Source organism: Dipodomys merriami, unplaced genomic scaffold (assembly GCF_024711535.1).
Source record: "Dipodomys merriami isolate MVZ:Mamm:240054 unplaced genomic scaffold, mDipMer1.0.p SCAF_22, whole genome shotgun sequence".
NCBI lineage: Eukaryota > Metazoa > Chordata > Mammalia > Rodentia > Heteromyidae > Dipodomys > Dipodomys merriami.
This window is the reverse complement of record NW_027203604.1, coordinates 10,990,187-11,134,365: the sequence shown is the minus strand read 5'-3', so window position 1 is coordinate 11,134,365 and position 144,179 is coordinate 10,990,187. Positions and strand designations below refer to the sequence as shown.

General features: G+C 42.6%; 1 protein-coding gene across 4 annotated transcripts; it reads left to right on the top strand.

Annotated features, from left to right (window-relative positions):
* Positions 1–45,039: 45,039 nt before the first annotated feature.
* Syk (spleen associated tyrosine kinase) lies at positions 45,040–122,110 on the top strand. Of its 4 annotated transcripts, none has more exons than XM_070033328.1 (14): positions 45,041–45,198; positions 78,005–78,449; positions 81,667–81,827; positions 96,924–97,062; positions 100,661–100,742; positions 101,812–101,843; positions 103,934–104,002; positions 109,481–109,568; positions 109,956–110,133; positions 111,271–111,480; positions 112,589–112,778; positions 117,645–117,785; positions 118,600–118,712; positions 121,370–122,110. In XM_070033328.1, exons 2-14 carry the CDS (start codon positions 78,036–78,038, stop codon positions 121,440–121,442), a joined length of 1,890 nt encoding a protein of 629 aa, XP_069889429.1. In that variant the 5' UTR covers positions 45,041–45,198; positions 78,005–78,035; the 3' UTR covers positions 121,443–122,110. The 4 variants fall into 4 exon arrangements, with proteins under 4 accessions (XP_069889433.1, XP_069889429.1, XP_069889432.1 ...); XM_070033331.1 differs by lacking the exon at positions 45,041–45,198 and adding an exon at positions 64,449–64,526; XM_070033330.1 differs by lacking the exon at positions 45,041–45,198 and adding an exon at positions 73,951–74,423.
* The last annotated feature ends 22,069 nt before the right edge of the window (positions 122,111–144,179 follow it).

Sequence of the window (144,179 nt, the reverse complement as noted above, 5' to 3'; positions counted from 1 at the left end):
TACTTAGCTAAAGAATATAGAAACAAACAGTATGAGTATGTAAATGTGAGGGGGAATTTTATAAATTAAAGCCAAAGTTAATAAATTAAAAATTCACAGTGTTACTAATAAACCCCAAAATTTGCTTTTGGAAAGACCAGCAAAATAGATAAGCTAAGTTTAATGAATAGAAACAGAGGAAAGAGGCTACAAATTAAAGGCAGGGCATCATTATAAATGCAGATTAAAAAATTATAAGAGAATGCCACATACCAGATGGAAAAATAATAATCTCCTGTCCAAAGGAAAATTTGCAGAGAAAATTGGACTAATTCTTATAGAAAGATTGGTATCTGGCATTGATGCCTCACGCCTATAATTCTAGCAACTCAGGAGGCTGACATATGAGGATTGTGGTTCAAAGCCAGCCCAGGTAGAAAAGTCAGTGAGACTCTTAACTCCAATTAGTCACCAAAAAGTCACAAGTAGAGGTGATAGAGTGAGAGCTAGCCCTGAGTGAAAAAGCCAAGTGAAATTGTGAAATACTGAGTTCAAGTGCCAGTACTCATACACAGGTGCACACCCACACACACATTCATTTTAAATTTAACATTTTTATTTTATTTCATTCTTTTTCAGCCTTGGGAATGGAAGTGTGTAGGGTTTGGAGTTTAGTTCAAATGGTAGAAAACTTTCCAGCAAATAGGAGGCTGTAGGTTCAATTTTGAGTACTTTTCAGAAAGGGAGAGATAGGGGAAGAAGAAAAGAGAGAGAGTATGTATGGAGGCAAGGAATAATCAGCCCATGGAGGATATGGAAGTCCAGTTGCAACCAGAAATTTACTCAGCTTAATCTCAATTCTTTGATATTTCCAGAGAAGAATTCAAGCAAGACATGAAATATAATGAAAATGTTAGAAAAAAATATTAAAGAGAAAACAGCATCCACTTTCAGAGAGCATCAAGCTTAAGCAAGGCTCCAGAGCATCGAATCATTTGTCTGCTGGTGATTTAAGGGTCAGAGAGAGATGTGGACTATCTTCCATGTGGCATAAACTGTGATGGACAGGCTGATTGACATGTGTGGCAATATCACAAATGTGCATCAACTCATGCCTAGATTTATAGGGTGAGACCCAATGTGCAGACTTCCTATAGAGACTAAGACAAGTCTCCAATCTAGGTCCAGGGTATCACAGAGCCAAGGGGTTATTGTTCTTGCCTTTTGTGCATGTGCACTGCAGAGGGGGCTCTGCCTGCTGGATGAATACTGTGATTATCAGGACTTGGTGCCAGCTTGCCTTGCCCAAGGAAACAGTTATGGTACTAACAGGAGATCATTTTGGAGTCTTAGGGTATTTCTTACATGGGGGAGGGTCTTGTGGGAGGATCTACGGAACAGTCAGTCTCTGGCCCTGAACTTGTTACCCTAGCAACGAGCAATCCTAATTTGTCTCCCTGCTTCACAGTAAGATGCTGGGGAGAGTTCACCATTGACCTTGATGAGATGACGTCATGGCTGCTGAGAAGAGCCTTTGCGAGGAGCAGTGAGGGCCAAACCCAATGGCAGGGATACAAGTCACAAAAGAGATGAGCAAGACCCCGCAGCAAGCAAACATGGCTGTTGAGGAGGACATGTGTTTGCTGTGAACCCAGCCAAGGTATGAAACAAAAATGGAATGTGTACCAGGGACAATGGAGAGATTTAAAGGTTCTAATCCAACTGTGCCAGGAGAGCCCTTTCAGTATTTCTTGAACCTTCTTTTCTTTGTCTGTTTGTGGCCATCAGGACAGTTAAGCCTGGGAGACAGGCTGGTCATTTTTGCTGAGCAGAACCAGCCATAGAGACCACATGGTCCCCCTGCTGAGGAATACTTCCCTCCTGCCAGATTGACTGTATCAGTGGATGCAGGCACCAGTGAAGACTTGGAGGGACTGTTAGGTAGCACAGGCCAGCTCCTCCAAGATAGCACACATGAGCTGACCATCCTCATCTTCTGTGGGGATTCTGCAGGTGAGGTTGGGGAATGATAGTCACCCTCAACCCAAACCTTGAGAAAGCTCTCCAGCCACTGCCTCTCAACCCTGTCCTAGTATGAAGGAAGAAAGTCCTCCTTGTTCTCTCTTTACATAGGGAGCAGTGAGGCAGGATGGACAGAAGAGGAGACAGAGAAATTAGATTACTTTTAACAAATATCAGACAATCCAGACTCACCCTCCCGCCACACCTGTTTCTGGATGTTAAGGGACAAGAATGGGAAGCACCAGAGAGGCTAGTTGTCACTGCCTTCTTTAAAATGGCAAAAGGCTACAAGCTCTAGATGAATGGTTAGAGATTGTAAAATGAAAAACATATCTGGGAAAAGGAAGCCCTTAAACACATCTATTATCCCTATATGTAGGTAGCTCAGAAACCATAATAAACAGCCCCCTTCTTGGTCACTGAGAACCACTGCCTGGGAGTTGAGGGTTCCCAAACCATTTTTGTGTGTATTCCCTCAGTTCAGAAAGAATAGAGGTAGCAAATAACAGCTGCTACCATTTCCTGCAGGGGGAGCAGGAAATATTTGTCTCTTCTCTATTTCTCCCTACTTTAACCTTGTTGTGATAAATCCTTGCTAAGGACTTCACCTCATGAGACTCTCCTTTTCTCCCTGAAATGCTTTGCATGAATGGATCTCAGGGACCTGTGCTTTCACATGGAAACTCTGAAGGAACAGGAGAATTGAGGGTTTCCTTTGTAGGCAAGGTACTCAGTTTACCTACCCAGTTGTTGAATCACTTCATTTAAAAAAGTGCAACAAGTTTGGAAGGACAGAGAGGAGAGCTGGAGACTTTTGCTTAGACTGCAGTATGTTGCAGAGTAGTCTTCCCACCTTGCGACTCTTTTAAATCTGTACTCCTGTTTGCTGAAGAGTAGCCTAGTCTGTGAAACTGCAGCCTTCTTCATACTGGTTTTCTCCTAACACTTAATCCTCCAGTCAGAAACCCTCTGCTGATGCTCATTGCACCCTGTGTGGTACCATCCACACCAAGGCTTCTTCCAAGCCTTACTAAGCATGGCTAAGGGGCTGGCCCATTTTCCCAGAGCCAAGCCCTGAGGACTGAGGAGGATCTCACACTCCAAACTGTCCACATTGGATTACTCCACAGTTTATAGCCAAGAAGCCACCAGCTCGGTCCAACCCAGTTCTCTTCCTCCCTCCCTCCAACCTTTCTAAATTTCCACATCTTCAAATGTAGAGGCACCTTACATATTGCATACGCTTGGTTCTTTCCTCTCCCTGCAGTATGTTCTCAACTCAAGTCTATGGTTCACCTTTCAAAGTAGTTGCAATCCATTCAAGTATCTACTTGGAACATACTTGCCTCTTAGAAAAAGAGGTAGGACAGTTGGCTGCCAGAAGTGTGGTTTAAGTCCAAAAATAAACTCAGTAGTCATTCACAGGTGTCTGTCTGTGTGTATGTTTATGTCATTAGTGACTAGCTAAAGCTATGTGGGTGTATCATTATGTGTATGCATCTATGTATTTATATATGTGCATGTATATGTATGCATATGATTATGCCCATATTATGTGTATATCAAATAGTCATCCACATGTGTCAGTATGTGTATATGTCTATGTCAAATTAGTGACTAGCTAAAATTACGTGTATCATTATCTGTGTGTGTGTATATATCATTATGTATGTATATATGTGTATATAAATCAACATGTTTGTATCATTGTGTAAATATACATGTGTGCACCATTGTGTTATAGATGTGTCTTATGTGTTATTGGAAGAGGCAACCTAAAAGTTGATTTTGCTGGGCTTATGAATTAATTAAAAGCAGATAACTCAGTCCTACTTCCCTCCTACTTTACATCTGTGCTCTGATCTGAGCCATTTCCAGTTGCAGTTACTTTATAACCACCTTAGACTCCAAGAAGAACAAGATTCACTAACAAATTTAACAGGCAACACATGCCTTCAAATGCCAACAAATGCCTTCTTCCTATCATCTTAAAGATAATAGCCAAAAGCTCAAGATATCATCCACCAGACAGCTTGTTCCAAGTTCCCTCAAGTGGAAACAATAACAAATTCCCCAGCACTACTCCTAGGACAAAGACTGAGATAATGGCCGACTATGAACTGTGACTGCTTTAATTGACTGCTTTTCTCAATCCCTGATCCAATTCTCCCTATTTAACCTGAAGTTAGTGTCTATACCTCTGAAGATGATTGAAGAAGTACTGACTGAAGTGCTGTCTTCCCATCCTGCATGTAATAAATCTCCTTTCTCTGTTGTTCATCATGTCTCTTTATTTGCCATATGAGGATGAATGGCCAGACCTAAGATGGAACTCTTGGACTTTGGACCTGTAGTTTATTATTACCTATGCACATGTGTGTATATATATACATATATGTGTATATACGTATATGCATATACGTATATATGTGTGTATATATATGTGTATATGTATATATATGTGTGTGTATATATATAAATATATAAAAATATATATAAAATCCAGAAATAGCTTTTGTGATACAGATGTGCTAAGAGCTTTGTGCATGTTTAAACTCCTAGAAGCTGATTAGGGCTCTCATCTGACTAGCCATATAGGAAACTATTATTGCTCATCTGAGTTTTCTCCTGAGGATACGATTCACTTGGAAACAATGCCAATAGTAATTTGGGCTGGAGTACACAGCATGCAGAGCACTTATGTACTGTGTTTCTGGTCTCAGAAGGAAAGAGAGACTTTAATGGTGACCATTAATCACTCTTCAGGGAAGATCCTGCTGCAAGGTAGATTAGATGGGGCACACTGAAGTTTTCAAGTAGCCACATGATTACATATTTAATGCATCTGAGATGTGGGATACAACTCTAAATTTATTTTTAGGCGTCTCCTTCCAACTGGACAGCAGTATTCCTTGACAGAGTTGGGACCCTGTGGTCAGATCCAATCTCAGGGGCACTAACACATGGCAGTGGCTACACACCATGGGTCACCTTCAAGGATGTGTATTTGCCATGGCAGCTTTTGAGCAGAATCAGGTGATTTCACACATGAGTTTTGCAGCTTACTGGTTACCCTGCAACTATACCATCCATCCCAGACAGATAGGGTCCAGTTAGAGGTTCCTAGGGGATAGACTGAACCAGCCCTCATCTTGTATGTTATGTATCAGGAAAGAAAATGGTAGCAATCAAATACAAAGGCTACAGAGTTGGGTTGACTATGCACGGAGCAAGCACTCCAGTATGAGCTACCCCTTCTCAGCTGCCTAGCTCAACAACTTGTGTTTCCCACAGGGAAGTGCCCCCAGAAACATGGTGTCTGAACAGCCATAGCTGCAGTCACATTTGCCAATTGCAAGATGATGACTCATGCCCAGGGATGAGATCAAAGGTGACCTTGGGGTTCTTGGCCAGGACAGAAACAATTAGGCAGAAGATTGTGAAGGATCATAAGCGACTTTCTGCTTTGACAGTCCCCAAGAATCATTCCTTCTTTCTGATGGAGGCATAGCAAGAATGACACTGCCCCATTTGTTAGGAACTGGAGACTTGGAAAATATTATATTAACTGAAATAAGCCAGACCCAAAGAATCATAGGTCCTATGATTTCCCTTATTTGCAATAACTAGTAAACATCTAGGATAATCTTACCAAACAAGCAGAAAAGGTCAAAAGCTATGTACATATGGCCATATAAAATGATGCTAAGTGAAATGAACCCCAAGACAGGGACACAAGAGATTTTATCTTTGTCGCTGTTGTTTTTAATGTATTATGTGATTTTTTAATTTCTTTTGTATGTTCTTCCCCCATGGTATAACCCCTGTTTTCATTGTATTTGATTCCGTGCCCTACATCTTGTATACACATTTTTCTAATTTGAGGAGGGGAAGGAAAATAACAAAATGCTGAAACAAAAATACAGGTTGACCCATTGTAACAATATGTACAAGACACTATGTTGAAAACGAACTTTACAACTTCAGGGGTGGGGAGGAAGGAATTGGGGAAATGGGGAGGGAAAGGATGGTAGGGGAAAAAGAAAGGAGGGGGTAATAATGCTAAATAGGAAATGTACTCATTACCTTACTCATATAACCTTGACCCCTCAGTATATTATCTTTACAATAAAAATATTTTTGAAAGAATCATGCCTTTTTGAGTCTTCCAAAGTCACTTTTCCTTTTCAAAGTAACCTTGTGATTTCTCACATCAAGAGATACAGTTTACTTTCACATCAACTGAATTTATGTGTCTGTTCCTAGCTTTAGCCAGCAGCATCTAACAAGAAGAACCATATGCAACTCTCAAAGGCTGGCCCTCAGGGCCTGGCATCTTGGCACATTTCATCCAACATGGGAAGGAAGGAAGGAAGGAAAGAAGGGAAGGAGGGAGGGAGGGAGAGAGGAGGGAAGAAAAGGAGGAAGGGAGGCAGAAAGGCAGGAAGGCAGGAAGGCAGGAAGGCAGGAAGGAAGGAAGGAAGGAAGGAAGGAAGGCAGGAAGGAAGGAAGGAAGGAAGGAAGGAAGGAAGGAAGGAAGAAAGGAAGGAAGGAAGGGGGAGAGAGAGAATTGTAGAGCAAGGAAGGGCAGGGCAGGGCAGAGGAAGGGAAGGGAAGAGAAGGGAAATATACAGATCCATAATCTGAAAATCTGAAATACCAACCTCTCCAATATCTGAAACTTTCGAGTTCCAATATGACAACATAAATTTAAACCATTTAAACCATAGTATAAAATTATATTTCATGAAAATTTATCAAAATATTGTATAAACAATGTACAGGTTGTCTTGTGCAAGGTGTTTGAGACAGAAATGAATATTCTAATGGAATTAGGTTTCCATCCTTCACCCTGTATATAAAACAACACAAAATTGGGGAAAAAAATCTGAAGACTTGCCACTTTGGGAAGTTTATTACAATTATCTAATTTATTTGAATTCATTCACCCTCATGCGTAAGATATGCATAATAAAACACTTAATATTAACATACTTGACAATCATATCTAAAGAAACCAGCAAATGAAATGTAATGGATTTGCTTTTCAACTGTAATGTAAGATTTTATTCTTATATACTGTTCACAACATTGTATGTTTTCTTCTATTGCTGTAAGGGAACTCAGTCATGAGAAACAGAGAAGCCATCACTTAAGAGGCCAAATTGGGTGTCTTCATTGGAGAGCCAGATGGATTCCCCTGGACTTTTGTCTCAAAGACCAGCAGCCACAAATACAGCTAGCACAAAACTTATACAGGCCAAAACCATATAAGGTGTGAGGAATTTATCCTAACAAAAGTGTTAGACATAAACAAAGAAAACCAAATGAGGGCACTTAAACTAGAAAGGGTGTTAAATATAAGCAAAGCAAATCATATGAGGACACTTAAACCAAATAAAGGTGTTAAACATGAGCAAAGCAAACCATCCAAGGAAACAATCAGGGGAAATAAAGGGCTAATTATCTTAGGGAAGTAAGACTTTCCTGGAGCTTAACAACTCAGGACACATTTATAATCCAAAGAATGTTCTCTACTACCTCTAGAGTTTTCAGAGCTGTGTGGAAAGCCCCCTCTACCCAGCAAGGTACCAAGATGGCTGTAAGGACAAGGCATATTGCTTAGACCCAGTCTCCTTACTTCACTATTTTCTTACTAGATCCAGAAAAACACTTTTAGGCAGAAAAAAAATCAACATCAAGTTGAGATAAACTAGGAATGATATTCTAAGAAAGGAAGTAAAATGAATGACTGAAGAGTTTTATATAAATATAGGATAGTAGACACAAAGTGTGCTGTAAGAAAGATAAATTTTGGCTTTAGTTTTTATAAAAATAATCTTCTTTGAACACTGTGAAATAAACTTGGCTCATGTTATCTGTACCTGCCTTCCTCTTGGGACAAAAATCTCCAAATATCAGGGGGAGGATGGGAAGGGACGGGAAGGAGAAACAAAGGAGGAGGCTACAATGCTTGATAAGAAATGTACTCATTATCTTGCCCATGTAATTGTAACCCCTCCTTACAGTATTTTCACACACACACAAAAAAATCTCCAAACATGAGCTCACACTGGGCAAGATTACAAAAGGAAGCCCACAGGCAATATTTTCGTATTTAAATATTTAAGTGAGCTAGAAATCAAAGTTACAAATGATTAAATAGAATGTTCTCTGTCCTCCTCCCTTGAAACATAAATGGTCTTGACAAATTTCTAGCTCACATTTAGACTACGTAACTCTGGACTCTACTGGCTCTAGGAAGCTCCTCCAGTCCTGACCCTTCTGACATCTTGCGCTTCCCTTCTGCAGGTGTGTTCTGTTTTGTAGAACATCTCCTAGCCAAATCAAACTCCACCCAAGGTCTTTGCTTGGCCAACTCCAGCCACCGCCTGGTTTTTGCCCTAGGGATGTACATCAGGTGAAAGAGCTGGCCTATTGGAGGCTAGGGGACACAGGCCTTGCCTGCTAGACTCCTTGCTTTATTTGAAGTGGCACAGTAAGTTGACCTGAGCCATCTGTGAGTATAGAGACAGGAATCCATTTATAAAATATCTGTGGGCAAGAACTCAGGGCCTTGGGTTCTTGCGCGGCTTTTACTGTTCTAGGCTGGTCCTCTAGCACTTGAGCCACACTTTCACTTTTTGGTTTTTTGGGGGTCCGGTCGTGGGGCCTGAACTCTGGGCCTGGGCACTGTCCCTCAGCTCTTCAGCTCAAGGCTAGCGCTCTACCACTTGAGCCACAGCACCACTTCCGGCTTTTTTTTTTTTTTTGCTTATGTGGTGCTGAGGAATCGAACCCAGTATGCAAGGCAAGCGCTCTACCACTGAGCCACCTTCCCAGCCCAACACACTTTCACTTTTCAAACCCTCTTTTAACTTAAATTGTTTACTATTTCATTAGCTTTACACATTGTATAAAATATGAGCTAATGTGTAGATGGACACATAAAGTAAATGAGCTTTATTTAAAATTGTAGTTCATAGTAATCTTAACTTATGGGCATTGTTGGCTCATGCCTATGATCCAAGCAACTTGGGAGGCTCAGTTTTGAGGATCAGGGTTTGAAGCCAGCATAGGTAGAAAAATCCATACAACCCTTATATCCAATTAACCAGCAAAATGCTGGAAGTAGAAGTGTGGCTCACGTGGTAGAACTCCAGCTGTGAGTAAAAATGCTAAGTGAGAGTGCGAGGTGCTGAGTTCAAGCTCCAGAACTGGAATAAACAAATAAGTAAATAAAATAAATAAATACATGTCACAAACATAAGATTCAAGAATCTGATTTTTACAAACTAAGATAAATGCCTTGTATCTGAACTACTACACAGCCTGAATTAACAGAGTCTGAATCTTTTTAGAAATTACATTTAAAACATCTATGTTAACATTGATGTTCTCCAAAAGGAAAAAAAAATTATCTTAGATAGATGATAGTTCATCTAGAATATTTCTGCTTTGTCAACAGAATCTTGGAATAGTTATTAAGGGCTGTACCTTTCATTCTCAGAAATATCCCCATTTGGTTAATATATCTTATAACCAGTCTAACCATGGATCTCTGTGGACAATTTCACCACTTCAGAGCTGCAAGAAAATCAGAAGCTGAAGCTACACATACCATCAAAGATTTTCTCCAGTGGAAGCCATTCAGAGGTCATCCAGTTGGATCCATCATATTTCTCTAGATACGAGTTCTCCAGATTAGAAAAGGCACACAAAAACAATTCATTTTTCAGGGGCTGGGAAGGTGGCTCAGTGGTAGAGTGCTTGCTTTGCATGCATGAGGCCCTGGGTTCAATTCCTAAGCACCACATAAGCAGAAAAAGCCAGAAGTGGTGCTGTGGCTCTAGCCTTGAGCTGAAGGGTTGAGGGACGGCGCTCAGGCCCAGAGTTCAGGCCCCATGACCGACAAAAAAAATTAATATTCAGATAATAAGTCCAAAAGTGGTCCTGGCCAGCTAATTTTTAAGATGTGATTTTTCTCCTATAATGTGCTATTTTCTCTTTTGCGTGTGTTGATTAGAACCTTGAGCTACCATGTGATGGGAGTAAGTTTTAGAAATATTAAAATAAGTATATTTACACATGTACACATGTATACGTATATGTATATATATACATGCATGCATAGGTGTAAGTATATGTATGTATAAATGTACATGTAAGTAAATTCATAGGTGTAAATGTATATATTAATGTATTGTAAATGCATATGTGTATATACATGAATATACATGTATATGTGAGCATATATGCACATCTGTGTAAATACACACCCACATATATATTCCTATTCTACCCCATGATCTTAATCTTTTGTTATTCCTACATTCTAATTCTTGCAAACCCAATGTAGATCATCTAGTATAAATTCTTTTTGCTGCTTAGGTTAAGCTATTTGCCCCAGGGTAAAGCAAGGGAAGAGGAATTCCTGCCAGGGAAGAGGAGGATAGGAGAAGCTGGCTTGTTCAAGATGAAGGAGCTTGGGAAAGTGGATGAGATGATGAGATACTAGAAATGTTTCTTGCTTTATCCTTCTTGAGGCCACTCTCAAGGCAGGCTAAAAAAAATTCTCTAGACCCAAGTAAAGCAAGTGATTCACCTCTCCAAGAACAGACCCAGGAGCTGTGATTCAGGCCTGAGGCCAACAGAGCAGTCAGGAGAAGGCAAATGAATGGCTAGGGAGGTGTCTTGGCTTATTTCCTATTACAGTCAAGGAAATAAATATAATATACCTCATATAATGTAATAATACAAATATGTCATGGTACAATAACCATAATTTAACAATATAAATGCCAACTTAGTAGAAAAATAGATATATTAAGCATAAATACTGCATTAACTATAAACACTTTCTTATTAACTCTAAATACTATATGAATCATATATTTACATAAAGTATAAATACTGTCTTAAGCATAAACACTATGATTATTATTCTTTGAGACACCATGACTTTCCAAAGAGTTCTACTTCCTTTTCAATTAATGTCTTGCTTAAATCAGGGTAAGTTTATCCCTATTTTTTTACTATATGACTTATGATTATTTTTTGTAATCCATTCTTAATACGTGGGCTAAAATGCAGAGGCTCAATTTACTTGGCAAATTAATTTCATGTTTTATAACGTTCATCAATCTTAATAACTTGTTTATTGAGTTTTTTTATCTTACTAGTCCTATCATCTGTTCATAATGAGACTTCTTTCTTCCTGGCTGTTTACCTCATTCTTCACAGCATGGTCACTGTTTCCTTGTGGTAGTTCCTCCATTACTTTCAGTTGTTGAATCTATTTCTGTGTGTTGCAATCATTTACATGTTTAGACTCATTTATGCCATCTTACATTAAATCTTTCTTGCTTTTCTTTTTCCTTTTTTGATTTTTGTGCCAGTACTGGGGCTTGAACTCAGACCTCCTTCTCTTGCTTAGCTTTTTTTGCTTATTGCTTAGTTACTCATTATCTTAGATGACTGTTCCAATCAATTTTACTGATATAACCTGGTTTTCAATATCCATACAACAGTTCAACATATAGATTAGATATAGCAATAATATATCTAATTCTCAACTGGATGTGTGCTTTGATACTGTCTAGATATTGTGGTTTGTATTTATAAACAGTGCCATATATTTTAAATATGTTCATATATATCTTTATATATTTTCCCACATATCTTTATATATTTTTCTAAGGCATAATTGAATAAAATGCTTTTCCCTTAAGTTATTAGTTTTGTTGGTCAATTTCTTAGGAATTTTCATGAGGATTATATCAGTAAGTACTATCAAGTTGGGCTGCTTGTGATGGAGACAGACTCATGCCTGTTTTCCTAGCTGCTTAGGAGGCTGAGATATGAAGATCAGGGTTTGAAGCCAGCCTGGGCAGAAAAGTCCTGGAGATGGCTTATCTCCAAAGAGCTGGAAGTGGAGCTGTGCCTCATTTGAGCTAGTAGACTAGTAGAGCACTTGTCTTGAATAAAATAAGCTCTGGGACAGTGCCGAGATCCTGAGTTCAAGCCCCAGGACTGATGCATATGCACCTGCGCACATGCGCACAACCACACACACACACACACACACACACACACACACACACACACACACACACACACACACACACACACATTCACATACAATTCTCTTTGTAGAAATGGATCTATCAGACTCACAGAGCTTGAAAAGCCATGAGATACAAACTTGAAGATGTCCAGCATAGATATAAAGGTATACGATAGATTCCCATGTGGGGAGACCAGAGAGGAAAGATCCACATATTTGCAACTCAAACTTATAAATCTTCCAGATTGAGTCACAGGAATTCTACCAAGAAGTGTGTACAAAGATGTTGATTGGTAACTCCTTTGTACAACTACTTGAACATAATTTAATTTTTTTTGTCATTCACGGGGCTGGAACTCTGGGCTTGGACACTGTTCCTGTGTTCTTCAAGGCGAGTGCTCTACTGCTTGAGCCACAGTGCCACTTCTGGTTATCTAGTAGTTTTTATTGGAGATAAGATTCTCACAAACGGGTTGGGATTTAGCTCAGTGGCAAAGCGCTTGCCTAGCAAGTGCAACGTCCTGGGTTCGATCCCCAGTACCAAAAAAGAAAAGACAAAAAAAAGAGTCTCACAAACTTTCCTGCCCAGGCTGGCTTTGAACCGTGATCCTCAGATGTCAGCCTCCTGAGTAGCTAGGATTACAGGCATAAGCCACTGGCACCCGGCTTAAAAAAAAAAAACTTTAAAAGAGGGTACAAATAATGAAATTTGTATTTAAAATTATATCCTCCTCCTCCTCTTCCTCCTCCTTTTCCTCCTCTTCCTCCTTGGAAGTACTGGGAATGAGCTCAGAGTCTTGTACTTCCTAGGTAAGCTCTCTACCACTTGAGTCATACCCTTGGCCCTTTGTGTTTTTGTAGGCTTTGATACTTCTACAAATGAATACTTAAAAGATCAAAACACCAAACCAAAACGGCTCCAAAGACAAATTCACTTAGTCAAATTACATGAAACAAATGAAGAACTTTCATTTATTCTCCTATGCGTCCATATATGTATTCACACATTCCCCTCAGTATCAGTTATCATTTTTCTAACCAGTAGGTGGCAGTCTAGAGATTTGACTCTTACTCTGGAATGAGAGTCCGTTTTCCTCTGTGTGTGTGTGTGTGTGTGTGTGTGTGTGTGTGTGTGTGTGTGTAGGTGTGTGTAGGTGTGTGTAGGTGTGTAGGTGTGTGTAGGTGTATGAGAGGGAGGAGCTTGTTGATCTGAGTATAATCACTAGTATAATCACTGAGTATAATTTCTGGTGCCTGGGCCTCAACCTTCCAGTCCCTAAATTTGTAATTTTTCTTTCCCCCAAGTCCCCAGAAACTCATAATCTATTGTAGTCTCTTACAAAGACTGGATCTGAAGCTCCCAGGATGCTTCCCATTCTACTGATAAGGGACTAACAGCCTCTATCCCTCCCATGTTGTTGTGGCTGATACTGAGCGTTCCTGTCTTCTTTGCAGTGGGTCTCACATCCAGTCTGGGCACTGAGAGCACTGGGTCAGGCCTTCTGGACTCACAGTGTCATCCTCTGCCCTGATGGTGAAGCCAAGGCAGGCATTCCCTAGACTGGCTGTGGGCCCATGCCCTGGATTCACAGTTTCATATGAAAGAGAGTCACCAGGGTCTGCACAGGCATCACTGGTGGTCCAGATGGCTTCAGGCTAGGCAGGTGGTGCCAAGTAGTCTCGAGCAGCAGTGGGGACCAAGGCAGGAGACATCTGCATCATGTGGTACATGGATCAATCGGCATTGTCTGTTACTACCTCACAGAGTGTAATTGGAGTCCAAATTAGTTTTTTCAGCTGTACTTTCTTAGTAGTCCTGAGGGAATTAATTAAGGGAAGAGCTATTCAGAAAGATACATCCAAGAGGGAGAGTTCAATCACCATCTTGGATCTTCTCCTTTTCAAAAAAAATTTCACTGATGATCCAGGCTTTCCCTTTACCACTGAGTTTCATGTCCAGTCCTGTTTTTCCTTTCTGTTTGTTTGTTGTCTTAAGAAATTTGAGTAGTTCCCTTTCAGACTTTCCTTTGTACTTTCTTTATAAATCCAACAACCTCAGCCTGGATTGGTTTTGGACCAATCCAGTTGAGAGAAACTAACAATTTTATCTTTGAAGCTTTTGTCCAGTCATGAAGCTTTTATTCTAATAAATGGCTGCTCCACATTATGCATTCACGTCTGTGGTCCCTTGATGTTCTAGATCCTGACAGGGCTCTAGTATCAGAACTTGAGCTTATGTCTCTTCTGAATCATATTTGTATAGCTGACATTTTAGCAAAGCATGATGGGGCATGAGAGTACTTGGTGCTAAAAGGAGTTGAACAATCATTTGGTAATAGCCTGGCCCAAGTGCCCATCAATGTGCTGGACATTCCTGTCCTTAGGGATATCTAGTTAGGGACAGCAAGGAAATGGATTCTCCCTTGAGAGTCTCCAGGAAGAAATGAAGCCCACCAACATCTCGATTTCCTGACTGATCTGCCTTCTGGCTTTCGGAAATAAGAGAGTTCTATCTGGGACACTCTCCTCAGGTAATGTTTCTAGCTTTGTATCTCTCATGGGCTAAAAATCTTGATTTTGTTGTAGCCTTTATGTGTCATATGTGACAGGCCAATTTATTTCATATCTGCCTCCCAAAAAGTGTCAGTATACTAATACTATGAATATGCTGTGTTACATTATAAAGGAGGACTTTTTCTAGACAGCTGATCTTAAGATAAGGAGATTATTCTGAAATACTCCAGTGGATCCAGAAGAGCAGGGTTGAAGGTGTAGCTTGGTGGTAGAGTACTTGTTTGAGCATGCACAAGGCCCTGGGTTCAATCTCCCCAGCAACACACATATGCCCATGCATGCATGCACAAGAGTGAAAAAGTAATTTGATGTACGAAACATTCATCTAATCTTTACTGGGTTTCAAGATGGAGAAAAGGGCCATGTTGCTTGAACTTAGAAAAAGCAAGAAAATGCATTTTTTTCCTCTCAGCTTCCTGAGAGGAATGCAGCCCTACCAATACCTTGGTTTTGTGACTCATATAAGCTTTGTGACCTTTAGAATTATAACATAATAAATTCATTATCTTTTTTGGGGGGGTCTGGTCATGGGGCCTGAACTCTGGGCCTGGGTGCTGTCCCTCAGCTCTTCAGCACTCTACCACTTGAGCCACAGCGCCACTTCCAGCTTTTTTTCTTTTTGCTTATGTGGTGCTGGAGAATCGAACCCAGGGCCTCATGCATGCAAGGTAAGCGCTCTACCACTGAGCCACCTTCCCAGCCCTAAATTCATTATCTTTAAAGACACTAAATTTATGTCACCAATGAATTCACACTTAGAAATTGCAAGAGTAGAAGGGTATGGTTTAGGGTCTTGTGAATTGCAATGAGGGAGACACAAATTCCAAGAACTCAGTCAGTGCTCCCAGGTACGGGAGCAGTGTGTACTTTCAGAGGCTTCTGAGTGTCAAGAAGGAACAGGGGCTGGATAGAAGATAAATAAATAAGTGAATAAACAGAAATAAAATGTTCATACAATGAAAGTAAACTCTCTCGGGTTTTGTTGTTGTTATTCTTTTTGCCAGTGCTGGGGCTTGAACTCGGGGCTTGAACTCAGGTCTTGGGAACTATCCCTGAGCATCTTCTTGCTCAAAGCTAGCACTCTACCACTTGAACCACTGCACTACTTCCAGCTTTTTCTGATTAGTTTATTGGAGATAAGAGTCTCACAGATTTTTCTGCCAAACCCGGCTTGGAATCATGATGCTCAGATCTCAGCCTCTTGAGTAGTTACCACTACAGGTATGAGCCACTGGTGCAAAAGTAATCTCTTGGTATACATCTGAATTATCTGGGCACGAGGTAATGGTCCAGGCCTTTGCAGACATCTCCATGAGCCATTTCCCAAGGCTTCCAACTCCATTTTGAAAAGCTCTTGCAACATTATTTTCATTATATTTTCATTTTATTTTCTTAGTTGTAATTTGTTTTAACAGCAATAGAAAACCAATATACTATCTGCATAATGAAGAGGATAGACTATTCCCAAAGGGCTTTGGCACCTCTGCCTATAGGGGCGATGACAAATAATTGTCTAAATTTTTGAATGACCATTTATAGCAACGAACACATGGTTTCCACACATGGCTTTCACACATGCTGATGTTGTGGAGAGGCCTAGCTTCTTATTCAACTTTATTTCTTGGTTCTACAGTTTGAACTCAGGGCCTCACACTCAATAGACTTGTTTGGCTGGTGCTCTCCCACGTGAGCTTTTTGCTGGTTATTTTGGAGATCGTGTCATGCAGAGCTTTCTGCCCAGGATGGCTTTAAACCATGATCTTCCAGATATCAGCCTCTTGAGTAGCTAAGATTGAAGGCATCAGTCACTGGTGCCTGGCTTACATCCTCTTGTTCATTATGCTATGAAAAGCAAAGAAAATAAAAAGAAAAGAAGAAAACAATCCAACTGTAAGTTGAGGCTGAATTCTCAAAGTCTGATTCCCTGCCCTTAACTTCAGGAGGGCCCTGAGGATGGACATCCAGAAGGCTGCAGCTCAGCACATTCTTATAACCCTGAGCAGATGTAAGCATGCTCTGCCAGTAGATTACTTTAAGACCCTACATAGCCAAATGCTACTTTTATCTAGGAAAAGTATTAACATGCACCACTGAATCTTCTTTCACCTTCCTAAAAAGAGCTTCTCTCTGCCTAGAGCAGAGAACCTGCACTACACCAAGTTCACAACCTTTATCTTCCATCAAACACCAGAACTGAATTTTTTTTCCAGAGATCCCAGCCGAGTGCTGGTAGCTCACACCTGTAATCTTGGTTATCCAGGAGGCTGAGATCTGAGGATCACAAGTCAAAGCCAGTTGAGACAGACAAATCTGAGACTCTTATCTCCAATTAACCAGCAAAAAGCTAGAAGAGAGGTATGGCTCAAGTGGTAGAGCACCAGTCTTGAGTGGAAGAAGCTAATGGACAACAGCAGGCCCTGGGTTAAAGCCCTAGTACTGCCTCCCTCACCTCTAATTAATTAAAGAGAACTCTATCTTTGAGTGTACCTGTTCTTCCCACATACCTATTGAACCTCTTAGGAAAGAAATGCTTTTATTTTAAAATTTTTCCCTACCAGAGCAGCCTGTTCTTACTTTTTCCTGTCTTTATTATTCAGATCAAGTCAGTGGTCAGAAAAAAAGTATTTACTCAAGAAAAAAAGAAGAAAATTTGCATAGCAAAGGAATGGCAGCTTTGTTATTACCATAATAATATAAGATTGTTCTGTAAGTGGAGTTATGAATATAGCAGGATTCTCCAACTAATTTTTTTTTAAGTACCACTCAATGGTGGTCCACATCTGCAATTCTAGCTACTTGGGAGGCTGAAATCTGAGGATCAAGGTTCAAACCAGGCAGAATAATTTATGCAATTTTTATCTCCAATTAAGCAGACAATTGCCAGGCTGCAGATGTAAAAGAGTGCCAGCCTTGAGCAAAAAGTGCAAGTCCCAGCACAGTCACATGCATTCTTTTTAATCCAGTTTATCAGAGATGTCAGAGAGTATTTTCCCCAACATTCTTGAACAAAAAAAAAACTCTATTGATTTTGATGAACACTTATTTGGGTTAGAGTTCAGAACATCAGAAATATGGGGAAAAACAGTTTGTGTCACTCAAAAATTCCCATACTGTTTTATTTTCTTTTTAAGTGTAGTGAAATTTTGAGCTTCTTGTAACTAAGCTTGAATAAAATGTGGTCAGAGGTAAAATCTGGAACTACTCAGTAATTCCTTATATTAAGAGACAAAATTTTGAAAAATCTAATTTTGCAGGTCTGTTGGCTTAACTTGTGATTCTTAATTTGGGTATCAAGCTAGAACAAAACCAAACAAAAAAGGTTCAAAATGCTTTACTTAATACAGTCAAGCTATATGTATAGCCAGAGAAAAAGTAATGAGCTATAACCTGATTTGCTATGGCTCTTATTTTAAAATCATTTCAACATTTAGCTGCTTCTAATTGGTGGAGAGCCAGCTATTTGTCACAGCAGGTAGTCTGCTTTTGTATCAAGTTGGGTTGTAGTTCACAATATATGGAGAAACTTATGAGCCAAATTTACAGAAGGAACACTGACCAAATCTAACATAAAGAATCCCATGTGCTACCTGGCTATCAGAGGCATGGAACTGGAGGAATCTAAAAAGAAATTAAAGAAGGAGGGAGATACTGGAAGGATGTTTCAGTGAGAAGTATTAAAAAATATAATTTCAGAAAGGAATAGTGAGATGATGTAAAGGCCAATGCCGACTCAGAAAGAAAAATAAAGAAACACAGAGAAAGGGAAGGAAAAAAAGGTGTGATGTGGAAAGGAGAAGAACCAGAACCCACTTAATATCTCACGTGCAAAATTAAAATAATTCATGTCAAAAAAATGTTGCCCCACTGGGCACTGGTGACTCGTTCTTGTAATCCTAACTACATAAGAGGCTGAAATCTGAGGATTGCACTTTGAAGCCAGCCTGGGCACAAAAGTCCTTGAGACTCTGACCCACAATAAACCAACAAAACACTTGAAGTAGAAGTGTGGGCCAGTTAGTAAAGTGCCAGCTCTGAGCAAAAAAATAGCCAGCAAGAGAGCAAAACCCTAAGTTCAAGCTCCAGTTCTGGCTCAAAAAGAAACAAAAACAACACCAAAAAACTTACCCAATTCCTTGACCATAAAGCTTGGTTCTTGTCTGAATGTTCATCAGTATTAAGAGAAAACAACAATAAATATATAAATGAGAAAGCATTCATTTATTTACTCTTTGGATCAAAACTAGAGAAAGAGAGAAAGAAAGGAAGAGAGGGAGGGAGACAGAGGAAGGAGAGAGAGAGAGAGAGAGAGAGAGAGAGAGAGAGAGAGAGAGAGAGAGAGAGAGAGAGAGATCTTAACTTGTCTCCTCCTTGTCCATAGGAGTGTTACAAATTATAGTAAAAATACAACAAGAGCCAAGGCTGGGCATTGGTGGCTTACACCTGTAATCCTAGCTACTCAGGCGGCTGAGAACTAAGGACCACAGTTCAAAACCAGCCTAGGCAGGAAAGTCCATGAGACTATTTTCTCCAACAAATTACCAAAAAAAAGCAAGAAATAATCATGGCTTAAGGGTAGAGTGTTAGCTTGAGCAAAAGAAAACAGGAACAGTGCCTAGGCCCTGCATTCAAGCCCAGGACTGGCAAAAAAAAGAAAACAACAACAACAAAAGAACAAGAGCCACGAAATGTATTTGTAGAGATTCAGCTTATATGGGAGGCGGTCTTTCTCCTGGGAAGTCTTGGCACTGGGCTCTTGATGTGGCCAATCACATTCTCAGCATCATATTTCCTATAAGGATTTTAATTCTTGGAGTATCCTTTACAGATGAAGGCAGGACAGGGTATAGAGTAGAAAAGGGGAGATAAAATAGGCCCATTTAAAACAGAGAGTCATCCTGGCCCAGACCTGTACTCCTAGCTACTCAAGAGAAGTCAGAGGTTCACAAAGGATCTGCCTAGACAAAATTCAGTGCGAGACCCTATCTGAAAATCGAAAGGATTCTCAATAGGAAAAAAAAGTGTCCCACTGGCCAGAGAAATGAAGAAACTTTATCCTCCAGTTCTCCAACTGAATTGGTACAAGCATCATTCATAAATACCCTCTATTTTCTCAAAGATGTTTTCATTGTCCCCAGTGTGGATCCTGAAAAGGAGTTCTATAAGCTTATCATCTATTACTTGGGAGAATATATACATTAGACCTTATGTTTGAAGTGACTTTATCTTCATGTGGATTTCTATTTTTATTCACCCGGTTAGGAAAATGGAGGAGAATGGAAAAGGAATAGGCCAGACTCTATCATCAACAGTCCAGGACTGCTTATTGAGGAACAGCAAGAGGCACAAACCTGTGGGTTTGGAAGTTGTGCAAGGGAGCTAGGACAGGAGCTGGGTTTTAATGAGAGGTCCAAGCCAGGAGGCCTAGAGGTTAATGAAAACACCACTAGGTCAAGCAGGGCCTTTCAGTGGGGCCCACAATGGGATGTTTGCAGCTGGGCTTAGGCAGATTGCCCTGTCCGCACTTCAAACAAGTTCACACATACCTGGGATTTTGCCTGGTGTCTGTATGGGCTTGGGACAATAGGATGGAGGTCAAGCCTTCACACATAAAATGTACTTATATAAGAAGATGAATAATTCCCAAATTACCAGGCATAATCTATGAGGAGAGGGCTCAATCTCTTTCCCCTCACCAGACAGGTTGTTCAGAGATCATATATGTCAGGGTATCAAATGAGTTGGAAGAAGATAAAAAAAATTAAATGTTTAAACTTAATTTTTACTTAATAGAAAAATGCTTTAACTTCAGCAATATTGAATAAACAGAATAAGTGAGAAGAAAAGCATGCAGGCAGGGAATCATGGCCTACAGAACTTATAGACAGCAGGATAAACCAAAACCTGCCTGACAAAAAATAAGGGGTTAATGGGCTCCAAAATATAAGGAAGAAGGATGAAAAAATGAGGAAATAAGGACTACGCACAAAAATTTCATGGCAATGAGAGAGAATGGGGTGCTATTAGGTAGTTAAAGATAAAAAGTGGTGAACAGAACACATAGGAGATAAGATGTGTCCCATCATGTCATTTCTTATTCCCATAGGATCCTGGGCTCCTGCTCAAATGTTTTTTCTTCCCATAATGCTGTGAGCTTCTGCTCAAATACCTTTCCTTCCTATAATAATACCCATAGTAATATTTAACCAATAAAAAGCTAGGGTGGCCTATGCATAAGCCATCAGCAATCAGCACAAAGCCAAGTAGGGGAAGGGGTTGGAAGAGCCCAATACTATAAAAAAAACCACCCTCTGAAAGAACTCCATTGGACTCCTCTTTGGGCCCCTCTCTGAATGGAGAGTTTTACTACTTTTTTTTTTCAGGGCATTCCTTTCATGTTCAAATCAACTTACTCTGTTTATCTTCAATGTTTTCCTGCCTTTTAACTCTTTAACAATCAGAGAAAACAAATCCATTCCCCTAGGTGGCATCACCAAGACCTTATAAGAAACAGAAAGAAGACTCCCCAGTCAGAAAGCCATCTAATTCTCCCCATTTAACCAAAGGCCAAGCTTTGTGGCAAAGAAGATGAAGGAAGATAGAAGATAGCCAAGATGGCTGACATGGACTGATGTTCTCTCTTCCCGTGGCATGTTATGCCATATGCTTTCTCTTTCTCTGCCATGTTTCTTTTCCAATCATCTTTTCTATCATCTTTACTATGATTGTATCTTCCTGAATTCTTTTCTTGCCCGACACAGAGAGGGAAGTTAACTTAACTGTTCTAAATTTCTTGTAACATATTTTTTTTGCATTGCCTAGGGTTATTAAATATGCCTTTGTCTGACTTGGATTCATCAAATAATAATGTATTTTTAGAACTATGAATTGGATATGGCTCTTCAGAAGGTAATAATAACCTGGCTTCTCTTTGTCAGTTGGCCTATTATATTGTCATATATCCATATACTATTTGGCAGTTGAAGCTCCAGAGGAAGTGTGGGGTCATTGTTCTGCTTTTCTGTCTGTAGGTTTGATTGATTGGTTGATTGATTGTACCAAGCTTGAACTCAGAGCTTCTCTTTCTTGTTTTGTTTTCTTTTTTCCCCCTCAAGGCTGGTCCTCTGCCATTTGAGTCACAGCTCTATTCTTAGCTTTCTACTGGTTAACTGGAGGTAAGTGTCTCATGGACTTTTCTCCTTGAGCTGGCTTTGAACTTTGATCCTCAAGTCTTAGCCTCCTGAGCTAGAATTACAGGTATAAGCTACCAACACTAGGCTTTGATTCATTTATTAAAAATTAAAATGTATGTTCCATATCTTTGCTGTAAAAGCTGTACTTTATTTTAAACACTAAAAGCACACGTCTGTTCTTTCAAGGAAAAGATCAATGAGTGTGAATGCATATGTTCCTGGGTGTGGAAAAGCTTATGTTACAAAGAGAATTATTACTATTTTTAATGTGTATGAGCCCTCAAGGAACAGAGTAAAGATATCAAGAGATAGGATAGCTTGGGAGACAGAAATCGGGAAGATTGGCTTAGGCCAAAAGTAAGCAAGACTTCATTTCAGTAAATAATTTATGTATTGAATAAATATTATGGATAGACACTAGAGTGTTACCAGAAATGTCAGCTTTGATCCTTGCTTCCAACATAAGAAAAATTCAGGTAAGACACAAAGCTAACCAAAATGATAAGGAAGTTTATTAAAAAAGAAATATGACAGAAAAAAAGATGTGGTATAGGCATGCCACATGCAAACATCATTTGAGATCATCTTCAGCCATCATGTGAGACAGTGTATAGATATTTGGCTTTGGGTTAAACAGGGAGAACTTGGGGAAGAAGGTGAAAAGATATGCGTAGTTGAACCAGTACCAGGTCACAGGTATGTTCAGAAGTTCACTGTCTGATGACAGTGCCTTCGGTGTGCTCAGATGGCGCCTTGTTACAATAAAAGTCAGTTCTTCCTGGTTTCTGAGATGGCTGCAAAGTGACTAAAGGAGACTATGGCTCAGAACAAAGGGCATAGGTACAAATAGAGGAGGCTGGGATGCCCAGGCTTTATATATTGTACCAGGTTAATTCATGGGTCCAGCAAAAAAGCAGCTGATAAGTTTCCTCTTACAATGGCAGGTGCCTGTGTTCCCAACTACACAGATGCATACATAGGAGAACCATGGCGATAAGCCTGCTAAAGGTAAAAAAAAAAGTTGTTTTCTGAAAAAAAATCTAAATCAGAAGAGCCACGAGTGTGGTTCAAGGGTAAAGCACCTGCCTAAACAGCATGTCAAAGAGAGAGAGAAGTCAAACATTGGTAGCTCACGCCTATAATCCCAACTACTTATGAACATGAGATACAAGAATCCTAATTTGAAGCCACGCCCAGGCAGATAAATGTCAGAGACTCTTCTCTCCAATTAACCAGCAAAAAGCTGGAAGTAGAGGTATGGTTCAGTAGTACAGCACCAACCTTGAGCAGTAAAACACTAAGGGGGAGTATGAGACTCTGAGTTCAAGCCCCAGTATGGGCACAAAATAAAACAAACTAATCAAATAACTAAAAGGGTTGTATCAATAGGGCTCAAGTGATAAGCCATCTACCTAGTGAGCATATCAATAAAACTGAGAGAGACAGAAAGAGAGAGACAAAGAGAGAGAGAGAATATAGTTAAAGCTCTAGAACTAACCATGGGTAATTTTTTAAAATATTTGTTTCTTATATTACTATATTTCCTCAACCAGCCCATTTTTCTTTTTTGTTTGCATCTTTGTTTTGCTGGAGTAAAATATCTGAAGCTATCTTTTGGAGTCTCTACTGCTTAAATATCCCTATATTATTCTTTCACAGTGCAATGTTACACTATCAATAAACTTATGCCTTCCAGAGGTGTCTGTGAGCATGTATATTTAATAGTTTTTAGTGGGGTCTTTGAATGTGGAGAGTAAGGCATATGTGCTGGGCAAACTGCTTTAAGGAAGAAATTTGGTAGGTTAACCTGCAAAGACTCTCAATTACTTTCCAAGAGTTTAAGCCCTAAGTCAAGATCAGGTGAGCATTCCTCAATACCTTTCTGCCATGTCTTCCTGGAAATCTAAGCCACTGCAGCAGCTAGGGGAGAAGGCCCAACCTCATCCTCAAGGCTGAACTTTAGAAAAACTCTTTAAAAATTGACAAGATATGGGGCTTGAACACAGGGCCTGGGTGCTGTCCCTTAGGGTTTTGTTTTTGTTTTTGTTTCTATTTGTCAATTATATAGCTTGAACTCAGGGCCCTGTCCCTGAGCTCTCTTGCTTAAGGTTAGTGCTCTATCACTTGAGCCACAGCTCTACTTCTTAGTTAATTGGAGATAAGAATCTCACAAACTCTCCTGCCTAGGCTGACTTGGAACCATGATCCTCCTATCTCAACCTTGTGAGTAGCTAGGATTGTAGGTGTGAGCCACCAGCACCAGACTTTGATGCAATATTTAAAAAATATGAGGCATAGCTGCTTTTCTGGGGATAGAAGTAAATAAAAATGCATGAATGAATGAGAGAGGGAACTCCTGCAACTATTCTAATCTTTGTTAAATTCCACTTATTTGGAAGCAAGCTGTGACAAGTGTGGTGATGCCATCCAGATCGGAGACAGACAACAAAAATACTGTTTTCTTGCTGGGTCAAGGAAAGGAGAAGTTGAATCTTCTGTCTGTCCCTCGGTTTTATTTTTTATTTCCTTATCGTTACATATATAGTTGAACCAAGAGGTTTCAATTTATATTTCTACAATGCATCTTGATCAATGTCACTCTTCCATCATTTCCTCCACCTCTTCCAATCCTACCCATACCCTCATGAGGAAGTTCCATGTTCACCTGGTTCAGTGTTCTCTCTCTCTCTCTCTCTCTCTCTCTCTCTCTCTCTCTCTCTCTCTCTCTCTCTCTCTCACACACACACACACACACACACACACACACACATGCACACACACACATTTGTATGCCTAACCCCCTCCTCTTGATCTCCTTCTCACCCACAACTCATATTCTAGCTTCCTGGTAAAAGAAATACTAATGAATCTTCCTAGAGTTGTCCTAATAATCAGTTCAGTTGACTTATAATAATGCCTGGTACATGGTAAAAAAACAAAAAACTAGTTGCAATTAGAACTAAGATTGCATTATAATGCTCTATACTGTGCAAGAAACCATTCATGGAGAATTGTGTGTGTGTGTGTGTGTGTGTGTGTGTGTGTGTGTGTGTGTGTGTGTGTAGTTCTGAGGCTCTTAGCTTTTACCACTCAAGGCTGGTACTCTCCCACTTGAGGAACAACTCCACTCCAGGTTTTTGCTGGTTAATTGGAAATCTGAGTCTCATAGTCATTTCCTGCCCAGGCTGGCTTTGAACTATGATCTTCCTATCTCCGCCTCCTAAGACATGCACAAATACTTCCAGTGAGTAATTTCTGAGTCACTGGGTCACACCTAACATTTGTTCCTGTGCTATGAATTCACATGACATCCCACCAGCCAAGGAGAAATGGCTTCTGATACAGACATATTAATAGTGGCTAGAAATAGAGGAAAAGCACAAAAACTCTATCATTTCTCTTTGTTCATGAAATAAAACAAGAACTATGAATTTAAAAGGGGGAGGGGTTAAAGCCTTGCCAATCAATACCTTCCAAGGATTGAAATGGGATTTCACCTGAATCTGTTGTATGCATTCCTAAAATTGCCTCTCCTGTAGGTTCCAACTGAGATTGTTTTCTTCCCCAAGAAAACTGTGATTCACCATAGCAATGGTACCTCACTGAAACCACAGTGCCCTCTACTGGATGTCAGAGATCAAGTCAGGAAGGAAAAGTATAAAGAGTTGGTCATTTTAAATAAACCTTATAGAAGTTATGCATGAGAAATGCATGGAAAGTGAAGAGGACCTGTTACAGGTGCAAAACCTGTCGCTCTCCAGAGGCAAAAGTAGGAGGTCAGAGGTGTATGTGGAGATGGAGGGAGCTCCAAGGTGAGCTGAGGCTCACTCTGGGGGCCCCAGCACTTTATGCTTGCTGTGCTCTTGGGTAATTGATCTTACCTTGCTAAGCTTTCGTTTTCTATTTGCGAATGGAACAATTCATAACATTGTCACTGTTGGGCCTTAGTGGCTCGTGCCTGTAATCTTAGTACTTAGGAGGCTGAGATCTGAGGATCACAATCCAAAGCTAGTCCAGGCAGGAAAGCTATGAGACTCTTACCTCCAATTAACCACAAAAAAAGACAGAAGTAGAGGTGTCGCTCAAATGGTAGAGTACCAGCCCTCAGCAAAAAAAAAAAAAAAAAAAAAAAAAAAAAAAGCTAAGAGACAGTGCCCAAACCCTGAGTTCAAGCCCCAGTCATGGCATTTTTTTAAAAAAGAAAAAAAAAGGCGTATTATTGATGCTGAAACTGGGGACTTGCGGGCTGTGACCACAAAGATTTTAGTAACTATCCTACTTTGCTCCTTCTTTTGTAGGATCCTGCCCCCATTTCATTGCCAGGCAGGTTTATCAGCTTATCCTGCCATCTGTAAGTTCTCTAGGCCACAATTCCTCACCCACTTTTCTACTAACTTGCTTCGCCAGCATAGGCTGACAAAGTCTAGGCATATGTGTGAAGGGGAGAGGTCACAGCAGCTGGACTCAGCCTCAAGCACCTGTTGGGTGGGTGGATTGCTTCCCCTTTCCTGTGAGCTGTCACACTCTCAGGACTGTGACTGAAACTGGGCAGGCATGAGTGAGCATGCCCTCCAGTAAACAAGCTCCAGTAGTAGAGGGCTCAGACTGACTAAAACTCTGATGCCACCAAAAACTTAATGCCCTGTGTCTGGAGGGGCTGTCTCTCATTGTTTCAAAACTGTCTGTGAGGGGCCTTGCTGTATATTCTGGCGGTGCTGTAGATTCTGTAGGCATCAGCACACAGTTCTGAGTTCATCACATAAGAACAGATAAGAATCATTACCACTAGTGGGTTTGCACTGGAGTTCCAGAGATAATCCACCTTGGTCACTCACTATTCACAGCTGCTATTAACTCATTGGTGTTCTGGGAACACTTTTCCTTAAGACTAGGAGGGAGAGGGCGATGCTTTTCTCACCAACTCCATCCACTATTGGATTAAAGGGCCTGAGAATTGCAATAAAAATAAATAAGTAGAAAACAAGAAGTCGAGGGAGCAAGGAAAGAAGGAAGGAAGGAAGGAAGGAAGGAAGGAAGGAAGGAAGGAAGGAGGGAAGGAAGAAAGGAAGGAAGGAGGAAAAGAGGGAAGGAGGGAGGGAGGGAGGAGGGAGGGAGGGAGGGAAGGAAGGAAGGAAGGAAGGAAGGAAGGAAGGAAGGAAGGAAGGAAGGAAGGAAGGAAACTACAAAGCACTGCTTTGTAGGGGCCTCAGCTGAGAGACTCTGTGGGCTGGAAGATTTCTTTGTTATGGTGGTATGTCCCCCATGCTCACTCCTAGCTTCAGTGCAACCCCGTGTCTGTCAGCTTCCAGATGCTGTGACAAATGCCTGAAGCACTCCACATTTAAGGAGGCAAAGGTTCACGGGTTTATTTCAAAGGTCTCAGTCCATGAATCCTTGGCCCTGAGGCAACACAGTGCACATGGCAGAAGCACATGATGGAGAGGTTCTGTGCTTCATGGCCGTGGGAAGCAGAGAGAGGACAAGAATGAGTTGGAGCCATGTGGCCGTGAAGGGCAGGCACCCCACTGACCTTTCTCCCGGCAGGCCTCACTTCCTGAAAATTCCATCAGTTCCCCAAAGGACCAAGCCTTCACCATATTGGCCTTAGGTCCAAACAAGGGAAAATACCAATCAAAATTGAAAGAGAGCCGGGCACCGGTGGCTCATGCCTGTAATCCTAGCTACTCAGCAGGCTGAGATCTGAGGATCACGGTTCAAAGCCAGCCCAGGCAGGAAAGTCTGTGAGACTCTTATCTCCAATAAACCACTAGAAAACTGGATGTGCTGTGGCTCAAGCAGTAGAGCGCTCACCTTGAGCTGAAGAGCTGAGGGATAGCGCCCAAGCCCAGAGTTCAAGCCCCATAACCGACAAAAGAAAAAAAAAATTAAAGAGAGCTTTTATAGGTTGTGAACAATCTGGTTTATATGGAAATGACAAGACCTGGAATGGGCCTATCTCAAAAATAAACAATAAATGTCAATAATAGATTTTATAACTATTGAGGAACTATAATAATTGGTTTTAAATATTACTGTAGTATAGGGATCAGACAGTATAGCAAGGTGCTAGTAGCTCATACCTGTAATTCTAGCTACTTAGGAGGTTAAGATATGAAGACCACAATTCAAAGCTAGTCTAAGCCTGATCTATAAGGTACTTATCTCTAGTAAACTACCAATAAGCTAGAAGTAGAAATATTGCCTTAGTGGTAGAGTGCCAGCCTTGACTAAAAAAGGTAAGGGACAGTACACACCCACGCCCCACACACTCATTTACAAATCAGCTACTTTTACCTTCACTGGCGCATTCACAAATCAGCTACTTTTACCTTAACTGGGAATAGAAATATTGATCAGCAAAGAAGTATCCGGATTGTCATTTTCTTCAAAAAGTCAAAAAATTGTTTATTTGGTAAGTCTTTCTAGAAAAATCAGCTATTACATTGTAAAGATATAGATGTCTTTCTAGCTAGAGGTACCATAAAACCATCAGTAACTGTCTCCCAGGCTACAGTAATATACCACTGGGCAGTACCAGGACCTTGTCCAAGGCCCATGGTACCAGATTTCAAGTGGAAAATTACATGCTTTTGATTGAATATGAATGTGAGTGTCGCTCTGATTTGGGTTTCTCTGACCTCTATAAGAAGAGCAATCTCCATTGACCAAGATACATTGTATTAGTTCCATATCTTGGGCTATGGTAAATAATGCTGTGATGAACATTGTCATGGCTTTAGTGTAGCCTTTTTTTGGTCAATTGGGTAAATTCTCAGAAGTGAGAGTGCTGAGTCATAGGGGAGGTCTGTGTGTAGTTTTATTTTTTTTTAATTTTTTTATTGTAAAGATACTATACAGAGGGTTACAGTTACATGAGTAAGGTAATGAGTACACTTCCTATTGAGCATTGTTACCCCCTCCATTGTTTTCCCCTTACTATCCCTTCCCTCCCTACCTTCCCTGAGGTTCTTTTTTTTAAATTGTGATTAAGTGATTACATAATTTCCCAAATTTCACAGTATTGTGGAATAATGATGCTCATTTAAAGTCTATGTGTAGTTTTATAAGGAACCTTCACACTGCTTTCCAGAGCAGTTAACAAATTTGCACTCCCACCAACAGTGTAGTAGAGCTCCTCTTTGGTCACATCTCCACCAGCATCTCAAATGCCTCTCAGTAGATGAACAGATCAACAAAATGTGGTACACATACACAATGGAATTCTATGCTTCTATCAGAAAGAATAACATTGTTGCGTTCATAAGGAAATGGAAAGACTTGGAAAAAATTATATTAAATGAAGTAAGCCAGACCCAAAGGAAAGCAAGTCGTATGATTTCCCTCATTTGTAAAAATAGAATATGTATATGATATTCTTCACAAGGGATCTCAACAACCCAAATGCTTAGTGTAAAGGACTATATATAATGAAACATATCAACATGAACTCTACAACTTATGAAAACAAGAGGTTCTCATTAGACCCTGTACATGGGTTGTTCTTTTTTCTCTATTGTTGTCTTTTTCTTTCTTCATTTCTCTTAGTTTTTTGTACTTCATGTTTTGCATAATAGACAATGCTATATGTGAAAGGGAAAAAGAATCATAGAAACAGCAGAACAATGGATGAATCCCAGCAACACTGATACTCAACACTATGTGGGATATGAACACTACAATGTGGGGGGGAGAGGGAGAGGTAAGTGGGAGATTAAGAGGGATGGGGTAACAATGATAAAAAACAAATGTACTTTTTGCCTTACCTATGTAACCGTAACCCCCAGCTCATCACCTTTTCAAGAAAAAAGAAAGAAAAAAAGATGCATTGTACTCATAAATGGACATCTTAAATTGAAGCCTCTTTGTCCAAATACTTAAAGATAATTAAAAATATAAATGAAATGAAAACCAAAATGAATTCTCTTCCTGTAGCTCTTCCCATACTGCTTTCCCTGCACTTTGGACCTGAAGGACAATGTCAGCTTCCTACATCCAGATCACTTCATCTCTTCCTCAGACTGAGACTCAGCCTGGAGCCTGCTCTACCTTGTGAGGAGCAGTCTCTGCCAAAGGATGGAGGAGGGCAAAGGTTTTCTGAGACTATGATGACATCCTTGTTATTAGTTGAACTAACACCGGTTATTAGACTGTGTTATGAACTGTAAAAATCCATTATAACTTCTGAAAGAAATAGTATGCATGCTCCAGAAAATGATGTACTGAGTTGATATGTCCATATCAGAGTGTGGAAGGATGAAGCTGGCCTTGGGGGCGGGGTGGCTAGAAATAGAGACCTGGATTCAAATCATACTTCTTACCACTTCCTGCCTATATGATTGTGAACACAAGCTCTCCTAGTCTTCAGTTTTCACAGGCTGTCCCGAAGGAAAATAGACAGTGCTTATGAACAATTTTACAAAGCCCTTGGACCTCAAAAACAAAATGTAGCATCTCTTTGGAGAACTTGAGAAAGAGAAGTACAATATGTAAAGTAAAAGAAACTACAGAAGCTGTTATGTAAGTTGAGAAAGAGGAACTGGGACCCAAAAGGAGAGGATAAAGTCAAAGTCAACTACTGTCCATTGCTCTCTGGCTCTCCCTCAAGTTTTGCTTTTTTGTTTCACAATAAAATGTGGAATCATATTCAGTCACTTTCAGTGGCTACAGATGGAACCCAAAATAAGTTACGGGAGGCAGTGAGGAATATGGATTGGAAAATAGGCTGGCTTTTACAACTGAGCCAATCAGGGGGCAAAGAACTGTTTTGAAACATCTAAAATGATATTCTCACCCTCCCCTCTCTCCCTCTTTCCCTCCCTCCCTCTCCTGCTCCCTCTCCCTCTCTATTTATGCCAGACTCTAGCTTGAAGGCAGGTCCTCATGTTTTCATGGAAGGCTGGTCCTCTACCATTCAAGCCAGACCTTCACTTCTAGCTTTTTGTGGGTTAATTGGAGACAAGAGTTGCACAGACTTTTCTGCTCAGGCTGCTTCCAACCATGATCCTCAGATCTCAGCCTCCTGAGTAGCTACAGTTACAAGCATGATCACTACTTATGAGGCTAAGATCTGAGGATTGAGGTTCCAATTCAGCCAGGGCAGGAAAATCCTTAATACTCTTAACTCCAATTAACCATTCAAAAAGCCAGAGGTGGAACTGTGGCTCCCCGGTAGAGTGCCAACCTTGACTGAAAAAAACCTAAGGGACAGAGCCCAGGCCCTAAATTAAAACCCCAGTACTACAACACACACACACACACACACACACACACACACACACACACACACACACACACACACACACACACATATACCTTGAAAAAAGTTAAAGACCAACAAAAGGGAAAATATTTAACATTTTAGTAACTTTAAGGTCAATTTTACTTTGCTTTTTGAACAAGACTACATATTCATTTTATATTGGACCCTATAAATTATGGACGTTTGAGGGACACCTGCATATCATTCCTGTCCTATTTGTCGATTATTTGCTGAATGATTATATAACACATTACCTCAAACTCTGTGCCTCGAAACAATCTTTATTTTTTAATTTTTTTAAAAAAACTTTTTGGTGCTGCTACTTGGGCTTGAACTCAAGGATTCAAGGACTATTCCTTAGCTTTTTTGCTCAAGTTTGGTGCTCTACCACTTGAGACACAGTTCCATTTCAAGCTTGTTGTTGGTTAATTGGAGATGACATATCTTTCTGGGCTGGATTCAACTATAAACCTCAGATCTCAGCCCTCTGAGTAGTTAGGATTACAGGTATGAGCCACCAGGGCCCATTGTGAAACAATGGTTTAATATCTCCTGACTGTCTACAGAAGCTCAGGCAGGGCTCAACTGGAGGTCCTTCCAATTCACGTGAGGTTAACTATGTTTAATGTTATATCCAACTGCTGTCTGGACCAGTCACTCATCTATTTTTGCAAGAAAGAAGGAAAATGGAATTAGCCTGTCACTTCCATCCTGCCTCTCCCCATCCACTTGGTCTTAAGACTACCATCTTTAAGATTCTTACATGGCAATCCTGGGCTCCACCAAGAAAGAGATAGTGGCAGGCTAATATATAAGGTTAGGTCTAAAATGGCAATTCCATCACCTCTGTAATACCCTTAGTCAAAGTAATCACATGCCAGCCTAGATTCAAGAGGGAGATTCTAGTACACATTAGGAAAAGGGAGGCCTAGAAAGAGGTTGAAATGATTTCCTGAAGCCACACAGCTAGTAGATCACAGAGCTGTGAGGTGACCCCATCTGACTCCAGGGTCTCTGCTGCATTCCATTTGCTTCTGAACTGACAGCTGTCTCTACAGGTACCCACTGAGGTGAGGAAAGAGGATTCATCCCAGCTCCAGATGACAGCCTGAACATCAAAGGAGAGATGTTTTAGGAAGTGATCTTCTGATCTGTAGGAAAAAGAACTTCATAACAACTAGAGTTATAAAAAACAGAACAGAGATTTTCAGCACTGCTCTGATCCGACATACTACTCCTCAGGAGCAAAAGCCTCACAATGTTGCAGGAATCTGCAAGGAATCCAGCTTGGCCTGACTGCAGCTATCTTGAATGACTGTCCATGCTAAGCCAGACCTGTTCAAGAATCACAGCATGTGGGCAGAAAGCCTGAACATAGCAGAAATGAATTCATCACCCATCCTTCCCAGGCCAGATGCAGTCTGGAAATCTCAGAATACTACAGTTTCTTCAAGCTAAGCTTTCTCACTGTTGAAAAACAAACAAACAAACAAAATCCCTGGAAATTGTTGCAAATGCAAAAGTATGTGTTCAGTCAGTGTGAAGATTCAGTCAGCACGAGAAAGGCCATGTGTGCCCTGTAGTGCAACAGCTAAAGGTTGATTTAGGCTGGGTTTTTTGTTTTTGTTTTTTTGACTGTTTTTGGCAAGTCTATAATACTGGGCTGCTAACTTTGATTTTCCTGGCATCTGCAACTTACATGGCCTGATGCTGACTCACCTGCCCAAGCCTGCCTTGCTGTTGTTGAGTTCATGCCAAGTACTAGGAACTCAGGAAGGCTGTGAGCCCAGGTTCCCAGGAAAAAACTCCGCCTCCAGGACCTGCCCACACCTCTAGCCCTGGGGCCCTGGATCCTGGACCTGCCCATAACCCGGAGGGGAAGACCCCTACCTCCGGGAAAAGCCCACAGTGCTGGGGACCCTGGACTGGAGCCAAGCCTCTGAGACCTGCCTACACACCTAGAGAGGCGTTCCTTTGTTGCCCTTGTCTAGATGAAGGTTCTCTCTTGACTTTGTCAGTGTTCATCTGTCTCAGAGGCTGGACTACACCCTGTGTCTCTGAAGGCCTCCGTGGCCCAGCCAGGCCCCTGATTCTCAAGCCTCTCCAGTTACTGTATTTTTCATTACTAAAGTGATTGTGTCTTTGTTGGTCCTACCAAATTAGACTGTCACAGAAAGGATTTAGACCTTAGGAAGTACTTCCTGACTTTGACTCCCTGAAACTGAGTGCTAAGAGACTGGTGTTGGGATTCTTGCTTTGTCAGACCAGGCATCCAGCCAGAGACTACTGGTTATTAAGAAGGTCCTCCATGTGCACAGATAAGTTTTCATTCTTTCTGTCAGATGGCTTTTCTGTACAGATCAAAATAAAATTAGGTATGAAATGATGTTGCAAAATGTAAAGCTCCTATTTGTGGGTTTTTTTGTTGTTATTTTTTGAATTAAAGATCATGAATGTGAATGTAACACCATTGGGAGTGAATTTCAAAGATGACTGGGTCTTAAACAATAACGGGGGATCCTGAGACGGAAAAGGATATTAATGGGAAACCCATGAGACATAATGAAGTCTAAATATCACTTGGTTCGAGGAGAGGTGAACTTTTGGAAAGGCTGGCAGTAGGGGAACCCGGAAAACTCCAAGTACAGACTTTTCTGTGAGCCCAACAGTAGGTGTTAAAAGAGATAAGGAAGAAAGATGAGAGGGGTGGTGTCAAAACCGACATGTTGAATTGAAAGCCCTTTGTACAACTACATAATGATAATAAAATTGTAATTATAGTCAAAATAATGGGTCTGAGAAAAAAATAAAGTGAGTCCAAATTCGCAAGCTTATTGAAAACATCAAGAATAGATTTCTATTATGTTAATGTATTTCTGAGTCAAATTTGTTTTCTGTATTGCGTAATAATACATTTTTTTAATCTTTAAGTTAAGATCTCCATTCAAGATTTGTAAACATAATATGAATTAACACAATATTTCCTTATGGTCATTTATGAGATCAAATAAAATGTAAACTTTCAAAACCAAAGCCAGGTATGGTGATGCATGCCTGTGATTCCAGTACTAGGGATGCTGAGCTAAGACCAAGTTGAGTGATCTACGCAAGTATAAGGTCAGACTGGCCTATATGGGGAGACATTTCTCACAAAATAAGAACAAAACAAAATGTATGGCTCAAGTGGTGGAGCACTACCCTACCAAGTCTAAAACCCTGAGTTCAAATCCAAGTACTCACAAAAAATATGTATATTTTACTTATAAATTTAAAAAAGAAATCATGCATTTAAAAAGTTTTCCAACAATATCACCAGTGAAGAAATAGATTTCTGTCTTTCTCTGTCTCTGTCTCTGTCTCTGTCTGTCTGTCTGTCTGTCTGTCTGTCTGTCTGTCTCTCTCTCTCTCTCTTTCTCTCTCTCTCTCTCTCTCTTCCTCTCTTGTACTAGGGCTTTAACTCAGGGCCTTGTGCTCTTCCTTAGCTTTTCTGACTAAGATTGGTACTTTACCAGTTGAGTTAAAACTCCACTTCCAACTTTTTGCTGCTAATTAAAGTAAGAGATTCATGGACTTCTCTGCTTGGCTGGTTTCAAATTGTGATCAACTACTCCTGAGTAGTGAGGACTGTAAGTGTAAGCCACTAGCACCCTAAGAAAATAGATCTTTCTGTTCATCTTTAATACTCTTGAGTTTTTCTTCCTTTCAATATTATATGAAAAAGAATCTCAGGAGCCAGGCACCAGTGACTCATGCCTGTCATCCTAGCTATTCAGGAGGTTGCGATCTGAGGATTGCAGTTCAAAGCCAGCCAAAAAGGAAAGTCCATGAGACTTATCTCCAGTTAACCACCAGAAAACTGGAAGTGGCACTGTTGGTCAAGTGGTAGAGCACTGGCCTTGATCTGAAGAGCTCAGGGACAGCACCCAGGCCCAGAGTTCAAGCCCCATGAGGGACAAAAAAAAAAGAATCTTAGAAATAATGTGAAATCCTAGGACATATACCTCAGACTTAACACCAGCCAAGCAAATGTAATGAAGCCTTCTTATACATAATACATGGCAGATGGTTGGGAAATACAAACCCCAGCTTCCTATGACCCTGTAATGGGCCACTAGACAGAAGCATGTGGGCACTAGAGCTGGATTCCACAGGGCGATGAGCCAGGATTTCCCTTCCCCAATCTTAAGTATGAGAACCTAGCTTACAATAGCTGATCCCATCTGTCCATGGTCATTCCAGCTGACCATTTTCCAAATTAGAACCTAGTGCCTGGCCAATACTTTTACATTCATTGAATTTATTTACCATCTGCATTTCAGATTACTTGATAACCTTGAAGGAGTTTTCTGTGTCAAAGGCCATCAAACTTGTTCTGCCAGGAGCCAGAGAGTCTTTTAAGCCTGGGAGTCTGCATATAGTCTCTCTCAAACGTTACCTACTTTGCTTGTTTATTTTTTAATTTATTTATTTTATTGTTGTTATAGAGGTGATGTACAGAGGGGTTACACTTACATGAGTCAAATAATGAGCATATTTCCTTTTGTACAGTGTTCCCTCATTCTCTGCCAGTCCCTCCCATCTCCACCAACGAGTTGTATAGTTCACTTTCATCAATGTCCAGTGCACTCCGCTGCTGTCCTTTTTACCCTTTTCCCCTTGAGTTTTTTTTTTGGGGGGGGGGAGTCTGGTCGTGGGGCCTGAACTCTGGGCCTGGGCACTGTCCCTCAGCTCTTCAGCTCAAGGCTAATACTCTACCACTTGAGCCACAGCACTACTTCTGGCTTTTTTTTTTCTGCTTATGTGGTCCTGAGGAATCGAACCCAGGGCTTCATGAATGCTAGGCAAGCGCTCTACCACTGAGCGACCTTCCCAGCCCCTCCCCTTGAGTTTTGTAAACTTTTAAGCCAAATTATTATGCCAATCTAGAATTTCACTTCTAGTTTTGTGTATTTAAGAGACATGGAAAGGAAAAAACCCACATCTACCCAAATATCCTTATTTAAGGCAGATTATAATAGTAGCTAAAGTAGAAACTGATGAATAAATAAATAAAAGTTAGTATATCCAAGCCGGGTGCTGATAACTCACACTCAGGAGGCTAAGGACCACAATTCAAAGACAGCTGGGGCACAGAAGTCTGATATTCCTATCTGTCATTAACCATCCAAAAAGTAGGCCAGAGGTGTGACTGAGGTAACAAGGGTTCCAGCTGTGAGCAAACAAGCCAAAGGATAGTAAGAAGTCCTGAATTCAAGCCCTAATACAGACACACACACACACACACACACACACACACACACACACACACACACACACACACACACACACATCCATTACAATGCATATCCATTGCAGTGTGCACTATATCCATTCAATGTAACACTATTTAATAATAAAAAGGAAATAGAAACAAATGCCTGTTCTGACGTGAAAATAGTATGCTAAATGAATAAGTCAGACCAGGAGAGCAAGCATGCTATGAGTAAATTTATATGAGATGGGCAGAACAGACATATCATCAAAGACAGAGAGCAGACGTGTGGAGTCTCAGGCTTCCAGAGGGGAGGGATTGTGTTGCATGGGAAAAACAGGAACTGCTATAGACCTTCTCGCTGGAGTTTAAAAACAATTCTAATATTGATTGTGGTGATGGATGCATAACTTGGTGAATATACTTAAAACCATTGAATTGTACACTTTAAATGGACAAGTGGTATAACAAGTATGTTGCAGCTCTTAAAAACTGCTAAAATTTATTTGTACTTCAAAAATAAAGAGAATGAGTCCAGTGCCAGTGGCTCATCTTTCTAATTGCAGTTACTCAAGAAAGCTGAGACTTGGAGTTTCAGGGTTTGAAGCCAGCCTGGGCAGAAAAGTCTGTGAGATTCTTAACTCCAATTAACCACCAAAAAGCTGGAAGTGGAGCTGTGACTCAAGTAGTAGAGTACCAGCCTTGAGCAAAAATGCTAAGGGACAGTGCCCAGGCCATAGTACTGGCACAAAAGAAAGAAAGAAAAAAAAAGGAAGGGAGGAAGGGAGGGAAGGAGTTAGAGAGACAGACAGAAAGAGAGAGAAGCTAGAAAGCAAGAAAACAAGAAAGCAAGAAAGAAGGAAGGAAGGAAAGAAGGAAGGAAGAAAGGAAAGAAGGAATGAATGAAGGAACAAAGGAAGGACTTTTCATTCTGTTAAAATGTTTGGTGAAAATCTGATAGTAATAAATCTGTATTCTTGAATTCTAGAACACAAAGGAGAAATCATTGCAGACTTGCAAGCCTAATTACCTAGAAGGAAAAGACCTCTCCCTTCTTTCATGACCACCCAAAAAAAAGGGGAAGGGGAAGAAAACAGAAAACGTAAAGTTACTCATAGTAACCGAACAGGAAAGGAGGAGACAGAGTTAATGAAATAAGGAAGTGCTCTGAGAGGCCTAGGGTGAGGTCAGACCACACTCCCAGACACCTTAGCCTGTGAATCACAACATCCTGGTGATTTGAACTCAGATCTACAGAGAAGCACATGAAACCAGACCTCTCCTTGCTTTCCTATGGCTGGCTGCAGAGTAGTGAAAATATCCACTGTGGAGCTGAAGACAGAGCAAGTCAGCCATTGACGTTAGTTCCAGGGACCCACCCTCCCCCCCCACCCTGAACCCAGAGGTAAGAGAAAACTCCAAAGTGCCCTCCCCCCAAAGTGCTCTCAGGTAAGCTTTAAATGATGCACCTAGACTCCCATGGGAGTGGGGAGTTCTTGCTGAGCCCACTCTGCCAATTCCATGCTCAAAAGCCAAAGAAATTAGACTTCCAGGGTACCATCAGCCTTCAAAAGGAAAAGGGACGCACACAAAGATGAAGATCAACAGCTGTCTTCCCCGCTGTGCAGCAGAGCAGAGCAGAGCAAAAGGCTAGAGACACCTGCCACGCGTGGAGACGAATCAGTGAAGTAGCAACCATGCAAAGCTTACCAGAAGCTGGTGTGCAAAGTAAAACCCTGTCTGAAAGAAATTTCACATGCACAGGATACCAAATGATGTGGGGGGGAACAGGAATTCAATTTTAAAGAGCCTTCAAGAAGCAAGTAGGTGATCAGAAGAAAATAATAATTAATAGTAACTAAAGGATGAGATAAAAACAAACAAACAAACCCAGGCTAAAGGAACTAAGCTGTGGACCAAAAAACTTATCTAGAAACAAATCAGAAATAAGGGGACCAAAGCGGTCCCAGCCTCAGTTAGTTACTGATCTAATTTATATCAACGAATCTAACAAACAGAAAAATATTTAAATGAATAAAGCAAAATGTACTTGAAAGAAAAGCCTAAATATTTCAGTTAAAGAGGACATCATGTTTTAAAGCAGAAGTACAAGCTTATCTACTTATCAATATCAATGTATATTCTCTTCCCCTCCTCCTTGTCCTTCTCTACCTCTTCTTCATCTTCTTGTTTGGTGCCAGTACCAGGCTTTAAACTCAGGCTTCACGCTCTTGTTTTCCTTATTAATGGTTGGCACTCTACCACTTGAGTTATGCCCCCAGTCTAGCCTATTTGGTGGTTAATAGGAGGTGAAGTCTCTCAGATTTTTCTGCCCAGGCAAGCTTTCTAAATAGGTTGAAAAAAGATTCTCGAGATATCAAGGAGGAAGAGCAAGTGGTATGGTCTGAGTGTCCCTGAAGGTTCATGTGCTTGGCAGCTTGGACCTAGTGTGGCCAGGTTGAGGTGGCAAAGCCCCAACTCCATGAGACGTATGTTGGGAGGTGGTTGGGTCACTGGGTGGGGGGAGGGAATGTCCTCAGACCCTTCTGAGTCAATGCTGTTCTCCTGGGACCCTGACTAGTTCTTATGAGAGCAGGATTGTATAAAAAGAGCTAGTCTGGCTCCCAATCTTCTATGTTTCTGTCTGCCCAGGTGGTCTCTTATGCACACACTCCCATCATGGTGATATCAGTTTCCATGGCAAAAGCCAAAACAATGGGGCCACACAATCTTAAGCAAGTGAGCTAAATATACCTCTTTTCTTTACAAAAAATCCAAGTGTCTGGTATTTTGTTAGTAACAACTGAGAACAAACTAAGATAGCTGACCTCCCAGAATTGGAAAAGATTAAAAGAGCTGGCTATTCTCAGATTTTTTCTGGAACAAAAACAAGGGAGTTAAATCGACCCGTTTGGGTTAAGACCAAGTGGGACCCAAAGAGTATGTCTATCCTTGATACCATCCCAAGGAAGTAATTATAATGAACTAACATCTTCAAATCAGATAGAAGATTCAGCATCACTTGTGAAAATAAAGGAATTAGGAATAGTACATGGAGGTAATTTTTTTTTTTTTTTGGTCTGTTGTGTGGCTTGAACTCTGGGCCTGGGCACTGCACCTGAGCTCTTCAGCTCAAGGCCAGTGCTCTACCACTTGAGCCACAGCGCCACTTCCAGTTTTCTGGTGGTTTGTTGGAGATAAGAGTCTCATCGACTTTCCTTCCCAGGCTGGCTTTGAACTGCAATCCTCAGATCTCAGCCTCCTGAGTAGCTAGGATTATAGGCATGAGCCACTGGTGTTCAGCTTACAGTTAAGTTTTTAAAAAGTAGGCACAAGAAATTAAAACATAACAGTCTAATACAACAAAAAAATCTTGAAAGTCCAGGTGAAAGAGCGGAAAGTGACGGAGGTCAGTGGCTGGTGTTCTGTAGAGGAGTTAAGTGAATTAAAACTGAATGAAGACAAAAATTGAAAACATTAAATGGTGGAGAATGATGGAAGGAGTGACATTGATCAAGAAGCATTGTTCTCATAACCTGACTAATAGAATTATAACCCTTTTGTACAACTACTTAATTTAAAAAGAAAACAAGATGAATTGCCAAGCTCATAAAGCCATGGCTCATGCCTTGAATCCTAGCTACTCAGAAGGCTGAGATCTGAGGATCGTAGTTCAAAGCCATCTGGGACAGGAAAGTCCATGAGACTCTTACCTTTAATTCACCACCAAAAAGTTCAAAGTGGAGCTGTGGAACAAGTGGTAGAGTGTTAGCCTTGAGTGAAAAAGCTCAGGGACAGTGCCCTGAGTTCAAGCCCCAAGACCACACACACACACACACACACACACACACACACACACACACACACACACACACACACACGACTAAAATGGCTTATTTTCTTTGCACACACACACACACACACACACACACACACGACTAAAATGGCTTATTTTCTTTGTCTTTAATGAGTGGGATTATTCCAGAATGAACTAATAGTCATATTTTCTGTGGATTTTAATGTATAATAAAACTATTGAAGTTAAAATGATGCCATTTTGTGATACCTATTACTAGGTATGCAGAGGTATGCTGATCATCCAGTACTAATATCTTTGTTATTCTAGTCACTTCAGTTATGTACTACCTGTATTTGCAACTATTACAGAAACAATGTCTACCTTTAAAAAAATTAAATAAAACTTCAGGTCTGGTGCTGGTGGCTCATACCTGTAATCCTAGCTATTAAGGAGCTGAGATCTGAGAATCAAGGGTCAAAGACAGGTTGGGAAGAAAAGTCTGTGACACTCTTATCTCAAATCAACTGGCAAAAATCCAGAAGTAGAAGTGGCAATGTGGCTCAAGCAGTCAAGCACTGGCTTTGAGCAGAAAAGCCAAGGGAGGGTATGAGGCCCTGAGTTCAAGTCCCAGTCTAGCACAAACAAACAACAAAAATACAATTTCAGGTTAACAATAAAATGAAGGTACTGATAAGACAGGATGCAGATTTTTGTATTGATGTGTTTTTAATTCCTTTAGCTTGATAACCAGAAACATACCAGTTGGCTCATGGTAAGAGTAAATTTAATTGTTTATTTGTTTGTGCCAATACCGGGGCTTGAACTTGGCACCTGGCACTCTCTCTTAGCTTTTTACTCAAGGATGGAATTCTACCACTGGAACCAAGTGATTCCACTTTTAGCTTTTTCTGGTAATTTGGAGATAAGAGTCTCATGCACTTTCCTGCTTTGGATGGTTTTGAACCCCGATTCTCAGATCTCAGCCTGCTGAGTAGCTAGGATTATAGGTGTGAACCACTGTCATCTGTCCTACATTTACTTTTAAGACACTGTCAACAGTCTTCCAAAATAACTGTGCCATTTGCATCTCCACCATCAATGAGTCACAGCTCCTGCTGCTCCACATTCATGTTAGCATTTGATGTTGTCGATGTTCTTGGTTTTGGCCAGTCTAGCTTGTCCACCGTGGGAGCTCACTGCTGGTTTAATTTACATTTTTCTCTGTCAGGTGATGTGGAGCACGCTGCTTTGATTATTGGATATATGTGCCTTCTTTCATGAGGCATCTGGGCAAATTTTTGTTCCGAAAAAAAAAAAAAAAACAACTAATCCTGGGAGACAAACTAATGAAAATTTTATTTTCATATAACCAGCATAATGATGGAACTGGAGATGTGTTTCAAATGGTAAAGCATCAGGCTTAAGCAAAAAGGCCAATTAAGATCGTGAGACCCTAAGCTCAATTTCAATACTAGTATATGTGGGTACGTGCATGCGCGCACCCCCCCACCCCCACAATTGTTTATCCACTTGGAAGTAAACCAAATTAGTTACTACAAAGTGAAATATACAAACTGAAATTAAAACAAAGCTTAACAGATAGAAAGACTTAAGTACAAAAAGTTAAAAAGCAGAGCTAGTAGAAGAAAATATGACTTAAAGGTGAGGTGTTTTATTATTTTTGCTGGCAAGGTTAAATTTCAAGTGCTACACTCAAAATTTTCTTCTTAATTTTAGAGTATACACAGCAAACAAATATTATCTCTCTCCATATATATACATTTGAGTATAAATGTGACCTTTGATGTACCCATAGATAATGAAATGAATACCATAATCAGGCTAATGAACAGCTCTTACCTCAGAAGATTGTCTTGTATGTGTAGTGAGAACACTTAAGACCTACTTGCTTAATGATTTTCAAGTGCACATTAAAAAAAAGAACTGTGGGGAAAAGAAGGATTGTATAACTGAATACATTTAATTCCAAAAACTTAGAAAATTTGTATATGTCATACAAAACTGGTCGAAGAAAAATAAAACTAAGAGATAGATCTGCAATTGTAATAGAAAATTGCTCATACGTTTGGAAAAAATACTGAGGGATGAAGAGGATCCAAGTATATGACATATATAAAACAACACAATAAAACCTCCTCAACACTTAGAAGGGAGCAGAAGCAGGGGAAGAATGAGAATACAGTGGAAACAGTGACACTTGTTCAATGCATGTACTCACTACCTGACATATGTAACGGTAATCCCTTTGTGCATCCCCTTTATAATAACATTTAAAAAAAATCAATACAAAAAACTTGTTTGAAGCCAACTGTGCACATATATGGAATTATCACAATCCCTCCGTCATATGAGAGCAGAAAAAGAGTCTGGCTAGACAATTAGGGCAAAGACCTCTTCCCCAAAGATGTTCTACATCCCTCATGATGGCATTAGCAATGGAGCATGTGGGCTCCTGGGCATCACAGGGTGGCCCATTACCCTGGGAAGACTTCCTAGTGCACAGCCGCAGATTGAGTGGATCTCAGAGGTGTATGCTTGAATGGGCACCCAGTGTGTGGGGCTACAGGATGCATGGAGAGTTCATGAAGGCTGTGTGTAGCCTCTGATTGGATCTGGGGACTGATACGGCCTATAGGCTGTCCAATGATCTTGAGAGTCATGCACCTCTCTCCTACAAATAATTGATTGACTCCTACATTTCAGGCAATGCCCTCCCTTAGGCCCTTTCCTGTCTAACAGGAGTGCTATTTATCTTTTCTTTAAGAAGTATCTGCCATTTTACTTCTCCTTCTATATCCACGGACTCATTCTTTGAGATCTTAGACACAAAAGTGTTGCAGTTTTCTGATATTAGTATTAGATAGGCTACTGCAAAAGCAAAGTAAAATTTAAAAATTCTTAATAGTGAATTTCACATGAACACAAACTCCTATAAATGGATAGGCAATCTGTTAATTACCCCGTAAGAAAATGCACCGGTATAAACTAGCAATGAACAAGAAGAAATGAAAATTTCTACAAATAAAGAAAAAGTTGCTCAGCCTCAGAGAAACGCATAGACAGTAGATGTCATTAGTCATTTCTCTTTCTTTTTTGTATGTGCGGGGTGTGTATTTGTGTGCATCTGTGTGTGTGCATGTGCTTGTATTAAGACTTGAACTCAGAGCCTAGGTGCCATTCCTTAGTTGTTGTTGTTGTTGTTTTGCTCAAGGCTGGCATTCTACCACTTGAACCATGACTCTACTATTTTTTAAAATAACTTTTATTGAGATTAAGTGATTACATAAATTTCACAAATTTCATAGTATTGTGAGATAGTGATACTTAAAATCACAGACACATTTTAACCTTCACAAGGCAAATTGTCATTATTATGGTCTACAATGTTTATAAAGTCTCTGAGCTCTGAAAATACAACAATTTCTTCCATATTGGGTGATATGTACATTTATTTCCTCTTGCTTAGTGTAAGCTATTTCCTTTTTCCCTCTCATTCCCTCCCTCCTATACTATTGACTTTTTAATAGTTAAATGGAGATAAAACTCCGATGGACTTTCCTGTCCAGGCTGGCTTTTAGTTGTTGACCTCAGGTGTGAACCTCCTGAGTAGCTAGGATTACATCATAAGCCAAGGTACCCCTACCTGTCATCTCTCATAAAAGCTATCAGTGATCCAAGGCTTGGTGAAATGAGATTCCTCATGTGAGAAAGTGCAAATTTTTGTCATTTGCTTGTGTATGAATGAAGAAGTATGCATAAAAGTTAAAAAATAATCACGATATTTAGCTTAATCATCCCATTTTTAAGGGGTTACACAATAATGTTCTAAGTATGACAGATACTTCACATCTTGCCTGAATTCATTCCCCAAGATAGGGTATCCTGACCCTTCCTCTAATATCATCATACATTATCAATTTCAAAAATACTGTTGACAAAAGTTTCTACAAACCTCAAAGGAGAAATAAGAAATTACCAAAAAAAGAATAAAGAAGTAAAATAATTTGGATTTTCTGACACTTGAAGCAAGAATGTGATAGAATAGTGACTAATTTTGCGCGGAAACATAATTTACAATTCAAAGGATTCATCAAATTCAGGGGCAGAGTATTTGGGCCAGGGATGGTCTTAAATATACCTACTTCAGTCACACAGCAGTGGCTGGTGTCTATAATCCTAGCTACTCAGGAATCTGAGATCTCAGAATCACAAATTGAAGCCATCCCAGGCAGACACATCTGTAAGACATATCCAATTACCACCAAGAAGCTGGAAGTGGAGCCTTGGCTAAGTGTTAGAGCACCAGTCTTGAGTGGAAAAAGCTAAGCAAGAGCATGAGGCCCTGAGTTCGAACCCCACTCCTGGTACATACACACACTATTTCTATTTCTCAAAAAGGTAAAAAAGATACTGAGTGGAGGGATTTTGCTTCACCAAAACAATGGAATAAACTAAGAAACAAAAAGACAGACTGGGGCTCAAGTGGTACAGAGCCAGCTTAAACAACAACAACAAATCTAAGGAACAGCACCCAGGACCCAAGTTCAAGCCCCAGGACCAGCACAAAGAAAAGGGGGGTAGAGATGCTTCATGCCAGCGGGGCCCTCAGCAATGACACATGTCCCTAAGTAGTGGGAAGAAGGGGTGGGACCTGTGCGGTTGGATTGTTGACCAACCATCTTCTTCATATGTGAGGGCCTTTGGGTGTATCCCGTGCCATTGTAGCCTGGTGATCCCAGGCTCTGGTGCGTCAGGGTGACGCTTGGCCACCTTGGGGCGCAAGGGGTGTGGTCAGCAGCAGGGCCCCCGCGGGGCCAGGGAGGAGGGGCGGTGGCCAGGAAGAAGTGTGGGCCGCCTTCTCCAGGCGCGGTAAGGAAGTGGCCCAAAATGAGGAAGCACCACGCGACCAGAGGCTGAGGCGACACTGGGGACAGGAGCTTGGGAGACGATCGGCGGCCAGAAGTGGGCCCCAGCTGCCCGCGGGGACGCTCCCAACCCACACCCCGCGTCCCTCCCTCCTCGCCGCACCTGGCACAGGTAGGTGTGGCTGCGCTGCGTCCCTGCGCGCTCCGGTTAGAAGGGGGCCCCTGCGCAACCCTTGCCGGCTCTTGGGGCCCAGGATCCTCTCGCTGGGGCCCAGGGCTTTGGCTTTTCAAAGCTACAAAGACTTAACGCTTTGAAGTTCAAAGAGGCGGAGTCCTCCAGCCTCTCCTGAACTTTGGCGTGAGGGGACCTCCCCGCCTCCGCTGAGCCTACATTTGGGTGCCTGGATCGAAGGGACACTCGGGGGAATCTGGAGCTGGTAACCCGGGTCCCCGAGGCTGCCCTGGCACGGGCATGGGAGAACCGGAGCTTGGAGAACCACACTCTTTCAGGACACTGAGCAATGCCCTGGGCGACACTTTGGCCACGGTAGTGATAGAAATGACTCCTTACAGAAGCGTCTCCTGGCTCTTGAGGCTTTGACCGAAGCCTGGCTTATACTGAAAAAAAGCAAGCAATGTCCTAAAACTACGAAGTCCTAAAATTGGGCTCAATCGCTTGGACTGCTTGCATCCTGACGCATGAAAAAGTAACGTAGCCAATGAAGGACTTGATACGGAGGAAACGTTTTAAATAGTAAAATGGAAATTTGAGCTAAATCTTTTCTTCTCCACTTTTGGCAAAGCCTTACGCTCACCTAAAATAAAATATCCAATTGGAATTCATTCTTTTGTTTGCCTGTTCAAGAACTGGCAAGTCATTAGGGAAGGCAGCTTGCCATCTTGCCCCTTGGAAACCTGCGGATTCGTTGATATGAATTTTGCCACCAAGATTGGGTTCAAGTTAAGTAAAACTATTGACTGGGAGAATTTTTCTTTTTCTTTTCCCCTCTTGCCTTAACTCCTCCCCTCTTCCTCCCACTCTTCCCCTCCTCCTCTTCCTCCTTTCCCTCCTCCCCCTCCTTTCTTTTCCCTTCTCCCTTCTTTCCCTCTCCTTTTCTCTCCTCCTCCCTCTCCACGTCCTCCTCCTTTTCCTCCCTCCTCCTATACTTTTTGGCCTGTAGCAAAAAGTGCTGGAGATATTACCATAGCCGAATCTTCATGTTAAAAACATTAACCGAGGCATTGGGGGCGGGGAGCGGGGGTGGGGGTGGGGGGAAGGAAGCAACAGACAGGGTTATCCTGAGTAAAGTATATTATTTGCACCTATAAAGTGCCAAGGTAAAATCTCTGGGTGCGATATATTGAAAGGAAAGAAGAAGAAAGTAAACCAGGTTGTGTTGTGGAGGGGGGAGAGCAGGAAGACCAACAAGGGGTGAATGAGGATGAAGATGGTGGAAGGTGTTTTTTGGCATGTTTGAAAATAGAACAGTGAAACCTGTATTGTTTCAAGTAAGGGAGGTTGACAGAGAGGGGCAGGCTGATCTGGATACATTGCCTACAGGTGAAAATGTCAGAATGACCCCCATTGTATAACTAACAAGTGCTAACCAGAGAAAAATTAACCTTACGATGTAGGGGAATTCCTGGAGGATTTGATTCTATCATCTGATTTGTTTTATTAAGAATAAATTGATCACTTTCACACAAATAGCTTTTGAATTCAGTTAAATCCGCTGATATATTTCCCTTCCCTGCAGTGAGATCCAACATTGTATATTTAGATTTATATTGGAGCAAAGACGTTTGAATACTTCCAAAATATTGGGTACGACTGTAAAGAGAAATCTTGCCAATCAAAATTAATTTTATCCAGTTGTTTTGTTTTATGAAACCACACTTTTATTTTAATGTATCTAGAAATATTTTGCAGTAAAACAAAGGTTGATTTGTATTGTCTGTATTTAAAGTGCTTAGATACATCTGATTTTAGTCTTAAAAATTAGAATATTTTAAATGTCATAGTTTAGGATAACATAGCAACTGTGCTTTCAAGTCTACCTTTTCTGAGAGATGAAATAAATAGCAAGATTGTTTTATTGTTGAATCTGCATTTAAGAAATTATTCTTAATGTTCTTTATTGCCATAGGTAATACTCTAAATGCAGATTTAATCTCTCTTTCTCTTTCTCTTTCTTTTTTTCTTTTGCCAGTCCTCGGAGTTGAACTCTGGGCCTGGGCACTGTCCTTCAACTCTTTTTGCTCAAGACTAGCACTCTACCACTTGAGCCACAGCATCACTTCCAGTGTGTGTGTGTGTGTGTGTGTGTGTGTGTGTGTGTGTGTGTGTGTGTGTGTGTGTGTGTGTGTGTGTGTGTGTGTTTGTGTGTGTGTGTGTGTGTGTGTGTGTGTGTGTGTGTGTGTGTGTGTGTGTGTGTGTGTGTGTGTGTTTAATTGAAGCTAAGATTTCCCAAGCTTTCTTGCCCTGACTGGCTTAGAACCACCATCCACAAATGTCAGCCTCCTGAGTAGCTAGGATTACAGGCGTGAGCCACTGGCAACCAGCTTTTTTTCTTTCTTTCTTATTTTTGTGCATTGACAGGGGACTTGAACTCAGGGCCTGGGCTCTGTCCTTACTTTTTCACTCAAGGTTCGTGCTGTACTACCTGAGCCACAGCTCCACTTCTAACTTATACTGGTTGATTGGAGATAAGCACCTCAGAATTTTTTTTGCCTAGGCTGGCTTCAAATTGTGATCCTCAGATCTTAGCTTCCTGAATAGCTAGGATTATACTGGCACCTGACTCTCTACCTCTCTCTCTCCATATGTGTGTATTTAAATATATATTTAAAGAATTTTAAGAATTAAATATACATTTCTTTAAATATATATATATATATATATATACACACATATATTTAAACAAATGCTTCTTAGCAGAATTTATGCAGCACAGTATATAGTCATCCCAAACCCTGTGTCAAAAGAAAGACTCTGGAATTCAGGATCTTTCAGGTTTTAGAACTTAAGTTTAGAAAGGCACATGTCCAGTGCAGTCTGAACACATCCTGCAATCAAACACTCTTACATGGAACAGTTTGAAAATCCACCCACAGCAGAATAAAGACAGACTATAAATAGCTGTGTCTGTTTAGGACAGGTGTTGTCACAAAATGAGGCTTCAAAACTTAGAAAAGAAAAACTTGCTTTTCAGAGTTCTGCATGAGGGACTGAGTCTGTCTTTGACTCCCTAGAACTGCTTGTCTTTAAATTAAATTAAATTAAATTTGATTTTACTGGGACTTGAACTCAGGGCCTTGTGCTCTTGCTTGTCTTTTTCTTTTTTTCTTCTTTCTTTCTTTTTTCTTTTCTTTCTTTTTCTTTTTCCCTCAAGGCTGGTGCTCTACCACTTTGGCCATACAGGTTTTTTGCTAGTTAATTGGAGATAAGTGCCTCCCTACTTTCCTTTCCCCAAGCTGGCTTCAAACCATGATCCTCAGACCTCAGCCTCCTGAGGTCTGGGCAGCAACCTCCCCCCACCCCCCACTTTACCCCCTCTCCTTACCCCCAGCACAGGGAGGAGGAGTCTGGAGTAGCAAGAGTCCTATCACAAGGAGATTCTTGATCCTTCAACAGAGTGGGCTGTTTTATGTTTTATCCCCTTTGGAACAGCAGGACTTGAGAGGGAGCCAGCAAAAGCTACAAAGAGCAAGTAAGTGTCCTCTGTAGCTTCAGCAAAGAACTGGAAGCAGAGTTGCTTGCTTCTCTCTGCAGCTGCTTCTTTCTGTCTACTTCTGTTATCTTCTCCAGAGACGGGAAGTCCATCCTATTTAAGCTCATTTCTTTCTGCCTTCTCCACTTTCAGTGCACAGGTTATTTTTTTCCAATGGTCCCAGCTCAACTCTTCTGCATTCATTTGATAGGTTTTAACATTTTATTCTGCTGTTGGATGGCTTTAGCTGTAATGGGTCAGAGGGGGAAATAATAAGAATTTAGGACTTTAAGAATATTTTCTCTTTCAATGTCTATGAATTGAACTTTTTTTTCCTTCTACCATCAAAAAGCAGAGCCTTAACCAAGATTGTAATGATTTGCCTGCTTAATTATGTCTTCTCATCTAAGTCTTGCATTTAACTATGTTGGATTGGAACACTAGGAAATAAAGGTTTTTCTGTTGAATAACTGCGAGAAGAATATAAAAATTTGAACATTCATACAATACATTTGCTATTAACTTGACTCCATTTGAATTTTTTCCTTTAAGGATCAATTGTTGGGTGATATTGGCCAAGATGCATTGTATATATAAACTAATTTATTGAACTAGAATCTCTTTGCAGAAGCAGTAAAATAAAATGCATTTCTTTATGTGTTGGTACTGAGGTTTGAATTCAGGACCTTGATATGCTATCATTTAAACCAAATCTCCACTTTCTGGTTGTTGGTGGTTAATGGGAAGTAATCTGAGATCCTTAGATTTCAGCCTCCTGAGTAGCTAGTATTAAAGACCTGAACTACATGTGATCAGTTTAATAATAATAATAATAATAATAATAATAGTAATAATAATAATAATAACGGTTCTTTTTGTTGTTTTGTTTTTAAAGAATCAGTTATTGACTGGTGCTAGTGGCTTATAGCTATTATCCTAGCTACACAGTAATCTGAGGTCTGTTGATGGGGACTTAAAGCCAGCCCAGGCAGGAAAGTCAGGAGGCTCTGTCTCCAATTAACTTGCATAAAGCCAAAAGTGGAGGTGTTGCTCAAGTAATAGAGCACCAGCCTTGCACAAAAAAGCCAAGCAAGATATGAAGGCCCTGCGTTCAAGCTCCAGTACTGGCGCACACACACACCACACACACACACACACACACACACACACACACACACACACACAGAGCTTGGCCCTTCATAAATGCCATGCTTGAAATGTTGTTTGCATTTTTCCTACAGGTTCACCTTGCTTGGCTTTTTCACTGAATGCTCTACCACTTGAGCTACCTTTTTGCTGGTTAATTGAAGATAACGAACTCACAGATTTTCCTGCCTGGATTGGCATCCAACTAAGACCTCTTGATCTCAGCCTCCTGAGTTTATAGGTGTGAGCCACCAATGCCCCACAAGTTCCATTTTTATTTCTCTTTTTCTGAAATCTTCTATCTTTTTGCTCTTCTATCTTTAAGCCTTGCCTCACCAGCAAAAGAAAAAAATGTCTTGGGGAAGTTTGTTGGCTAAACGTACCTTTTTGCCAATTTTTGATCCTATTTCCTGTCTTACATTTAAGAATATTGACATACTTCTGAAAATATTCACCAACGTTTACCTCCTGTAAATCTGTGAAACCACATTTCCCCCTAGCTTTTTGTTTGCGATTTGTCTGTTCATTTTGTGCCAGTCCTATGGCTTGACCTCAGGACCTGGGTATTGTCCCTGAGCTTTTGGCTCAAAGCTAGAGCTTTACCACTCAATCCACAGCTCCACTTCTGTTTTTTTCCTCCTCAGGTAATTGTAGATAGGAGTCTCTCAGATTTGTTTGCCCCGGCTGGCTTTGAACCATGATCCTCAGTTCTCAGCATAGCTAGGATGACAGACATGCCATTGGCATCTGGCACTCCTTAGCTTTCAGTTTCTATGGTTATTCATTTACTTATTTCTCAAAGCACAGGACTTTTATAATGTTGTCTATGAGGACCCATTTTGAATCATGCTTTGTTAAAGATCAGTTTCACCTCCAATGTAGAAGTATGAGACAGCAAATCAGTGTCACTGGGCAACTGTCTATGGAAGGGAATTTTTATCTCTGGGGAATGCAGATGGCTTAATTCCACCTTTCTCTTATTCCCTTGGTTCTTAGGACAGATGCTTTGGAGTGGGGCAGGATTTCCTGGGGGTGCTGTTTTTGCTTCTTTCAGTTTGATCACTAGACAGCAAGCAGGAATGAAGACTGTGGCTGTCTCAGGGCCTTGCCCACATCTTGCCTACGTGGTATGCATGCAGTGTGCACACACCTTGTATACACTGTGTGCACACAGGTCCTCAGAGTCAACTGCAAGAATGCCCTTGTCCTGGGGGCCAAGGCATCTGCAGCCTTCTGAGAACAAGCACCCACTTCTGGCTGTTCTTCTTACAATTTCTTTAGGATTTTCTTGGGAAGAGCCAGAGCATTGTGGCTCTTTTCATCTAGTTGCTTAAATTCATTGATTGCTGCTACGCTTCAAAGCCACATTTACTGAATGTTTTATAAGTAGTGTTGGACAGGAGGGGATCAAGGTCCCAGGGGGTTACAATCTCCAGTCTCTATTTTTAATCTACTGGAATTCTTTTTTTAATACATTTTTTATTGTAAAAATACTGCACAGAGGGGTTACAGTTACATGAGCAAGGTATATGAGTATATTTTCTATCAAGCATTATTACCTCCTCCTTTGTTCTTCCCCTACCCTCCCTTCCCTCCCACCTCCACAACTACACTCCCCCCTCCTCCCCCCTCCCCCTCTGCCTAAATTGTAAAGTTCATTTTCAGCATAGTGTCTTGTACATCTCATTGTTACAATGGGTCAACCTGTATCCCTATTTAAGCATTTTGTCTTTTCCCCTTCCCTCCCCAAGCTAGAGATTCTTTTCAATGAACCCATCACAAGGGCGATGCATGAGTCCCACCTTGCGAGCCTGCAGTGCTGGTACCTGGCTTGTGGTTAGAACTGACATAACTGTCAGCCTTCCTGTGATGTGGTGGTGGGGTAACTCTAGGAATCTGGCCCCCTCCACTGTCTTGCCTGAAGGCTAATAATTACACTCCCAGAGTGGCTTCAGACAAGCAGCAGCAATTTCTAACATGAATTCTCCTGAGCTCTGAAATGGGAATATTTTCCAACTTCCCCTTTTGGAAAGTTATCAGCTATATCATTGGTGCAAGGGTAAAGATTTCAGATACAGCAGGCAGCTGTGAGACACTCTGACCACCCCTCTCCCCGACCTCTTCCTCCTCCTTATGGGAGGAGCAACTCAATGATGAATTTCTTATGGGCATGGTCTTGGGTAGTCCTATATGTAGTTTGTATTCTCATGGGTCTTTTGCAACTGTAGCATGGATTGTATACAGATATTCATTATTTCATGGTTCTGAAACTTGATGATGATGATGATGATGATGATGATGATGATGATGATGAGTGTGTGTATGTGTGTGCACGTGCATGCACATGCCAGCTCTGGGGCTTGAACTCAGGCACTGTCCCTGAGCTTTATTTATTATTATTATTTTTTTTTTTTTTGCTCAAGGCTAGCATTTTACCACTTCAACCACAGCTCCACTTGAGGCTGCCTCAAACTATAATCCTCAGATCTCAGCCTTGTGAGTAGCTAAGATTACAGTCATGAGCCACTGATGGCTGGGTATTACTATTATTTTTATCAACAAGATCTTGGGGAAGATGTTCCCTAAAATCTAGGATCATAGAATTTTATTTCACAGTAGAAAATAGGATAGATATTTTTGTTCCACTAGTTTTTGGTATTTGCTTGTATCAATGTTGTGACAAATGTACTTCCCTTCCCTCCCTTCTCCCCTCCTTCCTCCCCTCCCCTCTCTTTCCCTCCCCTCTTCTTCCCTTCCCTTCCCTTCAGTATTTGCACTGTATCTTCAGGGTAGTTACAAGAAAGGTCTCTAGCCTTGTCCTTCCTGAGATTCAGCCCATCAATTGAGTGTTTTTGTTTTAGAAAGCCAGTGTTTAATTTCCAAGGAATGCAGTAAATTCTTTGTTTCTTTCCTTGATAATAATTAGTTTGTGCATTTGTTGTTGTTGTTGTTGTTGTTGGTCATGGGGCTTGAACTCTGGGCCTGGGCGCTATCCCTCAGCTCTTCAGCTCAAGGCTAGTGCTCTACCACTTGAGCCACAGTGCCACTTCTGGTTTTCTGAGTGGTTTATTGGAGATAAGAGTCTCACAGACTTTTCTGCCCAGGCTGGCTTTGAACCGTGATCCTGAGATCTCAGCCTCCTGAGTAGCTAGGATTACAGGCGTGAGCCACCGGTGCCTGGCTGTTTGTGTACTTTTTAAAACTGTGGATCTCCTTCTGTGGGCATCCTCCAAAGGATTGCTCTTTTGGTGTTTCTTCTTTGTAGTACTGGAGTTTTCCTTTTGTTTTGCTTTTGGTTTTTGTTGTTTTGTTTCACTTTTGTGATGATACTTGGGCTTTAACTCAGGGCCTGGGCAGAGTTCCTCTGCTCATAGCTGGTGCTCTACTACATGAGACATAGCTCCACTTTGAGCTTTTTGCTGGTTAATTGGAGATAAGAGTCTCTTGGATTTTCCTGCCCAGGCTGACCAAAATATGAATCTCAGATCTCAGTCTCCTGAGTAGCTAGGATTACAGGGGTGAAGGACAGGTACATGGCTGCTTTTCCTTTTTAAAAAGAGTGCTAGGTGTTAGTCCTTTGAGGCTATATTTGTGGTATGAACCTTCTGCAGACTATCCTCCCTAAAGTAAAAGGAAGATGAGACAGACACAGACAGGCAGAATAAGCCCAGTGCTGGTGTGCTCCTAGTAGAGATGGCCATTCCTGCCTAGCTTAACCATCAAACCCTCCTCCTTTCCTAGAAGGGTTGTCTATAGCTTGCTTAGCTGCTGATGAGCTGTAAATAGCCAGGCTTCTTAACAATTCCCCTCATCTGTCACTTTCTTTTTTCTTTCCTTCCTTCCTTCCTTCCTTCCTTCCTTCCTTCCTTCCTTCCTTCCTTCTTTCCTTCCTTCCTTCCTTCCTTCCTTCCTTCCTTCCTTCCTTCCTTCCTTCCTTCCTTCCTTCCTTCCTTCCTTCCTTTCCTTTCTTCCTTCTTTCTTTCTTTTTTTTTTGTCAGTTGTGGGGCTTGTTCTCAGGGCCTGGGCGCTGTCCCTGAGCTCTTTTCTGCTCAAAGCTAGTTCTCTACCACTTTAAGCCACAGGTCTACTTCTGGTTTTACAGTGGTTAAACTGGAGATAAGAGTCTCATTGGGACTTTTCTGCCTGAACTGGCTTTGAACTGATCCTCAGATCTCAGTCTCCTGAGTAGCTAGAATTAGAGGCTGGAGCCACTGGTACCTGGCTCATCTGTCACTTGCAATTCGCCACAGTTTGGGGGCTTCTCCCCTCCTATCTGTCTCCACCCCCACTGCCTGCATTTGGGCCATCAGCTTCCCTCTTTATTACGAGCCTACTTTGTTTGGTGCCTTAAGAAGGGTACTATTTTCTGATCTACCGATGGTTTGGTTTCTTCGCACCCCATTCTGTCTGTGGGTGTGTTTTCTGCTATGTGCTCTTAGTACTGCTTCTTTTTTTCCCTCTGTGTTTACAAGCTCTTGCATGTGCTTGAGGCGGAAATCTACCACTTCCTTTTTCAGTCACATTGATGATCATGGCTATATGGAAGGGAAAGGAGTACTTCAAACAGGAAGGAGAAGAGGCTAGATAGAGCAAAGTGGGTATATCTCAGGCCAAAGTGTTTGGTTCCTCCAAGTTCTGCTAGCTTCTGATTCATTTTTTTTTCTTTTAAAAATTTATTATCTTTAAGTAGTTGTACAAAGGAGTTGCCATTTAACAAAGCAGTTTATGAATACAGTGTATCTTAATCCACATTCTCACCCATCCCTCCCTTTCCCACCTCTTCCCTTTTCTTAATTTTGTAGTCTATCCATTAGATTTTTAGCTGTATTCTCCCTCTCTTCTTCTCTTCATTGTCTACCTTTATCTCTGTGACCCCAACCTACCCCTTTCAAATATCTTCTTCCTAGTGTTTCATTTGGATAAACTTTGACTTTGCCTTTCTAAAATAAATTACTATTTGAGTTCTCCCTTGAATCTGTCATATTTCAGTTAGTATATTTGTATACCTTTGCATACCACTCAACATATTTACTTATAAGTTTATAAGCTAAATCTAGCTTCCATGTAAAAGGGAAAACATTCACCCTTTGTCTCTCTGAGCTTGACTGACTTCATTTAACTTTTTTTCTAGATGTTTCCATTTCTTTACAAATGATACAATATCATTCTTTCTAATGGATGAGTAAAATTCCATTGTGTTGAATTTTCTTGATCCATTTATTTTGGATCTTTATTGTTCCTCTTTGATCCTGTAAGCCACACAAGAAGTGTATTGAAGCCCGGCACTGGTGACCCATGCTTGTAATCCTAGCTACTTAGGATGTTAAGATCTGAGGATCATGTTCCAAGGTAGCCCAGACAGGCAAGTCCATTAGAATTTTATCTCTAATTAACCAGCAAAAAGTTGTAAGTGTAGCTGTGGCACAAATCATAGAGGACTAGCCTTGTGTGAAAAACCTAAGAGACAGTACGTAAGCATCACATTCAAGCCCCAGGATTGTGTGTGCATGTGCGTGCATGCACACACAAATATACACACACACACAAACACACACACACACACAAAGTATTTTGGACTAGGAGTTCCCATGGTGAAAGTCACATTGGTTCTTAGGACCCTGAGCGTCCAAAATCACAAATTTCTTAGAAACTTGTTTAACTATGCATTGGATGTTAGAGGTGATAGGGTTCCTAGGGATCATCTAATTCAACCTACTGAGCAACAGTAAGGCTCAGAAAGGTTAAGGGGTTTCATTAGCTAAGTGATATTGCTAGGATTCAAACCCTTAAGCATAAAGGTTTTTCACCCAGAACTGGAGCTCTTATCCTCCACTGTGCTTCATTGATGAGAAGATTTAAAGACTTAGCCACAAATTAAGGACTCCCACAAAGGCCAAATGATGGCGTGAGCCTGGTGTAAGACATGTTGACTTCACTCTTTGACCAGTAGTTGTAAAAGAATTAGAATCTTTTTAACTTTGGGTTAAAAATTTAAGTAAACTCCATAGGATCTGGACAAAACTCCCGGACCTGTGAGAGATGGATGAGAACATTTGGTGTGTTTACACAGGCCTCCTCTCCACAGAGGTTAAGGTCATTTGCAAACTTAGTATCAATAAGGGACCTGAAGTCACATAGTATGAAAAGCTATACCAGAATGGGAGTCATTAGCACCATGGTCGATCCTGTGGTTTGGATACAGTTTGGGTCCATATGATTAGAGTTGATGTCCAGGGGTACAGTACTAGGAGTTTTTGTGGAATCTTTAAAAGGTATAGTCTTGGGGTCACAAAGGGTTCTACTTTCAATTATAGCATTTCAATGAAACCCTGGAGCTCTTGTAAAAGACTGTTATAAAAACAAACAAACAAACAAACAACAAACCGAGCCTGATCTGAGTGCCAGGACTTATACCTGTAATCCTAGCTACTCAGGAAGCTGAGATCTGAGGATCATGGTTCAAAGCCAGCCTGGGAAGAAAAGTCCATGTGAGATTCTTATTTCTAATTAATGACTAAAACCTAGACGTGGTGCTATGGCTCAAATGGTAGAGCACTAGCCTTGAGCAAAAAGAGGCCCTGAGTTCAAGCCCCACAACTGACAAAAAGAAAAGAAAAGAAAAATAGAACAAGTCTGGCTATTCTCTCTCTGCTTCCTTGTTCAAGATGTGATGTGATGGTTACTGAGGCATCAGTGACTCCTATCTGTAATCTTAGATACTCAGGAGGCTGAGATCTGACGATCAAGATTCAAAGCTGGCCTGGGCAGCAGAGTCCATGAGAATCTTATCTTCAATTAATCAGCAAATGGCTGGAAGTGGAGCTATGGCTCAAGTGATAGAGTGTCAGCTTTGAGAGAAAAAACAATAATTAAGGGACAGTGCATAGGCTCTGAGTTCAACTCCAGTACAGATGCATGTATGCACACACACACACACAACACACACACACACAATGCACACAATGCGATATTTGTTGCTATGCATTCTCACCAATCATTGCTATTTCTATCTGCTTTGGGCTTCATCAAAATAGCCAACACAGGTACCATGTTCTTGAATCTCCAAACTGTGAACTAGATGAAATTGCCTTTCTTTGTCAGTAACCGGTGTCAGGTATTTCACTACAGTGATGGAAATCTGACTAATAGAACATCTGTGGCTGTCACACTGAGGGGCAGGATGGATGCTAGAAGTTACAGTTCTGAGGGCTGGGGGGCAGGAGAAGTACAAGGTATTCTGAAGAGTTGGAACAGGACAAGGGAAAGGAATGACGGAGTCATTTCTGTTTGGATCTGAGAGCATTTGATGTGTAGGTGGCATGTTGATGGTCCGGTGGAGGAAAGGTTGTTTGGGCAGAGGGAAGAAGTCAGAAAGCTGATTTTTGTGAGGGCCAGTCACTCCATTGGAGCCAACAGTGTCTGGGAAGATGTATTTCTAAGCCATGCTCCGGTGGCTCACTTCTTTAATTCTAGCGATTCACAAGGTTGACATTTGAAGACCACAGTTCAAAGCCAGCCTGGGAAGACAAATCTGAGAGACCTTTATCTCTATTTTTCCAGCAAAAAGCCATAAGTGGAGGTGTAACTCAAGTGGGAGAGGTCCAGCTTTGAGCAAAACAGTTAAGGGAGAGCACGAGAGGTTGAGTTTAAACCCTGGCACCTGCATATACACACAAAATAATTCTTCCAGCTTATTTGTTTCAGGACAGTCTGGAAACTGTCAGTGCCCATTCATAGAGGACTGGTGTATGGCTTTGCTCTGGGCTTCTGTGACAACAGAAGGGAAGGATAGATTGTCTAAGTTCAGGTGTGGGCAAAGTAGCTTCCTTCTGAGAGCTGTGAGGGAGACCTCTCCAGGCTTTTCCTTGGCTTGAAGATGGTGCTTTCCTTCTGTATATGACTCTGTATCCAAATTGGTATAGATACCAATCAGTGTTGGACTAGATCTTACTCTCAGAGCCTTATTTTAATTTGATTACTACAGCTAAACCTATCTCCAGATAGGTGCCGGTGTCTCAAGCCTATAAACCTAGTTACTCAGGAGGCTGAGATATGAGGATCACAGTTCAAAGCCAGTCTGGACAGAAAATTCCCATGAGACTCTTATTTCCAATTAACCAGCAAAAGCTGGAAGTAGAGGTGTAGCTCAAGTGGTAAAATGCCAGCCTTAAGAAGAAAAAGCTAAGCAAGAATGATGTCAGGCTCCCGAGTTTAACTCCCAGTACCAGTATAAGAAAAAAAATCCAAATATATTCACACTTTTATTTTCAAATAAAGTCACACTTGATAAAATATGTGTAACTCCAGCAGTTGAATCTGGGGAGCAGGGGACCCAGTTCAGCCCATAATTGTTGAGCAAGACTGGTTCCCCCTCATGGTGGCTCTCCATACTCTTCTCTGTAGTGTCATAGAGCTCTCTGGCATTAAGAAAATGAGGTGTCCAGCATCTGAGTGAACAGCAGAAGGTTAAACTAAATTAATTTTGTTTAATTGGAAAGGAAGGGGAACAACAAAATGGTGAGACAAAGGTCAAAGGGCAAACCAATGCAACAGCAATACTCACAAGACAATGTTGGAAATGAACTATACAGCTTGGGGAGGGGAATCTGGGGGGAGGGAAAGTGGGAGAAAAATAAGGGAAGGGGTAACAAGTTCGACAAGAAATGTACTTACTGCCTTATGTGTGTAATTGTAAACTCTCTGTAGTCACCTTGACGATAAAATTAAAGTAAAAAAGTTATTTTAAAATTGGTTTAAAAGCTAAAGTAGTGAAGAAGAAGGACAAAGGGAAAGGAAAGTGGAAGGAAGGGAAGGAGGGAGGGAGGGAGGAAAGAAGGAAGGAAGAAAGGAAGGAAGGAAGGAAGGAAGGAAGGAAGGAAGGAAGGAAGGAAGGAAGGAAGGAAGGAAGGAAGGAAGGAAAGTAGGCAAAAAAAAATCCTCGGGGGTGGGGGGGGGAAAGAAAGCAAAGTGACCAGGGGAGTATAAGGCAGAGCTACCTGATAATTCAGACTGGGTTCATCTGTGGAAGTCAGTGGGGAGTAAGGCCTTAAGGTAGAATTATGAATTAATTGTCTTGGAAGAAACTGGTTTTTCATTTGGAAAAAAGCAACACTTTGTTCTTTATACTAAAATAAATTCCTGGTAGACAGAAAAGAAAACTATAGCAGTGAAATTCTAAATATACTGAATGCAAACTTGAAGGACTTTTTAAATAATTGGGGCATAAGGAGGCTTTTGTAAATGCCAGAGGGTATATGAGTCCACCACAGAGGAAAGATGGACGACAGAGTTCCTTGAACTTGGGGCCTGGGAACTGTCCCTGAGGTTTTTCATTCAAGGCTGAGACTCTACCATTTGAGCCAGAGTTCCCCTTCTAGATTTTTTGGTGGGTCATTAGAGATAAGAGTCTCACAGACTTTCCTGCCCCTCGCTGACTTCAAACTGTGACCCTCAGATCTCGGTCTCCTGAGTAGCTCGTTCCAGGTATGAGCCATCAGGGCCTTGGTTGCGCCTGTCTTTTTTAGGTTAAGAAAATAATATTAAAATAAGAGTTGTTTGGGAGTAATAAGAGTATGCAGGCTGAGACCAAGAAGCGAACTGATTTTGAGAGGTGCCATCTGTCAGGACTGTGCACAGGAGGGAAGCTTGGACAGGTCAGGCAGCGGCCCAAGGTTGTTTTGCAGCTGTGGTTAAGCCTGTTTGCACACTGTCAGTCACCCTGGAAGCTTGCCCACTGCTGCGCACAGACCTTCCTCCAAAGGGGCCAAGGTGGGTGGGTAGGGCCTTCCACCCTACTCTACCTCACCCAGGGCAGTGCCAAAGAGGAAGACCACTGTCGGTTCATAGTTCCTAGGGTTTCACATCACACAAGCGCATCTTTGAATGCCAGGGAGGTTTCCTCCACTATAGAGTTTGTGGACACATAGGTTATAATGGCAGTTGTGTGTACCTTGATTGTAAAAAGTGATCACTTTTCATTCAGTAGAGGTGGGTAATGCGTGTGCAACAGAAAGAGAGTGAGGAGAGGAAAGAGGGGTGGGGCAGAGAAGAGCAAGGGAAGATATGAGAGATGAGAGAGACTGAAGAGAAGAAAGAGATAAAGAGAGAAGAGAGAGAAGAGAGGAGAGAGAAAAGAAGGAATTAAGAGGAGAAAAGGGGAGGAGAGAACAGGACAGGACAGGACAGGAAAGGTCATCATTTTTCTTAGGACTGGGAATCTGTATTCCTACCTTGCCTGTTATTCTGCAAACTTTGGTGGAAGGTGTTCTCTGCATGGTATCGACACATTTCTGGAAAGTGAACACATATGAAACAACTCAGAGCAGAAGCAAAGGCACCTGCCTGTAGTACTGTCTGCAAGAGGACTGGATGTGTGCTTCCCTGAAATTATGTTTCAGTGTTATTCTTGGTTCATTGAACCTTGTCATGTGGCTGGGCGGGGCCTTTCCATCTCCCTTCTACAGCAGCTCCCAGTTGTCTTGCCTCAAGTCTTAGGAATGGGTACCCAGCCTTAGAGAACTCCAACTAGTCCTTTTATTAGTAGTAGTATTTTTTTCTGTGATGGTACTTGGGCTTGAACCTGGAGCCTCCATCTCTCACTTGGCTTTTGAACTTTAGGCTGGCATTGACCATATGACTTTTTGCTAATTTTTGTTAATTAGAGAGAAGAGTCTTGTGGATTTTCTTGCCTGGGCTAACTTCAAACCTTGATTTTCAGATCTCAGCCTCTTTAGTAGCTAGGATTACACGTATGAGCCACCAACACCTAGCTAATGTGCTTTATAGAAAGGACTTGAGCTTCTGCAGATTTGGGCATTTGTGGTAGAAAGGAGGGACCTTGGATCTGGTTCCTTGGAGCAGATATCAGGAAAACCTTGATTCCTGAAAGGATGGAGTAATTGTACAAAGGACTCTGAGGGAATGGAGAGAACTTTAGTAATTGCTTATTTCTCTGTAGTTAAAAAGAAAAAATAATCATAGAGAAAGGGTGGACAGAACAATCATAATATGTAAAGTACACAAAAATAGAACTAAGAAACTTGAGGGGATAGGTGGGATTGGGAAAGATGGGGAGAATGATGGAAGGGATTACAGCAATCACCATACAGTATACTCATAAGTCATATGCTGAATTGAAACCTCTATTTGAAGATTTACATATATATATATATATACATATGTGTGTTTATAATATATATACACATATACATATACACACATATCTATCTATCTATCTATCTATCTATCTATCTATCTATCTATCTATCTATCTATCTATCTATCTATCTATCTATCTATCTAAAGGGCTGGGGGTGTAGCTAGGTGGTAGAGTGAATTCTGTCTCCAACATTGAAAAACATAATACATCTAACATTTCCTTGCACATTTGGCATCTAACTTTTGTCCATTTAGAAACAAAGACATGGAAAGCCAAGTACTTGTGGCTCATGCCTGTAATCCTACCTATTCTGGAGGTTGAAATCCAGATGATTTTTGGTTTGAGACCAGTTAGAGCAGAAAAGACCATGAGATTTCATGTGCAATTAACCAGCAAAAATCTGAGCTAGAGTTATGTTTCAACTGGTAGAACACCAGCTGAGCAAATAAGTCAAAGGAATTCAAAAAACATATCATATAGGAGGAGCCATGGCCCTCCTCATGAGGCAAACATGGCCCATGAGTGACCCTGTGCTACTTTGGAATCCAAGAAGCCAGACTTTGCTACTGTGTTTTTGACTCCTTTGCTCACATCGGAGCTGTGGGCAGCAGAGGGCTGAGTGTAAGAGATCCTTTATTTGGCAGCATTGAGCAGGATGTGGAAATACAGGGACTAGGGACAGATGTCACCTCTCACAGTGACCTTACCAAGTCTCCTCAGCCCCAGCCTCCATTCTGGTGTCCCAGTGAGAGAGGGGACAGTTTGCCTGTCTCTGGAATTCCTGTGTTGCTCAATTCGCATATAGATAAAATACCACAAGACAATCGCTACTCAGAGCCTGTGAATTAGGACACTTCCTTCCGGACTTCAGCATGACATCAGGAAGCTCAACAGCCCACAACCAGTACTTGCTCTTGGGGCTGAACAGGCAGCAAGGGGCCCCATCAAGACTCTTCCTGAAGAATCATGGTAATATGACCCACTGTCTAATATAATCCATGGGAGTGCTTTAACTAACCCAGTGCTCCTGAACAGCTCAATCCATCCACATTTCTTCCTCCACTTCCTCTTCTTTTTCTCCTTTTCCTCTTCCTCTTATTCCTCCTCCTCCTCCTTCTCTTCTACTTCTTCTTAAAATTTATTTATTTATTTATTTATTTAGGTCGGTCATGGGGCTTGAACTCTGGGCTTGGGCACTGTCTCTGCGCTCTTCAGTTCAAGGCAAGGCTCTACTGTTTAAGCCACAGCGCCACTTCCATTTTTCGAATGGTTTATTGGAGATAAGAGTCTCATGGACTTTCCTGCCCAGGCTGGCTTTGAACCGTGATTCTCAGATCTCAGCCTCCTGAATAGCTAGGATTACAGGTGTGAGCCATCGGCGCCCAGCAAAATTTATTTTATGCCATTACTGAGGCTTGAACTCAGGGTCTGGGTGTGGTTCCTTAGCTTCTTTTGCTGAGTAAGCAGAGAAAGGAATAAGGCTATTAAATCCCATGGTCTCTTCATAATTTTGGATACTATTTAACTAGTTAAGCCGGACTTGGTGGGTTCATGCACCTGTAATCCCAGATACCCAGGAGACTGATTCAATTGCTAGAATCTTTAAAAATTGGCCAGAATCTCCAATCCCAGCAAGACCCCAGATATAAGCAGATAATAGAAGAGCAATACAAAAGATGTGGTTATTATGTGCCTCAACTGATTCTTTTGATGAAGATATGAGGAAAAACTCCTTGTGGCTTTGGCTGGGGAGGGGTAAGCGAAATTATGAAATGCATCTAGAGCCTTCTCCATTGTAAAATACTTCCTTGGGGAATTCTTTGATGCATTCTTCATCATCCAGCACTCTCCTGACTTCTTGTATTACCTAAGGGACAAAAACACCCATTGTAAACAGAAGTTAGGGCCTTAAAGAAATTGTTACTTAATGACAAATTGATCCAACGACATGTATGCATGTAACAAGAGCATCAAAATACATAGGGCAAAAGACATTGATAAAACTGAAAACATACACTGATCCACTGTTATGATTAGAAATTTCGGTTTCTGTTGATCAGTAATTGATAGAAAATCAGTAAGAATATACAGGCGTGAACACTGCCAGGTAAACCATTCAACCCGACAGCTGAGAATGCACATTCTTTTCAAGCTCACATTGGTTATTAACCAACATAAAGCACATTCTTTGAAAATATATTAAATTTTAAAAATCATACAAAATATTTTCTTAAACAAAATTAAATTAAATACTAACAACAAAAAATTGCTCACTCTTTTCACAACTCCTGTCTCAAATATTTGGAAATTAGGTATCAAACTTCTCTATAACCTATGGGTCAAAGAAATGGTCTTAAAGAAAGTCTTAAAATATTTTGAATCACATAAAAAATAAATATATGAGTTATTAAAATTTGGGGGATTCAAAGCCTGGGACCCATGGCTCATACCTATAATCCTAGCTACTTAGGAGGCTGAAATCTGAGGATTTCAGTTCAAACCCAGCCCAGGCAGAAACTAGGAAACTACAGAAAGAGAAAGTGAAACCTCAATCAAGAAAAGGAAAATTAGTGATTAAGGAAGAATTATAGGGACTAAAACCAAGAAAACAGCAGAGAAAAAAATCAATAAAATCTATGTTTGTTCTTGGTGGGGAGGGAAGGGCTCCTGGAGCTTGAAATCCAGGCCTGGGAGATGTTCCTGAGATTTTTTTGTGCTCAAGACTGGAGTTCTACCACTTAAGCCATAGCTCCACTTATAGTAGCTAATTAGACTCATAGCGACTTTCCTACTAGAGCTAGCTTTCAAAAGTCGTCAGATCTCAGCCTCCTGGGTAGCTAGGATTATAAGCAGTACCAGTCCCTATGTTGGTTCTTTAAAATTATCCCTGGAAGAGACTTACCAATGATTCATGCTCATAATCCTAGCCACTCTGGAGCCTGAGATCTGGAGGATTGAAGTTCAAAGCCAGCCCTGACAAAAAAAGCTCATTAGACAACATCTCTAGTCAAAAGCAGGGCTGGAGACATGTTTCAAGAGGTAGACTACCAGCCCAGCCAATACCATAAAAAAATTATCTGTGGAATTATTTAACCATTAGCCATGGATTAATTAAGAAAAAAAAATGGAGAAGGACATTTTAAGCCATTAGTAGCGAGAGCTTCTTTTGGTGGTGATGCCTGTAAAAGACAGGCCACTGGCCACTGCTCAGCTTGTGCTTGTTTTGCTGGAATCCATAATCTTGAGTGGTAGCAGAGGCCCCTCCCACCAGCACCCTCACACTTCTGCTTTCTGGTTATTTTTGCATGCTAACACTTTGGGGAAAGGCTACTTCCCTAATTGGAGACATTAATGACTGCACCTCTTCTGTCTTCTCTCCATAGCAGCTGTCCTCGTTTGAAAAGTTCTATTTCTGTAAACTGTATCCTTCCCAGACCCCAAGTTGTGTGGCACCTGCCTTTGCCTTTTCCAGTTTCTACAAGGAAGGTAGGGAGGATTCTATACCAGTAGGGAGTGGGCAAGGGAGGGAGGTTATGCTTCAGATGGAGCTCTTTCTGCCCTTGTTTACTAAAAGCATTCCCTGCTCCACAAATACCTATGTTGAGCCATGGAGTTGAGGGGTTCTTGCTGGTAATTCTCATGTGGTAAACTTACCCTCCTCCCCAGTGTACTCTTGTTCCCTTTCTTTTCACATTGGAATATATGTATGTATATATATATATATACATATATGTATATATAAATAAATATACACATATACATATATATGTATGTATATTTCTGTCTCAAGGGCATGACAGGTACAGTTATGAAGTTTCCAGAGATCATCATAATCTTCTGGAATATTATATAGATATTTAAATAATATAGTCTCTAATGTCCTACAATTATCTTTCAATTGGCTGGAAAAATATTTTTCATATATAAAATCATATATAGGAGCTGGGCATCAGTGGATCATACCTGTAATGCTAACTCCTCAGGTGGCTTAGATCTGGGGATCATGGTTTGAAGCCAGACCTGTCAAGAAAGTCCCTGAGACTCTTATCTCCAGTTAACTTCCAAAAAGCCAGAAGTGGAGCTATGACCCAAGTGGTAGAACTCTAGGCTTTAACAGAAAAGCTCAGAGATAGTGCCTAGGCTCTGAGGTCAAGTCCTAGGGCAGCATACACACACACATATGCACAAACACACAAAACCATATACAGGGGCATATGCATGAATACACTAACAGACTGGCTAAATTATACAATAGTGTATTCATGGAAAGATTCCCAAGGTATAATTCCTTTGAACATCTAACTTGCAGTTTAACAAAATGAATACCAGAAAGCTGAAATGTGTATTGTCAGGAGCAAGAGAGTAAGGTTCAAAGAGGGGGAGTTGGGTCAGATGATGGAGAGAGGAAGGATAGAGAAAAGGCCATAATATTCATGTATTTATGTGGAAATGGAGCCAGATAACTATAGAGGATGGGTGGAGTTGGGAGAGAGGGAGGAGAATGATAGAAGGAGGGATATTGACCAAGATGCATTATACTTATAAACCGACATGTTGGATTAAAACCCCTTTGTATGGGTACATAAGGATAATTTAAAAAACCTGACATGTTGCATTGAAACCCCTTTATATAACTACTTAGAAATATTTTTAGTGGTCACTTTCTTGCACACTTTGTCTCTGAATATTTCTTTAATGCAGCTTATTCTTTTGCTTTAAGGCATGTGGTTTGACTTCTCTAACAACAAATCAGGTCCCCCATATAGATTGTGCTAATAAGAGGGAGTGATGGAAAAATAGAAAGATTGTCTGAAAGCTGGAAGGTGTAGTTAGGCCCCTGTCTGTTGGATGGAGAAGTGGCTGCTTGCTGACTGTAGTCACTTCCGTAGCTGACTCTGTGTTTCTGGAAGGAAGAGTCCTGGGCTTGGAGTAGGATCAACAGGAACTCCAATAACTTCCTGCCTTGTTCACCTGCACAATGTGAATTCTTTTTTTGTCTTTCTTTCTTTTTTTTTAGTCAGTCACAGGGCCTGAACTCTGTGTTTGGGCACTGTCTTCAGCTCTTCAGCTCAAGGCTAGCATTCTACCACTTGAGCCATAGCACCATTTCTGGCTTTTTCTGTGTAGGTGGTTCTGAGGATTCGAACCCAGGGCCTCATGCATGCAAGGCAAGCACTCTACCACTGAGCCACCTTCCCAGCCCCAATGTGAATTCTTTTGTCTCTTATTTGATCAATTGTTTGTTTTTTTTCTTTCTTTTCTTTTCTGTTGTACCTTTTTCTGTTTATCTCTCTCTTTTTCTTTCTTTCTTTCCTTCTTTCTTTCTTTCTTCATTTCTTTTCTTTTTTATGCCTCAGGGCCTAAGCACTGATATTTGGCTTTTTTGCTCAAGATTGGAGCTCTACCATTGAAAGCACAGTCTACTTCAAGCTTCTAGTCTGGAGACAAGAGTCTCATAGACTTTCCTGTCTGGGCTGGCTTTGAACCACAATCCTCAGAGAGCAACCTCCTGAGTAGCTAGGATTAAGAGCCACCAACAAACAGCAAACATCTTTCTTTGATTGGTCATTTTTCTTTTTTTTCTTTGTTATTTTTATTTGAAAATTCTAAAAACAGAGGAGTTACAATTACATAAGCTGGGCAGAGTGCATTTCCTTTTGGACAATATCACCCCTTCTCTTACTCTCTCCCAGTTTTCCCTCCCATCCCACCCACAAGTTGTATAGTTCATTTTCAACATAGTGTCCAGTGAGTGCCATTGCTGCATTTGTACACCCTTTGTCCCTCCATTTCTGTGCCTCGGCTTTCATTCCAAAAGAGAAAAAGAAAAGAAAACAAAAACAATAACAAAGAAAAAAGACTCTTGTTTCCACTTCCTGGAGTTCATCTTGATAAGTATTATTTTGTATGATCAGTTGCACATAGACATTATGCCTTCTCCTCTTTTGGTGTTTCTGTGTATGAATGCCTAGAGTTCTGTATAATTTATTATGTCTCAGTATATTTTAGATCTAACTTCTACATGTCAGAGAAAACGTGTGCTGTTTGTCTTTCTGAGCTTGACTTACCTCACTTCACATGATTTGTTCTAGGTCCATTCATTTCCCTGCAAATGACATATTGTTATTCTTTCTATTGATTGGTCATATTTCTATATGTACCCGACCCCCTGACCAGACCAACAAGATCAATTTTTTTCCCTCTCCCCTGGACTTATTCCTCTTTCTTATGAAAATCAGTCTAGCCCATACAGGAAGTTTTTTTTCTTTGAATTAAGTCCTAGTACTTAATTTTCTGAGCTTAAGGCCACAAAGAAAATTCCCAGGTGCATTTGAATGGGGCTGCTTTGCATGGGGTGGCTGTGTGGTTTGGAGTGTGATTAATCAACATTCTCATCCTTCTAATTTTGTTCCCCTGAGTGATATGGATTTGGCAGAATTTCCCTTGGATATAATTTCCCTAGCGAGCCATTACTCCTGCTGTGGTCTACAAGGGGCTTTCACAGCCTAGTTGATGGAAAAATGAGCCACCTTAAGTTGCTGAGTGCTGTTGGAAATGTTCATGGAGGATGGGGCTAGAGGGGGGGTAGGGGGGAGTGACACCTGCAGGATCCATGCTCTAGTGATCTCAAGAAAAGCAGAAGCCAAACCAGAGGGCTCACACCCTTCGCTACTCAAGAGGCTGAGATCTGAGGACTGAGGTTTGGAGCAGTCCAGACAGGAAAGTTCAGAGAGGCTCTTATATCCCATTAAGGACCAAAAACTGGACATAAAGCTGTGGCTCAAATAGTAGAGTATTAGCCTTGAGCAAAAAAGCTAAAGGACAGTACCTGTTCTGAGTTCAAGCCCTAGGACCAAGACAAAAAGAAAGAAAACAGGAGGAAGGAAGGAAGGAAGGAAGGAAGGAAGGAGAGAGAATCCTGCATCATAGATCTGTGGCCCTTTTGTTAACTAGGATAGATAGGTTCATAAAAGATGATTTATGTCAACCTTAAAATCAACAAATTTAAAGAAGAGAAATATATATTATATAATATATACGATATTATATAATGTATTTATATATCATACATATATATATGAATGTATGTATATGCTGGTCCTGAGGCTTAACTTTAGGGCCTGAGTGCTATCATTGAGCATTTTTGCTCAAGGATTGTATTCTACTGCTTGAGCCTACTTCTGGCTCTTTGGTGATAAGAGTCTCACTGACTTTCCTCCCCTGGCTGGCTTCAATCTGTGATTCTCCAATCTCAGGCTCCTGAGTCACTAGGATTTAGAGGTGTGGGCCACAGGCATTTGGCCCAGTAAACACAATCTTTTCTTTTTTTTCTTTTTCTTTCTTTGTATTGATACTGAGGCTTGAACTCAGGGCCTCATGCCATTGTTTGGCTGTTTCATTCAAAGCTGGCACTAACCATTTGAGCCACACTTCCAGTATTTTTGTGGTTATTTGGAGATGAGTCAGATTTATCTGCTCAGGTCAGCTTTGAGCCCATGATCTTCAGATCTCAGCCCCTTGAGTAGCAACCATCTCAAACCTGAGCCACTTTTTATGTTTGAGCTTGGTGATTTTACTGACACTTGTCCCATATGTAATGCTTAAATGCTGCTTACTGTATACACACACAGCAGGCTGTGGCCTGGGTGCTTCATGGAGTGAATATACAGGTAACAAAAGCTTGGCATGGGTCTATAATGTTCCGACACTTGAGTTCAATATTAATATAGCAACAGTGTGTATGAAATTAGTCTCTTTTGTTTTCTAGTTTAATCTTCTAATGGTTGTTCATGAGGCTTACAATTTAACATTCACATTTATGTGGCTAATGCATCTTTTTTTTGTTGGTGGTGGGGCTTGAAGTCTGGGCCTGGGCACGGTCCCTCAGCTCCTCTGATCAAGGCTAGTGCTCTAGTACTTGAACCACAGCATCACTTCTGGTTTGCTGGAGATTTTATTGAAGATAAGAGTCTCACGGTCTCTCCTGTCCGGGCTGGCTTTGAACTGTGATCCTCAGATCTCAGCCTCCTTTGTAGCTAGGATTACAGGTTGAGCCACCGGTGCCCGGCGTCCAGTTCATGTTGATGAGAGTCACCCTTCTATCATTCCCCCACCTATCCTTCCCCACGAGTCACATCCATTCCCACTTCCCTTTTCACATAAGGACATTGTTATGACCATATTCGTCCACCATTCCTTACCCACTTATTCCACCATTCCCATTAGCCCCCATCCCATTCAAAACATACTTAAGCGTCCTCACAGTCACATTTTTATTTTATTTTATTTTATTTACATATTTTTTGGTCAGTTGTAGGACTTGAACTCTAGGCCTGAGCTCTGTCCTTTAGCTCTTCAGCTCAAGGCTAGTGCGCTACCACTTGAGCCACAGAGCCACTTCCAGTTGTCTGGTGGTTTATTGGAGATCAGAGTCTCACGGACTTTCCTGTCCAGGCTGGCTTTGAACCATGATCCTCAGATCTCAGCCTCTTGAGTAGCTAGAATTACAGGTGTGAGCCACCAGCACCCGGCAACTTTTTAAACTGTTGATTGTTCTCAGGGTTCTCATCGTGGTATTTGTCTACATGTACTGTACTTTAGTCGACTTGATCATGCATATAGCAGTGTGTGTGTTTACACAGAGGTTGTATTGAGGATATAGAGAGTAAAACAGAAACACATATACAAAGAATCTATATATTTACTGAAAAAATTTAGCCTTAGAGTTCCTGGATCTATGGCTCCAAATTTGCAAATTCAGTGTTCATGATGACTCCCTAGGACATAAGTACTAACACTGAAAAACTGCAACAACTGCTCACATCCTTTGTCTCAATGGTCTTGAAGAATGAGTCCACAGACAAGAGGAAGAAGTAAAATGGCGAATACTTATTGAAGAAGAAGAAGATAATCAGAGCTCTTGGTAGACAAGAGGGGGTCTCATGGGAAGGAGTTGCCCAGTGTATATTGTGCAGGGTAAATAAGATATCTCTAAAAGAATGCTATGTGACTCTCAAGATTATTGGGCAGCCTGTGGACCTTATCAGTCTCTAGACTCGATCAGAGACTACAGGAAACCATCATGAGTTCTCCATACATCCTGTAACCTCTCTGACTAGGTGCCCATTTACACACACCACTCTGGGGTCCAAGCAGCCTATATGAGTGCAAGTTTTTCAGGGGCAATGGACAATGAAATGATGTCCAGATGCCTGCCTGACTGCTCAAGGCCAGGTTGATAGGATTTCTAGGGACCTGCATTCAGCACCATTCAAGGCCATAGTGAACTCTTTGTTTTGATTGTTTTGCCTTGTATATTGATGCATTGAACCGGAGAGAAGAAAAGAGAGGAAGAATGGCTGATGATTTATGAGTCACAAATTGTTGATGGTCCTGGTTCTGGGAATCTATAAGTGCCAGGTCCAGATACTGCGTCCCTTGCAGAGTTCCAGGGAGCCAGTGCTATGTCCTGGTCTAATGCCCAGGCACACAACAGATGGACGTAGTTTGAGGCTGATAGTCTCTAGGAGCTCACCTGGGCTTGTGCGGCTCAACATCTTCCTTCCTGATCATTTTCTCTTCTCTCACCATGGTACTGAAAGTTTTACCCCAATTCTGCTCAGCCTAGAGTCTAATACCTTACTTTCTCCTCAGGTTCACTTGTTAATAATTCACTAAAGTACTTATTACACATTGGTTGCTTCTGTCACCTAGCTATCCTGACATGCTCCAGTAATAATCTGTTGCTGCTTAAACAATTACCCTAAACTTAGTAGCTTAAAACAACATATTTTAGGCTGAGTACCCTAATTTGAAAATCCAAAATATTCCAAACTTTGAAATGCTTTGAATACTGACACCATGCCACAAAGAGAAAATTTCATGTTGTGAAACTCTGTTTCATGGAACAAGGTTATTAAAAATACTATATGAAACTACCTCAGGCTGTGTGGATAAGTACACATGAAACATACGTGAAAATCGTATTTCAATGTCCCAAAGTCATCTCATTGTGTATAGGCAAATATTCCAAAATCTGAAAAAAAACCTTAAACTCTGAAATTAGTTTATCCCAAAGCATTTTTGACAAGTGATCATCTATGTATTACTCTTGATCCCTGACGGACAGGCATTTAAGGCAGCTAGGCTGGTATTGAGTCTGTGTACAGTTATAGCCCAATTTGAGCCTGAGATTGTAACAGTCTCATCTGAAGGTTTCATGGGAGCTGGAAGATGGCCCCCATGCAGAGAAGTTATTACTTACTGTTTGCTGGAAGTTTCAGTGTCTAGCACCTGGGCCTCTACCCCCCACAAATTTCTCAAGTGCCCTTCAACATGCCATCTGGCTTTTCCCAGAGTGAGTGATCCACTGGATACCTCTATTTTTATTATAATGCTGGACTTTGAACTCAGAGTGTTGCAATTGCTCAACTCTCTCACTTAGCTGGCACTCTACCACTTCAGCCTCACCTCCAGCCCAACTTTCTGCTGGTTAATTGGAGATGCAATTCTCATGGACTTTTCTGTCCAGGCTGACTTCAAACCCAGATCCTCCATGTCTCAGCTTTCTGAGTAGCTAGGATTATAAGTATAAGCCACTGGGTTATGTATATCTTTGTCTTATCAAGCTAAGAGTCTTGGTGAGCTAGCTTTAGCCATCCTGAATGTCATGCTGCAGTAAGTCAATTTGTGTGTGTGAGGGTGTGAACACCAAGGGAAGAGATGCACTGAGTACCATAACAGTAAATAGACTTGCTCTAATCAGTGCCATTTCTATTGTTTTGGGGAGACCATAGTCAGTGAAGGAAAAAGAAGAAAAGAAATAAGGAAGGGAGTGAGGAAAGAAAGAAAGAAAGAAAGAAAGAAAGAAAGAAAGAAAGAAAGAAAGAAAGAAAGAAAGAAAGAAAGAAAGAAAGAAAGAAAGAGAGAGAGAGAAAGAAAGAAAGAAAGAAGAAAGAAGAAAGAAAGAAAGAGAAAGAAAGAGAGGGAGAAAGAGAAAGAGAGAGGGAGAAAGAGAGGGAGGGAGGAAAAAAGAAGGAAAGAAAGAAAGAAAGGAAGGAAGGAAGGAAGGAAGGAAGGAAGGAAGGAAGGAAGGAAGAAAGAAAGAAAGAAAGAAAGAAAGAAAGAAAGAAAGAAAGAAAGAAAGAAAGAAAGAAAGAAAGAAAGAAAGGAAGGAGGGAGGGAGGGAGGGAGGGAAAGTTGAGATTGGCTTTCTCAGGTGCCAGGTGGGCATGTTGAACCTATCTTCATTATGTGTATGTTCCCATTGACTGTCCCTCTGCAGGGGTGATATTTCCTTCCACAGGGGTCATGCATGCCCATGACAGCGTCTTAGCTGCTTTCCTAGATCTAAGCATCTGTAATAACTTTGCACTTGCATGGCCTCTGGAAACATGATAGATTGATTAAACTAATTCCCTTCCCTTCCCTTCCTTCCTTCCCTCCCTCCCTCCCTCCCTCCCTCCCTCCCTCCCTCCCTTCCTTCCTTCCTTTCTTCCTTCCTTTTTTCCTTCCTTCCTTCCTTCCTTCCTTCCTTCCTTCCTTCCTTCCTTCCTTCCTTCCTTCCTTCCTTCCTGCCATCCTTCCTTCTTTCCTGCCTTCCTGCCTTCCTTCCTTCCTTCCCTCCATCCTTCCCTCTCTTCTTCCATCCCTCCCCACTCCCTCCCTTCTCTTCTTCCTCCTTCCTTCTCCTCCCTTCTTCTCTTCTTTCCTTTCCAGCACTAGGGATGGAATTTATGGCCTCACATTTGCTAGGCAAGTACTCTATATACCCTTTAGCTTTGTTTTTTTAGATAAGGTCTCATACTTTTCTAGATTAGCCTTCGGCCTTGATCCTTCTGCCTCTACCTTCCTAGAATTTGAGCTGGAAGGCTTAGACCACCACACCCAGCCAGAGGCATAATTTCCTAACAAGCCCAACTGCTCTCTGAAACACTGCTTATGAAGGACGGCATTCTCTGTGACTTTTCATCTGTAAAGTTGCTATCTGATAAAATAGGGCTACACAATCTAAATTCATTTTGAAGGGCCAAGATCATACAGTCATCCTTAGTCTTTGGCCTGGGGAAATGGATTGTGAGTGCCATGGGAAAGGAAGCTCAGGAGGAGATAGTTAGTGGGAAATGATATAGTACAACTGAAACCGAATTTGAAAGTGCTTCCTGGAGACCTGGAGCTCTTTAGCATTCCCAGGAATTCATTTTACAAGATTAGGGTCGGCACCTGGTACAGTACTCAGGGCAGCTAACAGAACCAGTGCCCATAAAAACAGCAGCACTTCAACTATATTTATTATTTATATTTATTTATTCATTCATTCATTTGTGCTGGTAGTGGGTCTTGAACTCAAGGTCTGAACACTATCCCTTAGTTTTTTTTCACTCAAGGTTGACACTCTAGTACTTGAGTCATAGTTTCACTTCTAGCTTTTTGCTATTTGCTTGAAGATGAGAATCTCATGGTCTTTTCTACCTAGACTGGCTACAAAGGTCAGTCTTCAGATTTCAGCCTTCTGAGTTGCTAGGATTGAGGCCTGAGCCAGCAGCATCTGGTTTCTACATTCAAGTCTTACAGTATATTCTATGTGACACTAGAGAGGCTTTGTGAGCAAGGAGCATCATGTTTGGCTCAGTCACAGCCTCCACTCAGCTGTCCACATTCTTCTGTGGATGTATCCTATCCGTCAGTCTCCCTCCCTTGCAAGCACTCAGCCTCCTCCTGGGTAGGCTGTGCCCATTCCTTTCTCCTGAGCATCCCACCACTACGTACTCCTTTGCTCTATTCAGAGTTCCTGCTCCTGGGAGACCAGTTTCCATGGTAACTCCACATTCTGCATTCATGACGGGGACTCTCGTTTCCGTGGCTTTGGTACTGCTGTCATCTAAATTCCTGGAGAAGTGCTATGGTACTCAGGTGCCAGGGCTACAAAGACTCAGAAAGGACATCCAGATTGCCCACCTCATCCTCTGCCCTGTATCTCTAGCTTTGCTGCCTTCTAGACACATTACCCCTGGGACTTCCTTCACAACACTCTCTCATTCTCTATTCATTGGTGAAGATGCTAGAAAGTTAGATAAGGGAAAGATAAGCTGGAAAAGGGACTGAAATCCTAGAAGGCACAGGTCAGATCGATGCTTGGGTCACAGGGGCTCACCCAGTCATTTCTAAACCAGGGGAAGGTTTGTCCCCAGGGAACTCTTGACCAAGACTAGACTGGGGTTGGGCTTGTCATGCTTGATGTGCTACTGGCATGAAGTGGGCAGAGGCAAGGGATGCCGCCAAATAGCCTCCAGGGGACAAGACAGCTGTACCACCCTACCCACAGTCTGCAGGAGATCCCTAGCCCCACTGCCAAGCATTCTAGGCTGAATGCCATGAACTAAGGTAATGGGAGATGCTAGAAATGGTTGGGACCACAGAAGGGAGGGAGGTGTGGCAAGGGCAATTGTTTCAATATGTAAATAGAGGACATGGAAGGTGTATCATATGTGAAAGGGAAACTCAATGGTCCAGCAGCCCCGCGTAGCTGCTGGACAGCTGGTATTGGTAGAACGCTGGCACAGATCAAGGAGATAGCAAGCAATAGTATCAAAGTCAGTGGCATTGGTGGGCAAGTGACATGAACACCTTGAAATGGAAAGTGAAGAGACTGGGCTGGGAAAGTGGCTCAGTGGTAGAGCGCTTGCCTTGTGTGCATGAGGCCCTGGGTTTGATTCCTCAGCACCACATAAACAGAAAAAGCCAGAAGCGAGACTGGCTTCACTTTGAGGGTTGCTGTGGGGTGGCATTGGGAGGGAGTTGGGGAGCCAGATATGATTATGTGTCTGGGCAGACAGAGTCATATGGATGACTGGGCCTGGAACCAGATGAGCACTCACTTCCCACCAGAAGCCTTGAGCACGTGCTGAAGCAAGTTCCCTTCCCATTGAAAGCTATGAGCTTGTGGAAGAAGCAAACTCCACTGAGGCATCTGCAAGGCTTGGCTACTAGAAGGCTGAGTGAACTGTCTTTCGGACACTCAATACACAGCTACTGGATATTTTGCATTTTCAGTAGGATAGCAACATATACTCATCATAGACACTAAGAAGCTACAGCATGCTTCTGTTGAGCAGGGATTTTGTGGATGTCTGGTAAACGCTGAAACATGAACAAGTCAGCCAAAATTTATGATCCTTTGGAGTTTGTATTTCAGGATAAGAGAAGGCCTGCATAAATGCTCTGGAGAAAGCCACCAAAATAGGTTAAGTGTGAATTTGGTCATCAGGATATACCCAAGGAGAGGTGTTGAATTGAGACCACATGCCTGGGAAAAAGAAAGAAGTCAAGCATTTATTAATGGCTTAGGGCTACAATCCAGGCTAACCAGAAAGGGTAAGATCTAAGGATCATGGTTTGAAGCCATCCCCGGCATGAAAGTCTTACCATACTCAGAAAGACTCTTACCTCTATAATCGTTAAGCAAAAGTCCAGAAGAGGAGCTGTGGTTCGAGTGGGAAAGCACAAGCCTGTATGGAAGAAACTGTTTCCTTCCACAATATGAGGATTTAGTGAGGAGTTGGCATGCAAAATAGAAGCCTCATTTTGGATTTGTGAAGGCTGATGGCTTACTGGACATCCAAGTGCTGATATCAGGTCAGCTGACAGAGAGGTCCCAAGCTTGGTGGGGAGAAATGGATCCCTATACATCCACATGTATGTTTAAGTTGGTACATCGTCTCCCATGTACCAGGAGCCACCCAGGCATTAACACATGGCTAAACTGTGCTCATTTCCCAGAGCTGGTCCTCAAATTCAGTAAGTGGTGCTGTAGCAAAGAAATTGAACTTGAGTGAGTGTAGGCCTCAAGAGCCCCTGGAGGTCCTAGTGGGGGCTTCGGTCCACAAGCAGGCAGCAGATGGAGGGGTGGTCTCAAGTAGATCGGTGCCCAGCATCTGCCACACCAGGACAACCAGAACTTCAGGATCTCAGGTCTCTGCCATGTAGCAGAGTCCCCATGCAATGCACCCAACGGGAAGTTTGAGAGACACCGAGTTAGGGTGGACGGATGGCAGAAGTGAAGGGGAGGCCTTAGAGGTGCATGTGGGCTGGCTACAGGCTGTCCCTGGGAAAGGGCAGGGCAGGGCCAAACCTTCAGCTGAGGAAACACAGAGGGCAGGGCCAGAAGGGAGATGTGCCTCCCAACATCAACTCTCTGCTGCTTTTTCTGTGTGTACCAGTACTGGGGCTTGAACTCAGGACCTTATGCTCTTGTTTGGCTTTTGTGCTCCAAGGTAGTGCTCTACCACTTGAGCCACATCACTTCTTTCTTTTTGCTAGTTAATTGGAGAGAAGATTCTTGAGTATTTGGCTTCAAACCAAGATCTTCAGATCTCAGCCTCCCAAGTAGCCACAGATGTCTTTTTGTTATTAGTGTATCTAAAATGATAACAAATGTAGACTGTGCTTTAAAAAAAAACTGAACTCAAAACCTGGTTAAGATGAGCTTTTAGAAACTTGGACAGAGTTGGTGAGTGTGATACTCAGCAAGCCCGTAGAGGGTGATGTGTACTTTCCTTTGTTGTCACTATTTCTTGGGTGCTGCCTACAAATACACCTTGGAGGATAGCACTGGAGGAATTGTTTCCTACCTATGACAGATTTGGTCATTAGCTGTGCAGCCACATGGAGGAATCGGCCATTTTATATAACCATGTGTGCTCTGTGTGTATAAGTGAGGTCTGCTTTGTGTGTGTATTTATTTATTTGGCAGTTTGGGAGTTTGAAGTTAGGGCCCCATGCTTATTAGGCAATTGCTCTACCAGTTGAGCCACTCTTTGATAGCGGTGCCTACTGAGCCACTCCCCTTACTATTCAAGCCTCACCCCTATTGGTCTAGCCACACCCACTACTAGATGAGCCACGCCCCTTCCTGTCAAATCATACTCCCAACCCTTTTTGTTTTAGTTTTAAAAAAATTTATCTATTTTATGTTTCCATTTCCTGGAGTTTATCTCAATAAATACTATTTTGTATGACCAGAGGCTTAGAGGCTTTGCATCGTTGTGTTCCTCTCCTAAGAGTATCTTCCTTTGGTCAAACACTGTGTGAGTTCTAGAGTCTTAGATAATTTATCATGTCTTGATGTATTTTAGACCTTGCTCTTGCATGAGAGAAAGCATGCACTGTTGGTCTCATTTGTTTTTATTTTTTTAGTATGTGGGTCCTGGGGCTTCAATTCAGCATGGGCACTATCCCTGAGCTTTTGTGCTCATGGTGGGCACTCTACCACTTCAGCCACAACTCCACTTCCAGTTTTTTGTTGGTTAATTCAAGAAAAGAGTCTCCCATACTTCCTTGCCCCAGTTGGCTTCAAACCTCAATCCTCAGATCTCAGCCTCCTGAATAGCTGTGATTACAGTTGTGAGCCATCATTGCCTGGCATTAGTTACTTTTAAAATATGAGGTCTGGTGTTTTTGCCTAGCCAGATTCTCATCTGGTTTCCAGAATAGATGAATGTCACTTTATGTAACTCAGTGACTGGCTGGTCTTTCCCCTAGGCAGAGCAGAGAAGGCTTTAGGATGACCACAGGCCTCATAAATGAGGCCAGTGCTCTGGGACTCACTGCAGAAAGCAGCTCCTATGATTCAGGCACATGTCATTGGAGACTTACGTGGATGCTCTACAGGACACCCCTCAGGGTGGTTTCTGTCCCTGCACTGCTATCTACCCTCAGAGGGAGTCATGAGCCCTGCTCGGCCGTACCACCCTGTGTACCAGCACTTTTGACAACTGCCATGTATTTGGATGTATTAATAATGATATAGGTAGAAAGGTCACCCACATTGGATGGTCCTGGGAAGAAAATGCTTCCACCCTGAGCAGGAAGGACTCACTTCAGGCTTGCATGGGCTCTGATGCATTTAGCAATGTCCCTTGCTTATCAAGCTCCTCACTCATGTCATCAATGTTTGTCTCCTTCAGGTATACTACGCCCTGAAGGCGTAGCACAGGCATGGCGGCCAATGCGGCAGACAGTGCCAATCACCTACCTTTCTTTTTTGGCAATATCACCCGGGAGGAGGCCGAAGACTACCTGGTCCAGGGAGGCATGACTGATGGGCTGTACCTGCTACGTCAGAGTCGCAATTACCTGGGTGGCTTTGCCCTGTCGGTGGCCTATGGCAGGAAGGCACACCACTACACCATCGAGAGAGAGCTCAATGGCACCTATGCCATCTCCGGGGGCAGGGCCCACAGCAGCCCCGCTGACCTCTGCCACTACCACTCCCAGGAGGCCGATGGCCTCATCTGTCTCCTCCAGAAACCCTTCAACCGGCCACCAGGGGTGCAACCCAAGATTGGACCCTTTGAAGATCTGAAAGAAAACCTCATCAGGGAGTATGTAAAGCAGACCTGGAATCTGCAGGTAGGCAATTCAGACTATGTTCACAAGGCTCCATAATCCCACCCAGATGACTCCGTTCCTGAAAACCCATGCAGTGGTACTCTGTGAACCCAAGTAAGACTCTCCCTCCCTCCCTCCCCCCTTCCCCCTCCTCTCCTGCCAATCCTGGAGATTGGACTCAGGACCTGGGCTCTGTCCTTGAGCTTTTTGGCTCAAGGCTAGCTAAAGCAGTCTAGCACTTGAGCTACAGCTCCACTTCTGGCTTTTTTTTAAAATGCTTAATTGGAGATAAAAGTCTCTCAGGTTTCTCTGCCTAGGCTGGCTTCAAATTGTGATCCTCAGATCCCAGCTTCCTGAATAGCTAGGATTCCAGGCATGAGCTATTGATGCCTAGCTTGTGTCTGTTGTTTATGTTTACAGGCACATACTGACTCACACTGGATTTTATGACTTCTTGGTATCTCTTGCAGAACCTTCTGTGTCTGCATATACAGGGTTTCTCCACCCTTTATTTGGCAGTCTGGTACTGCCTGATAGGAACTGTAATTTATTTAACTCAGGCCTACTGAATTTTGTTATTCATCAATAGCACTGTTAAGGACATCGGGTATGGTATATCTTAAAGATAAATTCTGCCACAGCCAAGGCTATGTGTGTTTGACTTGGACATAGTGACAATTCCATATAAAATTGTTGAAGAGATAGTAAGGATTAACATTCATGCCTATCTCATACTTTTTCTGTTTTCATGGTCCTACCTCCACCTCTGGAATTGGAACTATAAAGGTGAACCACCATGGCTGGTTTTTTTTTTTTTCTTTCCCTCCATTTTCTTTTTCAGAGCCGGGAATCAACGGTCTTGAGCATGCAAGGCATGTGTTCTACCATTGAGCTACATCCTCAATCTGGGTGTGTGTGTGTATGTGTGTGTGTGCATATATTGTACTTGGATTAATTCAGAGTCTTACACCTGCTAGGTGTAACTCTACCATTTGAACTATGCTCCTATTTCTTTTGATTTTAGTTTGTTTTTCAAATAAGGTCTTGTTCTTTTGTCCCAGTCAGACTTAGTTCATGTTCCTCCTATCTCTATCTCCAAGTAGTTAGAATTACAGATGTGCACCACCATATACAGCTTGGTTTTGAAACTGAGTCTTATTAACTTCTGCTAGATTTGGCTTTGAACTATGACCTTTCTATCTCTACTTCCCAAGTAGCTGGGATTATAGGCATGCTTCACCACATTTGCTCTCCTTTCCCCATCACATTATTAATAGCATTTGGTGTCAGAAGCCGACAGGTTTGGTTTCCCATTTGGACTTACATAATAACTATTTTCCTTGTGCTTTCTGATGTCTGTTCTGTGTACCTGATGGTGTTATTTGACATATGCAGATTATAATGGAATCAAATTTTTGAAGATTATATATAAGGAGTTTGCACATAGTAACGTCATCCTTTTCCAAGGTGCTGTCCCGTGGATTTTGAAAAGAATCATATAACCCCCAATCGAGATGTATAGGAAGATTGATACTGGTAGCTCACCCCTGTAATCCTAGCTACTCACGTGGCTGAGATCTAAGGCTTGAGGTTCAAAGCCAGCAAGGGCAGAAAAGTCTGTGAGATTCTTATCTCCAATAAAGTAGCAAAAAGCCAGAGGTAGTGGCCTTGAACAAAAAAGCCAAGTGAGAGCTAAAGGTCCTGAGTACCAGCATAAAGACACATTACTCCATCATGTACCCACCCTGTCCTTTCCTACCCCAGTGCCTGATAGTGAGACATCTAATTTCTTTCTCTACACTTTGCCTTTCATTGAATATTACACATGGAGTCCTAGAGTTACATACCCACCCTCTGCTTGTGTTGTTGTCTGTGTCATTGCTGGCTCTTGTGTGTCTAAGTGAACTCCATAGCCATCCACACTACCTCTTCACTCACTTGATTCCAGGTGCCATGTGTCCGTAAGTCTAGATGCCTTTGGCACTCTACCTGTGAAATAGGTTGTTGTTGATTTAATATGTGTGTGTATTTGTGTGTTGCATCTGGAGCTTGAACTCAGGGCCTCCTATGCTAGCTTACCTTTTCTTTGCTCAAGGACTGAGCAGTTCATTGTGAAATATGATAAAAAAAAAATTTAGTGTGCTCACATTGCAATCTCTTCTATTTCCAGGTCTGGGATGGATTTTTTTTTTATTTTCCTGCTTGAGTGTTTCTCTCTCTCTCTCTCTCTCTCTCTCTCTCTCTCTCTCTCTCTCTCTCTCTCTCTCTCTCTCTCTCTCTCTCTCTCTCTCTCTCTCTCTCTCTCTCTCTCTCTCTCTCTCTCTCTCTCTCTCTCTCTCTCTCTCTCTCTCTCTCTCTCTCTCTCTCTCCTCCCTTCCCCTCTCTGTCATTCATGGGGCTTGAACTCTGGGCATGGGTGCTGTCCCTGAGTTCTTCAGCTCAAGGTAAACTTGCTACCACTTGAGCCACAGCGCCACTTCTGGTTTTCTGGTGGTTATTCAGAGATAAGAGTCTCACAGACTTTCCTGCCCTGGCTGGCTTATGAACCATGATCCTCAGATGGCAGCCTTCTGAGTAGCTAGGATTACAGGTGTGAGCAACTGGCACCTGGCTTTTAAGTTCTCTTTATACATGCATATAATCAAGCTCTGGATCTTCATCTGTTACTGTCAAGAAAATCTATTTCTTCTCTCTAAGAAGGATGAGGAAATCAGTACAGTTAGCTCTCAACCTCATTTTTCATTTTTGATTCCCATTATCATCATGTCCACACAGTAAAGACTGCTCACCTGCACTCTGAGCCCATCTCCTGCAGGTGATGGCTACATGTACATTCTTTACTCACATCTTAAAGCTTCTTGCTGGCTAAGAAATGATCATGTCTTAACATAAAACCATCAGTTGAGTGAGTGACTGTGGTTTCAAGGGCCCAGAACAGGATGCCTGCTTTCTGGATTTTATGTACTAAGTCAGCTGGTATCCAAAATTTACCTGACTTTGAAAAAAAATCAAAATGATGTCTTATTCCAAAATCTACCTTGTTATTTCTATAGTGGAAGGTATGCAAGTGATTTATCTTACTGATTTTATTTATTGAATGAATGAGTGGATGGAGCATGGGTAAATGGATGAGTGCGGTTTGGTTTTGCTCTATTATACTATCCTTAGGACAGATCGTACATGATTGCCGTTTGTCCATCTCTATCTGGCTTACTCACTCCATCCTTGCTTACTGCAGGGCCAGGCTCTGGAACAAGCCATCATCAGCCAGAAGCCCCAACTGGAGAAGCTGATTGCTACCACAGCCCATGAGAAAATGCCCTGGTTCCATGGAAACATCTCCAGGGATGAGTCAGAACAGATAGTCTTGATAGGATCAAAGACAAATGGGAAATTTTTGTAAGTATTGTGTCTTTTCCCTCATCTTCCATGTTTGACTTTGCTTCTTTATGAGTGGCCCTCATGAAACCTCAGGAAAAGGTTGCCTGTTACTATATGACAATTTGTATGCAGGTCTGTCCTAAGGGTGTTTCAGATGTATCATTTGTGATTCAACCTGATTTTTACCCAGTTTCATTCTAAATGGTGATGTTGTATTTAAAGAAACTCATAGACACACATAGGTTGAAGATTACTTTATCCAAAATGCTTAGGAGAAGTTCTTTGGATTTAAGATTTTTCCACATTTTGGAATATTTGCATGTAAAGAGATACCTTGGGTATTGGACTCAAGTCTGCACTTGAAATTCATTTATGATTCATATACAACTTAAATGCATAGCCTCAGGTAATTTCACAGGATATTTTAATGTGGCTATGTTTTAACCTGTCAGGTTAGATCATGTGTAGAATTTTTCACTTGTGGTATCATGTGAATGATCAAAGAATGTCAGATTGTACGTTATTTACTTTTTAAATTTAATTTTATTGTAAAGGTGATGCACAGAGGGGTTACAGTTACGTAAGTAAGGTAATGAATACATTTCTTCTGGAATAGTGTTAACCCCTCCCTCATTTTCTCTCACTTTCCCTTCCCACTGATTCACCTTCCCCTCAAGTTGTAAAGTTCATTTCCAACAGAGTATAATAGAGTATCACTGCTGCATTGGTTCATCCTTTGTCCTGTCTCACCATTTTGTTATTACCCTTCCCTTCCCCAAATCAGATAAACATATGTACAATACACAGGGTACCAAAATCAAAAACAGTGACAATGGGGGATAAGCCAAAGGGGAAAAAACAAATGAAAAAGAAATATCTTCACACAGTACATGTAAAACAAAACAAAAAGCCCTCTTGTTTCCATTTCTTGTAGTTCATTTCAATTAGCATCGTTTTATATGGTCATGTGTACATATCCATGGAGCTATTGTGATCATCTGCTAGGACTATCCTAGACATATACTAATTATTACAAATGAGGGGAGCAATGGAGCCTCTGTTTCTTTGGGTCTGGTTTACTTTACTTAATATGATGTTATTCTTTCTGATGGAAGCATAGAATTCCATTGTGTCTATATATCACATTTTCTTGATCCATTCATCTACTGAGAGGCATCTGGGTTGGTTCCATATCTTAGCTGTGGTAAATAATGCTGCAGTGAACACAGTTATGCTGGTAGCCTTGTTTGTGGTCATTTGGGTAAATGCCCAGGAGTGAAAGTGCTAGGTCATAGGGGAGCTCTTTAGAGAGTGGTTGAACAAGTTTACATGCCCACCAGCAATGTAGTAGCATTCCTTTTTGGCCACATTCCCACTAGCATCTGTTATTATTAATTTTCTTTTTTTCTTTTTTTTTATTGTGAAAACCTGTACAGAGGGGTTACAATTACATGGGCAAGATAATGAGTACATTTCTTATCAAGCATTGTAGCCTCCTCCTTTGTTTCCCCTTCCCATCCCTTCCCATCCTCCCCCCCCCCACCCTGCCTCCCCCGTATTAGTTTTCTTGATAATGGCCATTCTAACTGGGGTGAGATGAAATCTCAATGTTGTTTTCATTTGCATTTATTTTATGGCCCCAGATGTTGCACATTTCTTTGTGTGTCTATTGGCTATTCTCATTTCCTCTCCAGAGAAGCCTTTTTAAAAAAAATATTTTCAATCTCTGATTTTCTGATTAGGGAGGCTCACCCTGAATGATTCTCTTATTGGTAAATATGAGATATACAACAATGTCTCTAGTAATCCAGAAAAACTAAAACACTAGTTTTTTTCCACTCTGATTTGACCCTGGACAAATATTAAAAATTGGAGTGGCTTATGTGATTGGTGAATGCAGCTCTGTAACCAGAACCAGCCTTATGACCTCGGAAATCAGAAGAAATGATCCAGTGTCTTAACCGCTCATTGTCTTTGGTGGATCCATGTGAGCCTAAGTTTAAAAAGTAGATCAGGCCAGCTCAGTATGGTCCCTGACCCTCATGGTCAGGAGCAGTCATTGGGCCAGTGAACCTCTTTTTGCAAGATGCTGCTGCCATGGTGACACAGTGAGTCATGCTGGTAGAGGAAATCATCCTTGATGCTTATCACTTCTCAGTGTCCCCAGTAGAGATGCTTCTTGTTGGTGGGAGCAGAGCACAAAGGACCACTCTCCCACTGCTGTTGTAGATTCTTAACCAGTATTAGTGGTGTAACCTTCTAGGCAAGCAAATTCATTATCCAGCTACCAACTTTTCCTAGAAATAGAAGAGATTCTCTGTGTACCCATCTGTTGAAAGACTTTCCCTCAGACTTCTAATTTTAAATACAATACTATACAATCTTACTGAAAGAGAAAAGAATAGCTCATGTCAGCACTAGGTGGCTGGAATGTGGTATGTTCTGGACCCAGTCAGTGCTGGCAAGACTAAGAGGAAGGAGGGCAGTTTCGGAGGGTTATTTCTCCAGAGGCTTGGCTCTTCTCCAGCTTCTTCTCAGAACTAATTCCAGCACGAAAGTCATGGGACTGAAGACTCAACATCATGACACACAGAGTGCCCGAATGACATAATGCACACAGCCAGACTGCTGACCTTTTGCCCTCAGGCTCTTTGGGGAACGGCCATGCTCCAGGGACAGAGATTTTTTTTCTCAGTGATCTGGTGCATGATCTATCCTGGCTGATACAGGACTCCTGGAGGTGGGAGGCCTAAGTAATTGTATTTTTAATCTGTGTGTGTGTGTGTGTGTATGTGTGTGTGTGTGTGTGTGTGTGTGAGAGAGAGAGAGAGAGAGAGAGAGAGAGAGAGAGAGACATGGAGAGACAGAGACAGAGATGGAGACAAAGAAAGAGACAGAGACAGAGTAGGTGGGGCTTGAGCTAGAGGCCTGGACACTGACCATTAGGTTTTTCACTCAAAGCTGGTGTTCTACCACTTAAATCACACCTCCACTTCTGGTTTTGGGGTAGTTAATTGGAGATAAGAGTCTCACAAAGTTTTCTGCCAAATCTGGCTTCAACTTATGATCCTCATATCTCAGCCTCCTGAGTAGCTAGGACTACAGATGCAAGCTACCAGTACCCAGCAACTAACTGCATTCTTACTAAGTATTCCCAGGTCTTTGTTGTACTGGGCTATTGATTCAACTTATATTGCAATTGCTTGATTGCTCCCCATAGACCCTCACATCAGCCCCAACCCAGTTCCCACTGCCTCCTGAACTTCTACCATACCTGCAAGGCTTGGCTGTGGATAAATACATATCTATCTATATCTATATCTATATCTATATCTATATCTATATCTATATCTATATCTATATCTATATCTATATCTATATCTATCAGGATAGTGTTCTTCACTTGGACCTTGTCTCATTTAAAGGCAGGGCCCAACCCTGCAGATGACATATCCCTGCTTCAAAACCTATGTTCCATGTCAATTATAGGACCTTAGGCAGAGGGATAACTTTGAAACTGAGGCTGAGCTTCTGTGGGTGTGGTGATCATTGACAATACTCTACTATTGTCTTGAAAACATGTGCGGTCAGTGCCGATTTCTGCTCTGTTCAGTGTGCTTTCTATATCAGTAGCACTAAAGAATTCTCATTACCAGGAAATCCCATGGTTAGAAGGCAGCCTTCTTGGACAGCTTTATTATTTGATGATCTGGCCTCTTAGGACACTGCCCTCCTGAAGAAATTAATTCTTGACTGTGGCTGGCCTGAGGGATTCACCTCTCTCAAGAAGAGCTTTTGGTTGCTTGAGTGCTTAAATAGGGTATGCATACATGTGTAGACAGTGAGAAGTTTTTTAAATGGTATTAAACTTGACGCTGCTCTTTGTCTAGTAGTATCAATATCAATGAATACTATCTCCCAAGTCTAGATTTCCCTGACCAGATTCCTTCACCCTTACAAGCACCTTCATCTATGCTTCTTGTAGGGATACTAGAGATAAAAGTCTTTCATGAATTATTTTTTTGTGAGTTGTGGGGCTCAAACTTAGGGCCTAGGCACTGTCCCTGAACTTTTTTACTCAAGATTAGTGCCCTACCACTTTGAGCCACAATTCCACTTCTGGTTTTCTAGCGGTTAATTAGAGATAAGAGTCTCAAGGACTTCTGCTGCGTGGGCTGGATTCAAACTGCAATCCTTAGGTCTCAGGCTCATGAGCAGGTAGAATTACAGTCATGAGCCACCAGCACCCAGTCTGCTTGAACTCTTTTAAATTAGCACCAGATTCTGTGGCTGAAAATTCAGTGTGAGTGCTTCTGTTGTGTGTGTGTGTGTGTGTGTGTGTGTGTGTGTGTGTGTGTGTGTGTGTGTGTGTGTGTATGTATACGTTCATGGGCCCATGCATGCACGTGTACACTCTAGAACCAAGGCTTGAACCAGGACCTCACACTCACCTTTTGGCTTTTTCTCTCAAGGCTGGCACTATCATTTGAACCATACCTCCACTGCCTGCCAGGCAGCCCTCTTATCCTGACATTCATCTTTGTCCTTCCACCTTTCTGCTGACACTCCCATTCTTTCCAGTCACTCACGTTTTCCTGCAGGGTCTGATCTCTGCTTCTCCTGCGCATGCAGTGGTTTTGACCCACCATCACCTTCTTACCTCTTTCTCCTCCCTGCAGCATTTTTCAAGGCACTTGTCTCCTGGTGACCCTGTCTAAGTCTCCCTTTCCCAACCATCCACCTTCCTGATCCTCCCACTGAAGAAACCTGGGCATCCTGAACTAGAAATGAAACCTAATTTTTGTGATTCTAAGTACTATACTTCAATAACTTGATTTAGAGTAAAGCAATGCACATGAATGTGCTGAGCATAAAGTTAGGTTCATAATAAATATAGGCAGAGCCAGCCTCATTCATGAATACAGGAAGTACAGTCCCAGTGGAATAGAAGGGCCCAGTGGTCATTTTCACTGAGAGAATCATATGGAGAATCAAAAATAAAAATATGAGAGTTCGTTCTAGAACCTCTGGTTTGCGTTACAATTCAGCATACCCTTGTCCCGAACGCTCACTGTCTTCCTTTGTGCTATTCCATTGCTTTCTCTTAGGGGAAACCACAGGAGAATGCAGAGCCCATCCCCCATAGCCTTCCCCATAGCCTTCTTCACAATTCATTATCATGACATGGTGGTTTTCAGAAGGGAGGTTGAAATGGAAAGGTGTTCATTTGAGGTGCTAAAAGTTGTGCAGAAGTCTGAGACCTTGAAGTCACATTACTGGGCTGCTCTTAGCCCGAATGAGGCCATGGGAAGAATGCTGTGGCCAGCATTAAGGTTCCTATGCTTCTGCATAGGATCTCATCATACTGTTGGCATAGTGCCGCTTAGGTCTTATACATGGCTACTTTCCCAGTGCACCTCATGTCTGATGAAAACAGGATGTGATGTGACTGTCATTTTTTCATCCAAACTCTCTTGGCATGAAAATGCTCTTAAAATTCCACATCATGCCAGATTTTTTAAATGGTCTTGTAACTTTCTTTACGTTTAGTGTCCAAGTAGCTGTTTTATTGTCTTGGCTAAGAGCCTTACAGATCTGATAGAGCCAAAAATAAGTGGAAGATGACTTTGAGAGTACATTATATGGGCTTAGTGTGGTGGCTCTCACTTGTAATTCTGGCTACTCAGAAGGCTGAGATCTGAGGAATGCAGCTCAAAGCCCAAGTAGGAAAGTACTTGAGACACTTACCTATAATGAACCATCAAAAGTCAGAAGTGAACTGTGGTTCAAGTTGTAGAATCAGCCCTGAGCAAAAAGCTCAGGGACAGAGATCTGGCCCTGAGTTTAAGCCAAATATGGACACACACACACACACACACACACACACACACACACACACACACACACACACACACACACACACACACACACACACACACACACACACACACACAATGCATACATGACCTCTCTTCAAAGAGCTGAATTCATTCATGTTACAGATTTGTGGAGAGTCATTAATCTAGTCCCTAATGCTACCTGAGCTTCAGTTTTTACTTCCTGGCTTTGATTGTCTGGTATGGAAAACCAAAATGACTATGGAAGCATTCATGTTAGAGATGCAGACTAGGCAGTGGGATCAAGGAAACACACTTATTCCTTGCCTCATCAAATGTTTTTTTTATTTTAGAAAACACTTGATTATTGCATCACAAAATTGTAACTTCATTGTACAAAGAGAATATTTGAAGCTAGGTGCTTTTGGCTTGCTTCTATAATTTTAGCTGCTCAGGAGACTGATACTCAAAGGTTTATATTTTGAGCTCAGCCTGTACAGCAAAGTCCCAAACCTCCACTAGTTTTTGTATTTATTTATTTATCTATCTATCTATCTATCTATCTATTTATTTATTTATTTTTATTGTGAGAATACCATACAGAGGAGTTACAATTACATGGGCAAGGTAATGAGTACATTTCTTACCAAGCATTGTTGCCTCCTCTTTGTTTCCCCTTCCCCTCCCTTACCATACACCCCCCACCTCCCCCCACCCAATCCTCTCCCCCTCACGCCAAAGTTGTGAAGTTCGTTTTTCGACATAACGACTTGTACATCTCATTGTTGCAATGGGTCCACCTGTATCCCTAGTTAAACGATTTGTTTTTGCCCTTCCCCTCCACAAATTATACCAACATCAAATACAGTGAAAGCAGGGGTTATACCGTGGAGGAGGGACATACAAAGCAACATAGAAATAAATATGTTAGAAACAATTGCATGAAAGAAAAAAAAAACACTTGAATACTTATCTTGGGGTTCATTTTTCTATAGAAAGAAGATATCAGAATGGTGTGTGTGTGTGTGTGTGTGTGTGTGTGTGTGTGTGTGTGTGTGTGTGTGTGTGTGTGTGTGTGTGTGTGTGTGCATGCGTGCACCACAGAGCCTGTGAGATGCAGTAATAGGCATTCTCCATCATGGTTGTCTCATGGAAGTCAATGAACTGTTTCTTGCTAGTGTTATCTTTACTTTGCTCATTTACTTGTCTGTTGTGCCTCACTCCTGACACTCAGGATCCTCACAAGAAGGGTTTGGATTGCCTTCTTCAGGAGTATAATGTCAGCTTATAGAATAATATCAGGATGGAAAGCATCTCTCTCGATAGAAGACTTTCTGTGCTGATTGAGGAGCTCTCAGCATGGCCAGAGCAAGGCACGCATGGCTAGGTATGAGGGACAGGTCCGTGTACCATATAAGAAGTTGCTCCTAAGGAGGAGGTCATGAGACATTTTTGAGAAGGGAAAAGGGACTTCCAGTAAAATGGGAAGGGAGACAACAGGGTTGAAGAAATGTCTCAATGGATAGCCTTGCCCTGTGTGCACTAATGGTAGACCTTGGCTGTGATCTTTACAGGAACCTGATAATTATACATTACTGGATTTGAGGTTTCACCAGTCACAACTGACAAGAGAACCTTGCAATGATTGATCCAAGGGAACAAGAGTGTGGTTGATAGGGTAGGCCTGGAGGCCAGCAGGAGAGGGAGGGAACTCAACAGGAAGATGCAGGGTGGGGATACAGGAGGTCATGTGTCGTTAGAGCCTTTAGATTGGAACCTTGGACAGAAGGTCATGGTCAGTTGGAGTATGAGTAGATGCATCAATCTGGAAATAACCAAACAGCTTGATGACGTCATTGCCATGGACTAGGAGGTGAACAGGATTGAAGGAGATGCCAGTAGATCAGGGTATCATCCACATGGACACCAGTGCCCCTAAAAGGTGAAAGATTGGCCAGTTAGGTGAGAGCATGTTTACCCTTTGTATTGAGGAAAACCTGGCCTTCTTGGCTGGCCTGAGTGGCTATAGTGTGGAGAGAGTCAGGTCTGAGATCAGCCACAGCAGTAGGTCAAAAAAGAGTGATACCCATGGAATAACTAAGTCGTAGGGACAAGGACACTGAGTCAAGGAGAGGAAGGTCAGGCAATTTTGAGGCATCTATGTAGGGCAGTGGACAACTGAGGTGGGAGGTGGGAGCTGTGACCTGTGATCTTAGCTGATGTGACATCACTAGAGTATTCGTGCTACTTGTCGTTAGAGCAGTCCTCAGCACTTTGCTCTGGCTTCTGTTGGATGTGATGAGAGAAACTCCCAAGTGCTCCTTTCTTATGTCAGTTCTTCAGTGAGTTACATCCCTCCCAGGAAGCTCCTGTGCCCTGTCCATGAAAGGTATCATAGAAGGCTGTCCAAGTAGAGTCAAGAGCATGGATGGTCACTCACCTGCAGCTTCCAAGGGTCCATCCGTGGCCTACATACATGTTCTTATAAGTTATACAACTGAAGTTCCCATGCTCACCTGATCTTTTCCTTGTCCCTTTCAAGTCCTTTTCTAGTTGCCATTTACCAAGTAGAGTAAGCCAGGCTCATTATTTTCTCCCTTTCTCTTCCTTCCCTTTCCTTACCATATGCTTACACTCCTCCTGTCATCCCCCTCCTTTACACACACATTCACACACATGCACACACGATACATTATTCATCCATGCTTGTGCTATTAGGTTTGGTTTGGGATCCTACAGAAGATTCTCTCTCTCTCTCTCTCTCTTTCTCTCTCTCTCTCTCTCTCTCTCTCTGTCTCTCTCCCCCCCTTAGGATCTGATCATTGCCCCCTAGCTTTTTTGCACAAGACTGGAGCTCTATCATTTGATCCATAGCTCCATTTCTAGCTTTTTGGTGGTTAAATGGAGAAAAAAATCTGCCTGGGCTGACTTCAAACTGGGATCCTCAGATCTCAGCCTCCTCAGTGGCTAGGATTACAGGCACAAACCACTAGCACTCAGCTTTGGTTATCTTTTTTTTTTATTGTGAAAATACTGTACAGAGGGGTTACAATTACATGGGCAAGATAATGAGTACATTTCTTATCAAGCATTGTAGCCTCCTCCTTTGTTTCCCCTTCCCATCCCTTCCCATGCTTTGGTTGTCTTTTAAGGCATTGTACAAAGAGATTTCAATTCAACATATCAGTTTATAATTATAATGCTTTTTTCAGGTTTTATTATTTATTATCTTTAAGTAGTTGTACAAAGGGGTTGTGGTTCGATATCAATCTATGAGTGCACTGCATCCTGATCCTTTCATTTTTCTCTCCTATCTCTCCCAACCCTACCCACCCCCTTACATATTATGGCTATATTCACCCACCATTCCTCTCTGCATCCATCTGCCCCTCCTCTCCTTGAGGCCCAGCTTCCTGGCAGTCATTTTGCTAATTTGTTAGTTGTTCGAAGGAGTTTCATAATTGGAATCTTCCCTTGAACATACCACACTTCAGTCAATTTTTGTGTATGTATGCATATCACCCTTAATATGTTTACATATATATTTATAATTTAGATCTAATGTCCACCTATGAGAGACAACATGCTCTTTTGGTCTTTCTCAGTCTGACTTATTACACACTAATCTGTTCCAGGTGTTCTACCCATTTCCCTGTAAAGGACATCTTCCTGATGGGTGAATACAATTCAAACCCAACTTTTTACTCTCACTTGCCCTTCCCTTGTCTCAGCTCAAGTTTCAACTCACTTTTTGTTTTATACATATAGTTTGAAAGCTCCTTGTGGGTTTAAAACCAACCCCCTTCTCTTTACCCACTAATGGATGGATCCATCTTTGACTGTCATGAGCTTCCTATGCCACAATAAAAGCCAAGTTCAAGAAGCTCTCTCACAAACTGTCATGGTTGATCAAAGCAGGACATTTTGTTTGATTGATGTGTATGGGTTTGTAGCCCTAAGTCAGCCAAGAGCATTACAACCTGTCTGAAGGTAGAGGTTCAAGGGTAGATAGCTGTGGGCTGATGTCACCACAAATTCCATGGTACTGATCTTATGAGGCTGGAAGGGAGGCAGTGTGATGTGAACTAGCTCTGCCTTCATGGGTTGGGCGGATGCAGGAAGGAGAGCCAGAGAGGTGTGGCATATCTGAAAATGTGTTCTGAATATTTGAAACGGTGGAGCAGCATAACATGTACACACATGGCTGCTTTCTAGACTGATCATGCTATCAGGTGGTATACATATAGTCTGCCTAAATGTACATGGCAAAAGCACCCAGAGTCTCACCCTCTCTTGTCTTTGTGGGATCCACAGCATTCCTCCTCAGAAGAGGGCTACTGGCTTTCTGTCAGAGGAACACTGTCAGGCTGTCACTCATTCTTAGGTCCCCTCCTCCCTCTCTCCCCAGCCTTTGTTCTGGAGAAGCCACTGTGGGTGGCCCACTCTGCCCAGCAGCAATCCACTTTCTGAATCGTCCATCCGGCCACAGGAGCATCAATCCTGTGTCCACAGCAAATCCCTTCTGCTCCTCCTGGCTCTGGTGCTCCAGGCAGAGATGCTCCCTCCACTCTACTGTGGGAAAATGGCCTGGGAGAATGAGAACAAGTAGTTGGCCAGTATGGGCTGGATGTTCAGTTATATCTGCAGCAGAGGTAGGCAATATTCCAGGAGAGGTTGGAGAGGCTTCCTTGAGGAAGGATCTCCTGGGTCCTAACTTTCCCTCCAGGGCCCGGCATCACCACCACCACCACTCACACACATTTCCTCACGTCCTGCATGAGGAGTGCAGTAGAAAGTCAAGGAAAGAGCTAGGAACTGGAAGCTCACTTCTATAATGCTAGCTACTAAGGAGGCTGATATCTGAGGGTCATGGTTCAAAGCCAGCCCAGGAAGAAAACTCTGTGAGATTCTTATTTCCAATTGATCAGCAAAAAGCCAGAAGCAGAGCTATGGCTCAAGTGGTAGAACACCAACATTGAACATAAAAGCCAAGTGAGAGTACAAGACCCTGAGTTCAAGTCCCAGTTCCAGAACAAAATGAGAGAGAAAAAGAGGAAGGAAGGGAGGGAGGGAGAGAGAAGGGAAGGGAGGGAGAAAGGGAGCAAAAGGAAAGAAAGTAGAAAGGCAAGAACAAGATACAAACTATATATTTTAGTTCACTTTTTCCAAGGGAATAATTGGGAAGAAAACAATTAAAAATGAATCAAGAGTTTCAGTGAACAACCTAAGGTCAGTTGAACCAAACAAAAGCACAAAGTCTTTCCCTTTGTCATACTTTAAACACCTCAGTCCAAGATCTGCCTGAGGCTGGCGGATATCTCACAGGGGCTGGCTGTTAGTGTGGCTGGGTCTTCTGGTCTTTGTCACCTACAGGTGTTAGGCCTGTGCATTTCCTGCCTCTGCCCTGACTTCCTGCCACTTGCCTTGGGCATTACCCCAGAGTTATCCATACCTGCCAGTTACCTGTCACTGGGAGTACTATATGTACAGGTGAGGGAGATTGGGAGTCGCCTACAGTACCTGTTCTCTTGGGAAACTTGGAGGAAGTATGGGCCTTTGCAGAAATGGCTGCCCACAAACAAGACACTTTCCTTTTTTTTTTCTGCTTATATGGAGCTGAGGAATCGAACTCAGGGCTTCATGCATGCAAGACAAGCACTCTACTACTGAGCCACCTTCCCAGCCCCGAACAAGACACTTTCCATTTCTACCTTGTGTCACTTCCCTCTATATATTATTTTATCATAAGCTATAAAACACATCAATGTCCTGAGCTACATGAGTACAACTGACCGAATAGTGGTCAAACAACCATCAGGAAATAAAACACAGCTGGGCACCAGTGGAGCATGCCTAGAATCCTGGCTACTCAGGAGGCTGAAATTTGGAGGACTGTAGTTTAAAGACAGCCCAGACATAAAAGTTGGGGAGACTCCAAAGTAATAAGCAAAAGGCTAGGCTGGAGGTATGGCTCAAGTGGTAGGACTCCAGCCAAGGCAAGCAAGAATCCCTGAATTCAAGCTCCACAGTTTGAGTCATTGAAGTCTTCCTGGAGGAATACTTCCTGGACTCTTGTGTCTATCAAGAGTTTTATTTTGGTTTTATATTTGAGCTTTACCACCTAGGTGTCCATCTCTAAACACAACTGTTTGCTGTTGCTAATTTGGGGATTTAATAAACATAGAGTACTAGAGTCTATTTTCTACTTTTGAGACTCATTGATACAGCCATATTCTGTAAATTCATATTGTATGAATAGATATATTACACAATTGATTTCTTAGTCTATTGTTTATAATATGGTTTGTTTATGGTTTTAAACAAGCATAAAGAAAGCCAACATAAATATTCCAGGATATTCTTTGGGAGCATAGCATAGTTCATACACTTTTTATACCTGAAGGTGGAATGTGTGTGTGTGTGTGTGTGTGTGTGTGTGTGTGTGTGTGTGTGTGTGTGTGTGTGTGTGTGTGTGTGTGTGTGTGTGTGTTCATAGTGGGACTTGAAGAACCTAGGGCTTTAAACTCTTCTTTGGCTTTTTTGCTTAAGACTGTTACTTTACCAACTGAGCCACACCTCCATTTCCAGCTTTTTTATTGGTTAATTAGAGATAAAAACCTCATAAACATTTTATACCTGGACTGGCTTTTGAACAGTGGTCCTCAGATCTCAGCCTCCTGAGTAGCTAGTTATAGGTATGAGCCATCAGTACTTTGCCTGAAGGTAGAATTGTTAATACACAGGAATATGATTTATAAGTGGTTATCCTGTTCGTTTTCCAAAGTGGTTAAATCAGTATGTACTCCCAGAAGCAGTAGAGAAAGACCCTTGTTGCTCCTGCTATCTGCACACATGTAAAATTATCAGTCTTTTAGATGATTGCCACAGTGATCTTAATTAGCATTTGCCAGTTTCTCCTGAGGTCATTGCATCATTTCCCAGGGTGATCTAGTTTTGTTTACTTGTTTGTTTTTAGAGGCAAGGTCCTCTGTGTGGTCCAGCTGGCTCTGAGCTATTAGGCTCAGACAAGCCTCCTGGCTCAGCTTCATGAGTATCTGGGACTACAGGCACTCAGTACCACACCTGTCTTCCCAGTCAATTTTAACAAGAAAAATCCCATCAAGATTTAAGACAAGATATATTAGTAGAGACCGGAGGTGATTTAGAAACCAGAGTTCCGAGCTCTGTTTCATCTCTATGAACTCAAGATGAAGGACTGTAAATCAAGAAGACTGACAGTTTGGTCAATTTTCTCCTAGGACCAAGGTTTATAGACATTTGTGTATCTTCTTGATGCTTTGGTGTTTATCTAATTCTTTATACATCCCAGCTCTCCTGTCAACCATTGAGGTTTATAAGCAAAGCAGACATAAATCACCTCACACTATAAAACCAACTCAGTTGTCCATCTATATTAGAAAAAAATATGGTTAATTGTGTGTTTGGGGTTTTTTTTCCTCGGGGGGGGGGGCGGCATTTACCACTAACCAAGTATGGCTTAATCAGCCATGTGGCCATAAAAAGAAGTTCACATCTCAGGAGGCCAGCGATGCACTTGGGGAGAAAGGAGCTGTTTCCACAGTAGGGAAGGTTCAGAATAGTCACCTGCCAGGGCTAAGAAGGTTCTGGCTGTGAATCTCCCACTCCACTAGCTGCCCTGAGCAGTGACGTACAGACAAAACCTGGCCACTGTGCCCAGCCAAGCACAGCTTGAAATTCTGGAGCGTCTTGAGATGAGTCTTACAGAGCAAGGAATAAAGAAGTGTGGCCTCATTTGGTTTCAAAGCCTTAGCTTTCAATGTGGAACTGGTCATGACCTCTTGCAACCTGGAAGAAATTTCTCTCATGTGCAGACATCTTGGCCCTGGCATCCAGGACACAGCGAATTCTTTCTAAGGAACCATGTGCTGGGATGCGCTGCTTAGAGATGGGGCTCTCAGCTTCCTTGTTTTAGCAAATGCAGGGGCTGTGAAGGTTTCCTGGGACTTCCCTGGCTTGCCCTTTCTCAGATCTCATGATCTGAAGGGCTTGGGTTGCAGAAATAGTTAGTGGTGACTGGAACACACTATTGGGAGATTCATCTGGACCCTGGTCTCCAAGTTCTGTGGGTCAGGAGGGAGACGGAGAGGGCATGCACAGGGCTCCCTCACAGTCAAGAGTGTCCTGTGTGTGTCTTTCAGTGGGGGTGCGCATCGGTGTGGTGTCACTCTGAGGCTCAGCCCACCAGAATATGGGGAGCCCTGAGGATTCCCCAGGATGATAGTGAAAGCAGAATCTGTGTGTGTGCACACATAGCCCTGGTACAGCCTCTGCTACTTCTCTCCACACTGGTGGTCATTTTCTTCTCTAGCATGTGGGGAATTTGTCACCATCATTGCTGAACATTTGAAACCCCAGCCTTCCCTGGGATATGAGAGTAGAGATAAAAGAGGGCTGTGGGCACGGAGGCTTTCACACCTCTCCATCCACGTTCTAGAAGGTTCCTGGCGAAACACCAATCAGACAACCCCAACTGCACTCTAAGTAAGACAGTACCATCTATGGGCTGTACCATCTATGGATCTATCCCAAACCCAGACTCTAGTTAAGAAGAGAACGCAATGCAGGCTCTGGATTCCCCAGAGCCTGGGCTATTCACCCTGAACTTAATTGCTGTCTGCTAACTCCAGAATCATCATCTTCTCTTCCTCCTCCTCCTCCTCCTCCTCCTCCTCCTCCTCCTCCTCCTCCTCCTCCTCCTCCTCCTCCTCCTCCTCCTCCTCCTCCTCCTCCTCCTCCTCCTCCTCCTCCTCCTCCTCCTCCTCCTCCTCCTCTTCCTCCTCCTTCTTCTTCTTATTTTGGTGCTGGTACTGGGGCTTGAATTCAAGGCCTGGCACTGTCCCTGAGCTTTTGTAGTCAAGGATAGGGTTCTACAAATTGAATAAAATTGGTAGCTAATTGGAGATAAAAGTCTCACAGTCTTTCCTGCCTGGGCTGGCTTTGAACCACGATCCTTAGATCTCAGTCTGCTGAGTAGCTAGGATTACCGGCATGAGCCACCAGTCCTGGCTTCTAGAATCTTCTGAGCCCTCTGTGGCTCTGGGGTTGGACCTTCACAGTGGCCCAACCCCAACTGTCAGCATCTCCTTGTTGCAAGGGTACTGTAACTGGCCTGTCCCTGTCTGACTCTTTCTTGGGACTTCCAGGATTGGCCTCCATTCGGCCAGGGCCTAGTCTCCCGGGCTCCCACTCCTGAACTGGTTGGAGTAGGGCTGAGGTGGCCTGTTGTCTCTTCTAGGATCAGGGCCAGAGACAACAATGGCTCCTATGCTCTGTGCCTGCTACACGAAGGGAAAGTGCTGCACTACCGCATCGACAAGGACAAGACCGGGAAGCTCTCCATCCCCGAGGGGAAGAAGTTCGACACCCTCTGGCAGGTATGTGCTGTCCTCTCCGCCCTCCTGGGAAGAGCACCTTGTCTACTGCGCCGCTTGTCCCCTAGAGTCTTAGATACTGGAGAGGGCATGCCAGCTAGATCCCAGAAGAACCATTCAGAAGAATGCACATGGTGTCAAAGCATAGATGGCCAAGAAAGGAGCTCAGGGATGGAGATGCTGCCATGGATGCCAAAGGTCCTTTGCCTTTCTCACAGAAACAGAGCTTCTCTCCACGGAGGGTACAGTGACTTCGCGACTGAGTCTGCCTTTCCCAGACTTCCGGCTGCTGCCAGTCCAGGGATGTTATAGGAGTTGTCATAAAAGGGTGTCTTCTTGGCCCAGCTGTTAGTAACCTTGGAAACAAATCACTGTCCTGGTGTTATTATGGCATTTAGGAGCACTTGCAGAGTGTTCATGGCTGCGTATCCATCCATCTCTGGGGAGCATATATTGCTTTTCTTGATTCTACATTAGCTGATGATTCTGAGAATGATGGCTCTTTGAGCACCATTTTAGCAGAGCTACCCTGTGTGTGTATGTGTGTGTGTGTGTGTGTGTGTGTGTGTGTGTGTGTGTATGTGTGTGCATGCGCACACGCACACGCTCAGTTTTGAACATGGGGTCTCTCTCTCCCTTGACTTTTTTGCTTGTGGCTGGTGCTCTGCCATTTGAGCAATACCCTCTAGTCCAGATGGTTCATTGGAGATGGAGTCTTACAGACCTTTCTAGCTGGGCTAATGACCATGATCCTCTAGGTCTCAACTTCCTGAGCAGCTAGGATTACAGGTATGAGCCCCAAATGGCTAGCCTGACTAGTAATCGCCATCTTTAACTCCTGTAAGTAAGGGACATACTCAGGGGTGAGTTTAACTCTCCCCATGCAGGCCCATCCAGAGTCACACATGGGGGTCAACCTAGATGAAAGGACCCAATGCCCTGTCTTTTTAAAAGCTAAGGCCATGGATTCCCCGCATTCCTTTTAAAGAATTTGAACTAACTTTGCATACTGTGATTTTGTTCCTAATTATGTAATGGAAAAACATAGGTACTTGGGGGTTTTTTGTATTATGAATATTCAAACACACCAGTCATGATGGAGACATTGTCTTTTGGCTTCTAGTCTCATTCCCGTGTGTCTATAGGCTTTTCCTGCAGTGCAGTGGTATTGATTTGAAAAAGTACTTAACCTTTGTATACTTAGGGTACAAGGCCCTAGAGGTAAAAAACTATTGCCTTCCAGAAGTCAGGCAATATTATATTTCTTTTTTTTGGGTCCGGTTGTGGGGCCTGAACTCTGGGCCTGGGCGCTGTCCCTCAGCTCTTCAGCTCAAGGCTAGCGCTCTACCACTTGAGCCATAGCGCCACTTCCGGCTTTTTTCTTTTTGCTTATGTGGTGCTGGGGAATTGAACCCAGGGCCTCAGGTATGCAAGGCAAGCGCTCTACCATTGAGCCACCTTCCTAGCCCGGCAATATTATATTTCAATCACAGGCTTTTGCTTTTTACAAGAATCTTTTATGAGCTGGTTGCTGGTGGCTCATAATTGTAATCCTAGCTACTCAGAAGGCTAAGATCTGAGGACTAGGATTCAAAACCAGTGTTGGTAGACATATCTGATAGACTCTTGTCTCCAATTAACTACTCAAAACCAGAAGTGACACTGAGGCTCAAGTGATAGACTGCTAGCCTTGAGCACAGAGAAGCTCAAGGACAGCACCCAAGCCTTGAGTTCAAGCCCGACAACTGACAAAAACAAATCTGGAAGTGAACGTGTAGTTCAAGTAGTAGAGTGCCAGCCTTGAACAAAAATGCTTATTGAAAAAGCTGAGGCCCTGAGTTCAAACCCCAGTACCAGAATAAAAACAAACAAAAACCCAAAACAAGAATCATGACTGATGTGTATTTAGAGGCACCTGGTTGGGGGTGGAGAGGGGCTAAGTGTAACTCAATGGTAGGTCCTATGGGTGAAGCCCTGGGTTCAATCCTCATTGTTGTAAAAATAATAATAATTTTAAAAACAAAGTCATGTGCAATGACACATCCTTGTACCCCTAATGCCAGAGAGGCCGAGGCAGGAGGATTATGCATTTGAAGTCACATAGAGAAACTTTATCTCTGGGGCTGGGGGTTTAGCCCAGCGGAAGGGCGCCCGCCTGGCGCGCCCAAGGCCCTGTGTTCGGTTCTCAGCCCTAGTTTAAAAAAAAAAAAAAGAGAAACTTTATCTCAAAAAGTAAAAAAAAAAAAAATGTGGGCAAATTAAACAGTCATACTTCCCATACGCCGGCCTAACTCTTGAAGATCTCACGTCTGCTCACTGAACTTCTGACTCACATTGTGTTCTAGCTCACAGTGGCATTCAGCACTACTAATGGTTGAAAAGCTCCTTCCCAAGAATTGGCTATTTTGTGTGGATTGCTTTGGTTTGTCATAGTAGTCAGTCTTAATTAAATGTTGTACATTTTCTAATCATTTTTTAAAAAGTGTGTGCCAGTACTGAGGCTTGAACTCAGGGGTCTTGCAGTCTGGTTTGGCTTTTTTACGCAAAGCTGATGCTCTATAACTTGAGCCATACCTCCACTTCTGGATTTTTGCTAGTTAGTTGGAGATACGAATCTCACAGACTTTTCTGCTTGAGCTGGTTTCAAAATGTGATCTTTAGCTCTCATCCTTTTGAGTAGCTAGGATTACAGACATAAGCCACCAGTGCCCTGCTAGCCAACATCTTTTATATGCATAGCTATATTGGTTGTTCCTGACAGCAATCCCAGGTACATCTACATATGTCCCACTGCCAGGCCCAGAGTTATTTCCCTGAGAGCTGGTCACTGTACACTGTATTAGGTTTATCTTTTTTAACTTAACTTAGAGGTCTGCATACCCACAGACCACATCCAGCTCCAGATCTGTTTCTGTGGCATTCTTGAAAATGAAACTAACAAAGGAACTGGTCATGGTGGTACACAGCTTTAATCCCAGGATTTTTGTTTTTCAAAGGTTTTGATTTTTGTTTTTGGTGTGTGTGTGTGTGTGTGTGTGTGTGTGTGTGTGTGTGTGTGTGTGTGTGTGTGTGTGTGTGTGTGTGTGTGTGTGTGTGTGTGTGTGTGTGTGCCAGTCCTGGAGCTTGAATTCAGGGCCTGGGCACTGTCCCTGAGCTTTTTAGCTCAAGGCTAGTGCTCTGCCACCTGATCAAGGCTCCATTTCCATCTTTTTGCTGGTTAATTGGAGATAACAGTATCATAGATTTCCCTTCCCAGGCTGGCTTCTAACTGCAGTCCTCAGATCTTAGCCTTCTAAGTGGATCACAGGCATGAGCCACTGGCATCAAGTAAGGTGTATAAATTCCTGACTCAGCTTTTCAATTCCACCCTATCACCAAGACCTAGGTGATGGAGACCTGGGTTCCTCAGAGCCTTAAACATCACTCTCTAGTAGGTTCCAGAAATAATCTCTGCCCTTCTCCTGAGGACATCTGGGCTGTGGTTACAGCTTCCCATTCTGTATCTTTGGTTCAGGTTAAAACCTGACTGGCAGGCCTCACTCCTTTTCCCCAATCCTTGGTTCCATTATTCACCACACTTTCTTCCTGTCTTCTCTTCCAGCTCGTGGAGCATTATTCTTACAAGCCAGATGGTTTGTTAAGAGTTCTTACGGTGCCATGTCAAAAGATTGGCTCACAAACAGGTGAGTTACACAGCCAACCGAGCATCTGTCTGTGGATATTAGTCATAATCAGCCTCCTTCAGATTTGGTCTATTCCTAGTTCTGGTGGGGACTTGTTTTTACCTAGTGATTAGATGTGATGTCACTCCAAGTTCAAATATCATGAATCAAAAAATAGTCAATGAGCTGGGATTAGTGCTTGCCTAACATGCATGAGGCCTTCGGTTTGATTCCTAAGTACCACGTAAACATAAAATTAATAAAATAAAAGGAAAAATAATCATTAAAATATTTTAAAAATAAAAAATAGACAATTGGAGACTAGACACCTGTGACTCATGCCTGTAATTCTAGCTACTCAGGAGGTTGAGACCTGAGGATCGTAGTTCAAAGCCAGACAGGGAAGAAAAGTCTGTGAGACTTTTTTAATCTTTAGCTAAGTAGTATCTCCTACTAACTCCAGAAGTAGAGCTATGGCTCAAATAGTAGAGCAGTAACCCTGAGCTAATGGTCATGCTCAGACCCTAAATTCAAGTTACAGTACTAATACACACAGAAAAACAGCCTATATGATTGTATACTTGTGGCTCAGGTATATAATCCTAGCTACTCAAGAGATTGATATCTGGATGGTAGTGTTTTAAGCCAGCCAGGGCAGATAAATACAGACAGTCTTGTCTCCAACTAACCAGCAAAGAGCTGTCCTGGAGCCATAGCTCAAGTGTTAAAGCACCATTGCTAAGTAAGAACGTCAAACAAACAAGCCAAGTAAGCATGAGCCCCTGAGTTTAAGCTCTAGTAGTGGTATACACACACACATACACACACACACACACACACACACACACACACACACACACACACAAATAGTTATTAAGTTATTACACTTAAAAACCTAATGACTTGAACAGCCAGTGATAAAGGATTGCAAAGAAAAGAATGCAGAATTTGCTCTCTTCTCAAAAAGCAATGTGTTCCAGTCACATTGATGGATTGGCAGTAGCAATAGAGATAGTAGAGATAGTAGATTTCATCCACTAAGACAGCAGTGATTTTTCCAGCCTCTAACCTACAAACATTACCTTTGCAGGTCAGCTACAGAATGCGAGTTCCCCTCTTCCGGTAAGTGTAATGTAGCAATAACAGCCAAGGAGAGGCGATTGTGTATGAACACAGCTGCAAGGCAGGTTTAGCTAACAGTGGGGAAAGCTATTGTTTTAGTTAGTATTTATTTATTTAGTGCTGGTACTGGGACTTGAACTCAGGGTCTTTCCCATAGATTTTTTTTCACCCAGGGATGGAGCTCTACCACTTGTGCCATAGCTCCATTTCTGCTTTTTTTGGGGGTTAATTGGAGATAAGAGTCTCATTGATATTCCTGGCTTTGAACCTCGATCCTTAGATCCCCAGCCTCCTGACTAGGATTACAGGCATACCACAGTGCCCAACCCGTGGTTGTTGGGTGCCCTTCAAAAAACACTCGTTGTGAACTGGGAATTCCAGTGAGTATCGGATACAATTAGCCTGATTTGCTGCTAGGCAGACATTACTTCTTAACTTCCAGGTTAGGTAAAATTCTTCCCTTTGCCTCAAACTATACAAAATGAGGAGGGAAGTTAATGTTAAATCAGAGAATCATTGGGAGCTGGGCACATATCTTTCACGATCAGCCTTGAACATGTATGTTAATACCTGTGTACAACCCACAGGACCATGAGTGTAGTTGGCCTAACACAGGGTATGGATAGGTTGGCTCCCTGGGTGGTCTGCCTGACTCTTTTGGTATCAGAGGCCTTGACCTTGCTGGGTAATAAACTGGCTTGACTGAAGCTTAGGGGAGGGAGGCCTGGGATGGGATCTTGGTATAATCCCAAGAGATGCCCCCAAAGAAGGGGGCTTGTCCACAGCTATGACCTCCCTCCACCTCAGCAGGAGGTGAGAACGGCCAGGGTTTGCCCATGCACTAACCATGCCACGAAGAGAAAGACCACCTTCTCTGTCCTTCCAGTCTGTTAGGAGCCAATGCTCACACTGCTATCCCAGCAAACTTCAGAGGGGACTTCCCGTTCCTCTCAAAGCCATGTGGGAAGTTGGTTCTCTCCACCACATCCTGGCTTGCTGACCCCTGAAACACAAAATCCACACAAGGCCAGATTCCAGGCTCTGCTTCAGAGGCCCTATGGAAGCCAGGAATACCTGTGGTAATACACGGACAGACCTGGAGTTTACTAAGATAGTAGAGAGCTTTGGGACCCTCTCTCTCTCTCTCTCTCTCTCTCTCTCTCTCTCTCACACACACACACACACACACACACACACACACACACACACCCTTATGACATGGTCATGGTTTTTATCCTACCACTAAAGATTCAGGTACATCTGCCTTCAGATTGCATGTTCATGGAGACAGATCCATTTCCTTCTAGATGGATGAGAATTTAGGGCTCCACTCTTAAATCCAAATCCTACTTTCACCCATATATCATACAATGGCTTCAAAAAGTCACCTTGCTTTAGAACCATTTTCTATACACACAGAAAAATATGTGGATGCCCCAAGCATAGATCTCAGTGAATTTCTAACATAGTGGTCCAACATCCATACTGAAGAAATAACACCAGCCAGTGGTTAGCTCTATAGTGTCTTTAGGATGATTGTGCCAGGTGGCCACTTAAAAAAGTAAGAAATACTTCCCAGTTTTCTTCTAGATCTTGCTGTCCCAGTGGTAGACTCTTCCAGAAGCATTTGGTCATCAAGAGTTATGCACAGGGGCCAGGTGCTGGTGGCTCATGTGGGACGATGGCTCACGCCTGTAATCCTTAGCTACTCAGGAGGCTGAGATCTGAGGATCACACTTAGAAGCCAGCCCAGGTGGAAAAGATCCTGAGACTCTTATCTCCAATTGAACACCAAAAAGCTGGAATTAGAGGCCTGGCTCAAGAGATAGAAAGCCAGCCTTGCGTAAAAAATCCAAGCAAGAGTATGAGCCCAGAGTTCAAGCCTTAGCAGTGGCATCAAAATAAATAAACAAATAAATAAATCTCACTGAGGCAGCAGGATGGTGAATCGGGTAGAGATGGGCAGGGGAGGCGGGCTTATCTCAGAGGTGAAGCTACAGAAACAAGTTCAAGCAGTCTGCTATATAATCTGCCCTGTATTTGTTTCCTGTAACTAAACTTACTGTTCCTCTTACTATTATGGTTTTTAGACTTGGTTACCGGGTGGAATAATCTCAAGAATCAAATCCTACACCTTCCCAAAGCCTGGCCACAAAAAGGTGCTAAATGGTCCCCTGCTTGCTGTTGCTAACTAAGTGGTCCTGCATGCTCATGGTCCCTGTGCCCACTGCCACACTGCTTCTGTGTCTGCCTGCCTGTCTGTCTGTCTGTCTGCCTGCTTGTCTGCCTGTCTGCCTGCCTACCTGTCTGCCTGCCTGCCTGCTTGTCTTCCTGTCTGTCTGTTTCTGTCTCTGTCTCTGTCTCTGTCTTTCTCTCTGTCTCTGTCTGTCTCTCTGTCTCTCTGTCTCTCTGTCTCTCTGTCTCTCTCTCTCTCTGGATGTGTAGCTCTGCTAGTACCTGTTGTCCTGGGCATCCCATGCCAGATGTACTCTATCCTTCTCCAGTGGGTCCTAGTCATCTGCTGCCAGATTCAGACACACCCAGATGCTCACATCTCTGAGTGTAGTCTATGGTGGTTCATTCCATGTCAGAAAGTCTGGGCAAGCCAGGTGCTGGTGTCCCACACCTGTGATCCTATGTATTCAGGAGGCTGAGATCTGAGGATCACAGTACAAAGCCAGCCTGAGCAAACAAAGCCAAGAGACTATTATCGTCAACTAACCAGCAAAAACCAGAAATAGAAATATGGATCAAATGGTAGAGCACTAGTTTTGAGAAAAAAAGAAGCCTAGCAAAAGTATAATACCCTGAGCTCAAGTCCTAGCATCAAAAAAGGAAAAATAAAAATAAAAAGATTGAATCAATTTTTAAACAGAAATCAATATTAGAAAATTATCTGATTAATATTGTGAAATTGCTTACTCAGTAAAAAGAAAAACATTATTGCCTAATTAAATGTATAACAATACACTGAATTTTCAAAGATACTCAAAATATTAGGGATCATCACCAAAGAGTTATATGATATAAGCTCTGGATTAAATAAACTATTAAATGTCTGTTTTTACCAATAGATGAAGAAGAGTCCACTATTTAGCCAATCTCAAGAAAGAACTTGTTAAGAGAGCAAATTTTAACTTCTTCATGGTTATTTTTAATAACTTGGGTACAAAAATTCATGTGAGAACTTTAATGTCTATGTTGTTCATGAAAATTATGCTTTAAGATTATTTAGATAAAGTAAAATTGTTTATAATAAAAACCTAAAAGGAGGCCAGGCATCAAAGTCTCTCACCTATAATCCTAGCTACTCTGGAGGTGAAGATCTGAGGATCATAATTCAAAGCTTAGCCCATGCAGAAAAGTCCCAGATATTTTTTTTATCTCTAGTTCACCAGCAAAAAGCCAGATGTAGAGCAGTGGCTCAAGGGATAGAGCTCTATCCCTGAGAGAAAAACTTGTGGGTCAGTGCTTCAAGCCTGAGTTCAAGCCCTAGTATCAGAGCAAAAGAATAAATATAAAAACAAATAAATAGAAATAAATAAAAAATTAAAATAAAAATACCTAAAACAGATACAGTTTAAACTTTTCTTTAGGAATCAGAAACATTATTTACAAAATTATAATCATTTACAAAATATAAGTGAATTTTATACATGTACTTTCCAATCCTCCTCGTCATTAGTCTGAGAGTTTTTGTTGTAATTTTATACGACTGTTTTGGGCTAAACATTGTTCTCAAAGACTTGAAGGCAGCTTTTTTTGTTTCATATTTCAAGGTTATATTCCCTAAGATAGTTAGACTGAAATGCATCCCAGAATTTCTCATGCAAACCTAGCTTTCCTGTTATATTCAATACAAATGTTGATGGTTAAGGTATTTTAAAAACATGTATTTAGTAGGGTGTGGTGCCTCACACCTGTAATCCTAGGTGCTCAGGAGACTGAGATCTGTTCAAAGACAGTACAGGGAGGAAATTCTGTGAGATTCGTATTTCAGTTAACCAGCACGAGTCTTGAGTGAAAACACACACACACACACACACACACACACACACACACACACACACACACACACACACACACACACACACACACACACACAAACTTGTATCTAAAACTAGTTTACTAGGGCTTACTCAGTATGGAGAGAGAGGGAAGGAAGGAATTCTCAAATTGCACTTCTTTTTTTTTTCCTGCTGGTAACATCTGAATAGAAAACTATACCTCTAAGAAAAGTATTTCCCTATAACCCTAAAGGGCTACAACATTAGAGAACTTCCAGTAATGCGGCAGATTAGGCCACATGTTAATTTTCACTCACCTAAGAAAGCCTGGCCTTGCAGAGAGCTCCCAGACACTGGAACCCTGGCCTCTTGTAGACATTGTTCCCAGCTGCAATCCTGGGGAGCATGTTGTCACCTGCATTAACACTGTTTCCTTAATTTGAAAATGTCTTTCAAGAAATTAGGAAGAAAAGTCAATATCTAGAAAACAATTCTGTAGAAACAGAAAGTTTCAAAATATCAGTTGCACAGACCAATTGTTTTTCTCTTTTGTTCTCTTTCAAATTCCCAGTTCTTCAAAAATAAATGGTACTAAAAAATCATTTGCCAAATGCTTTCTCTATTTGTTGCTGAAGCTTAGACATTATCTATCATCATTCATAATCAAGCATACATTTTAAAACAGTGCTGTGGAGTAGTCTGTTAATATCTGAATTTAGAAAACTTAGGAGTGGCCAAGTGCCCATTGCTCACACCTATAATCCTAGCTACTCAGAAGGCTGAAAAATCACTATTCAGAGACAGCCCAGGCAGACAAATCCATGAGAATTCTTACCTGTAATTAACCACCAAAATGTCAGTGGTGAAGGTGTGGCTCAAGTGGTTGAGTGACAGCAGTGAACAAGAAAGCCAAGTGATCGCAAAATCAAAAAAAGTATAACAAAAGAAAAACTTGTAAATTACCAATCACTGGTTTAAAAGTAAGAAGCTCAGTTTGGTGGTGCCACCTAGTGGTGATCAGGCATTATGATGACTGTTTTTGTGACCTGGCAAAATAGGGAGAAATTTACAATCCATTTCCACCTTCATATCTTTTCTGTAAGAGATGAGTCTCTCAAATGTGTTTGCCCAACCTCGCTTTGAACTGCAATCCTCAGATCCAAAAGATTACAATACCTTACTCTTTTCATTATTTTTCTAATAGCCTCTGTTCTAACCATTGTTCCACCCATTCCTCTGTTGGGTGATGACATTTTTGTTTAATTGTAATAAGCATTTTGAAACCCACTTGCTCTGGAGAAGCTGCAGCCCCATACTGATGCCCTATGTGGGTAATGGGACAGGTCTTGAACCAAGATACCTCTCTCCTCTAGTTAGCTATCTTCGGACATCCTTTAACCCAGGTCTGTTCAGGTTTTTGTCTAGAGATCTCAGAACGCTCCTGCCACCAGGAAAATCAAAGGAGTTGAGCTGATTATAAATGTTAACCCAAAAAGGCTTTTCAAACTCTGTTTAGTCTGGAGTTTGATGAAAGGCTGTGCTAAGCAGAAGGGAAGATAGAAAACTAGGAATCACTGGGTTTCTACTGGGATAGATTTTGGTTTTTTGTTTGTTTTTGAAAGGGAATTATAGTGTAAGTTAGAAGTGAATTCAGACACACCAGGTGTATAGAAATGTTGAAGAAAAGTAGACTGTCATTTGGAATTATTTGTACCAACTCTCTTGTACCACTTTAAACCATTTTAGTTTTCATGCCGTTATAAGAAGCGATTTTCTTATTCAGCCATCCACTCATCCATTCCTGCATTTATCACATTAACATTGAGCACCCATCATACCAACATAGACATGATATAGCTGCTGCTGCTGCTGCTTTTGTGTGTGAGGGTGCTGGTACTGGGGCTTAAACTCGGGGTCTTTCTCTTTTATTTGGCTTTTTCTCTCAAGGCAGATGCTCTACTATTTAAGCATCACTTCCAATTCCAACTTTTTTGGTGATTAATTGGAGATTCGAGTCTCCTGGATGTGCCTGTCTAGGCTGGATTTGAATTGCAATCCTCATATCTTAGCTTCCCAGATAGCTAGAATTACAGGTATGAACCAATGGTGCTTGGCCCATGGCATAGCTTCTAATGTGATTTCATGCTGTTTCACCCCAAATTTGCACTCTGGTGTCATTTGTAACAACATCACAGTTGATTTCAGTATGTAATTAAGACTATATGGTTAAGAATGTCCATATAGGAACATATAAGACCACATGTTCATTGGCTTCACCAAAAGGTCTGTTACCACCACAAGCAATGCCAGCCTCTGGTGCCCAGTAGACAGCATGGAAGAAGGAAGTCAAGTGTTTGGGGACACGTGACCCAGTGGTGGTACTGAAGCACCGTGACACCATCATTAAGCTTTGGTTCCACTGCTCTTAGTATCAGCAATTTAGGCAAGGATTTACTGTGTGCCATAGGATGGGCGTCTGTGTGATGCTAAGCTTGATGTCTCTGCTGCTCTAAATTTCCCCCAAGTTTAGTGTTATCTCATTTTCTTCCTGGCAAGTGTTTGGGCACTTATAAGATAAATAGACATGTATTAAGATGTTACTCAATTCACATTCAAAGTAAAAGAGGCATTGACTCATGGGTCTCCTGTGAGCCGTGTCATAACAATCACTTTGTTCTGATTCGAGGTGAAGATGAGTCAGGAAGACTCCAAAGGAAGATACTTCATAAAATCCTTAGGAATACTCAGAGTAGATTTTCCCCCAGCTGTTTCCTGATGAAAATTAATGTTAAATAAATAAACAGGAAGGCTGACCCTAGTAACCTCCTCCAAAGGCTTTGCTTCAGATACACTTTATTTACCTGCCACGGGTATGAGGAGGAATTACATCCCTACAGGTAAGTGAAGAGCATCTATGAATATTAGAATGATCATTACCATGAGGATGATGAGGATGATAAGGATGAGGATGATGATGATGATGATGATGATGATGATGATGATGATGATGATGATGATGATGATGATGATGATGAACGTATCATCTGGGCAGGTAACAGGCAGGCTTCTCCTGCTGGATATTGTGTTCCTTAGCCATGGCAAACCCTCTGACATCAACTGATAAAAACGCCTGTGGAGACTAGATTGCACACATGCTGGGAGCTGTAGGGTAGAGCAGAGGGTAGATATTTAATTTTCCTTTGTAAATAACTTCCATAAAAAGTGAGATCCACTGAGACAGCATTAAAGGTAGGAAATGAGTCCAAAGGGAACTGAGGCTTTTTGGTCTCAAAGAAGGTGGGAAAAGGACATAATAAGCGTGGAAATGAGAATGAAATTCTCCCAGGACAAATAAACTGTTTCTTACCCCTCTTGGGGAGCCTGCAAAGACTCCTGAGTTGTTCAGGATAGGCTTTATTTAGCCTATCCCTGAATCCAAACAGGTGCCTGAAGAATGAGATAAACCTTTTGTTTCCTTGCCTTTTCTCCTTAAATCTTTTCCTTTATCTTCCTTGCAAAAGCTAAACTGTGAAACCTTGGAAATAAGGGGGGAAAAAACTATAATTACTCTGGTCCCGTGGACAATGCATAATTGAAGAAGAATGACGCGTGGTCTTTTGCGTTCTCCAGAGCGCCTCACCTCGTGGGAGCCGGCCAGAGAGCACTGTGTCCTTCAATCCCTACGAGTCAGACCGTGGGCCCTGGGTTGCAGAGAGAGGTGAGCACCACGCAAGGTCATCTGTGACTTGCACTCCTTCCATAGCATCTAGAATCACAAAAGAGGCAGAGTTCCAGCAGAACCAGGCAGGAGTTGCTTGGGCTGTACTAGCCTTGCCTTAGCAGCCCCATGCGTTGCTTCTCAAGTGCTCTACTGATTGACGCCATTATAAAGCCCCCAAGAGGGCGACATACACCCTACCTCCCAACCAGACCTAGTTGAAAGCCCTTGCTGCCTCTGATCTAGAAGACTTTTTTTTTGTTTATTCTTTCTCCTCACCTTGCCTTTAGTTCTCAACTATACTCCAGGTGACCAAAGATGGGTTGTGACTTCAAGAGAGGAGGGGTACTAAGCCTCAGAGCCCAGCATGTCCTGATCTCCTTGCAGGCCCTCAGAGAGAAGCCATGCCCATGGACACGGAGGTGTATGAGAGCCCCTATGCTGACCCTGAAGAGATCAGGCCCAAAGAGGTGTACCTCGACCGAAGCCTGCTGACCCTAGAAGACAGCGAACTGGGCTCCGGAAACTTTGGGACTGTCAAGAAGGGCTACTACCAAATGAAAAAGTAAGCAGTGTTGTTCTCCTAGGTTACTGTCTTCTGCCCAAAATCCAACCTAGTATAAACTTGTCTTCTTTTTTCTTTTTCTTTTTCTTTTTTTGCTAGTACTGGGGTTTGAACTGCTTGAACTTAGAGCCTTTCACTCTTGATTGGCTTTTTTGCTCAAAGCTGGTGCTCTGCCACTTGAGCCACAGCTCTACTTGTAGCTGTTTTGGCAGTTTATTGGAGTCTCAAAGACTTTCCTGTCCAGGGACTTTGAACTGTGATCTGAGATCACAGACTCCTAAGTAGCTAGGATTATAGATGTGAGCCTTCAGCCCCCAGCTTCATTTAGGCTTTTCTTTCTCAGAAAATATTGACTAGCTCAGCATGATCTAAGTGATATTTGTATGATAAAATGAAAAGTCTAATTGCTTTGCAAACTTGTTGAGGCTTGCTTAAAATGAACGAACTATAACATGGAAATATACTGGAATATTGTGTTTGTTTTTAACCAGGAGCTTTTTATATTTGGTACCAGTACTGGGGCTTGAATTCAGAGTTTTGTGGTCTCTCTTGACTTTTTCACTCAAAGCTGGAGCTTCACCATTTGAGCCACACTTCCATTTCTGGCTTTTTACTGGTTAATTAGAGATAATAGTTTCTCAGATTTGTTTACCTAGGCTGGTTTTAAATTTTGATCCTCAGATCTCAGCATCCTAGGTAGCTAGGATTCCAGGCATGAACCATCAGTACCAGCTAACCATGAGCTTTAATATATATACATATATTAATATTATAGCTGAACCTATATGAAGGAAATTTTATATTCTTATGCATATATGCAATCTAGATGACAAATAATAGGATATTAAAATGATCTGAGTATATCATAACTGTTGAGTTTTATGTGGAAGTTATTTAAATATTTGACAAGTTAGGGTTTTTCCTTGGTTTAGGGCAATCTCTGCACCATCTGCACCATTAGTTACAAGTAATGTGTGTTTGTAAACTAGAGAGTGTGAGAATTGCTTTACAGAAGACCCTTCTGTTTCTTGGCTGATATTTCCATGTTTCCTGCATAGAGAACATGCTTTGCATAATATGTTTTTCTAGACGTGAGCCATTTGGGGTTGTTTCTCACGTGCACTGATTTGTTTTCAGAGTTGTGAAAACAGTAGCAGTGAAAATCCTGAAAAATGAGGCCAATGACCCGGCTCTGAAAGATGAATTGCTCGCAGAAGCCAATGTCATGCAGCAACTGGACAACCCCTACATTGTCCGCATGATTGGGATTTGTGAAGCGGAGTCTTGGATGCTGGTGATGGAGATGGCAGAACTGGGTCCTCTCAATAAGTATTTGCAACAGAACAGGTATCATGGTGCCCAGAATGTCCTGAGACTAGGGTCCACATTGGACTGCACTGAGCCTGATTTCTACAGGAAACCTCCCTTCTCCTCCCTTTCCACACGAGTCTATGCTCAGTGAAATTGAGAGGGGAAGATGACCTAGGAAGATGGGGAAAAAAAACTTAGAGGAAAACTCTGAGCCAATTAGTTTATATTCATTCTCCTCCTTGACTCACTGGAATTATCCAGTGTTAGACTTTGACTCAGGATTTCTAGTCAGGAAATCTCTCCTTTCTAGGTAGAACATGCTCTTTTTATTATTAATTAATTTATTTGTTTATGTTTTATTTATATATGTGTGTGCACGTGTGTGTGTGTTTGTGTGTGTGTGTGTGTGTGTGTGTGTGTGTGTGTGTGTGTCTGTCTGTCTGTCTGTCTGTCTGTATGTATGTATGTGCCAGAAGTAGGGCTTGAAATGAAGGCCTCACATTCTTGCTTGGCTTTTTCACTCTTGTGCGTTACTACTTGAGGTACTCCTTCACTTCCACCTTCTTAGTGGTTGATTGGAGGTAAGAGTCTCTTGGGATTTGTCTGTCTGGGCTGACTGAAACTTGATCTTTAGATCTCAGCTCCTGAGGAGCCAGTGATGACAGGAATGAGCCACTTGTTCCCTTTAGTGATAACTTCTGAAGGTGTTGGTTGCTGTGTACTGGTTGCATCCATCTGTGGAGCAATTATGCTGTACTCTTTTAAAGCTGTTATTGAGATAGAAAAACTCAGAGGAAGAACGCCAGCCAAAGATTCATTCCTCCATATGCTGCATTTTGCTTGTACTTAGATTGTCATTTTCGTTTCCATCAACAGAAGGCATTGTTACCTGTCCTTTGCAGGTAAGAAATTGAAGAGTCTTATCTCCAATTAACTACCAAGAAGCCAGAAGTGAAGGTGTGGCTCAAGTGGTAGAGTGCCAGCCTTCAACAAAAAAGCTAAACAAGAACATTAGGCCCTGAGTTCAGGCTGTACTGGCACAAAAATAGAAGAATAGGGAGTAAGTGGATCTACTTGTGTGGATCCTGAAAAGCATAGTTGCCTCCATGTTCACTGCCCCTAATGGTACCCTTTTGACCTTCAGGCATGTCAAGGACAAGAATATCATAGAGCTGGTCCATCAGGTCTCCATGGGAATGAAGTATTTGGAAGAGTGCAATTTTGTGCATAGAGATCTGGCCGCAAGAAACGTGTTGCTGGTCACTCAACATTATGCTAAGATCAGTGATTTTGGTCTTTCCAAAGCACTTGGAGCTGATGAAAGCTACTATAAGGTAGGAAAATCTCAGCTAGAAGTCATGGTAACAGGTCACAATAAATCAAGAGGGAAATGTGTGTTCTCTTCATTTCAGTGTGATAGGATCTGAAGAAGCAGTTCCACAAGTAGCCCTGGCTTCTCCCAAAACCCCTTCCTTCCTTCCTTCCTTTCCTTCTTTCATCTTTCCTTCCTTCCTTTCCTTCTTTCATCTTTCCTTCCTTCCTTTCCTTCTTTCATCTTTCCTTCCTTCCTTCTTTCCTTTCTTCCTTCTTTTTCATTATTATCTATAAATGATCGTACAAAGAGGTTTCAGTTCAGCAAGTCTATGAATACAATGCATCTTGATCAGTGTATCCTCTTGCATCATTCTTCCCCATCTCTCCCAACCCTACCCATCCCCTCAAGTTACCTGATTCCATTTTCACACGTGTGTGTGTGCATGTTATTACTGCATTCACCCACTCCTCTCTCTCTGTTCATCTTCTTTCACCTCAAGAGGAAACATAGTTCAGCTTCCTGGTATTCATTTTGTTAAAATATAATTTTAGTTGTTCAAAGCAGTTGTGCTTTTGAAATCCTTCCCTGCATGTAGCATACTTTAGTCAATTTGTTTATGTTCATATGCATATGACCCTGTATATGTTCATTATATGCTTATAATGTAGCTCTAATTTACACATATGAGAGGAAGCATGCATTCTTTGTCTCTCTGAACCTGACTTACTTCACTAAACATAATTTTCCAGATCCTCCCATTCCCCTTTGAGTGATATAATATTATTCCTCCTAATGGATGAGTAAAATTTCTAAGTGTGTGTTTATACATATATGTGTGTACATATATATACATATATACTTATACATGTATATGTACACATATACATACATTTTCTTGATCTACTTATCCATTACAGGCCAGCTGGGCTGTTTTCCTAAGTTGGCTACAGTGAACAGTGTCAACAACGAACATGAATGCACAGGTGTCTTTACTGAATCCTGACGTGTAGTCTTTTGGAGAAAAGTCCAAGAGGTATCACTAGATCATAGGGCAATTCTGTGTTTAGTCCATTGAGAAATCTCCACAGTGCCTTCCATAGTGGTTGTACTAGTTTACATTGCCACCAACCGTGTAATAGAGTTCCTGATAAAAATGCTCTTATTCAGTATTGATCCTATCAGTTAAAATAAAGTAAACATACTCTAATATATCATCCATTGAGATTTTTTCAGACTAGTGTCTTCCAAATTATCTTTCATGAAATAGCAGGGAATCAGATATTAACTGATGGCTCATTTTACAAAAAAAGAAGTGTGGAAATCCATGGCTAAATTCCTTTGGAAAAATGCAAGTGGGATGGGAAGATTTCTGAAACATTTCCCTGAGCCCTGTTTCTGTGAATAGGTATTGTGAATGCCAGTGGATAGTTGGTCTTTGTTGTATATCTCAACTCTAATTCATCCATGGACTCCTTTTCCCCACAGAACACGTGTCCCACATGTGTGGGACACTATTTTACCACCCCTGGTATGGATCACTTCCAAAATAATCTTTAACATATACACAGATCTATATGTAAAAGTTTGAAAATGCAGATGCAAAGTGTCAAGTAAGTTTGACATCTCTACCCAAGTAAAAAATTAAGGTCTCCTGTCTTTCTACTATGTATGAGGAAATTGTCCTATGAGCATAATCACTATCTAGGGTAATTGAGCTATTTTTAAAAAAAGATAATACGTTGAGTGATTCACTTGTGTAATCTTAACTACTCGGGAGGCTGAGACAGGAGGATCATGGTTTGAAGCCAGTATAGGTAGAAAAAGCCATGAGACTCTATTTCCAATTAAGTAGCATAAAACTGGATTGGAGAAATGACTGAAATGATAGAGTACCAGCCATGAGCAAACAAGCTGAGCCAGACTGCAAGGCCTGAGTTCAAGCCACAATATCAGCAAAAGAAAAAAAAAGCAATACATTTCTACAAAGTAAAAATCAATGTAATGAATGAGACTAGAAAAGAAATACACCTGCTCATCTGTCCAGGCTGAACTAAGGATGGACTCCCAGTAAAGCATAGTACTAACCAAACTGGGCATGCACTTAGATTTCCCTAAGTAACTTCACAAGCACCCACCCTACTTTCTGAGGTGGTACTATTTCTGCTACCCACCTCCAAATCCTCTAATGAACTAATAACAACAGAAAGAAGAGAAAGGAAATAAACCCTATGAACATATCTATGGTTTATGATGACCAAGTAATAGGATTACATCTGGTAAGGAAAAGAATGTGCTGAAGAAAAATCTGTAGCTCTGCAATTCTCTAGGAATATCTAAAAGTCTCAGCAATAAATGGAAAACTTTATAGGGCCAATTCATAAGTGGCAAGAAAGGACCAGTGTGGCCATTCTGTTGGGGACTGTGGGATTGAGCCTGAGTGTCACAACCTGAGATGGTTATTGAAGTCCTAAGGGACTGTAAGGTCCACCCTGGGAAGGTGGAGCAGACTCATCCCTCTTCTTGGTTAAGTCTCCGCCCAGTACCTGTGTCACCTAGGTAATGGACACACTAGAAAGCAGTCACCTTCCCCCCTCCCTGAGGTCACATCTGAATCCTGGGTGGCCACACCTTCTCCCACCCCTGGCCTTGGTAAGTCTGGCCTGGCTGTGATTCGATCCTTTTTATTCCTGCTGCTTGGGCTTCCAACTTGACCAGAGGCGGCCTGCAAATAAACCTTTCCCTTGCCTGAATACCACGTGCTGCTCTCTTTAGTCGGCTGCCAATTTCATTTACCTAACAGTGACCATGTCCTTCCTCCTGGAAATGGAGGATGTCACTTGTTAATGGGATGAACCCCAGGAGCAGGCTGGCTTCACCCTCTTGGGCCCTGAAAGCCTCTGGGAGAGAATCATAGGCACAGCTGCCCAGCATCTTGCTCCCACACAGCCTATCACTCACCTCATTCCTCACAAAACAGCCATCCTAGAGGGGTGCCCTTGGAAATGAGGGTCCTGAGAGAACAACATGGTCTAGACAGAGGCTCAGCCCAAGACACCCCAGCCTAGAAGAAAGAGCACAGGACTCGAGAAAACAGAATGTGTTCTAAAGCTGGGCATATGTTGGAGCCAAGAAGCCAAGAAGCCTGTGTGGAGCAGGCACTCTCAGAGGACACAGAGAAGGGGGAAATGGCAATGTGTCACTGTTATCTTCTGCTGCCTGACAGGTTGGTTCATGCTCAGTGCCCTGCAGCCCTAGCTGGTGTGTGTGTATATGCAGCGTCCACACCACAGTGTGGATAGAGCTCAGTGAGGACTGGCGTGTTTGCTGCACACAGTTGCTGGGAGGCTGCCCACGGAGGTCCAGGGATCCAGTTCCATTCTATGCATTCATTAGTTAGTGGCTGATTAGACTCATACTGTGAGCCTCCTAATGGCCCTTGGGCTTCCTCACAGCGTGGCAGCTCAAGAGTCAGAAACAGAGGTTTGTGAAATTGACAAAGCTGATAAGGCCTGGATTCAGAAACTCTTGTCAAGTGATTTCCACTTGATGGGTTGGTAAGAATTGCCACAGACTACTCAGATTCAAAGGACAAGGGAGGAAAGACCTGTCTTTAAGAATGTGGTTTGTTCTATTTTCCTACATGACCTGTTTCTTATAAATCACTGTCTTGCTTTGTTCATTGGTTATGATTTGATCCTTTTAGATCTGAGAGGCTCTCTGCATAAATCTATTCATCTGCCTGTATTCAGATGGGCCCCTTGAGAAAGAAGCATCCAAGAACCTGAACACTGCTTCTGACACTGCCCTGGCTATTAGACAGTATATTGTTAGAGAAGGCACCAACAGCTCTCTGAGAATCAGCCAGGAGAGACAAGACCATAACAGAAGTAAAAGCTATATTAGAAGAGGCAATGAAGGGTCCAGCAATCCTGAAAAGTAGAGACAGGAAGGACTTCTTTAGGAACATGGAGCAGAGTGAAGTATAAAAGAATCAAGAGTTAAACCAGATCACAGAGCAATGACAGTGAGGGAAGCAGGGTCTGTGCAACACCCGGCTTGGCTCCAACACCCTCACCCCTTGGCTCCCTTTGGGGCAGACACAAGCCTCTGTGATGTGTTCCAGCTGATTTGTAATAGAAGAAAGCTGCAAACCATCTAAGAGACTTTCAGTAGGAGTCTGACTCTATCAGTCCTGGGGGATTCAATGCAGCACAGAAGGCAAATCTTTTCAAAGAGTTCATGTGCTGATATACAGTTGGGTTCATGATGTTCCAGGTAGGAACATTAAAAAGTAAGTTGCGCACACACACACACACACACACACACACACACACACACACACACACACAGAGAGAGAGAGAGAGCATGTTGCAGCTCATAAGCTTATTTATCCTTCTATAAATTATGGTTAAATGCATATAACAAAATTTAGCACCTTAATTTCAAGTTCTCAGTTTAATGGCACTCAGTACACACAATACAATATAACAATACAACTTGATGTCAGAATTCTTTCCACTTGCAAGTTAAACTCTGTATTCGTCCATCAGATACTCTCCTCTCTCCTCACCCTGCCCGACAGTCCATTTTCCCCTCTGTCTCGTGGATAGTTCTAGTGACTCTAGGTCTCTCATACAAGTGCAGTTATACTGCCTTTGTCCTTTGGTGGCTGGCATTTTCCCCTTACCATGATCCCATAGGTTTCTTCTATGTGGCAGTCTGGGTTAGGGCCTTTTTCTCTCCTCTTCACGGGTGGACAGCACCCATGCTATGGTCTATAGGGGCCACATTGTTTCTGTTCATCTCAGTTCTGGGGACTAAAGCTGCGCTGAGCATGGTGCATTGCATGTTGTTCATGAGATGCTGGCCTCTGCTTTGTCTGTAGGCACAGACACACGGGAAGTGGCCGGTGAAGTGGTACGCGCCAGAGTGCATCAACTACTACAAGTTCTCCAGCAAGAGTGACGTCTGGAGCTTCGGGGTGCTGATGTGGGAGGCGTTTTCCTACGGGCAGAAGCCTTACCGCGTGAGCTGGCCTTTACTCTCTGCTTCATGTCTCAGCTCTAGCACAAATGAGCACCAGATTATTTTCACAGGAACCCGAAAATGATGAAAGAGCTCAAAAACATTACTTGATGCTAACTGAACAGGGTTGTTTCTTCACTGCATATTAAATGTATAGATAGATGCATAGAATTGATATCCAGACCTCCTTTATGAGTGTTGAAATAGAATTATGACTACTGACAGTATCAAATTTATCACTGCTACGAGTTTTAGATGTGTGTTTGTGTGTGTGTAAGAGAGAGAGAGAGAGAGAGAGAGAGTTGAACTTTGTTCTAGCTTCTTGCTCTGCTGGCTGGTGCTCTATTGCTTGAGCCATGCCTCCACACCTCCACTTACAGCTTTTTGGTAGTTAATTAGAGGTAACAGTCTCTCCAATTTATCTGTTTTGACTGGCTTTGAACCTTGATTCTCAGATCACAGCCTCCTGAGATCTGGAATTATGGGTGTGAGTTACCAGTGGCTAGTTAGAATATTTTAATATATTATATATCATCCTACATACACATACATTAATATAGCAGCATGAAGCTGATACCTGCCATGAAATGAACCCTCCAGTTGGGGAAACAGTAGAACCCAGAGTCCCAACTTCCCTTCCCACTGGGCAGTCCCTCCTGACCTCCAGCCATGCATTTGATGTGCTCCTGGCTGTGTAGCTTACATCATTGAAAGCATTTCATCTGTGCATGTACTCATTTCCTCTTGGGGGAAGAATTGTTTTGTTTTGTATGCTAGCACTATTTTCAAAGCTCGTGTGTATTTGTTTGTCTCAGGGAATGAAGGGGAGCGAGGTGACTGCCATGCTGGAGAAAGGAGAGCGCATGGGCTGCCCCGCAGGGTGCCCGAGAGAGATGTATGAGCTAATGAACCTATGCTGGACCTATGAGTGAGTACCAGACACTTTCTGCTGTGTATCCAGGGCTCTGGGGGGAGATGGCCTTTTCAAGAAACATACATCACGTTCTGCCTTCCCAGTAAACCAGGGAGCCAGGAGCAGGGACTGTCTTGCTCAAGATCCAGTCATGTCACTTAACAAAAGGGATGCATCCTGAGATATGCATCAGTCCACATTCTGGCCCTTGTGTGAGCATTTTAGAGTGTCCTTATACAAAATCACCAGGCAGCAGGATCTTATGGGATCACTATCAGAAGCTTTAGTGATTCTCCAGAGTTTGGAACATACACCCGTGATGTGCTCAGGCAATGGCTAGTACCCTATCCGGCAACAGAACATTTAATCTCCACTAGGAGATCCTGCAGATCACTGACAGGTTCAGTGCCAGAGGCTTACCATGTAATACACTCGCACAACCCAGTGTGGCAGGGTCAAAGGCCCTCCCAGTTCGTAACATGCAGGACTCTTTTGCTCCCTGCTAAACCACCCTCAACATCTCCAGAGCACAAGTAAATTATGAGTACTCTGAAATTTTGGACAGCAACGGAGGCACTGGACACATTCTGGGATGGCAGAAGGTGGATGTCAGTCACTGCTCCAGAGCATGGAGCTTCTTAGGAAGTGCTGCTAAGTGCTACATGTTGGAACACTGCAGATGAAGCATTAGCCACAATGCCATTTGATGGGACTACCCAAGTGGGCAGTGCAGAAAACACTCTGCTCTGCTAATGGTAGTGGTTCTTGGTGCTCACTGTGTTGTGAAATGGTAGTTGTGAGACAGAATGGCTGGATGTGGAATGTAGCAATGAGTTTAATATCAGGATCTTTTTTTTTGACACTGTTGGCAACTTTATCCATTGGCATTATAGCCCCAAATTTTGCAAAATAGGAAAATATATAACTTCTTTTTGTCAGTATGAGGACTTTAATTCAGGGCCTGGGTTCTATCTCTTAGCTTTTTTGCTCAAGGTTACTACTCTGTTACTTCAGCCATCGCTCCACTTCCAGCTATTTGGTGGTTCATTGTAGATAAGAGTCTCACAGACTTTCCTACCCAAAGCTGGCTTTGAATCATGACCTTCAGATCTCAGCCACATGAGGTGCAAGCCACTAATATGAAACTCGCTTACAAATAACTTGGAGGTAAGGATGGATTCTCAAGGTTTTAATGAAGAGAATGGGCTTGCAGGTTCCATATTAGTAGATTCAACAAACAATGGATTGAAAATATATGCCTAACTGCATCTGAGGGGAACAAGTGAAACATGCCACATCATATTTTGTCATTATTCCCTTTATGATACAGTCTTACAACTATTTCCATAACAATTACCTTATATCCAATATTGCATAAGTAATTTAGAGGTGGTTTGACATATATAGGAAGATATCTGAAGTTATATGCAATACTGTATTATTTTATAGAGTAGACTGGAACATCTGAGGATTTTGGTATTGATGGGGGTTCTGAAACTAGTCCTCTGTGGATGTGGAAGAGTATGCTCCCGTTAGAGCATGCGCATGCTTATTTACAGATCATGGATTATTAAAAGTCTTGCCCATAGTTTACTTATATCAGCACATCATTTACTAACAGTACAGCCTTCCTGTGTTAAGATTTACAACAGAAAATAGGTGTGGTAGGGCACACCTGTAATTCCAGGTACTTGGGAAGCAGAGGCAGGGAACCCATGCTTTGAGGCTACCCTGGACAAAGCTAGCATGACCTAGTCTCAAATTAATATAATAATAACAACAACAACAAAAATAATATAGTAGGATGGACCTAGGGGGAGCATAATTCAAGTGGTAAGCACTTGCCTAGTAGGCTCAAGGTCCTGAGTTCAATTTTCAGTGCAGAAGAAGAAGATGATGATGACATAATTGACAACCTCTAGGTCTTTGTCTCGGCTATCACTGTTTTACATTCTAGAGCTCCTATTAGCTGGGTGCCTGTGGCTCATGCCTGTAATCCTAGCTACTCAGGAGGCTGAGATCTAAGGATCACTGTTCAAAGCCAGCCCCGGCAGGAAAAGTCCGTGAGACTCTTATCTCCAATAAACCACCAAAAAACCAGAAATGGTGCTGTGAATCAAGTGGTAGAGCGCTCGCCGTGAGCTGAGGAGCTGAAGGACAACGCCCAGGCCCAGAGTTCAAGCCCCACAAATGACAAAAGAAAATAAAAAATAAAAAAAATAAGAGCTCCTATTAACAGCCCCCATTGAGAAAGTGACATGAGAAGGAAGAACAATACTTACGCCCATATATTTTTTCCTCTCAAACGTTTGAGAGTTAAACACGATCCACATCTGTAGTATGTTGTCCAGCTCCAACATGTTTTTAGACATGTTGCTGGAATTGCAAAAGCCTGTACAGGGGGAGAGTTGTAAAGGATCCCGAACTTCTCCAGTACACCATTCCCTTGGAGATCTTGAGAAAATACAGGATTGGGTTCTGTAGGTCTGGAGTGGGATGAGGCTGTATTTCTGTTTTGGAACACCAACCAGATAGACAGATGCTGGAGCACCTCTTTTAAGCTTTGGCTACCAGGGAGTGCAACTGTTTGCGCTCTGTGCTGTAGAGGGGTGGTTGATCTATAGTATTTATTTCAAGAGCCATCTTGACACACACTAACATCTCTTTCCCAGGGTGGAGAAGAGGCCTGGATTTGTAGCAGTGGAACTGCGGCTGCGCAATTATTACTACGATGTGGTTAACTAGCAGCTCCCTCTGGTGTCGGTCCCCTCCTGGGCAAAATGTATTCTGATGGACTGGTTTCCAGTGTCTGCAACACCCTCTGCTGGTGGAGAGAGCCAGCTTCATGTGGAACAGGGCATGTCCTTGGACTCTCCCTCCCCAGAACAAGCTCATCCCCAGAAGGAGGCTGGACAAAGGGGCCCCTGAATTCATCTGTGTGGTTTTCATGACAGATCACTTTTAAGATCTGATTCTGAATTCCTTTTATTTTCACTGGGGCCTGGACTGCAGGAATCCTGGAAAACTTGAACTAGAGGCAGGGCTGGGGGAGGGGGGTAGGGCATTCTCATCCACTTAGCCTCTGCAGATCTTTCAGCTAGCATTTCACAAGTGATTCCTGAGATGGAGAAACAGCCAGGGTAAAAAAAAGGACAACGGCATCTTGAACAGACTTTGGCAGCTGTGGGACTGATCCCTGGTCACAGAAATGCTGTCTGAATGGATAAATGCTATGGGAGCTTTCAAAGAAAGAGGAGGAGGAGGAAGAAGAGTAGAAGGAAGGAGAAAAGGAAGAGAATGAAGAGGAGGCGGAATAAGTGCTACCAGTATGAGTTCTAAGCATCTAGCCAGTTAGTGAACTAATAATAATATGAATAGTCATAATTAATAATAAACCTGGATGTTGCTTTTGCTCTGTGTTTGGAACATAAGAAACATCTGGAAGAGGAACAAAGCCCCTAGGAAACCCCTGGTTTGGCCTGCGTGCCCCTTGCAGACTATGCTGAGGCCTGATAGGGACAAGTGAATAAAGCTCCCCTTGTGTGGGAGTGGCAGGCTCCTGTTCACCTTGTGTGACATAGAATACTTCAGACTGCCATGTCTGGAGCACAGCAGAGAGCGTGCTACCATGAATGAATGCATGCATCTGTAAGGAAGGCCATGCCGGTCCCCTTTAGTTGTTATCATGGATCATCTAGACTGGGCAATTTATGAAGACATTTGTCATTCACAGTTCTGGGAAGTTCATTGTCAAGGTGCAGGCATCTGATGAGTCGAAGCCTGGGAGGGCATTGCTCGGGCAGAGAGAGGGCCCCACTCTTAAGACCTCCTCTACACGTAATCACATCCTAAAGCCCCACCTACAAAGACCCTATCCTAGACATTTGGATTTATACTATGTCATATAATTTTGTCTTCATCACAAGAATTTGGGGGGGGGCTCAACTGCACCAGAGAAGAGGACAACATGAGTATCAAAGTCATCTGAAGAGGAGTTTCTGAAGAGAGAATCAATTCATAGTAAAATTAGAAGACTCTAATCCTCATCCCCAAATGGGCCTTATTGAGAGTGGCCTTGGGCTGAACATGTTTGGCCTGAGAATTCTCTTCCAGGCCCTAGACTTAACGACTCCCCACCTAAGGTTTTCCCTCATGCAAATCATCAACCATTTTGTGTGTTTTGCTTGAGTCTCTGGAAACTCAAAAGCTGCTGAGCACCAGCAAGCTAATGTCTGTGATCCTAGCCTCTCAACAGGCTGAGATCTAGAGGACTGTGGTTCAAGGTTAGCCCAAGCAGAAAAGTCTATGAAACTCTGTCTCCAAAATAACCGGCAAAAAGCAGGGCTGGAGGCATTGCTCAAGCAGTAGAGCACCAACCAGCCAAGCAAGTCGTCAGTGTACAAGGTCATGAATTTAAATCCCACCAAAAAGAACAAAAGTTAAAAACAATGCAGCCATATGTCAGTAGACACACAAAGTTGTACCCGCCTTATTGTCCACTTAGGACATGTAAAACATACACAGCCCTGAATGACAGAACAGGATCTACTCACAAAGGGCAACAACACACAGAGAAAGGAGGCCATCTTACCTTTCCTTTGCTGAAGGAAGACAAGCTCACTTGTTGAGTTTGTGTTAAGTTGCTTTAGAAGCCACCCACACCCTTTGGAATTGTAGTTCCTGATAGGATAGATGTGTGCTAAACTGAGCCAGTTCCCAAAACATGGTCAAGTCCCTGCAGTTGTGAAGATCAGTGACAAAATCTCCATTGGTCAGACCATGAGAGATGTAGAGTCATGAGGACAAGGGTTGAGCATGCTGGGTTTGGTAAAGAGGCTGCATCAGAGGCTCTGATTCTGGGCTCTGAGTCTACCTGCCACAACTCTCACTGTAAGTATGTGTGTGCCTGTGTGTGTGTGCACGCATGTGCGCATGACTGGAATTTGAACTCAGAGCCTCACATTCATGCTTGGCTTTTCTGCTCAAGGCTGGCACTTTACCGTTTGAGTCATACCTCCACTTCTGGCATTTTGCTGGTTAAGTAGAGATGAGTCTCACAATTTTGTCTGTCTGGGCTAGCTTTGAACAGGGATCCTCAGATTTCAGCTTTCCAATTAGCTAGTATTACAGGCACAAGCCAGTGACATAGGATGGATCTTTGATAAGATTATCTGCTCAAAGAGTAGTCTGTGTGTGTAATAACTTCTTGGATATTTTTGGCCTCTCTAGTAGCATCCCTCCTTCCTAGGAGTCTAAGCCTGACCAACATAAGGCTGACAGAAGGCTGGCCAGCCTGGCCACAGACACGGGTCCCTCTGTCCTGGAGACAATGTCCAGGGCCTCTCACTGTAGACAGCAGGTTCCTGTGTTGTATAGAACCCCATGGGCCAGTGTGAGGCTGTCTTATCTGGTAGAAATCATGATCTTCCATCAAGAATAATTGTGTGTGTGTGTGTGTGTGCCAGTACTGGGGCTTGAACTCAGGGCCTGTGCACTATCCCTTAGTTTTTTAATTCAAGGATTCAAGGCTGTTGTTCTACCAGTTGAGCCACAGGTCCACTTTCCAACTTTTCGGTGATTAAATGGAAATAATAGTCTCACAAACTTTCCAGCCTGGGCCAGCTTCCAACCATGATCCTCAGAGCTCAGCCTCCTGAGTAGCTAGGATTACAAGTGTGTGAGCCACCAGTTCCCAGCTTAATTCTTTTTCCCCTGGGGTGATGGCAGCTTACTAAAGGAGGACCAAGGCTGAGAAAAGGGCAAATTTGGAGAGAGACCTTTCTCCAAGCAACTCCCAGGGACCTTCAGCCACCGTGCTGGGCTAGAGTTCTACTCACAGGCTGTCCTGAAGTTCCTCCCAGTCGCTTTCCTGGGGGCTGTGCTTGCTCTATATATGCCTTTCACCTGCTGGCCTTTTTCACAAGGGCACAAACGAGCACGCTGGGCTGCACTGGCTACAGTCTACTAACTACAGATGCCAAAGATACCTTGCTCCCTGCCAGAGCAAATGTCTCATACAAGCAAAATCATGGCACATGTTTTCCAGTGAGCATGCTGTTTGCCCTTCATCTTAACCCACTTTGTTGCTGGGATGGTAACTTCAGGCGGACATGAGCCTGATGATCACCTCCATCAGCAGAGGTGGCCGCTCGATGGTCAGTCTTCCCCAGCCAACCCTGCGGCAAACAGCATGCTTCCCATGTATTCCAGAAGAGCTACGTTGTGTCACTTGCCGTTGTTTGAAACTGCATGAATAAAAACGTAAGACTAGCTTGGTTGTGATGTCCACATGAGTCATTGGGACAGGACAGGCTCACTGCCAGCTAGTACTGGAGGGCATTGTCAGCTATGCAACCTGCATGGCAGAATACTGAGGCCCTGCCGCATTGTAAAACACGGATTTACATCTGCCACACTGGAAGAGGCCTGTCCTGTGGGTATGTGTGGGCTCCATTTCATGGATCTCCCGTGAGGGTCTCATAGCCCATCCGTACGCTAGTGAGCGGTGGACCATGGAGACCCCCACCCCCTAAGGCCAAAGCGGGGCATGGGGTGTGAGCTCTGCCTTCCTCTGTGAACCCAGCCTGAGAGCACTGGGATAGAACAGGAAACAACTCCCAAGCCCGGCCCCCCTCCTGCTCAAAGACTACAGCAGCCAGGTGCTGCTGGCTTACCCTGTAGTCCTAGCTACTCAGGAGGCTGAGCTCTGAGGATCATGGTTGGAAGCTAGCCCAGGCAGGAAAGTTTATATGAGAATTATCTCCAATTGACCACCAAAAAAGTTGGAAGTGGAGCTGTGGCTCAAAGTGGTAGAGCAATAGCCTTGAGCAGAAAATGTTAGGGACAGCACTCTGTCCCCGAGGTCAAGCCCCATGAGCAACCAAAATAAAGAAGATTGTAGATACACACACACACTCACACGCATGCACATATGCATTCACAGATGAAGTCACACTTGCCTCCATCGACAAGGCTATGCTGCACACCCGTGAATATGTGCATAAGCAGACATTATATTTATGTATGTGGGCACACGATTATATGCATGCATGTATATAATTCCTCTGTATGATGTATATGTGTACCGATGGAAGAACAAGCCTTAGTACATGGTCTTTTGAGAGGCCTTTAAGATCCCAGCTGTGATATGCAATATACATTCTCCACATGTGTGTGCGTGCGTGTGTGCGTGTGTGCGTGTGTGTGTGTGTGTATGTATGTGTCTGTCTGTCTGTCTGTCTGTATCTCTATTTGCCCACATCTGACTCACACCCCAGGACACATGACCATTCACAGAAAGAACCCTCTTTTGGAACATGCTCTGAACTAGCGACTGACCCTGCCTGAGCCACCAGAGCCCTGTCTCCCTGGCCATTCCTGTGAGCCAGCCACCCCTCCCCCCCCCATCCCATGGGCCACCAGACCAGCAAGTGATGCCGGAAGGCCACACACGGGCTCAGCTGGGGACATTTCCAGCAGCTACATTCTTAGCTAAGCATTGCTGCTGTGAAGCCATGAGTCAGACGCTTTACAGCCCTGCAGCCTTGGAGGTCTGTGAGCGAGTCTATTTTCCATAGCTGTCACCAAGCTGTGGCTCACTGAGGGAGAAAACGTGGATTGTTCATAAACAACTCGTCCTTATTCAGGAAAAAGAAAGAGCCTGTGTCTGGTACTTTCTTCTCCATGGCTCATATCAGGTGACATCATACGTTTCTGGAAACACGGAGCTGCCCATGCATGGCATTCAGCGTGGTAAACACTGACTGCCGGAAACAGCCGGACAAGTCCTCCCTGTGCCCAGCCCAGGGGCGAGGATAGGCCTCAGCCTCAAAGGCCAGTGCATGAGGCCAGGGCACCGAATGTGTTCTTACCAGGAAGAAAGTGCCCATTGCCCCATGATCTGTTCCCCTGGATGCTGGCAGATGGCACCAGGAGTGTCTAGTGACAGTGGTGTGTTGTCACTCAGGAAGTGGCCTCTGGGGACACCGCTACCTAAAGAGAAAGCCAGCAAGGTGCCAAATGAGGAATTCCCACCCTTGCACCACAAGCATTGTGAGAAAATCCAGGAGGAACAGTGTTCAAGGGCACCACCGAGCAGAGCTGGGCTGGGACCCTGTCTGGGGAACAGGGATCTAGGGCCTGGGGAGCAGGGCTCGAGAGTTGAGTAGCAGGATGGGCTGCCCTAGAAGGGAGAATCAGGCTGAGGAGACCTGTAATGCAGAAGCAAAGCCTCTTCACTTACCTTTCTCTGTACCTGCAACAGCTAGATATGCATGTTCTAGAACACGCCTGCTGACAATACAGAAGACACCCCATTCCTCAGTGTCTGCTGTGTCTCCCCACATGATACTCTGATGCTCTGATCTGCAGCCTCCTGCAGGAGCCTGAGTAGAGGTCAGCTGCTCAGGGCATTGTGGGTGCTTCCCACATCTGGGGTCCAAGCTTCACCCTCACGGGGTTTGGAGCACATGGTCTAAAGCAGGTCACTAGACCCAGGTTCCTCCATGGGCGCTCTGTGTGCCTCTGAGGATGTGTTTTTGCATCCTATGCATGTGTTTGTATCTGTGAGGTATGTATTTATGTATGTGTGTAGTATGTGTATATGGTGTGTCTGTCTGTAGCGTGTGGTGGATATTTGTGTGCTATGTGTATGCTGTATGTATGGTGTGGCATTGGATGGTGTGTGTGGTATGTGTGTGTTGGAGTATGTATCTCTGAATATGTCCTGCTATATGATGTGTTTCTCTGTGTGTGATGTGTGTGTTGAGTGTATAGTTTATATCTATGTGCTGTGTATGTTGCATATGTTTGTGTCTCTGAATAGTGTGTGTGTTTGCCTAGTGTGTGTTTGTTGTGGTGTATGTATGTATGATGTGCCCAATATATTTGTTGTGTATAGTGTGTATGTGTGTGGCATTTGTGTATATGTGTGATGTGTACATGTGCATGTGTGTATACCATGTATGTATCGTGTGTATATGTATCTGTAGCACATGGTCTAAAGCTGGTCACTAGACCCAGTTTCTTCCATGGGCTTTCTATATGTATATATGAATAGTGTGTGATGTGTATGCATGTGACATGTATGGTACGCATATGGTATTTTTTGTAGTGTGTGTCTGCAGTATGTGTGTATGGTGTGTGCACTGTGTGTATGTGTATACATGGAGTGTGTGGTGTGTATGGTGCACATGGTATGTATCATGTGTGCATGCTCTGTGTACATGTGTACGTTCCTCCATGTGAGGCTGTGTCTGTCACGGAAGGGTGCTGTTGTAACACCAGGCCCCCTCTTGGGCTTTACCACCCCCAGCTTCCACAGCCTTCCAGGGATATAACCAATGGAAGATGTCTGCACATGGAGCCAGGGAGCCCCAGAGCCCGGAGGCCAGGTGAGCTCAGGAGGGCTCTGGCACTGTCCTGATCCACCTGGCTGAGGGGTCTCCACGATGACATCCTAAGTCAGCCCCACAAGGCTATGGCTCCCCATGGTGGGCCCTGCCTGCCAGGGCTCATTTAGTCATCACGACTTGTGGGAAATGGTGTCCTAGCCAGCCAGCATGTTCTAGCTTTGCCCTCTGACCCTGAAAGGTCAGACAGTTCAAGTCCCAGAGATGTCTCCACCTCATAGATGCCCATGGACAGTCTTCCCTGCTCTCAGGCCCTCTGCCATTCCAACGGAACAAAGACAAATGTGACCTAGACCAACTGATGGGACAAACGGAGTCATTGAATGGCTAGGCCAGGTTGTATGTGTGAATTTTCTTCTGAAACTCAGCCTTGTGTGTGTGTGTGTGTGTGTGTGTGTGTGTGTGTGTGTATGAGAGAGAGAGAGAGAGAGAGAGAGAGAGAGAGAGAGAGAGAGAAAGAGAGAGAGAGAGAGAGAGAGAGAGAGAGAGAGAGAGAGAGAGAGAGAGACCCTAGAGGTCGCAGCCAGGTAGAGTTCTTATAGCTCTCTGTTAGGCCCAGAGAAAGCCAACTCTTCACCCCACCCTCTAGCTGTTATGTCAGCAATGGCTGTGGTGCTGAGGATTGGGGGTTCTTAATAAGACCTCTCCTTCAAGATCAGAGTCGGAAGCTGGGGAAGCCTGGTGCAGCACCATCTCCTGTCCCTTTTACTCCCTTCCCCAGCAGTTGTCCCTCTAGTCACAGGAGTGACCATCAGCCAGTTAGATAAATGTTTAAGCCTGGTGCCACTGGCTCACACCTGTAACCCTAGCTACTCATGAGGCTGAGATCTGAAGATCATGGTTTAAAGCCAGCCTGTGAGACTCTTATCTCCAATAAACTACTCAGAAAAAGCCAAAAATGGTGCTGTGGCTTAAGTGGTAGAGTGGTAGCCTTGAGAAAAAACAGCCCATAGACAGCACCCAGGCCCCAGGACTGGCGAAAATAAAAATAAACAAAAATTTAAAACAAACCAGCATCCAGTCACATCCAATCCATCAGCTTTGGGGCAAACTAGGCACAGGGGTCATGGCTACACCTCGCTGGCACCTCTGTAGAACAATTCACACCATGAACCTCTCAGAAGGCAGCATGTGACAATGAAGCAGTTACGCCCAGGGCTCAGTCCCAAGTTCCCTATTATAATGATGAGTAACTGGTGCACAAACTGAAGCTACTCCCCCTCTAGAAGTCCTGGGGCACAGGGTGTACATTTTCACCTTAGAAAGTTGTATTCCTGATGTCTCAGGACAAACCAGACGGGCAGGGCCAGTTCAAGGTATATCTCAATGCAGACCCGCCAGGCTGATTTACATAGACCAAGCCCATCCTAGAGGCTGCACTGAAAGCACTGTCCACTGTGGCCGGATTCCCTCTCCCTCCTGGTTTATTCCTTAACCTGGAGACAATGTAAAAGCAAACATTATTAGGAGGTAGGAGTAGAGGAAGAAGGGAAAGGAAGACAAGAGGGGAGAGATGACTTTGGTATCAAGTCTGAAACACAGAGGTGGGCGTATCCAACTAGAGGACCCTCTCCTTAGCAGGAAGGTGAAGGCAGCTGGCTTCAGTGTCCCTTGGGAGAGACCAGTAGACACCCTCCCCCCTTAGCCCCCTCGCCTCCTCCCCCGACCCCTCCCCCCTCCCCATGGAGTTTGGAGTTGCTAGCTCAGAATCTCGGCGCTACTTTTCAGATGTCCACTAGGTGGCAGCAGACACTCAGGCAAGCGCTTGCCCCAGCCATACCATGGGCAGACAGAAAGGGAGTAGCTACCTCCTTGGCTATGCTCTTGGTTTGTTTGTTTTTGTTTGTTTGTTGTTGTTTTAAAAGAGTGAGAAATGCTGACATTGGTTTGTGAGAAATAATGTACTAATTGAGTTATCGTCAAAGTGAGAGGTTGGCAGATGCTCCATTTGAAGAAGCAGTTTCTAATCAAAGCGTTGGGCAAGAGAAGGGATTTTAAGTAGTTTCTTTACCTCTCTAATGATCTGTTGGGTATGTTTCCTCTCCTGCTAGTTTGACATTGAAATGTGGTCATTTGAGGTCTTCGGTCACCCATAGTAGGAGATAGCAGACCCTCACCCAGGCCTCCCTCCTGGGGTCCTAACAGGACACAGACGCTTCCCTGAAGAAGGTCATTCAGACAATGCAAAGTGCCAAGCTTCAGCTGGAGTTTGAATAGTTGAGGCTTTTGATTAAGGGTCAGTTTGAAAATGAAGTCATAGATTCATGAATTCTTTATCCAATGTAGTTTAGAGAATTTCTACCTTACAGAGTACAGGGCCCACTGATAGAATAAAAAATACTCAGAAATAATCCAACCCGGGGTTTCCATGTGAAGAAATGGCATCAAAAAAGTCTGAAGTGAATGAGACCATTTGTGCTGAGCTTTGCCTCACGTCTGCCCAGGGCCTGCAGCACCTTTCCAGGCTGTGGCATGCGGCCTTCTTGAGGAAACCACACTACAGCGACAGCTCATGTCTCTTTGATTTCTCAACATGAGTCAAAGCCAGGGATGAGCCACCTTCTTCACACATCCAAGAAAATATATGAGAACTGTCAAGAATGGTGACATTTCTTGCGTGATGAGAAGGTATGAATTTCACATATTTATCTACTCACTTCCTGTCAGCTAACTGACATGTACAGAAAAAGGATTTGACTATGAAGCCAAACACATTCATTGCTCAGTGTTCTAAACAACCACCACAGAGAGATTCCGTTGGAGGCCTAAGTCAGATGCTCTGAATCATCAGCATCCAGGATGGAGTGTTCTTTCTCTGCCAGCTGGGGTCCACCCATCCTGAGATCCAGGAGTGGAAAGGGGGTGGGGCATTCACCATTACCCTTAGCCGCTCTGTGGAACAATTCATCTTGCTGATCCTGTGACTTTATATGTTCTACTGACTTGGAAATCTTAGCTACAGAAGGATTGATGTTCCCCCAAGGGAACTGAACTGGAGGTTAAAAAAGGCCACGTATCCGTGTTGGGCCCTTTGAGTCAACAGGATAAGAAGGGAGTGATGGAATTGGCTGGAGTGATTATCTAGATTAGTACTGGAAAATTAAACTAGGACTCCTCAACAAAAGAAAGGAACAATATTCTAGAGTGCAAGTGGTCTCTTAAAGCACCTTAGATTTACTATGTTGTCCTGAGATTCAGGTCAACAAAAACAAGCCAGATCAGGCAGAACTTGGATAGCCCAGACCTTTTAAGAATTAAAAAACTAAGAAACATGACCCACTGAGGAGCTCCTGTGCTGCAAAATGTATCTAGATTGGGCAGGAAAGAAGGTATTACCAGCTGCCATGACGGGACCAGGCACTAAAAGACAACTATTTTGTTACAAGTTTTTCATGCCGTTTTGTTCAGAACACATATGTGTGGGTGTAGATATGTGTGAGTATGTATACACTTACAGGAAGCAAATACTTTCTTTCCTCTCTTAGTCTCTTATCATGTAACACAATGTATTGACTTTATACGGGTATTTAAGTACTTTTAAAATTACACCTGGGGATTTAAATTATGGCCTATCCCCCCAAAAATGCATCACTCAAAGTCTTTACCTTCTCTCACAAAAGGGAATAAACAGGTTTATCATGTATAATTGTATCATGTTAGGAGACTTCGATGGCCAGCTACTGATGACTCAGATCTGTAATCCTAAACACTTAGAAGGCTGAGAATAGGAAGACAGAGGTTGGAAGCCATGCCAGACAGAAGCTCAAGAGAACTTTTGAAGCTTTTGAGCTTTTCGATGCTCATCTAATAGCTGGGTACAGTGGCATGAGCTTCTTATCCCAGACTATCTGGGGGGCTGAGATAGGAGGAGGGTGGTTGCAGATCAGCCAAGGGTGAATGGACATTGTTGGACACAGTGGTTTGCACCTGTGATCTCATGGGAAGCTTAGCAAAGCTGGATCACAGCTCAGGTACCTGCTCCTGGTAGGAAGCAAGATCTTATCTTAAAATTCGCCAAGGATAAAGCTGTGTACCAGTGGCTCTCACCTATAATCCTAGCTACTCAGGAGGCTGAGATCTGAAGATCCCTGTTCGAAGTTAGTACAGGCAGACAATTCTATGAGACTCTCACTTCCCAATTAACCAACAGCAAAAAGAAAAATAAAACTGGCCTTGGGTGAAAAAGCTAAGGGACATACCCTAGGTCATGAATTCCAGCCCTAGTACTGTGTACACACACACACACACACACACACACACACACACACACACACACACACACACACACACACACGATAAAATAGGGCTGGAGGTGTATGCCAGAGCTCCTGACTAGTAATCACAAGACTTGAGTTCAAATCCCAGTAACTCCCCCCCTCCCCCAAAAAGAGAAAAGAGTGATATTTCTATCTGTTTACTGGGTGACACTCCTGGCATGGGAGTCAGGTTGGCAAAGGATAGACCCACGGGGTGTATTTTTGCATTCAAGCTCTACTAGGTTCAGATGATTGGTAAAGTGTGTGGGTATGTCTGTGAGGTCTGAAGAAGAGATCATCAAGTTAATCCAAGGCTGAATGAAGGCAACACTGTCTCAATAATGCAAGCAGGCTTCTCCCAGCTGCTGCCAGCCTGAGGAGACCAACTCGCAGTGTTAGGGTAAATTTGCTCTCTGCGTTTGAGTTGGGATCCATCTACCTTTCCCTGCTCTCAGCCACAATTGCTCCTGGTCTTAGGTTTTTGGAATCAGTTTGCGACTCACATCATTGGCCTCCCAGGGTCTTGACCTCTGGACCAGGCCCAGATGATGTCACCATCCTATCTTAACATGCCTGGGCCTCTAGATTGCAGTCTGTGACCATCTCAGCTCCATAACCACATGAGCCAGTTCCGGGAAGAAACTTCTCCTGGGTCTGTATACATCCCATTCATTGTCTTTCACTGGAGAATACTGATGAACACATTGTCTTTTCGTTGTAGATAAGATGACACACTACTTTCTAGAGCTACAGGTTCTTTATGCACCCTAAATCCCCCCAGAACAAATGGATAAGCAAATGCAATGAAACAAAAATGTATTCTTTTGCAGCCAATGTGGTACTGAGTAATATCACTTTTGTCTTCACCCCTCAGTTTAATTGAGCGGATACATGGGGTTTGAGTTAGGGCCACCTTTACTGGAGGATGGAAGATTGGTGTACCCTCCAAGCTTGTCCTGCTTTCTTCTCTTGTGGGGCTGAAGATGGAAACACAGGTTGCATGTAGGCTCTGCCTGTGAGCTCCAGCCTCATTTTACAGCGCGTGGCTTTCCCCACCTTATGTGGAGGTGCACTGTCTCTTTGGACTCTAAAGCTGAGGAGGTCTTAAAAGTCTTCCTAGGTGTGACTGTGAAGAAGTGCTTACTGTCTGAGCCCTGGCTTTGCGCAGTAACACTAATAATAATGCCACTTCCTCAGTCCAGGTCATAGCACTTCACTCAGTAAGTCATAATGCTTCTCCCTTTCCCACAATGACCTTCAATGCCCGGTGGCTGGACTCTCGCCAGGTACAAGCCCTATGCACCTTCTTCCAGAAGACAGGTGCTCCACAGGGGCAGAAGACCCCCCCAAAATGTGATTGTGTGAGCCAAAGCCAGATGACCTGAGCCCCTTAGCTTTGGGAAGGTCACAGGCCCGGGCACTTTGCAATCCCCAGTGGTGTCCACACACAGGGCTTGCCATGCGAGGCTCTCTCAGGACATGATCCTTGCTGGGTGCCAACCTCTCAGAGGGCTGCAATGAGGAAAAGACTCCAGGAGGAAACGAGCACTTTAAACTTGGTATGCCCAGGCCTCTGGGTTCAAGTGAAACGTGAGGTACAGGAAGTATACTTAACTTTGGAGCGCAAAGTCAGGTCACTTTTGGTCTCTGAGGGATCAGGCTTTCTAGCATAACAGAATACCCAAACAGATATCTGTGTGCAAAGGTCAGAGATGCCCATCAAGGATTACTTACACATTTGCACCTGAGAATGAGCCTGGCGCTGGAGTTGAGCCCATGGCCTCGTGCATACTATGCACATGTTCTACCATGGAGCTGAACGTGCCCATAGTAAAGCTTTAGCACAGTCACCAAGTGCCAATGGTTGTTGCGAGAGAGAGAGAGAGAGAGAGAGAGAGAGAGAGAGAGAGAGAGAGAGAGAGAGAGAGAGAGAGAGAGAGAGAGAGAGAGAGAGAGAAGAGAGGGGAGAGAGGGGGAAAGGAAGGAAGGAAGGAAGAATGAAAGAAAGAAAGAAAGAAAGAAAGAAAGAAAGAGAGAGAGAGAGAGAGAGAGAGAAGGAGGGAGGGAGGGAAGGAGGGAGGGAGGGAGGGAGGGAGGGAGGGAGGAAGGAAGGAAGGAAGAGAAAGACCACTTACATGGATCACATCTTATATTCATCATGAAGAAGGAACTGCTTTGGAGGGAAACAGAAGAGCTGTAGCTGTAGCTGTATCAAGTATCTGAGTGAATCAGCTTAGGAAGTGAAGAGGACTATTCTGCCTCCCTATTGATTGGAGGCTTGGGTTCATGGTCGGTTGATTCCATTGCTTTGGGCCTGTGGTGAGGCAGTACCTCATGGCAGGAGCGTGTGGTGAAGTAAAGCGTTCTCAGTTCATGGTCAGGTGAAGGACATGCAGGGAGAAACTAACTCCAGAGTTTTTCTTGTATTTGCTGGTGTGTGCACCACCATCCCCTACTGTGGGCTGACTGAGGAGCAGACGCTCCAATGGATGGGGAGCCATGGCTGCTCTGTCTACCTTTGTCCCTCTACGCCAACATTGTCAATGCCTGAAATGCAGGAAAATAGCTGGATGACAGGAGACATGCAAGGCAGCCTGTTGGCCTCCTTAGAAGGCTTAGAAGGCCTTCTCTTGGCACCTGGAGAATTTCCTAGTTCTAACAGACAGTGCATGACTTCTTGGGGTGTCTGCCCCCTCCTGGACAGTGTGGATATCATACACTGACTTTTCACTCATTTGGAGTGTCACTGATATCTTGCATCCACACCCAAGGATCCACTTGAGTTCTGTGCTCCTGGACACTGGGGACACAAAGGAGACCACCAGAAAGGAGACACATACCACGTGCCACTTCTCTGCTCATAACCACCCATGGCCCAACAGACTTCATTGCCAAATGCAAATTCAGAGATCCAAATGATTAAGGATGGCCACAATGATGACTCAACTAAGCTTAAGGCCCATGTGGCAACACAGGTCGTGTGCCCAAGATGCTAGCCTTACTTTTTGAACCAAAAATGTTCTGATATACGTTCTATCATTATTTGATTATTCCCTTCCTGTGGGGTCCTCTGTCCCCTCCTCCTGAAATGAGCAGATGTGTAGGAAAACTTCTGTTTCTGCCTTTCCTGTGTTGAGTTTCTGTCTTGATTTGATTCCTTGTCCTTGGGAATGGAATACCACAAGAACTCCTTGATCTATCAGGCCACTAATTCGTTCTTCAATCATACCTGTTTTGCTGGTGAGACCATTTACTGAAGTTTTACTACTAGTCATCTTTTAGATTTCAAAGTTGGAGTTTTGCAAAACAGCCTCCTCTTCTTGTTTTATACTTTATAGTCCTTAATCTTGAATTTATTACTCATAACCATATTTAAAACTGTAAGCTGTAGCATTAGCTGTTTCCTTAAGCAAGAAGCTGAATTTGAATGTTGCTTTTGTATGCAATTAAAGCAAGCTGAAGCTGGATGCTACTTTTGCATGTAATTCATTTTGTCCCAAAACTTGGCAGCTCTTGTCTGTTGACTGATATCTTCCTGCTTGGATATCCTTGATCAGCCATGTTTCTATTTGCCACACTTTTCTCTTTTGTGAAATCAGGGATACTAATAGGTTGGTGATTCTCAGTTATCTTGCACGTTTAATACCAACAAATTAAAATTTATTTGTGGAAGCACAGTAATAATTGAAATAGAGGCACCCTCCATCCCTGAAGATAGCCACTTGGATCTTTGGAGTCTCCCCAATGTAGCCGCACCACTCAGCAAGGCCTGGCTCTTGGACCGGGTGATCTTGTGGATTGTTGGACCACTGGACCATAGGATAATGGATCGGGTAGTTCACCCAGGCATTTCAAATGTCTATGCTGTATCATCCCATGAAAATAGATATCCATAGTTGAACTGTGAGATCCCTTTTCTTTTCTTTTAAATTTTAGGTCAGAGTTGGGGAGTCGGACTTGGTACCTGAGGCCTTCACTCATTGGTTAGCTCTCCAACTGAGCCATGCCTCCCACCCTGAGATCCCTCCTCTTAACTATCTATGTTAACATGGTTCTAGAAACAGAAGGCTCTTTACAGCAGGCAGAATAATGGTGAGCAGTTCACTATCACACTCAAGACAGGAACTGACTCTCCTTAACAGATTCCAGATAAATTATTGAAAAAAAATTCTAAATAAAAATGACAATGTCACCATCATAAGAGCATGTAGAACTCTGTTCTTGTCTCTCAATGGGCCTGCTGATTTCAAGAGAAACATTTTCAGAAAAGATTGCACTAGGCTTCTGTCTTGGTCTCTGTGTATCATATGAAAGTAGATACAAGTATGGCATTTTTACAATAATTGGAGAGAGGAAAAATGCATTTTCTGTTAGACCTCAAGGCTGTTTTTGCCCAACCACGATACAGAACAAATACCAAGCTGGGGCAAGGGGTTTGTGAACATACTATTCAGTTTCTGATCCAGAAATAGCACCAATGGGAAAATACCTATAGCCTTAAAAATAGGTGTGTGTGTGTGTGTGTGTGTGTGTGTGTGTGTGTGTGTGTGTGTGTGTGTGTGTGTGTGTGTGTGTGCTTGAGTATGCTTGAGATTTCATAAAGAAATGAGGAAATAAAAGTTCTGTACTGCTTCATCTTCTTGGCTGGGAATGATGGGGTTTAAATATTTCTGTGAGACTTCTCCCTTTGAAGAAGTCAGTTTTGCATGCATCAATGCTGGGAATGTGGCTTCATGGTAGAGTGCTTGCCTCGCATGCATGAAGCCCTGGGTTTGATTCCTCGGTACCACATAAACAGAAAAATCCAGACGTGACACTATGACTCAAGTGGTAGAGTGTTCGCCTTAAACAAAAAAAAGAAGCTCGGGGACAGCACCTAGACCCTGAGTTCAAGCCCCAGGACTGGAAAAAATCCACCAAAAACTCTTGAAAGCTAGATTGCTTTGTCTCCGTGAGGTTCTATTCTCCTTCTGGGCTCTGGACTGTCCTTCATAGCCCCACCCCACTCCAGTGACTGGAACGTGAGTTCTCGAAGAGTCTCTAGAGGGTCCTCCATGAAGGATGCATTCTAGAAGAGTCTCTGGTCTTCCATGAAGGATGCATTGAGGAAGAGTTCCTGGTCTTCCAGTCAAAGGCCAACGTGTACTTGGTGTTCCCACTGTTTGAGGTCACCTGGAATCCCCCATGTTGACACTGTCATCTCCAAAGAAGTATCTTTGCTTTTCCTTTTGTCTGCAGCCTCACAGTGGTCACCTCCTCCTATCCTTGAGCATAGCACTTCTATCCCCAGGGCAAATGACCCAGGCCAGAGCCAAGGGCAGCAATAGAGTGCCATGGGCCAAGGTCAGTATGTCTCTAGGTGGCCTCTGTCTGTGAGGTCATGTGGGTCTCTATATGCACTCAGCCCACAGCAGAGCAGGCCTCAGTTTCTGTTGTTTATGAATTTAATATATACAAAGGCATGCACACAAAACATGCATACATATACACTCAGGAACATGCATATACTCAAAGCATACACATACCTTAACTGTCCCCCAAGAGCCCATGTGCTAAGAAGTGGTGGAGATGGAGGTAAGAGATGGGGCCTAGTAGGAGATTTCAGGACATTGAAAACTACCTTCCAAAGGGACAGTGGGCCGGGCACCATGCCCATGCTGTAATCCTAGCCTCTGAGAAGGCTGAGATCTGAGGAAGGCAGTTCAAAGCCAGCCTAAGCAGAAAAATCTTATCTCTAATTAACCATTAAAAACTTGAGTGGAGCTGTGGTTCAAGGGATAAAGCACTAGACTTGAGCAGAAAAGCTCAAAGACAGCACCCAGGTTTCTAGTTCAAGCCCCACTACCAACACACACACACACACACACACACACACACACACACACACACACACACATCCACCCAACCAAGCCACTCCCAAATTCTTAAGCCACAGAGATTGGGTATGATGAGTTACTATACAGCAATAGATCTTTAATACACATTAAAGATCTGGGGAGGGGGGGTGCTGAGGATATAGTTCAGTGGCATAGCACTTGCACTTGTGGTATAGCACAAGTCTCTGAGTTCCACCCCCAGAAACACACTTTGTCCTACTTCCAAGTATCAAAGCAGTGTTGGTAAGCCTTGAGGCTATTTATGGCAGTATAGACTCAATAAATAGCTAGTAATAGTGAGGTAATAATATCTCTATTGACCCAATAGATGGCATATATATCTATACATATATATATATATATATATATATATATAGGTTGAGTACACACACACACACACACACACACACACACACGAGAGAGAGAGAGAGAGAAAGAGAGAGAGAGAGAGAGAGAGAGAGAGAGAGAGAGAGAGAGAGAGAGAGAGAGAGAGTAGCAGTGGATTGACCTGGTAGGTTGACTTAGTAGAAGGTCAGTAATTACTGATTGGTTAAGCTCATGAGTGATGTGAGCATGCACTGGAGAGACCAGCATACAACTTAGCTAGGGCAGATATGGGTGGTTTGAATGTGCTGAGGTAAAGTAGAGCAAGGTAAAGTGGCTGTTTATATATATTTGTACCATTTGCTCAATGTCAGTTCTGAGGAAAATTGAAGACAATGATGATTTGTGTACCACCTACAATGCACAAAACATTCTGCCTCACATCGGTCACAACATTCTGAGAGAGAGAGAATCAGTCCTTGGCCTTGGAATGGTTAGCTACTATTGGACTGAAGACCACCTCCAAATTTCCTATAAGTTGAACATTTTCAAGTTGAACTTGAAAATTCAAAATGCATACAAATGTGAAATCTGTGTTTGGGGTAGGGGCACAGGGTATTGCCAGTACTGGGGATTAACTCAGGGCTTGGCATTCTTGCTTGGCCTTTTCACTCAAAGCTGGCCATCTACCACTTGAGCCACAACTCTTACTTCTGGCTTTTTGCTGGTTAATTGGTGCTAAGAGTCTCACATACTTTTCTTCCCAGACTGGATTTGAACTGAAATCCTGATTTCCATCTCCTGAGTAGCTAGGATTCCAGGTGTGAGCCACCACTTGGCTTAAAAATCTAAAACTGTGTGAGTGCTGATGTATTATCACGAGTGAAACATTGCACACCATGACACTTGGTTTCAGGCAGAAAGTTATCGGAAAATATTGTGTCAATTATCCTCAAGCTATGTGTAAAAGCTGCATATGGAACATAAACAAATGTTGTTTAGATTTGGCCACACTTCCTAGATATCTCATTATGCATATGCAATATTGCAAAACCTGAAATCTTCTAGTCCCAATCATTTTAGATAAGGAACACTCAACCTACAGCTTTGAATCATCATTTTCTGCAGCTCATGATTCAGCTGGTTGGCAACTTAGGCAGGGATCAGCAGGGTAGTTGTCAGTTGTGCTGGTTCACATCCTGTATCACTGCAAAGCAAAGGAGCAATCTGGGCTGGGACACCTCACCTTTGCCATTCATTATGTCCCACAGCAGCCTAGCCCAGGCTAGTCCTCAGACAGACACAAAGGTACAACAGCCAGAGAGCCTTCTAGGCCTACCTAGCTCACAGCTGGTGCCCGGTATGTCCCGTTACCCAGAACCAGTCATGAGTGTAGGACCAAACTGTGCCTTCCAGTGGGAGGTGCTGAAGAGTCACATTGCAAAGGGCATAGATGCAGGACAAGAGAGCAAAAGGGAACACTGTGGAGATGGGTCCCTCAGATCTACATTTTGTAAAAAAACAAAAAACAAAAAACAAGACAGGCTCAGAGGAAATTGAATACCTGACCCAGGTCATCCTACCCAAAGACTTGAACTTGAACTTGGGTTTTCTTTTCCAAGTGAGTAGTCTTAAAGGTGTAGTAAACTCCTACTCATGTTAGTCCCCTCAACAAGATTCTGGCCACTAGGAATTACCCTTATGCTTCTTCATTCAGACCCGTCGAGGTAGCTCTGTCCCCAATTCACCTTGGGCACTATCCTTACCACATCCCAGTGACACAGAGCTGTTTTACTAGCTCTGAATGATTGCTTGCTTGCTTGCTTGATTGATTGATGCTAAGAGGTTTGAACTCAGGGCCTTGCACTTGTTAGGCAAGCACTCTTATCACTCAAGTCACATGCTCCTTAGTTCTTTCTGCTCTGTATTGGGGAGGGGGGTTGGGGGGGCACATGAGGCTTGAACTCTGGGCCTAGGTGCTATCCCTCAGCTCTTCAGCTCAAGGCAAGCACTCTACCACTTGAGCCACAGCACCACTTCCAGTTTTCTGAGTGGTTTATTGGAGATAAGGGTCACACAGACTTTCCTGCCTGGGCTAGCTTTGAACCACGATCCTCAAATCTCAGCCTCCTCAGTAGTTAGGATTACAGGCATGAGCCACCGACGCCCGGTCTGTCTTGGTTATTTTTGAAGGTGGGATAGAGCCCTGTGATTTTTTTTTTTTGGTCAGAAGTTAGCCTCAGATTACAATCATTTTATGTAAGCTTCTCACAATGCTGGAGTTACAAGCATGTCTACCATGCCCAGCTTCTGTGTTGAGATTTAGGGAGAGTAGTCCCACTAATATTTTTGCTCAGGCAGGTTTTGTACTATGATGCTCCTGATCTCAACCTCCTGCGTGGCTGTGATTATAGGCGAACCTTAATAATTGGGTAGGCAGAAGCAGTGAAACTGCAAAGCCTGGTGGATACAAAGATAGTGAAAATCTACCAGAAAGTCTGGACTTCAGAGATTGTGCAAGTAGGAACAAAAAGAGACTTCAAGGTTGAGTCACCCGCCTGCTATGACTGTCCCTTAGAAATGTCCTGCCAGTTCCTTAGGCAGCAAATCTCAGATTCAGCCTGATGCTAAAAGGAACGTTTCATTGTTCTCACTTTAAAAACAACGAAATGTTGGTGAAGCGATAGATGTGTTCATTAGCTTGATTTAATCTTTCTACAAAGTACACATCGATTATAATATCACAACCCTGTACATACACATAATTATTATTTGTCTGTTAAAAATTAATTGATGATTATTTTTTAAAGACCAGATGCCTCGCATAGCAAGAAAGAAGATTTGAGGCTGCCATTCCCTGTTATTTGCCAATTAGAAAGAGATTAAAATGTACTGCATCACGTTTACTGAAAATGTCAACTAGAAGACTTTGATAACATACGTTTAAGTCAAATAGAATTAAGATGAAAGTATAATTAGTTTCACCAAGATTTTCGCCCCTAGGAAACAATAGTATTGCTCAGTTTCATTCAGGTTAGCAAACTGTAGTAGGTGGGCTGAGTTCAGCCACAGCTTGCTGGTAGGACAGTTGTATGAGCCCCAGCCATGCTCAGTCTTTTATGGTTTGTCAGTGGCTGTTTTCATATTATAACCACAGACGTGTCTACTTAGAATGTAGACCACATGGCCTTCAAAGGCTAAATTATTTACTACTTGATCCTTTTTAGAAAACATTTGCTGGTCTTTGATCTGCGAACTCTGCAGTAGGTCTGGGCTATGAAAGGCAGGGAAGGGATGGCCAACTTGTTCATTTCTGTGGTGCTGAGGCAATGTTTGTGGCCCCTCCTCCAGATTACTGTGACACTTCAGAGCACCTGCACAGAATGAACAGCCGAGGCCTGAGACCAAGCTGAACCCAGGGTTGGAGAGTGTGAGTCTTGTCTCATTCAGTTAGCTAGGCTATTAGACCCAGTTGAGCTCACCTCAAAGATCAGCTTCCAGCTGGCTACTGGTGGCTCCTGCCTGGCATCCTACACAAGGGGCTGCATCTTGGAAAATCCTGGTTTGAAGCCAGCCTGAAACGAAAAGTCTATGAGATTCTTATTTCCAATTAACCAGCAAAAAGCCAGAAGTGGAGATATGGTTCAGATGTAGAATGCTAGCCTTAAGTGAAAAAGCCAAGTGAGAGCAGGAGGCCCTGAGTTCAAATATAAAAAGCAGAAAATGAAAAGAAGAGGAGGAGGGAGAGAAGGAGGAATAGGAAGAGGAGGAGGATGAAGAGGAGAAAGACCAGTTCTAAATAGCAGTCCAGTCACATGCCACTTAATTTGGTCAACAATGGGACCATATGATGGTTTTATAAGATCATCATGGAGTAAGGTACCCCTGGCTCACACCTGTCATTTTAGCTACTCAGGAGGCTGAAATCTGCAGATCGGAGTTTGAAGTCACCCTGGGCAGAAAAGTCCATGAGCCTCTCATATCCAATTAACCACCAAAAAGCTAGCAGTAGGGGTGTGATCAGGTGGTTCAGTGCCAGCCTTGAGTGAAAAAAAAAAAAAAACAAGTGAGAATGAGAGACTTGGAATTCAAGCCCCAATACTGGCACAAAAGTAAATAAACAAATGAATTAATACATTTAATACAACATTTTGTAAATAAACTGCCTTTTTTTTTTTGCCAGTCCCGGGCTTTGAACTCTGGGCCTGCGTGCTACTCCTAAGCTCTTTTTGCTCAAGGCTAGCACTCTACCACTTGAGCTAAAGCACCATTTCCAGGTTCTTCTGTGATTAATTAGAGAAGAGTCTCGCAGACCTTCCTGCCTGGGCTGGGTTCAAACCCTGATCCTCAGATCTCAGCCTCTTGGGTAGCTAGGATTACAGAGGCCTGCCCCACCAGTGCCTGGCTCTGCCATCTTAACACAATACATTGCTCAGGGTTGCTGGTCATTTCAACAAATCTCTTCTGCCAATAGCATCAAAGCAGAACATACAGATATTATATACAGGATAGTACTTAATGTCAGTTAATGATGGTACCAATGGTTTGTGTGTTTACTATATCATACTATATCACTATTTTGGAGTGCTACCTATGAGAAAAAGTCAACTGTAGGGAAAATTGTAATGTTACCCTGGCAGCAGCCTTAGGCAGCTCAAGTTTCCCTAGATGACATCATTTTCTCTGGTTCTAGTGTAAGCACATTGGTTCATCCCTGCCCCATGCACAGTAGGCTGCATTACAGACTGATCCCTTATAGTTGAAGTACAGAGTGGTCTATGTAATCTAGGTTTGTCTAACCATATTCTCAGGACATATTTCTGTCATTCGATCATTCAGTAATGCATGGCTCTGCTTGCAGTGTGTTTAGCTTGGAAAGGAAGTCTAGAAACTAACTTGAATTAAATTAGTTAGAACTCTAGAAAATGACAACAAAAGGGAAGAGTTAGCCCAACAGTTCAAATGGCCACAAAAAGTCATGACTAGCTAACCAAGAAATATTCAATTCAAATAACAATATCTTAGCTCTGTACAATCCAGTCTGGCCCAAATGGAAAAGGAAGAGGATAGAAACTTTGAACTATGAATAAAAGGTTAAGAAAAAGTTAGTAAACTGGTGCTGGGTGCCAGTGGTTCACACCTATAATCCTACCTACTTAGGAGGCTGAGATCTAAGTAAGGATTATTACTCAAGCCAGATCAAACAGGAAAGTTTATGAGACTTTCGTCTTCAATTAACCACTCAAAAGCCAGAAATAGAGCTGTGGCTCAAAAGGTAGTGAGCTAGCCTTAAGTGAAAAAGCTCAAGGACAGTGCCCAGGCCTGGAGTTCAAGCCATGGTCCAAACCCCCCGCCCCACACACACATAAACACATACCACAAACTGGGGTCATAAAGACAGAAGAATCTCAAAACTTCACTCTAGGGCATGTCCCAAACAGAATGTAAGAACATGTACATCCAGGGACATATATAATGATAAAATTTGCAACAATATTCAGAATAGCCCAAACTGAAAATAACTCAAACATACATCAATAACAGAGATGCACTCCCAAGGTGAATTGCTAAGACAAGAATGATCTAAGGAAACACAAACACTTACAGCAGAATGCC

What these genes read in the sequence shown, in the direction of transcription:
- Syk (XM_070033328.1), top strand. Translation starts at nt 78,036, where the DNA reads ATGGCGGCCAATGCGGCAGACAGTGCCAATCACCTACCTTTCTTTTTT. An exon ending in AAAGATTGGCTCACAAACAG is followed by an intron (nt 100,743 to 101,811) that starts GTGAGTTACACA and finishes TTACCTTTGCAG; the next exon opens with GTCAGCTACAGAATGCGAGT. An exon ending in CTGATGAAAGCTACTATAAG is followed by an intron (nt 112,779 to 117,644) that starts GTAGGAAAATCT and finishes CTTTGTCTGTAG; the next exon opens with GCACAGACACACGGGAAGTG.